The 144,179-nt window shown below is 44.9% G+C and overlaps 2 protein-coding genes and 1 pseudogene across 4 annotated transcripts; 1 reads left to right on the top strand and 2 right to left on the bottom strand.

Annotated features, from left to right (window-relative positions):
* Window positions 1–48,688: 48,688 nt before the first annotated feature.
* On the bottom strand, window positions 48,689–49,775 carry LOC147881497 (Josephin family protein). The gene is given in 5 exon segments (XM_087369852.1): window positions 48,689–48,957; window positions 48,959–49,016; window positions 49,018–49,442; window positions 49,528–49,704; window positions 49,706–49,775. Coding segments are annotated over 5 exon segments (810 nt in total). The 5' UTR covers window position 49,775; the 3' UTR covers window positions 48,689–48,876.
* Window positions 49,776–64,536: 14,761 nt separating this feature from the next.
* LOC147881495 (uncharacterized) lies at window positions 64,537–134,943 on the bottom strand. Of its 3 annotated transcripts, none has more exons than XM_087369992.1 (13): window positions 134,794–134,905; window positions 126,239–126,385; window positions 125,978–126,093; window positions 125,817–125,832; window positions 125,513–125,670; window positions 125,162–125,265; window positions 107,745–107,840; window positions 107,460–107,559; window positions 66,447–66,495; window positions 66,124–66,255; window positions 65,891–65,964; window positions 65,505–65,666; window positions 64,537–65,325 (listed from the first exon to the last, which is right to left on the bottom strand). In XM_087369992.1, exons 2-12 carry the CDS (start codon window positions 126,315–126,317, stop codon window positions 65,532–65,534), a joined length of 1,059 nt encoding a protein of 352 aa, XP_087226118.1. In that variant the 5' UTR covers window positions 126,318–126,385; window positions 134,794–134,905; the 3' UTR covers window positions 64,537–65,325; window positions 65,505–65,531. The 3 variants fall into 3 exon arrangements, with proteins under 3 accessions (XP_087226118.1, XP_087226119.1, XP_087226117.1); XM_087369991.1 differs by having other exon boundaries at window positions 64,538–65,325; window positions 134,811–134,943; XM_087369993.1 differs by lacking the exons at window positions 126,239–126,385; window positions 134,794–134,905 and having other exon boundaries at window positions 125,817–125,836; window positions 125,978–126,083.
* On the top strand, window positions 70,785–75,757 carry LOC147881496 (uncharacterized; annotated as a pseudogene).
* Window positions 134,944–144,179: the final 9,236 nt, after the last annotated feature.

Genomic DNA, 144,179 nt, shown 5'->3' with positions numbered 1-144,179 from the left:
GTTTGGGCACCTGTTGAGTGGTCTGGCGTAGTAGCTCGGAGCTGCAGCAAATCGGCCATGAGGCTCTTCACCTCAACTTCATGTTGCTGGTGCTCTTCTTTCCGGGCGAGCTTGAGTGCCAACAGCTGAGATCTTGCATCGTCACACTGCTGTTGCACCACCGCGACGTGTTCTTTCAGCTGCAAAAAGTGCCTTGCGTCCAAGGATTCCCCGTCCGCTGGCGCCGGAAAAGCTGCCACAAAAGCGGCCGCTGCGTCTGCTTGGGGTCGAGGCGTCAGTGCGATCGCGGGTCGTTTTCCTCTGGCCTTCGCTCGTCGGAGGGCTTCTTCCAATTCGGCGATCCGTTTGACATAGCCTTCGGCAGAATCCACCGGTCCCGCCGCTGTCTGCTTCCCGAGAGTATTGGCCGATGTAGAACTTCCACCCTCCGGTTGTGCCGCAGTTTCCGTCACCGGTACTGGTGGTAAAAAGGCTGTTCCTGCGCCCCCTCCCGCCGGATCATCCTCATCCCTCCGGGCCAACCGTCGGTCGAGAGGCCTGCAAGCCCGCTCCAGCTCTACTCGCAATTGATGTTGATGATCAAGAAAAATACCCTGCATCTCTGCGACGAAGGCTTCCGATAAATCCAACAAAAGGGCCTCGTCCAGCATGCGTGTAGAGCTAGAGGGTTGCCGGTACGCCATCACTTCTGCTTCCAACAACTGCACCCTGGCGGTCGCAGCTGTAGCCTTCTCCGTCAATTGTTCCGTCAGCCGCAGGTGTTCTTGAGTTTGGGCGACAATCGCCGTCCTTGCTTCCTCCATATCCTGCTGTCGCCGTGCATCCACCTGTTGGAGTCGTACCAACTGCTCCTGCAGCTGTTGATTGCGTTCGAGCAGCCTGGCATTTTCCTGGCGCAACCTCGCCTCATTCTCCTCCAGCTGCCCCTTCTGAAAACATTGGAGCAAGCGCTCCGCCAACCGTCGTGCCGTGACCAGATCATAGGTCTCCACCGGCGGAGATAGCTTCCCCCTTGGGACGACACGGGTTTCCTCCGGACATACCTGTCTCCCCGAACTGTCCTCCCGAGTGTGGACTGAGCTTTCCCCTTGCAAGGCCTCCGCTTCCGGGCGGGTTTTCTTCAACATTGCGCCTTCCGGCACGAGAGCCAACTTTCTTTTCAACAAACTGGCCATGCGGCTCGATGTTGCTGAGACCGCTGGCCGACTCCTCTGGCTGCCCTGTGGAACTTCTGCCGGAACCACCACCGCAGGTACTACCGCCGTAACCTCCACCGCAGGTACTACCGGAGTCACCTGGTTGCTTGGCATCAGCGTCAGAGCTCCCTCCGTTGTTGATCGCGCTGGTTCCACCTCCTTGGACTCCTTGTCCGAACCATCGTCGCAACCTTATAGGAAGTCCGGAACGCCCATAATGCGGAGTAAAGTTTTTCATCCCAATCGGTCCGATTTTCATTGACCAGCTTTTTCAGAATGACTAGCAACACCTTATTCGAGGACTCCGCCTGTCCGTTTGCCTGAGGGTAATACACTGTGGACTTCTTATGAATGATTAGGTGCCGGGTAACCAGTTCCCGTAACACCGCATTAAGAAAATGCCCACCTTGATCCGTGACGAGCTCAACCGGACATCCGTATCGTGTCATAATGGCTTCATAAAGGAATCTGGCCACAGCCTTTGCCGAATTATCCTTCAGTGCTCTGGCCTCCACCCATTTGGTACAGTAATCCGTCGCCACCAGGATATACCGGTTACCTGTCCTCCGCGCCGGCGGCGAAAACGGACCTACAAAGTCCAGTCCCCACTTCATGAACGGTTCGAGGGCCAGTATGGGATTATGTGGCATCCGGTCCCGACCTGATGGCTGGCCCAACCGCTGGCACACATCGCATCTTTTGACGAACCTATGCGCATCCCCCATTAATGTTGGCCACCACAGACCTCCTTGGAGTACCTTCCGTCCGGTTACTTCTCCTGCGAAGTGTCCACCGCTGATTCCTTGGTGAGCCTCTTCCAGGATGACCTCCTGCTCATGTGGGTACACACACCGTCGCAACACACCATCTAGCCCCTGCTTATACAATTGGTCAGCAATGATCCGGAAGTCTCTGCTCTTGAGCGCGAGCCGTTTCCGCTGGTCTCGCGACATTCCGTCGCGCATCTGGCCCGTGTCGACAAAGTGAATCATGTCGTCGTACCACGTCTTTGGAGCTGCCGGTACCACCGCCTCCAGTTCGAACAGCTGGGCATCCGGAAAATCGTCTTCCACACCCATCGGGTCTTCGCCAGATTCCAACCGCGAAAGGTAATCCGCTACGGCATGTGTACTTCCTGGTCGATGGACCACCGTGAAGTCGAACTCCTGTAAAAGCAGCATCCACCGGGCCAACTTTCCAGTGAGCTCGGGCTTGTGTACCAAATACAACAAGGCGGAATGATCCACATGAAACGTGAACCGATTCCCCAACAGGTAGTGACGAAACTTTGTTACGGAATAAATCATCCCCAATGCTTCCCGCTCCGTCGTAGAGTAATTCCGTTCGGCTTTTGACAACCTGCGACTTGCATAATACACCGGTCGGAACCACTTGCTTGTCGCTTCCTGCATGAGGACACTACCAATAGCCACGTCCGAGGCATCCACGAAGACATGAAACATCTTCGTCCAATCTGGCGGCTGAACCACCGGTGCTGTCGCCAACATCAGTTTGAGCCGTCGAAAAGCTAAGTCACAAGCAGGAGACTAGACTACCGGTACTTTGTTGAGTTGGTCATACAGTGGTGTCGCCACATCCGCCAGATACCGCAGCATTCGGCTGTGCCATTTAACCTGCCCTAGGAATCTCCCGAGCTGCTTACCGTTGCCAGGAACCTTTGCCTGCCGGATCGCTTCGACCTTCGCCGGATCTACCGCAATGCCTTCCGCCGAGACAATGCAACCCAGCAGCATACCGCTGCCCACGGCGAATGCACATTTCATAGGGTTCAGACACAACCGTGCCTCCCTACACCGGGTTAAGCATTTCTTCAGATGCTCAAGGTGCTGCTCGCGACTCCCAAAAACACTGAAATCGTCCAGAAAGACCTGCATAAAGATTAGTAAATAATCATGAAATATTTCTTAGACCATGCGTTGAAATGTTGCCGGAGCATTCTTTAGCCCAAATGCCATCACCAGGAAAACAAATGCTCCCCACTCCGTGATGAAGGCTGTTTTCTCTCGATCTTCTGGTGCCATCTGCACCTGGTTATACCCACTGAAGCCATCCAGAAAAGAATACATCTCGTGACCTGCCACTGTATCCAGCATAGTATCATTAAACGGCAATGGAAATGGGTCCGTGATTGTCGCCGCGTTAAGCTTTCTGTAGTCAACACAGACCCGCAACTTCAAATTCTTTTTCGGAACAATCACTATTGGCGAAAGCCACGTTGCACGGTCAACCGGACAGATAAACCCGACCTTTAGCAACCTGTCCAGCTCCTCCTTCACCCTCTGGGCATAGTTCGGATTCATTCTATACCGTTGTTGCCGAACCGGTATCGCATCCTTCTGCAGATTGATCCTGTGCTGATAGAATTTGGGATCGATGCCGAGCAAATCTGTGTAGTCCCAGGCAAACACGTCTTTGAAGGATTTCAGCAATGTCTCCAATTTTCCCCGAAATCCTTTGTCGAGCTTTGCACTGACACGGACGTTCTTTGGCTCCCCCTCCGTTCCGAGGTTAAGATCCAGCAGCTCGTCTTCTTTGACCCTCCGCGAGCGACGGAGTTCCTGCTCGAAAACTCTTTCCGCCTCCGCCACTCCCGCTTCGTCCGGCATGTCTCCTGTGCCTTCCGGTAGACTCCCTTCGACTGGTTCTTCCGTGGAACTGGATGACTCCTGCGTAGCCGAGGGAAGCTGATGCTGATATTGCTTTAAAACGGCAACCACATCTACCTCGAACAAGCTTACCAGCTCCGTATTCCTACTGAAGTAGTCATCCTCCTCTTCGACCCCCATTCCGTCCATGATATGGATACCTTCCGCCATCGTCGGTCGGAATGGCGTCCTCAGCCCTTGTTTGGTATGTACCGAGAGCTTCAGCTTCTTTTTTCCTTTCCGAATGGTGATGCGGTCGGATTGCCAGTCTTGTTTCACACGGGCCTGCCGCAACCACGGTCTTCCGAGAAATAACGGGTATGACCCGCTAATATCCTCCATCCGGAGAATCACCGCAGCGATTTCGAACTTCACGCCGCAAACCTCCATTTTCAATCCACGGAGCAATCCTAACGGCTGCACTCTCCGTTGGTCCGCCATCCGAACGGCGAAGGGTGCGGATTCCCATTTTGTGATACCCAACGGCACCAGCATTTGTTCGGACAGGATGTTGACCCCAGACCCTCCGTCCAGCAACACCCCTCCCACACGGCTGTTCTCCAGCGTTACGGAAATTACCGGGACCGCTTCATCAAAAACAGGAGGCTGTTCTTCCGCTTCAGGCTTTGCAGATCCGTCAGGCGACACTTCCATTGTTACCGCTTCCATCTCCGACTCCATCGCCCTGACTGGTTCCGTCAATTGTTTGATGAGAGAATTCCGGAAGTTGGGTACCAATGCTAACAATTGCTCCATTGTCATGTGTATTTGCTGTTTCCGCAAATCTTGCCATAAATCATATGGTTCAACACCCTCCTTGCCGGTCATCAGGCTGTCCTTCTGACTGGTAGGTAGACAAGTCGCTTCTGGCTGGTCTCCTTGCAGGCGCCTTGCCACCGTCGCACCATTCTCCGTCACCGAGACTGCCTTTTCCGCGCTAGGCCTAGGTAACACCGTTGGGGTTTTCTGGACCCATTCACCGATCGTCGACCGCACCTTTTGTTGTGCCTGCCAATCCAACGCCGGGGGTCGCCCCTTCTCTTGCGGGGCCTTGTAGTCCCGCACCTTTTCCTGGGATCGTGTGACCACGAGCACATCTCCGCTCGCCCTTCCTCCCACGTTGTCTTCAACAGGGACACCCGCCGGTACTTCCGGTACTTCTTCGGACTGCGGACTAGGCTCCTTGCTCTCCTGTTGCGGACTGTCATCATCGCATTCGATAATCAGAACCGCATTCACTGCTGGTGCGGACTTGCCTTCTCCGGATCCCCGGGTTGCTTCCCTTTCCGCCTTGTGGCGCTTGAATAATTCGCAATCTACCTTTCGATGTCCGGGTTGATTGCAATAAAAACATAGGAACGTCCGTTCCCCTGCTGGTTCATCTGCACCTGTTCCAGCCGTTCTCGGCCGCCAAGGTCTTTTCGCCGGTGCGGCTGGTACCGCGGCTGGTGCTGCGGCTGGTGCCACAACTACCACTGCCACCGCTGGTGTCGGGGCTATTCGTGCGTTATAGCGGCAGATCTCCGTGGTATGCGTCGCTGTTTGGCAAATCGCACACCACCGCTCATTCAAACCGCATTCCTCTGCTAAGTGTCCTGCATTCCGGCACCGATTACACCAAGTATCCTTGCGAACTTTTGAAGAGGACCCTATTCCACTATCCCGGCTTTTGGCTCCGGCAGCAGATCCTTCCGGAAATAACTTCCCTGCCGCTTTTCCAGCCTTCCGCCTCATGGAACGTTTGTCCTCCTCCTCATCCGACTGATCCGACTCCTCCTCAGTATCGGTATCGGAGTCTCCCTCAGCCTCCTCATACTTCACTTTTCCTTTCCTTCCCTTGGAAGTAAACAGGACTTGTTCCGCCCTCACCGCTGCCTGGACGACTTCTTCCAATGAAAGAGCTTCCAGATCCAACGATGCCAGGGACCTTTTCAATCCTTTATTCAGCCCCTCCATGAAGTAAGCATTTTGGATGGGGACTGCCGGGGTAGTTGCTGCATCGAGGCGGCGGATCAACGATCGAAACCTGGCCGCATACGCCTCCACTTCTTGGTTCTTCTGTTCCAGTTTTCCCAGTTTGGCCAGGACATGAACACGGGTCTTGTCCTCCCGAAACCGGAGCAAAAAGGCATCGCGCAGTAGATCAAACATGGCGAAATGGGTAGCTCCATATTGCGCGATCCATACTGCCGCCTGCTTCTGCAGTGTCGGGATGAACGTCGCCATCTTCATAAGATCTGTCGCCTGCACTGGTGGAGCCGTATTCACCATCCATGCCATCTCAAATGACAGTATATGTGCATCCGCATCCTCCTTATCCCATCCCGAAAACTTGGGGTACTTCACCGTCATCCTGGGTACCAGTGGTGGAATAGCCGCGCTACTTACCGCCGGAACTCCACCCCCGCCTCCGCCTCCACCGCCTCCACCTCCCCTACCGGGATTTGGTGACGGACCTGGGGCTCCGCTTCCTGCAGGCACACCACCCCTTCGTCTGCTGAGACTCGGTGGTGGGGAATTCTGCAACGGTGACGCTTCGTCTTCCGGAGGAGTACCTGTTAAATCGAACGGGCTACTGCGTCCGGAGGATTCGCCTTCCTCCTGAACACCAGAAACGACTGGACCTTCCTCTCCTGGGATCAGCGGAGGTGTATCAGAGCGGCTACTACTCTCACTGTCCGTGAAGAAGCCGAAGAGAAGATCACGTTGAGCCACATATCTGTCATGCCGTTCCTCGCGGGTTGTACGTGCCGATACTGGAGTTGCAGGCTGCCGAGGCCGTTCCGGAGAGCGCGATGTTCCCCCTGGCTCACTCCCAGCGTCATTCATGCGCTAGTCTACGCACCTCTGAATCAGAGTATTACAGATGGGAAGCATCCAACCTCTCCGGGGTATCCACCGCGACAAACATGGAAAACTTCCGTGGTCGCCAAAGTGTTAGCCCTCTCTACTCTGAAGACTAACTCGAAACGCACTACTGCGACAGATTTACATGCGTAATCGTACTTCAGAACTGCGTATGAAAATACATAGAGTAGAACAGTGATCGACAGAATCATTCATGATAAAACAATAAGGTAGATGCAATAGAATCTCTGTATTACATTTCTCCGAGCAGTACAACACCGTATTCTCTGATACATAGCACTGATCCTTGCTCCGATCCTCATCAATGAGCCTCAATGATCCCCCTGAATGATCGCTCTCTTCTCTCTTATCTAACCGGCACACATAACTCCTTCACGGTTGCCGTGCCTATTCAGTTCTCCGCCTGCCCCTAGAACTTCCGTCTTTTCATATCTCATTAATAAACTAGATACAACGTATTAATAATAATCTAAGGACTAATGATCTAAGGACTCCCCCCCTAGCTCCTCTTTACTGTTGCTGCTTTTGCCCCTAACATCTGGATGATCCCCACTACTCATTTCCAACTCAGTCCTTAGTGTCTCAAACACTGTAGTCCAAAAATGGCTGGTAAATTTAACATCCCTGTCTGACACTATGGATTTGGATAATCCATGTAGATGAAATATATGTTTAATAAACAAATCTGGCACTTGCAGGGCACTAACAGACTCTTTAGTTAGAATGAAGTGAGCCATCTTGGTAAGACGATCAACTACCACAAGGATAGAATCATATCCACCTTGTGTCATAGGTAGACCTACAATAAAGTCCATGGAAATGCTCTCCCACCTACCTAGTGGTATCTCAAAAGGATGTAAAAGTCCAGGTGGCTTCACCTGCTCTGCCTTACTTACTTGACACGAGAAACAATGTGTCACATATTCATGAATATGTTTTTTCATTTTTAGCCCAAAGAAATCTCGCTTCACGAGATCATATGTTTTCTTGACTCTTGGAAGTTGGATGTCTCACGCATGGGCTATCATGGCATTGTTGAATGACTCTCTGCCTGAGATCATTTCTTTTCGGCATACCATCTCTTATAGTATATTACTAGCCTTCCCTCTCGGAGGAGAACTGCTCCTACCGCAATGCCACTTGCATCGGTTTCAATGAAAAACAATTTTTGTGGATCAACTATTTTTAACATCGGTCCTAAGAACACAGCTTGTTTTATGGTGTTAAAACTTTCATGTTGATTCTGTAGGCCAAGTCAGTATCACAGCCACTTTTTCTTTATCCATTTCTACCCCATCAAGAGTAATAATGAATCATAAATATTCAAGTCTTACCATACACAGTACAATTTTCTTTTTATATACATAGAGACTGGCTTTCCTTAAAGTACTAAACACTATTCTCAAGTGTTCATGATGCTCAACAATACTTTTGCTAAAAACAAGAATGTCATCAATAAAATGTACTACAAACTTCTCGATATACGGGCATAGTAAATCATGCATAAGCATGACGAATGTAGCTGGAGCGTTGGTAAGTCCAAATGGCATTACCAAACTCATAATGTCCAAACCTACTTCTAAAAGCGGTTTTATGCACATGCTCAGCTCTAATACAGATCTGATGGTAACCACACTTAATATCTATCTTGCTAAAAATTATGGCCCCATGCAATGCATCTAGCAGATCATCGATCCGAGCCATCGGATACCTATGCTCAGCAGTGACATTATTCAATGCTCTGTAATCTATACAAAGGGAAAACATATCGTCTTTCCTTTTCTTCAATATCACTGGCTAAGCAAAAGGTAAGAAATTGGGTTGAATCTGCCCAGCTTGAGGTATTCTTCCAGTTGTCTTTGCACCTCCACTTCTTCAATAAAACTTAACCTATAGGGAGGTCTATTTATAGGTTATGCCCTTGGGATTAGTTCAATCTTATGCTGAACATTCGGCTCTGGAGGTAACCCATAAGGTAACTCATCCCTAAAACAATCAGAGATCCTCTACTATTTGATCAGCCAACTTGGCCATCTCCCCATTTTGGGTAACAGCAGTGCTAGCCGAAGGACCATCAATCGGCTCTACCGATGTTGTACAAAGAAACAAAAACTCTTCTTGAGCTTTTCGAACTTCCATTACGAAAACCAACGGTCCTTGAGGTATATCTTTTTCACCTTGTTAGACATATAGCACATCATTCATCTTGAACTAATAAATGTGCTTTTTCCAATCTATGGCTGGATTCTTCCTAGAATGTCAAGCCTTACCCAGGGCTATATCTGCGTGAGCAAGCTTGGTTATTTCAAAATCAAGCTTCTCTACATAGTCCTGAATTCGAAGTTTCAACTGGGTAACCCTTTGGTCCCATACTTTAGTTGAACTTCCATCTGCCATTCTGACTAGTTAGATGGGCTAGTCTTTAATTTCAGCCTCTTTACAAGCTTGGAGTTAATTACATTGTGCGTTGACGCTGAGTCAAATAACACAATGACGTCATGATCCCTTCATCTTAATTAACTCCGTATCGGTAAAGGCTGTATACCTCGTTGTTGCAGGCTTTGATAGGATATTATCAAGTGCAATGTTTACTAACTTAGCAACAGACACACATAACAGAACAGGTACTGACATGTAAGAAGATCCCACTAGTTGAATCTGCATTTGTTCTGCTCTAGGACTTTCCTCCATTTCCCATCGCATTCTGAGATCACCATCTCAGCCATCTGCCGATCCTTGTTTCGTGGACAATCTTTCCACTGATGAGGCTGAAGGCATCCAAAACACAAGTCTTCTCTCCTCGCTTTTTCTCTTTGCTTTGGGTTTAAAGAAGACTTCGACCAAGCCCGGGTTGCCATTGGTGTTACTTTTCTTTTCACTCCAATGGTGGTACTTGGTTTAGAAGGAGTCTCAACTGGCTTCGCCTGCTTGGCTTGGCAACTAGGCTATGATGCACTTCCTTTGCTAATCCACTTCTTCTTAAACCCATTTTTCTTCGGGTACTCATACCAAGTCCCAACCTGCACAAACCCACTTGCTCTGTTTCCTTTGGCATTCTCATAGTTCAGGGCTATAGCAATTGCTTCATCTAGCATGTTCACATACTTAGCCCGAACTTCCATCTTGATCCGATCATTCAATCCAAACATAAAATCTTTTATATGCACCGACTGAGGTAGAGGTTCATAAACTTTCATTACACTTTCTTTGAACTTATTTGTGTATTCAGCCACCACTGATAAATCTCTCTGATGAAGGTTTCAATACCGAGCTCAAGCTCGGGATGCTTCGTCAAGAGATAAGAAGTGTTTTCTAAATTCTTTTTTAAACCCCTTCTGAAACTAGCCTCAACAACGTAAAGGGTGGTAGGATCCACTTAATTATAGCATACACAGTAATTTGACAAATAAATATGCACCACAAATTAAATCACAAGGGAGCTAGAGCGCTCCTACTCAGAAACTAGGGCACCGATTGGCCCCAAACGTTGGCGCCCCTTGCGGTATTTATTTAACATTCATTTAAAGCCAAGCGGTTGATTACAAAGGTCTCTGGGAAGCTGCACCACAGGCAAACCAACGCCCGCAGACTACCTGTCCAGCCCACCCTGTAATTCCCTGCTAACTCCAAACGGTGAATTACTAGACAATCATGTATCCTCAATCACGTATGGCCATCCCTAAGGACCCACTGCCATTGGTACATCATGAGCATATGTAAACACTTAATGCATACACATAGATACTGAAACCGTACTTCCCAAATATAGTTCATGCATGCTTTACCCACCTATGCCATCTCTTCATACCCACACTAGTGGTACATCATGAATATCCGAAGTACCAGAGATATCAAATCCAAATTGGAGTGGACAGCCAACCATGCCGCCAATAGATCACCAATAGTGCATATACGATTTGTAGAGTTGCAGATACCAAATACGTATAGCACTGCAAACTAAGCGACTAGTACACCCAATGTGACTAGCACACCACGTACATCGCGGCCAACGATGCACGACATAGACCACTTCCAGGAATTGCGCATCCGGAATCAAGGTCTAGGGGAATCCATTCTCTTTTTGTCGAAACCACATGACAAAAAAGAGCATTCCCATCTTGTCGAATCCTCGTGATAAGAATAACATGCATATTTTACCGAAACCTCATAGCAAAAATAGCATCCAAAAGTAGCAAGGAAAACACGATCCTGCAAACCGTATAACATACATCATCCAGAATCGAATGCCAAAAAAAGTAGCAAACTCTGCCATACAAAATTCTTTTTATAAGTACATGTATACGGCGTTATACAAAACCAGCCGCAAACAACCCGCTGTGGAATTAGGAACTCTTGCCCTTCGGAACATTCCGTGGCTCATCTGTGTCACTAGCCGGCTCCTTCCTCTTATGATTAGGACAATCTCTAGACCGATGTCCCTCCTCTTTACAAATAAAACATTTGCCAGCATCATATAAAGCGCGTCGTTCTTCTGGAGACAAATGATTACGTTCATCCTTTTGACGATTAGCTTTTCTATCAGACTTATCCCCGTAAGATCCATTCTTCCTCTTGTCCTTCACCGGATCGGTATTGTGCTTTTGACCACCTTTGAACCCAGAAGTCCTCCCCTACATCAAAGCATATGCGGTGCTAGCATTCTCAATAAGCTGAGACATATTGGAAACTTTAGTCTTTGTGCAGTAGTCTCTCAACTCCTTAGGTAGCCTACAACAATATTTCTCAACTTGCTCAGTGAAAGGAACAATCCGGTAGGGGCTAACAGGCAACAAAGCCACCCAAAACTTGTTGTTATACTCTTCTAAATTACGGCAATTATTGGAATTCAGCTCATGCCAAGCAGTCATGATATCCACTTCAAAAGTCGCAGTAAGCCACGCAGCTGAAAACATCTGTTTGAAACCTACCCATGTGTTTGGTGCGGTGTTTTGCATAAGCATAGTGGTCCACCACTGAAGTGCATTCCCCTTTAGAAAACTTGCAGCCTGGCGTATTTTGGATGACTCTATGAAATTCCCTCTTGTGTAGGCTGACTCTGTGAAACTCCCTCTTATGTAGGCTGCATCAAACTGCTACAAAAAGGTCAAGGCCTTAAGTTTATCCTACACCCCACTGAATGTATCAAATTTTACGGCTGCACCAGCCTCTTTAAAGTCCTTCCCTTGAGGTGCCAAATTATCGTATATAGGTGCCTGGGCAAAAGGGACAACAGCACTCACTCCATCTCCCAGCATTGGGAAAAGCTGTATTATTCAGCCCAGCACCCATATTTTGCATATTTCCCAAAGCAAGGTTACCTACTGCTGCATTAGGCATACCTGTTTCCATCCCTAGGGCTGCTCCAACATTTGCCCAATTTCACGACGAACACGGGTAGGAGCCTACAAGCAAGATGTCACAGACCTACGCTCTCTTTCTTTAGTCCAAACGTGATTCTTTCTCTCTCTTCACAGTCCAAAGGGTCTTCAGTTGTGTATCACGGAGACCAGCAACCGCCCTACGCTCTGATACCAAATATGACGATCAAAGAGCATACAACAGATTGTAAGTATATTGTAAGTATATAAGACTACCGTCAATCATGGGTGCAGGCACAATAATATTCCTCCTAGTCAATTCTCTGTGGTAGCAAGCTCATCACGATATCAATCGTCGCACGGTGTCCTTTTATATTCTTGTAACCCTTTGAGCTCGATGTTGTGTCCATTCAAGCAATGTATTAACGTTCTAAGTTATTCGCTTCCACTGTATTCTGAGTTGATGCCAAGACCTCCACATTGAAGTTTTTTTCAAATGGTTTGTACCTGTGGACATCATCGATCATTTTAGATGGTGGGTTAGTTTTGTGTCGTTTCAGACGTGTTTCAATGTCTTTAGTTTGTCCAATATATTTTTTGCCATTCCATAGACAAGTGATGCAATAGATAAATTTTGTTACCGATGTGGTATTGTTGTTTGACATGGCTGGTTCCTTCTTTGTGTCTCCTGATCGTGAAATTGAATAAAGTATGAGTGAAAGTTAAATCTATTATATGGAAGAAAATATATACTTTGAAAGGATGTTTCATATTGTCGGTAGGGTTTTACCTTGATTAGGCTGCTTCTTGGGTTCTGGGAAGATTGTTGCTAATGGCCCATAGTTTTTTTCTACAAATTCTGGGTCAATTTTGTATGCTATCTTGTCAATGGTTACTGGCCATTCGCCCTGCTGTAATTGTACGCATCCTTGAATTGTTGTAATATGTTGTCCAGCTGCTTGGTTGTCAAGATTGGCAAGCTCCTCAAGTTCGACATTGAAGGCAAAGTGTAGAATTGTTATGCAAAACATTGATATTCCCTTGGTATGTTTATCAAGTATCACTTGTGCTTTTGTGTGTGGCAACCACTCATCCATGGTCTCCTAGCCATTGGATAGCTTTTGTATAATGTGTTTTATCAATCCATCTGCGAGCTCGTTGCTTCCTCTAGGTCCATCCTTCAGAATCTCCGTTACTTTTGCCATCAAGGGATGGTATTTCTCGTATGAATCAAATCCAAAGCTATATACTTGTGGTTGTATGCCTGCCACATTTACTCTTCTCATCTGTTTATAGTTGAAATAAATATTGCTTTCTTTTGTCTGTTTTTTAAGGCGCGTTCTTCGTCTTCCTTTTTTTCTATAGCTTTTCATTTGAACTGTTGGAAAAGTTGATAAATGAGAATAAATGTATGAATAAAAATGTAGATTGATGTTAAATAGAATGGTTTTCTCAAGAAAATAGTTAGGAATGCATACGTACATCTTTCGTAGTAGCCATTTTTTGAGTAAAAAAGAGGCGTCCCTTTTGTATGATCTGCCGAAATAAATAGTGACTGAGTTATACAATGAAGGAATGTAGAATGTTTGATTGGCTTCAAAGCACAGGTTTGAGATTATATGCTGAACTGTACATTTAGCGTTGGAGTTTTTAATTGATAAAAATGTCGTATCGATTAATGGATGGTGAATGGATATTACCTTTTTTAATTAGATTGTGGGTATACTATATGAGGCATGGGCACGAAGTCGAAAGGTTTTATGCTATGCAAGATACGAAGATGTCGTCGGCTCGTGACTCGAGACAACATGATGTACGTCAATCCTGGAGCAAACGATTCATGTATGACGATTAATGTCTTTCCATGTAGTGTCAAGCCTTGTGACTTGTGTCTGATTATTGCATATGCGAGCGTGATTGGAAATGTTGTCTTGTGGTACCAAGTCCCGTTCAAGACCTTTCATGTGTGCTTCGAGCGTCGTCTGAGTGTACTAGACTCGCATGTGGAAGAGAAGATGGCATGAATCTTTGTCAACATGCCTGTTGTTTCATGCCACTCCAGGTTGCGAAGAGTTGCTATTGCGCCATTGGCAGCTCCTATTGTCAAATTAATATTTTCTGTTAGCATGATCCTAGCACCAATTGCCACATGGTGAAGCTCGTGGAAATCGGAATCAATTATCCAATCTTGTAATTCTTGAATGTTATCTACATTCAATATGACTTGTACTCACATGATGTCAGTTATTGGAAATCATGATCTCAAGACATCGTTGTGCATCCTGTCTATGTGTGCACAAGACAGTGGTCTCTGTGTCGATGAAGCTTTGTGCCTCCTCATCTGTGATGATTGTCCCTGCAATATATTGTTTGATCTGATCTTCTGTTGGTGTTGCAGTGCGAATGATGTTTAAGAAGATGTTGAAATCTGGATCTTCTAAGTGCCGAATTGAGGCATGCATATGGTGAAATGTAGCGATTCTTCAGAAAGGTGAGTGGCTGATGTGACACTTATGACAATATTCCTTGGGAGCAACTTTGCATTTGCATACTTGGCAGGAGCTGCTGCATGTCACCAAAAAGAATTAGCTGTCGGACTAACATGTTCATCATTTGACATGTCATCATGGATATTTCATCGATGATGATGGTGTCTGCAACGAGCAATGCAGAATAGCAATCGTCTGATTTGGAAAGTGTGCTACGAAACATCTCATTCTTCTTTGGAAGTGCGAATTGATGATGGACTATTGTCGCAAGGCGGCTCAAGCATAGTGCTACAACACCAGTCGTCGTTTTATGGACTTCTCATATAGGACATGATGATAAGTTATGCACTTGATCATGAACGTCTTTCCTGACCTAGATCTGCTGCAAAACAATATGCAACCCTGTTACTGTCTCAAAATGTTATTGTAAATAGCTCTTTGATCTTCGGTCAAGATCAAGGTCTGCATCTCCTTGAACTCATCTAGTAGTTGTAGGATTCTTATGCGGTTGATTTCTAGTGTGTTGTCACTTGCATCTTCGCAAATGGTGAGGAAAGTATCGTCGAGCGCTCGTAAAGGACTCTTCTGCAATATCATGTTAGTCAATTGTTGTCGTTTTTCATCAACTAGCATATGAATCTTACAATAAGCTGAGATGAGCGTCTTGATGTCCTGCTCCGTTTGGACGATTCCACAAATGTGACATTCAAGAAAGTATGATCCTGTTCAATTGGATGGAGAGAGTAGTTCATGTTCATTTCTGAAATGGATCCTTTTAAGTAGCTGATTGAAGGAGAAGCCCTCAAAGTGGTGAGCTGGATGGTAGTTAGTGAAGCGGACGAGCCGTGCACTCGAATATACATAGTTGTTGAATGAGTCTATCATTGTACCCTGTGTTGTATTGCGCCTTCATTCTTTTTGGGGTGTGAATGACTTCCAATATTCATAAAATGTGAGTTGCTCTAGTATGATTGGATGCCCATGATATGTATCAATAGGATGGATTGTTGTGACACAATAGTTTTGCAAGTACCTTTGTCGAAGCTCAAGCGGTGAGGAGTCGACCGAGTATATAGCCTCGCTTTGCGATGAATAGTGGGTACTTGTAAACACGTCAATGTTGCCTCAGTTGGTGATGTTGGTTTGGATAGCACGTCTGTGGCAATCATCTTCAGCTTTAATGGATCAAGTGTCTCAAGGCCCAATCGTTTCGCATCTTCAATATTCAAGTTTAGATTTCCTATAGGCTCCGTCTTCATGGCATACTTTAGCAAGTAGTATGAGAGGCCGGTGTTTGTGATTCTCTGAATGTTCATGTGCCCTTGCCATAATAGCAATATTGTAGCATGGTATGGGACCACATTTTGGTGTTGTTGGGTGGGTCAGTAGTACATCCATCGATGTGTCTGCAGATCTACAGATGCCTTCATCTCTGGATGGTTGTTGAAAGGAAAACCATACTTGCACTTGGCAAACAGTCGTGGATCAGTCTTACAAGTGTTGTTGCATCTATGCATCTGCTTTCTTTGGACAAGCCTGCGTAACTTCATTTCTAATGAATGGTGTGGAAGTTGTGAAGCCTTGTCTTCTTCGAATGGGACATGAGAATCTATTTCATTCGTTACTCGCTCAATGTCATCATCATGTAACCATAGCATAATGTGCGCATGGAGTGATCCGTGACTATGCACTTCGTATCTAACTAATAATGCTTTACCCTTCCCAATATGCCGTTGTCACTTAAGATGTATTGTTGTAAAAACTTTTGAAGTCTCAGGTGGAAAATCGCTGCACACTCGATGGGATAGTCTTGCCAGGTGAATTGTGGATTATATTGCTTGACGAGTTCTTCAAGGTCATCAAACTCTAACCATTGTGTGTCCGTAACCTCATCAGCTACTGTCAACGTTAAGAATATGTGAGGTAGGCCCCACTCATCAACCATTGTCATTAGATCCTTCACGTTCTTACGATGGCAAGAGGGCGAGCCTAGGATTGTCGCAGGGATTTCAAACTTTAAAACGTCTCTCATTAACTCGTTGTTTATCATGTTTGGTCTTTCGTGGTGCTTCCCATCAATAACTCTTTGAAAAATAGCAGTCTGTGTCCCATGCGCTATCACGAATGCTTGGCGGACTTGGTACATGAGCAACAAATATGGTTTGTATAGTGTGAATAGCGAGAAGAATGTTGAAATTTTTAAGTACTCATGAAAGAAGAGTCGGCCATCGTGTGCACCATGACCAAAAGGGAATACGAATGGAAAAAGTGCGTTCTCAAGTTCAGCTCCTTGCCTTGTATCATGGCATTTTGTGTTGCAATCACTTCTCATTCGATCAAATTTCCCTCTGTACGTATCATGATAGTTCTAACTTCTCTCGTCGCTAGCCTGGAAAATTGTGACTTAGTTGGAACGTGGTCAATTCGCTCTAAGACTAACAAATAGTTCCTGTCATGAGCACTACCCATTGCCTCAAATGGAGAATCAGTAGAATGTTTTCTATTATGACCAAAAGGGAATACGAATGGAAAAAGCACGTTCTCAAGTGTCAGCTCCTCGCCTTGTATCATGGCATTTTGTGTTGCAATCACTTCTCGTTCGATCAAATTTCCCTCTGTACATATCATGATAGTTCTGACTTCTCTCATCGCTAGCCTGGAAAATTGTGACTTATTTGGAACGTGGTCAATTCGCGCTAAGACTGACAAATAGTTCCTGTCATGAGCACTACCCATTGCCTCAAATGGAGAATTAGCAGAATGTTTTTCTATTATTTCAGCGATAACATCTGCTGTGACAACACTGATTCCTAGCCTCGGATGAGGCCTCTCTAGCATCGTCTTGTATCGTTGTAACAATGGGTTTGAGATGAGATTTAGAGATAGGATGTCTTTAGTATCTGATAAAAAATCTTCAGTGCTTTGACAAAATCGCTCTTCGCGATTCCAACATATTAAAGGATTATCCAATAATGACCTTGATGTCAATTGTCCCATTGCCAAAGACCGCATGACTCTTGCTATATTTAGGTTGACATCTAATAGTGACAACATTTGCACATGGAAGACGTTTGCTTGAAGGATCGATTGCATGTACTCAGCTTCATAAGGAATAGAGTAGAGCTTCCGAAAAGGATGTGATACACATGCCTTGCAAGTCATACATGTTGCTAGTTCCCATGAGACTTCTCGGCGTGTATGTGTAGCAAGACATTGGAGAAGCAATAAGGAGGTACTATGTTGGATTGTTGTGGACTATTAGATTGTGTAAGTTACTTGCTTTTCCTAGTCCAAAGCCCGCATTTTCCACATGATCCACAAAATTGTAGCTTCTTAATACGTTGCAAGAAGTCAGGTTTCCATTCACTTAGCAATCTGTCTAGAAACATCCAAGATATTGTTGAGGGCTGTAATTTCTTTTTTTTTTTGTCTAACGTCCTAGCTATAGCTAGGCGTCGTTTCTTGATAATCCTGTCTGTTGCCATTATTCTAAATGTAGGTGTCATGCATGTATCATAAGCAAGCAAATACATAGTTAGTTTATGTGTTCTATAAATAATGCAACATTAATCAAGAAGAAACTTGAAGTAGCGAGTTTCTTCTTTATGAAATTTGGAGAACTATGTAGGATTTCCTTTGTTGTAAAGTTTCTTTTTAATTTTCGTAAATTAAAAAAAGAGAAATACTTGATTATAAATTAAGTTGACAATAGCAGGTCCATCGAACAGACGTGTGTGGTTGAGTGTTCCCTTCTTGCAAACACCTTGACATAGAAACAGAAAAAGAAGAATTTAGAATATGCAAAAGCGATTTTTTTTTAAAAACATCAAACGGAAAACATATATAATTTATATAACCACACAGTGTGTGGGAGGGGAGGCGGTGCGCTTCCTTCCCCAAAGAGTTATAATCCAAGGGAATGGGCCCTTCCCTGTGCACTGAAGTTAAAATCGCCGAGAGTATTAGCGCCGAGATTGAGTATCGTGACTTATGTAGGAGACTAATATATTACCTAGATCTCAATGAGTGTATCTGTATTCAAAGTTGAGCATCATCCAAGTTCTTGTGCAAACCAACCATATGCATCTGCAGTACGCTTGAAATAGAAACAATGTCAAAATACGATATCATTAAACAATAAATTATTAATCTAGCTTGTAACGGGATTTCTTGGATCTTTTAAAAAAAGTAGTTTACACGGATCAGTCGCACGCTTGAAATTAGTCAATCCACTATCTTAACTTAAATTACTCACAAGTTGATGATACATCATGTTTAGTGTATTAGAACTTATTTATTGAAAACTTAGGAATTCGCAACTTCAAATCATAACTTTTTTTGCTTTTTGAATACTTATGAATTCAATGTAAACATAGAATATAGGATTAACCAGCATGGAATGACTTTGTATATTCGATTTGCCTTTATTACATCAAAAAATTAATTTGGGATCATATCGTATCCCATCTCTTGTAATGGTCGCATACATATATCAGGCTTGATTCTCCTCGATCAAAATAGATTGCATGAACTCTATAGTGATACGCAGTCTTTTGGATGTTGTTTAAGCATCCTTTTGGAAATGTATTGGACTAGTTTAACATCTCTTGACCATTGTGCTTGGTCTGTGAGAATCTATAAGCTGGGTACATATTTCGCTATGTAAAGGCTGATTTTACAAAGCTCTGAGAATATCCAACCTAGAGAGAAAATGCCCGATGTAGATGTCCAAGGTTTTTTTGTAGTACCATCATATAGCTCAGGAGCTAGCCAACCCATCTTGCCAAGTCTCTCTCTTTCGAGCTCAATTCTATTCTTGTACTTAGTATCTTCCTCATTAGAATGTTTGGCTAACAAGTTCTCCTTTGAATTTATTACATATGTAGCACATCCCCAGTCACAAATACCAATCCACACTCATATAGTAGCTGCATAGTCCAGAAGGACATTTCCACTTTGCAAATCATTGTGGATCCAACCTTGTTTATGCAGCTTCTGAAGGCCAAGGCAAAGAGCAAAACAAAGTTCTAGTACGAGAGTCACAATCTGTTCTATGTTATTTGCAGGGATTTTCTTTGTATCTAACTCAAGCTTGGAATGCATGAACCTTTTTTTGGTTTCTTTGAAAAATGTGTACAGTGTCCCTCCATTAAAATATGGCATGAAAATCCAATGTGGTGCATAAGAGTGCTTTCAACGGAAGCAAGAACGGAAGAGGGAGAGAGAGAGACAGAGAGCCACACAAGTTTTAATGGGTGCAGAACCACCCTAATCTTCTTTTTCATTCATTTATATATGTGTTTGAGTATTGTACATAACCGGGGTAAAGACACAGTGACCTTTAACCCCCACAACCTCCCACTTAAAGGAAAATGTGCCTTTAAGGGAGAACAACCAGTGAGCATACTATCCAATGCCCATCAATACACGACAATACTCAAACTGATGACTAGGTAGACTCTTCGTCAGCATATCTGCAGGGTTATCATTTGTATGAACCTTGACAAGCTCTATGCGCTTGTCCTCAAGTACCTCCCTGATGAAATGGTACCTGACCTCAATGTGTTTGGTCTTTGCATGAAAGACCGGATTCCGTGCTAGCTGAATAGCACTCATGGAATCACTTTGCAATGTCGGTACACTTGTATGAATCCCCAAATCTCCCACTAGCTGATCAAGCCATATAGCCTCCTTGCAACCCTCTGTGGCTGCAACATACTCAGCCTCTGTGGTAGACAAAGCAATGCACTTCTGTGCGCGAGACATCCACGACACTGCACCACCTGCAAAGGTGAACAGATAACCAGAAGTGGATCTTCTACTATCCACATGCCCTACATAGTCTGAATCTGTGTACCCAAGTACACGCATGTCTCCTCTACCAAAGCAGATGCACATCTCCTTGGTACCCTTCATGTACCTCATGATGCACTTAACTGCCTCCCAATGCCTCTTTCCTGGATTAGCCATATACCAGCTAACAACTCCCACTGCAAATGCAATGTCTGTTCTAGTAGCTATCATAGCATACATAAGACTCCCAACTGCTAATGCATAAGGAACCTTGGCCATCATGGCCCTTTCCTCATCTGATTTAGGACTATCTGTATGACTCAGTTTCACATATGGAGGCAATGGAGAACTCATTGCCTTCCCCCCCTCCATATTGAAACGCTGCAATACTTTTGTAACATACTCTTTTTGTGAAATCCAAAGTAGTTTCCTACTCCGATCACGCGTGATGCGCATACCAAGAATATGACCTGCAAGTCCCAAATACTTCATATCAAAGGCCTCATGCAACTTGGACTTTAATGCATCTAGCTCATAAGTATTCTTGCTAGCCAATAGCATATCATCCACATATAGTGCCAGGATTATCTCGCTATTATCCTTAGCCCTTTTAGTGTAGAGGCAGTGATCAATTTCACTCCTTCTAAAACCCTGGGACCGAATGAAAGCATCAAACTTCTGATACCATTCTCTAGGCGCTTGCTTAAGACCATAGAGACTCTTCTTCAGCTTGCAAACTAAATGCTCTTTGCCCTGTTCTTCAAAGCCTTCTGACTACACCATGTAAATTTCCTCATGCAAATCCCCATGCAAGAAAGCTGTCTTGACATCCATCTGCATAAGCTCCATATCCTCTGCTGCCACTAGTCCAAGCATGCATTTAAGTGTGGTCGTCTTCACAACCAGAGAGAATATCTCATCAAAGTCCACACCCTTCTCTTGTTTGAACCCTTTAGCGACCAAATGGGCCTTGTACCTAGGCACATCATCACCTGTGACCTTCATCTTGTAGACCCATTTACATGGCAATGCTTTCTTTCCATGTGGCAAAGAAACCAAGTCCCAAGTCTTATTCTTCATAAGTGAACTCATCTCTGATTGCATAGCATACTCCCACTTGCATTGATCCTCGCGCATCATAGCCTCTCTGTAGCAAGAAGGCTCCTCGCAATCAGTAAGCATCACATAGTCTACCCTTGGAACAAACCTATTAGGCAGTCTAGACACTCTAGATGATCTTCTCAAGGGCATTTCAGCTTGCTGTCCCACCTGCATATTAGCCACATTTGGCTTATCATTTCCACCGATAGATGATCCATCATCTACCCTTGATTGTATACCTGTGGGAGTACTTGGTGGTACCATTTCTTGCACATTTGGTGCATGGACAGCTTGCTGTCTATCAACATATGTAGGTGGATTCACATCCTAGAAAGTGATTCTCCTCATTTCCACATCCCTCATGGGTGTCTTATGCATATTCTTTTCATTGAAGACTACATCATGGCTGCATATGATCTTCTTTACTTCTGGATCCCAGAGACGATAGCCCATTTCTCCACTTTCACCATAACCTAGAAAGATGCATTTCCTAGACTTAGGATCTAGCTTCTTTCGAAGCTCTTTCAGCACATGTGCATATGCCTCACACCCAAATATATGCAAATGAGAGTAAGACGGCTTCTTGCCACTCCATGACTCTTCAGGAATACCGCTATCCAAACTCTTACTAGGTGATCTATTGATCACATGCACTACAGTCTTCATTGCCTCAGCCCAAAAACCACTAGAAAGACTTGCATTGGAAAGCATGCATTGCAATCTTTCTTGAATGGTACGATTCATCTTTTCTGCAACTGGATTTTGCTCTGGAGTATGAGGGGATGTGAGCTCCCTCTTAATCCCACGTGTATCACAGAAATGCTGAAAGTCATGAGAGAGATACTTTCTACCATTGCCAGTCCGTAGGCATTTAAGCGTTCTACTTGACTGATTCTCAACCAAGGCCAGCCATTTCTGAAATACCTGGAACACATCACTCTTCCGAGCTATAGCATAAGCCCACACTTTTCTAGTTGCATCATCAATGAATGTCACATAGTATTCAGCCTCGCCTAATGATCGTGTAGGCATGGGACCACACATGTCTGAATGCACTAAATCAAGCTTTTCAAACTCTTTCTTTCCCCTTCTTTTATGGGCTGATTTAGTCTACCTCCCATAGAGACAGTGGTCACAAAATTCAAAATTAGAGAAACTCAAATGCGGTACATAACCCAAACGGCATAAGAGTTTCATTCCATTTTGGCTCATGTGCCCCAACTTGCAATGCCACAAAGAAGTGCTTGGCTGCTCGGTTATTGCAACAACATGATCAAATACCCCTGATACATGTAAGGGATACAAAGTCCCACACTTGGTACCCCTGGCCAAAAGCATAGAGCCCTTCTGAATTTTCCAACTCTGAAAGCCAAAAGTGGTGTGAAAACCAGCATCATCTGACCCACTGAAATAAGACTCTTGGTCAACTTAGGCACGTCTCACATGTTTCAAAATAAATGCAGACCCATTTGCAAAAGAAAACTTTATGTCACCTACTCCCACTATGTCACATGCATAGTCATTTCCAAGATGCACACAACCTGTCTTTCCACTGTCATAAGTGGAGAACCATTCCCTATGGGGAGTAACATGGAATGAAGCACCAGAATCCAAAATCCAATCCTGGGAATATGCATCATCTGAAGTGGTAAGCAACTTTGCAGATAAACTAGACATGAAGAGAGCATCATTGTCACTATCATGTGTGACTGCATTGATCTCCTCAATCTTCATTTTTCCTTTGTCCTCCCTTGGTGTTAACTCTGTGCCTGTTACAACTTCTAGATACAACTTTGTGTTACGACTTTGTGACACAACTTTGTGTTACAACTTCTACATGTAGAGAGAGAATGTGTTACAACTTTGTGTAACAACTTTGTGTTACAACTTTGTGATACAACTTTGTGTTATAGCTTTGTGATACGAATTTGTGTTACAACTTTGTGTTACATGCAGAGAGAGAAGCTCTCCAACTTGTATAAATACCCCATAATGGAATGAAGCCCACACTCTTTGGGGCATTGTGTTGAGTCTACTTTGGTATTCCAAGCATTTGTCTCAAGTGTCCATGCTTCCTTGCACTGCATGTCCAAAAGCATGTCCTAACCTTGCAACTCCTCCTCCCCTCTCCTCCAACCTTGCAACCCACCCTCTCCCTCTCCTCCTCCCTCCTCCTCCTTCCTCCTCCTCCTCCCTCCTCCTCCTCCTCCTCCCTCCTCCTCCTCCTCCTCCTCCTCTCTCCTCCTCCTCCCTCCTCTCTCTTCTTTCCCCTATGCTCTTACACCTTCTTCCTCTCCCACTCCTATGCTCCCCTAAACCCTTTGTTCCTTAACCCTTAAAACTCCATGATCTACGAGGGAAACGAGTTCTCCACCATGTACTCTACCCTAACCTTGGAACCTTCTTCTAAACCCTGGAACCTCCTTCTGAACCCTGGAACCTCCTTCTAAACCTTGGAACTCTTTCTAAACCCTGGAACCTCCTTCTGAACCCTGGAACTCTTTCTAAACCCTGGAACCTCCTTCTGAACCCTTAAACTCCTCCTAAACCCTACAACCCCCAATGAAGGCGAAAGCCTTCATTACCTCAAGAAAGATTATTTACGTTCCTTTTACACATGCATGCACTTTGTTTGCTTACCACACTTAAGCCTACGTCTCTCATCGGAACACGACTCGAGGTCCTAAGCTACACATATACTACAACTGACAATCCCAATATATCTGTGGGTGACAAAAAGCCTCGAAACCCTACAAACATAGATTACCCAGCTCTTCCTACGAAAGCAGTAGGAAAGAGCCAACATTTGGTGCCATTGCCGGGGAGACTAGCATCTCAAGTAGTGAGTAAACATACGTAGGTATGTGTAAAACAACAAACTACTTCGAACTTTCACGAACATAACACTCAAGGGCAAGGAGAATAATTTTTTTTTTCCATTTCTAGCCAAACATATCAACCCCAAGCATCAACCGTGGGTAACTACCTTAAGAAATTTTCTTAATTTCTTAAATAGAAGCCACATGATATACAATCAGGCTAGGTAGTGGACACGAATACGTAGAGCTTGCAATTTTGATCATTTTACCTTTTTTCAGAAAAGCAAGCCGAGCTCTCCATAAAGAGTTATGGCTCGGGAAGAGTTTAGGGTTAAACCCTAAACCTAAAATCAAATCCTATAAAAACCTACTCCACCCCCTCATTCTTCATCTTTCACTTTTTGCCTCCATTCTCTTCTTCATTCCAAGCCCCACGCAAGACACTCCTCCCTCTCCATCGACCACCACCTTACTCCTATCCTCGCATTGTAAGTGACTTCGAGCCCTTCTCGCAGCGATAACCCAGCCTTCCACCCACCGTCCATTGTTCTGCAACAATCCCGTTACATCGAGAAAAACTTGGAGAGCGTTCAGGTGACCACTTCTCCCTCCTTTTCGATTTCGGTCTTTCAGGTTTTTTTTCTCTTTTTTTACACCTCCCCCCTCCCCCCTCCATCTCCACCACCACCTCCCCCCTCCCCCTCCATCTCCACCTCCCCCCTCCCCCTCCCCCCTCCATCTCCACCTCCCCCTTCCCCCTCCCCCTCCCCCTCCATCTCCACCTCCCCCTCCCCCTCCCCCCTCCATCTCCACCTTCCCCCCCCCCTCCCCCTCCATCTCCACCTAACCCTTCCCCCTCCCCCTCCATCTCCACCTCCCCCTCCCCCTCCCCCCTCCATCTCCACCTCCCCCTCCCCCTCCACCACCACCTCCCCCTCCCCCCTCCATCTCCACCTCCCCCTCCCCCCTCCATCTCCATCACCACCTCCCTCTTCCCCCTCCCCCTCCATCTCCCCCTCCCCCTCCCCCCTCCCCCTCCCCCTCCACCACCACCTCCCCCTCCCCCTCCATTTCCACCTCCCCCTTCCCCCTCCCCCTTCATCTCCCCCTCCCCCTCCCCCTCCCCCCTCCATCTCCACCTCCCCCTTCATCTCCCCCTCCCCCTCCCCCTCCATCTCCACCTCCACCTCCCCCTCTCCCCTCCCCCTCCATCTCCACCTCCCCCTTCCCCCTCCCCCTTCCCCCTCCCCCTTCACCTCCCCCTCCATCTCCACCTCCCCCTTCCCCCTCCCCCTCCATTTCCACCTCCACCTCCCCCTTCCCCCTCCCCCTTCATCTTCCCCTCCCCCTCCCCCTCCCCCCTCCATCTCCACCTCCCCCTCCCCCCTCCCCCTCCCCGTCCACCACCACCTCCCCCTTCTCCCTCCCTCTCCCCCTCCCCCTTCCCCCTCCCCCTCCCACCTCCACCACCCCCACCACCTCCCTTTCACTCTCTCTCTTTCTTTCTCTCTCTATCCCTCCCCCTTTCTCTCTCTTTCTCTCTCTATCCCTCCCCCTTTCTCTCTCTTTCTCTCTCTATCCCTCCCCCTTTCTCTCTCTATCTCTCTCTTTCCCTCCCCCTCCCTTACTCTCTCTCTCTCATTTTCTCCCCATCCCCCTCTCTCTCTTTTCTCTCTCCTCTCTCCCCCTTTTCCCCTCTCTCTCTCTCTTCTCTCTCCTCTCTCCCCCTTTCCCCCCCTCTCTCTCTCTTTTCTCTCTCCTCTTTTTTCCCCCCTCTCTCTCTCCTCTCTCCCCCTTCCCCCCCCTCTGTCTCTCACTCTCTCCTCTCTCCCCCTCATTCTCTCCCCCACCCCCTCTCTCTCTCCCCCCCTTACCCCTGTCAACCCCACCCCCCCGCCCCCCTCTCTCTCTCTCCCCCACCCCCTCTCCTCTCTCTCCCCCTCCTCTCTCTCCCCCTTACCCCCTCCCCCTTACCCCCTCTCCCCCACCCCCTCTCTCTCTCTCCCCCTCCCCCTTACCCTTGTCAACCCCACCCCCCGCCCCGCGGCCCCCGCCCCATGCCCGCCCCACTCCCTCGCCCCGCCCTGCCAGCTTCGGTGCCCGTGCGCCCTCCCCCGTCGCCCCGCCCTCGCCCCCTGTCACCCTCCGCCCTCCCCCGTCGTAGAGCCACCCTCTCCCCTCACCCCCTCACCCCTCCGCTCGCGCCCTCTCCCCCGCACCCTCGAACCCCCTCCGCCCTGCCCCGCCAGTGGCAGCGCTCGCGTGCCCTACCCCTCTCCCCCGCCCCCCGCCCCCCCTACCAGCGACGACGCCCGCGCGCCCAACCCCCTCACCCGCCCCCGCGCCACTCCCCCACCCCCCGCCACCGCCTGTGCGCCCAACCCCCCTCACCCGCCCTCGGCTGGCCTGTGCCCCCGGCCGCCCCGCCCCCTCCCGCACGCCGTCCCTCTCCCCCTCTCCCTCAAACCCCCTCTCAGCGCCGCCCCCCTCTCCCCCGTTCCCCCTCGCCCTCACCGAAAGCCCTCCCTCTCCCCTCACCCCCGCACAGACCCCCTGCGAAAAACCGCCCCCCTGCGCAAAACCACCCCCCCTTCGCAAAAAACACCCCCCTTGCGAAAAAACGCCCCCCCTGCGCAAAACCGCCCCTTGCGCAACCCCCCCCCCCCCCCCGCGAAACCACTCCCCCCGCGCGAAACCACCACCGCCCCCCGAAAAAAAAAAAACTAACCTTAAACTAACCCTAGGGTTAGCTTTAACCTTAGTTCGATTAGTCTTAACTACAGTTAGGTTAGGTTAGTTAGGTTAAGATAACTAGGTTAGTTAGTTAACCTCTGTTAGATTAGTTCACGTAGGTTAGGTTAGTAGTAATTGAAGTTAGGTTAGTTTAGTTAACCCTCAGTTAGTTAGACTAGGTTCGGTTAGGATTACTCTCAGTTAGGTTAGACTAACTACAGTTAGTTAAACCTCCCAGTTATAGTAACTGGGATGATCTCGGTTAGTTTCCTTAACTAGAGTCACTTGGTTTCAACCCCTCAATTGGACCTAAAGTCCATTCACACCACCCTTAGGACACATCCCCCCCAAAACCACAATTTTACCCCTACTTTAACCCCTCGAAACTCATCCGTTTGGGACCCAAACTGAACCCCGTTTGAACCCAAATTTCACACACGGAAACACTACGCTATGGGGTATTTTTCCAGCCCATTTCACACCATTTTGGCATCCCTAGCACACGTTCATTCGCGCCCCCATGTGGGCCTCATTTTGCATTAATTCACTCTTATTTTCACGCCGTGACCTCCGATTAACGATCCGTCTACACCGGCACATTTCCCTACACACGTAGGACAATCTTAGGCACATTATTAACACGACGGTCCCTACACAAACTAACACCACTCTAACTCTCCTCACAACACCACCTCCACACCTGCACTTAGGGCAATGACACCCTTGGCAAATCATGCACAATCTGCATGCAGTTACGTTCCAGCCAACGACTTCGACTCCAACGCTCGCCCCATCTGCAACTAACTCCACTGCAACAACCGCCCCAACCGACAATCCCAATATATCTGTAGGTGACAAAAAGCCTCGAAACCCTACAAACATAGATTACCCAGCTCTTCCTACGAAAGCAGTAGGAAAGAGCCAACACTTGGACTCTCTTCCTTTTGATTTGCACCCCAATTCGCATTCTTTTTCTTATCCTTTTGCTCTCTTTTCAGCTTGTAGCAATCGTTTTTCATATGGCCCTTCTTGCCACAGTGGTAACACTCAATGTTTCGAGCCTTGGATTTGCTACGAGACTTTCCTCTTTCTTGGGGCTTCCCCCTGAACTGTGATCTGCCCCTTTGCACATTTAAGGCTGTATCTTGCTTGTTGCCATCCATAGACTTCCATCTAATCTCCTTGGCCAACAAGCTACCCACAACATCATCAAACTTTAGTACTCCACTAGGTGCAGAGTTACTGACAGCTATATGGAAGGTATCCCATGAGGATGGCAATGAACATAAGAGAAATATTGCCTTAGTCTTCGCATCAAAATTCATCTTCTGAGCCTGAAGCTGGCTGAGAATAATATGGAATTCATTCAAGTGAGAAGCAATGGAGACCCCTTCCTTCATCTGCAGCAGCTCAAACAACCTCTTCATGAGGTAAACTTTATTAGAGGCAGTTTCCTTCTCATATGTGGCACACCGTTTCTTCCACAAATCTTCCGTAGTTTGCTCATTTACTACTGTGAAATAAACTGACTCTGCAAGATGAAGTCTAATAGTAGACTTTGCTAATGCATCCAACTCATTCCAATCATCCTCAGACATATTTGTAGGCTTAGCTTCAATCCCTGCCAAGGGTTTAATCTGCTTCTTTTGAATAAGCACATCCCTTATCTGTTCTTTCCACAAAGAAAAGTTTGTCCCATCAAACTTTTTAATGTTGAAAAACTCCTTTTCAGACATGGAAGAGGATGCCATAATTCAAATAAAGCAAAATCCCAAATGCTAGTGCCTACAAGAGAGAATCACACCAAATACCAAGTGCACCCAAATGTGTATGCCACAATAGAGTGAAATATCACCAAAACTCATGTCTCAAAGCATCTAACTCATGTGCATATACTATGCATCCATATGAGCAAATTTGGCCCAAAAGAAAATGCCAACTGCAATGGCAATCCAAAATGCCAATAAGTGCCAAATGACTCAAGCATAAACACCATCCACTAGCATATGCATTAATAATATCTCATCCAAGAGAGCATAGCACTATCAGTGCATCACTTGGAATGTGTCAAAGCTGTCCCTCAGCATAAAATAGCATCCATGTGCAAAGCATCCATAAAAATAGCATCCCACAAGGCAATTTGGGCCTATCAGCGCATCCAATAAGGACCGCAATGCATCCACATGGCCTATAAATCATCCACTACAATCCAATGCACACCACGAATGAGTGCACACTGCAACCAGAGTGATCTGCATAAGGTATGCTCAAGAAATCATAGTCCCACGGTAATGACCGCTACTGAAAATAGAACCTGAGATGCCTCAAAACATGGGTGCCATTGCATAATTGGACTCAGCAAGAAAATCTGCAAATATCTCTCTTCTGCCAGAACTCCAAAATCCCAACCGATGAGTGAGAAATGGGAGTCAACACTTATCCACTGCCATGTGGCATAAATCTAAGTTTTCAAAACCTTAGAATGAAAAATGCATAATAGAGAGACAAAATTGAATACACAGAGATCTATAACTCTGAAAATACTCCACTGAACCACGCAAGAACTAATAGGTAGGGGTTTTTAGGCGTCGGGAATGCAATGGGACAGACGGTTTTGGAAACCATGGTCTCAATCACTGGGTCCAACACACGGACTGAAAAACGTTTTTGGAAACAGAGCTATTTGTAAACTTCACCGGAGTGCAAATGATGAGCAACATAGAAGTTTGACCTCCTGAGTCCACCGGAACTGACAGATCTACAAATGGTTGCTCCAAACTTGAGTTCTAACACCCAGGTAGAAAAACACAAAAACTGACACAGTGAGTCAGAAATCCAATGAAATGATCCCAGATTCAAGAATGAAGGTGTTTCCAAGATCCTGAAGTGAAGTGGACACCAAAAGCAAGCAATAGTTGCCTCTACAAGTCAATACGGAGTTTCCATCATCGAACGGAACAGGGAAAAGCTCAAAAAACGACTTTTTCTTTGAAAACACTTAACAGGCTCTCAAAACCACTTCGCAAAACCAAAGTGACTTTTCCAAAGGTTCCTCCAAGGTCTCTACACACTCACATGCAAGTAAAGTCACCCACAAAGCTTCCCACAAAGCTTCTCCTTCCTCCCACAGAGCTGCTGAGCTTCAAGCATTCACGCACGCTCAGCTAGATCACCCGGGCTCTGATACCAGTTGAGAGTGCTCTCAATGGAAGCAAGAACGGAAGAGGGAGAGAGAGAGATAGAGAGCCACACAAGTTTTAATGGGTGCAGAACCACCCTAATCTTCTTTTTCAGTCATTTATGTATGTGTTTGAGTATTGTACATAACCGGGGTAAAGGCACAGTGACCTTTAACCCCCAGAGTGCACCTATTGACATAGCAATTGCCCAAACCAGGATGCTATGTTTAACTTGCATTGTTGCAACATTCTTTCATGAAAGTAGACTCTCTTTTCTCTGCATTGCCTTTAAAACTCTTTGCTACATAATAAGCAATCGGGCTGATGCCTGGTACTCCTTTGATTCTTGCTAGGAAAAGTTGCCCTTCAGACCCAGCACCGATTTTTTTATCCTTATATATTTCATATACATGATGTTGTAGCCAGGCAGTATAGGTTGCTGTAGGAAAAGTCGTAGCAGTATTGTCCACTTGTTGTCCACTTGTTGTGTGTAGAAGCATTGTTCGATGTATTTATTATGGCACGTGCATATTCCTCAGTTGGATTTGGACCAATCTTCTTCTTAGCTAGCACGTACAAATTTGCTCGTATACCGTGGGCTTTTCTTTGTTTCCACATACTATGCCAAGCCAAACACTTCTCATTCGAAGATAGCGATTCGTCTACATATTGTGCGCGATATGTGATGTTTCCTATGATGGTCATCACATGCTTTTGCAATTCTTCTGATCAGGCCACATCTGTAAATATGTCTTTTACTTGATCTCGTATCTTTGACACCTCTTTGATTTTGTTTAGCCTTTGCATCACATGTTGTTTGAATACATCTAACAGAGTGTCATCGTCCCCAATTTTTTCGATCATTGTCTTGTCCATGTGTGCAACGAGTAAGAGTACTTCTCTTTGAATATAGGCAAAAAGCCACTTCAATTCTTTGGAATGTTCCTTGGTTGCCATGTCAATACATTTAGCACGTCCTAAGCAAAAGCAAAATACAAAGTTAAGAGACATAAAATTTAAAATTATGTGACAATATTATAATTGCAAAGTCAAGATCATGAAAATATACCATATGAACATATCCTTACAGAAATACCCCAAGGTACAAAGTTCATATTGTATAGTGAACTTAACAAATATTAAAAAAAATTTATGTTGGAAACATGGTCAAACAATATACCATTTGAGCAAATCCTAAACTCCAAGGTACAAAGTTGACAGCATGTGTAAAAACATTATCATGCATCTGTAATCTTTTTTATTCTGGGTTTTTAGGTAATTAAGACAACATCAAACAATATACCATATGAGCAGATCCTTGTGAAAATACCCCAAGGTAAAAAGTTGGTGTCGTATAATGAATTTAACAAATTCAAAAATTTTATCATGTTGAAAAAAACATGGCCAATCAATATACCATACAAGCAAAACCTAACGGAAATACTCCAAGGCACAAAGTTGATAGCAAGTGTTAAAACATTTTCGTTCAGACCACGCATCTTTACTGTTTGGTTTTTGGGTTTCAAGTAAATAGCTAATATTTATTAAAAGCAAGAATTATCTACATTGTTTATCATAGGATGATAGGAGAGGAGGGTCAGTATTGGGGAAGCCCTAGTGCATGCACACACACACATAAGTCTCAAGAGTTCTACTAAATAGGAATCCGAGTGCAATCCAGCTCAAGTTATATCTTTGATTTCCTCTCAAACCAATGTGTGAACGTCTAAAATTTTGTTCGTCGTCGTTTCCACACTAATACTTGTGATTCCCTTTTACTCAAGACATGGGGCATCCTTGCTGTTCTGGTGGATTATATATGGCAACTTTTTACACGTTTCTGTACTCGCAGTCGGAAGAGGGTTATTGAGATGCAGGATTAAAGCATTCTGGAGTGTCCAGGCATTGAGTTTTCGCTGCCTAGTAACGGCTTAAGTGAGTTGGTCTGAAGGGATATCTTTGACCAAGGCTTATAGTAGAAATCTAGCTATTTATCAACACACACGACTGTAGGAGGATATGTCCTACATGCCCAAAGGAGTCAGCCACCATGAGTCCTCCATAGGAGATGACTTTGCCAGCATTGGAGAATTTAAGCATCATCTCCATGCCAGCGTCCGCGAGCAACCCAACAAACACGATCATCAAGAGACCAAGAACCAATCCCAGGGTCTTGATGGCCGAAGGAAGGCCCATAATTCCGGCACCAATGACGCTGGTAGTCAAATTGAAAACAGCACTATTGAAAGAAGCACCAGTGAATCCGTCATAAACGTGATCTAGGTGGGATTTGGTGGGAAGGAGGGGAGATTTCTCAGAGGGGGGGAGGAAGGTTTGAGGCGAGGTCCTGTGTAGTCTCCGTTCATATTCATGCCCTCTGATCTGCCTCTGATCTGCCTCTAGTTTTCTCTTTCCTTAGCCCTGAGCTCATTTCCTTCCTTTCCTCAATGGAATTCCTGATCATGAGAAGAGGAGCAAGTTACCTCTCTCTTAGAGCCAAGTTTGCAGTGAAGCGATACATTAGCTGGAATACATGAGGTGCATGATTGATTATTGATGCATGGTGGAGTATCCGCCTTGATCGAAATCTGTTAAAGTGAAACTCCTGCTGCAAAAGCGGCAGCTGCTGGTGCTGTCACAAACCTCGTAAAGCATCCCAAAAGTCAGGAAAACGCTGGCCGAAGAGGGTGCAATACTTGTGCTGATTGGACTCATCACCTCTGGAACCCCACTGGCCCAAGAGCATCCATGTGATGGTCCCCAGAACTTATCCTCCTTTGAGGAGCATCTCAAGTGGGTAGTGGTAAGAGAAGGTGGAATCCACACTCTACTCTTTTACTTCGATACTACAATCTTCATGAATGGGAGACGCCTTGCAGCTTGTGCAAATTTCGATAGTGTGACTCAGTGTTCTGAATGCTCCACCTGGTCTTTTTGAAGTGTGTACTAGATATTAGCTCCATCTTTGTGATCTTTGTTGTTAGAGATTTACCTCCCCTTTCAAACATGCCAGACATAGTTGAACTAAGGAAGATGGAGGTTTTAAAAATCTATCTGGACTATGCATACCTCTCTCTAGGCATGGGTGTGGCGAAGTGTAGAGGGCTATCTACGACTCAGTGGAACGAAAGCACAGACCATACACTCAGCACTAAGAGTTCTCTCCTTGAAGAAATGATATAGCACCCTTACCAAGGAAAAATGCATATCCTTATGTGGATCTCCTGGTCTCATGATCTCCGCCATAGTCACTCTCATAATATCCATGCAACCATGGATCCTTTCCTTTGTGTTCTATTCCAAAATGTATTGTACCTTTCTTTTGGCTGAATTCTAGTGAGACTGTTTTGGATTTGCCATAAACTATGCAAGTGAACTTATAGCATAACAAATATTTGGCTGTGTGATAGTCAGATATTTAAGAGATCCGATGAGATGCCTATACTACCTATCATTGACTATAGGCTTTTTTGAATCTTTAGTAAGTTTCAAACTCTGTTCCATGGGAGTGGCTGCAATCTTGCAATCTGCCATATAAAACTTCTTTAGGAGACTGTCAACATACTTGAGCTGACTCATGAAGGTGCTGTCTGAATCTCTCTAGAACTCAATTCCAAGACAATATGGCATAATTCCAAGATCTTTCATGTCGAACTCTGCAGATAAGTCTTGTTTCAATTTCTTGATGAAGCTATCCTTGCTTCTGGTCACAATCAGATCATCTATGTACAAAAGTGCAATAGTAATATCTTCCCCTTGAACTTTGTTGTGGAGACTATGATCTGCATTGGATTTCAAGTATCCTAGATCAGCAAAATACTTATCGATTTTGATGTACCAACTTTTGGGTGCTTGCTTTAAGTCGTAGACACTCTTCTTTAGATGGAAAACCTTAGTCTCCTTTCCTGGTTTAACATAACCTGTTGGTTGTTACATGTAGACTTCCTCGTCTAGATAACCATTGAGAAATGCATTTTTGGCATCAAGTTGGTACACATTCCATCTGTTGAGTGTTGCTAGTGATATCAAGAACCATATGGAATCCATCTTTGCTACTATAGCATAAGTCTCATCATAATCTTGACAATATTGTTGTGCAAATCCTTTTGCAACTAGTTTGGCTTTGTATCTCTGAATACTTCCATCTAGATTGTACTTCACATTGTATACCCATTTGTTTGCTATGGCCTTCTTTCCTAGTGGAAGGTCCCATAATTCCCAAATGTTATTCTTATACAAAGCATCCATTTCTTAATTCATAGAATTTTGCCATTCTGGCTTATCTATTGCATCTTTGAAGTACATTGACTCTTCTGTGGCCATGATGGTAGTCATAAGAACATAGTTGGTGGTTTCAACCTGAATTGCTTTGCCTTTCAGTCAAAGCATATGTCAATCTGGCTAGAGGTCTTCTTTCCCTAGTAGACTGTCTAAGCTGCTGTGGTTTTACTTGGGGTGTTTTTGGCAATTCTTACACTTCATCATCAACCATTTCTATAGATGACTGTGAAATCGGTGTGTCTATCTCCTGTGTATTTGAGGTTTTCCATTTTGATTCCTCATTAAAGATTACATATTTGGAGATAATGAGCTTGCAGTTGATGGGATCATTTAACTTTATGCTTTGCTTTCTTTAGTGTAGCCAACCATGATGCATTTGCATGACTTCGCATCCAATTTCTTGCAATGATCATGATGTATGTGGCCCCTACATTGAATAATTCCTCATCTGTTGGGCTTTCCATCTGGTTGTTGCTACCTCCACCACCTTCGACAGGAGAAGGCATCATTCGAGTGGTATATCTATGTATGGTGACCAAAGGGTTGGCTCTTGGAAGTTTTGCCTTCTTATCGAGCAGGACATCATTTTACCATATCTATTTGAGTAGATCAGGAGTCCTACCAACAGGTTGCTGCTTCAGTTGCAATAAAGGCTTCAAGTGAGTCATTGCATACTTTGTTGAAGGACATGATGCAGTCATTTGGGGTCTCGACCCCGCGACTTCATGCCCAAAATTGACGTAATTTAAAATAGCTCCCTCTTTTCAGACTTCTTCCATGTTGGAAATGAGGCAAACTCAAGGAGGGTTACTGGTGGTTAGCAGAGTTGGTGAGTAGGTTTCCACTTGTCTAGTTTGCATGGCGAGGCATACAAAGCACTGAGGGAGGCTGATTATATTCTGGATATCTTGTTGTGATTACTGGATGGTCTTGCCGTGATCTTGCATGGCGGTCTCTTCCATCTCGTTGGGATGAGTGTGGTGACATTTACAGCTGATTCTTTATCCATGGCTCATTGTCAAGGTCTCAGTGTAGAGGGTGTGTGAAGTTTGTAGTGTGTGTGTGTGACAATTCTGATGTAATACTCCAACAAGCTCCGTAGAGTTGAGGAGGTTGTCATGTTGTAGTTTGAATAAAATTAATTCATGCTTTCTAGTTTATTTCCTATTCTCTCATGTTGATAATGCTCTGATAACTATTGGACCTTACGTGCATGAAATAGTTATGTATGATCCTAGGGCTATCAGTGGTATCAGAGCAAAGGTTGAGAAGATGGAGAGCAATTCTGAACATGCGGTGAAGCTGGTTACATACAATGGTATCAACTTTCCCATATGGCAGCTCACGCTTCAGTTGTATCTGATGGAGAAGGGATTTTGGTCAATTATTTCAAATACAGAGAAGAAGATGACTGGTAAAAGTCTCATGATTCTCTTGAATTAGTAGACCAATGGGAGGAAAGTAACAACAAGGTTCATGGAATCCTTGGAAGAGCGCTCAGTGGAAGGTATAGTCTATGAAGATAGTGGGAGAGAGGAAAGGAGTCTCACTTGTAGCTTTCTCACATACACAATGGGGGAATACACACAAAGGTGGAGGTTGAAAACAGTTTTCCTCTTCTTAGTTGTGAAAGCCAAAAGAACTCTAGTACAAAGAAATAGAAGAACCCTATATGTGGGTCTCAAACCAAACTCAGCTAACTAAGGTGACATACCAACTGAGCCACGAACTAGAGTACATAAGGATAGCTGTCATCTAGCTATTATTCATGGGCAGTGTACCAACCGCATGTACCAACCGCATCTGCAACTAACAAGTCGGTGACATAAATGCACAACGGTCACCCTGGCATATCACGAGCGGAGCTCGATATCTCAACACTCCCCCTCGAGCTCAATCCCAATTGCTCCACATGAAGCAGGTCTCTGAACTTGCGTAGTTTCTCTGCGCCCAATGCCTTCGTGAATATGTCAGCTACCTGATCCTCTGTGCTGACATAAACTAGATCAATCAGACCTAGTAAAACCTTCTCCTGCACAAAGTGATAATGCACCTCAATGTGCTTTGTTCTAGCATGATAGACTAGGTTATTTGCCAAGTGTATACTACTCATGTTGTCACAATAAATGACAACTGGACCATCTGTAGACTGATGCATATCATAGAGTAGCTTATGCAACCAAGCTACCTCACATGCAACCATTACTGCACCCCTGTACTCAGCCTCTGTGCTCAACAAGGCAACTGTAGGCTATTTCTTGCTACTCCAAGTGACTGCAAATTCTTCATCTCAAACTTCTGCTTCAATAGTATTTTTACATGAAGGATATCCTCATCACTATCACCTGTGATGATCAAATCATCAACATAGATGACAAGCAGCATAATACCTTTCTCTGTTTTTCTCACATAAAGTGAGAAATCTGCCTTGGAAATCTAAAAGCCAATAGTGACAAGATATTGTCCTATCTTGTCAGACCATGCTCTAGGTGCTTGCTTCAAGCCATACAATGCTTTCTTCAACCTGCAAACAAACTCAGGATGAATAGCATGAACATAACCTGGTGGCTGCTCCATAAAGACCTCTGCTTGCAAATCACCATGCAAGAAGGCATTCTTTACATCCATCTGATGTGAAGACCATCCCTTTGATGCAGCCATAGCGATGACTGCTCTTACGGTTGCCATGCTTGCAAACGAACTGAATGTTTCTTCATAATCAATGCCATATGTCTGTGCATACCCCTTGACAACTAATATTGCCTTGTATCTGTTCATAGAACTATCTGCATTGTGCTTCACCTTATAAACCCACTTACAGCCAATTGCACTCTTGTCTTTAGGTAAAGGCACCAATTCCCATGTAGCATTTGCTTCCAAGGCATCCATTTCTTCATCCATGGCTTTCTCCCATTTTTCTTTTCCCATGGCTTGTTCAAAAGAAGTGGGTTCTGGTTCCTGTATCACTTTGACCATATATGCATAGTGAATGGATGTAAATCCATCATATTTCAGCCTATCCACAGGATACTTGACTCTGCTAGACCTGTGCAAAATAGGCTCACTACCAGGTGCTCTCAAAACATCCCTGGTCTTCCTTACTCCAGGTGTAACAATAGAAGGAATACCTAACTCATCATCAATGCTCTATTCTGAGCCACTGGATTCACCATCCACATAAGAGTGACCTGCATTCACATCAAACATGGGCTAATCTACCTTCTCTTTTCCTTTTTGTGATACCTGTATACCACTATCTGCATTGCTTTGCGGAGATTCTCCTGATCTCAGTCTGCCTGTCCATGGCGAAGTATGTGAACCACTGCTAGAGGACACTGCAAGTCCACTAATATTTCGTGATTGCTGCTATGAATTCTGTGCAGCATTACCATTTTATGCATCTACATCATCAATCACATTTACTGGTTTATACCAGTTGCTCATCTCATCAAAAACATCTCTGCTCACTGTAAACTTACGAGTAGAAGGGTTGTAGCATCTATACCCTTTCTACTGTGTAGAGAATAACCAATAAAGATGGACTTCTCAGCTTTTGGATCCAACTTGGACCTCAACTCATCTGGCACATGAACATAGGCAATCCAACCAAAAATTTTCAAATGAGACCAGTATACATCTCCTCTGGCATCGTGCCATGTATTGCTGCAGTGGGAGTCTTGTTCATTATGTAAACTGCTATAGCAACTGCTTCAGCCCAATAATAATCTGGTAGATCTTTTTCATTTAGCATGGCCCGAGATACCTCTCCAATATGCCTGTTTTTCCTTTCTACAAGTTCATTTTGCTATGGCGTATGACTGCATGAATATTGCTGCTTTATGCCATGCTCCTACAGGAACCTTGCAAACTCATTTGAGAGGTACTCTCCCCCTCCATCTGACCTTATGCATTTTATTTACAGTCCTGTTTCTTTTTCAACCATAGCTTTAAAAGCTTTGAAATGCCCAAACACTTCACTTTTCTTTTTCATAAAATGCACCCAAACTTTTCTGCTGTAGTCATCAATAAAAGTGACAAAATAATGACAGCCTCCAATAGATGCAACTTTAGTAGTCCACACATCAGAGTGGATTAATTCCAATGGCTTCTTACTCTCTTGAACATGCCTAGGAAATGGTTTCCTTGCCTGTTTTCCAAATTGACAAGCTTCACATACCTTATGCATTTTTGCAACCTTGAATTTAGGCAATCGTGCAACAATATTTTGGGCTTGCATTGATTTAAGTCACTGTACATTAACATGACCAATGCGTTTATGCTAGATATCAATATCTGCAACTACACCAGTCCCATGTGCAAACATTGCTGCACTCAATTCAGGCATGTCCACATCCAACGTAAACATCCTGCCCTTCTTCTTTCCTTTTGCTATCAAGCGACCGTTATTTTTTATATCCTCAACAAAGCATCCATGAGGATTAAATCTGACCTGCAAGCCCTGCTCAACCATTTGACCAATAGAAACTAGGTTCTTGGTGATATTCGGGACATGAAATACATTAGACAGGTATTTCTTTTTCCCATCTTGCATAGACAAAGGAATTTTACCAATCTGCACAATAGGATGTACAGTATCATCACCAGTCTCCACAAATCCTGGCCTTTCCATTTTCCTTGCATCCTGCATCCATTCTGCATGACCTGCCATGTGGTTTGACGCACCTGAGTCAACATACCACACATCATTTCTTTCTGTCACAGAATTGGTCATGTGCTGCACCATAAACAGATGCTCATTTCTGTCATCACCCTGTCTACTAGAAGATGCATAATTGCCTTGCTGCAATTTTCCATTCATAATGTCATTCTGCTTTTTGTAGTAGTCTTTAGCCATATGACCCATTTTACCACAATAGTAGCATTCAACATTGTTGTTTGCATTTTGGCCTCTCTGCCATCCACCACGACCTCTTTGGCTCCCCTGCCTCTAGAGTTACCACGTCCTCCTCTAAAGGACTGGTTTTCTTGAGTTTGCTGCATATTCTGATTTCTACAACGGCCTCCAGATCGGCCTCCTCTACCTCTGCCTCTACCTCTTCCAACATTTGAGTAGAAGATAGTTTCTTTTGAAGTTCCTCCTGAAGAAGATGCACCACCATTTCTCTGCTCTTCAGAAATTAGAAGAGCAAACAACTCCTCAAAATCAGGAAATTTTTCACGGAGGGCAATGGATGTCCGGAACTGTGCATAATCCTTTCCTAGACCATTCAAGGTCACAGAAACTAGATCATCATCTTCCACTGGTGACCCAATGGAAGCAAGTGCATCTGTAATTTTCTTCACCTTCATGTGGTAGTCATTGATCTCATATTTTCTCTCTGCACATTGTGCAACTCCTACTTGAGCTGCATTATCCTGGCTTGCGTATTTGTGCTGGTACATTTTTGCCAAAGTATCCCATGCCTCCTTTGGCGTACTTGCATCCTGAATATGCACAATGATAGAATCCGAAATATCGATAGACAGCCAGTACATAACTTTTCTAGCTCTCTCATGCCATCCTTTAAATGCCTGCATTTCCTGTTGATTGGGAACATTAGGAAGAACTGGTTCTTCTTCATTTCCTGTAATGAACTCCCAATAGCCTTTTCCCATAAGGAAATTCATCATTCTAAACTTCCATGCTTGGAAGTTGTTCTTGTCAAGCTTTTCACTGACAATCTGTGAAAGAGAATCAGACGCCATTACAGAACACTGCAAAAAATTCTGTCACTGCAAAAAACACAGCTTCTGCCTCACACGGGCAAATCTGCAAAACTGATGAAAGTGGTATTTGACCACACAGTCACTTCCTAGTGACGATTTTGCATCAACAGGCAATAAGGATGATTCTGTAACTCCCAGTATCTCTGTGCACAGGCATATGTTGCAATTTCTGTGGTAACTTTTCACCGACCTGCAGAGCAGTGGTCGCACAGCAAAAATCGGGCCTTTTTCTGAGTGCCTACGAAGAACTTCTGCCTTCAAAACGGGCCCCAAAATGGCCTCGAATCAGAAAAATAAAGTCACCGGGGACTTCGCCCTTTTCTCGTAGCATATACTGCCCTCTCACCACACCGCGAAGGGCATCTCAATTTGAGACAGTGCACTCTTGCACTTCCGGCTATGCTACCTGCAGAGATTTGCTCCCAAACTGGAAAAAGGAAAGCAACACTGGTCCTCTTACTAGGACACCGCGAACTTGGTTTGCTTTCTTGAGCTACTAACAAGTCAGTGACATAAATGCACAACGGTCACCCTGGCATATCATGAGTGGAGCTCAATATCTCAACATAGTCATCATCTCGACTTCTCTAAGATGGCATGCAAAAATTGGACTACAGTGGAGACACTGCTTGGGTCAAGGCTTCAAAATTCAAAGGTACTACTCTAGCAACAATTCTTTGGCTTGAAGATGACAGAGGATCGAAAGAACACCTGAATCAAATGCACTCGATTCTTTAACAACTCACTGATCTTGGTGTATGTATGGAAGACGATGACACTAAAGCAATACTTCTCTCCAGTCTTACACCAGCATATGATGATCTTGTTAAAATTCTATAGGTCAATAGAAGAGAGGCGCAAGAGATTATCTCTTGATCAGGAACGTGCATTTGTAAGCAAAGTGTCAAAAGGAAAACACAAAGATGGACAGAAGTGTGACTACTATGGCAAGCTTAGAACTGTGCATAATATTGCTTTAAAAGACGGGATGATATCACTCAGAAGTGTAGTTTTTGAAGTAATCGAGAACTCGTAGGCCTTCATGGCATTTTGAGGTGCTTGCTTGGCTTGGACTTCATTATATGCCTTGTGGATCAAAGGCACAGTAATGTTGCATATGTCATCTCTCTCACCCATCCGCACAGGGATCTCTTCAATGTTGTTCATAGGTGGAGGGGGATTTGCGAGTTCAATCCAGCCTTTGAAACTCTCCCAAAGATTGGGACAATTCCGTAGGAGGATTCCGATGGGAATTGACACAGGGTAACTTAGGATGCTAGAGAGTGCGGCTCCTTCAAGTTGAGGTGGCGGTACATTATGTTGTGGAGTTTGTTGTTGGAATAGAGGCTCAAGTACAGTATCATTACTTTGTGGGGCCAAGTCATGGATTGGGTCTTGAGCTTGTTTCTCAGCCTCAAATTGAGCTTGTTTCTCAGCTTCAAATTGAGCTTGTTCCTTTTGTACCCATTGTTGAAGTGCCTGAAAGCGAGCCCTCTCCACCTCTGCATTTAGGTATGGAGCTTCTTTTATTTGAGGCTCAGGAGTTGATGTGGATGAGCTTGGCTGCTCATTGCTTGGCGGAGGTGGAGGCACTTGTGCTTTCTTTTTAAGAAGTCGCCTTAGTTGGATTGGGATGTTAGGGTCCTTGGTGGCCTCTTTATGTTGGCGTGCAATTACATTTACAAGTTGTGATTTTACACTTGCCGGACCCAAACTTTGATGGTCCACACCAATGATGCCGATTGGGACGTCAGGCTTAACCTCTGTTTGTTCTAGGACCTTATTTTTCATGGGACAATCCATATAGGCATGTCCTATGCCACAATCTCTGCAGAGTGGTTGGAAAGTAGCGGGGCTACCACGATGAGGGCACTCTATGATCCGATGATTTTTGCCACAACTGTAGCACTTGATTGGTGCTCGAAATGTGTTGGGTCGGACTTGATTTGCATAAACTGGTATTAGACCCTCTGCACCTTCTACATAGTACACTGGGTACTCTATTTCATACTCAAATAACAAGTCTACTTCCTCGTTTTGTAATTGATTTATTCGAATTGCCTGAGGAGCTAGGTTTGGTGCTCTTGGATATGGTCATGGATTTGGATTCCTAAGGAGTTGTGGGACTTGTGTTCGAACGGATACAGGATTTAGCCTCGGAGCTGGGGGCACTTGTGCAAGTGCCAGTTACCTGCATACTGGCATGGGTGCCGCTTGGTATTATTGAGGTCGAGGCAGGTTATTGCACATGTTGAAGATGCAACTGTTCTCATCATGGCCGCCGATGACACAAATATGGCACCACAACCTTGGTGGTGGATTTGCTTGTGCAGTGATCCTGGCTCTTAGGACCGAACACTCATTTGTTGTATGATTGGCCATGCAGTGTGGACACCGAACATTTTCTTGCCATGGATATGTCTGAGTTGGCGACTAAGACAAGTGAAGTTTTTGTTCCATGGCCTGCACCATGTCTTCTTTCAGCTTCATGGTCATGGCCTCTAGGCGATCTTCATTGGATGTTTTGGTAGTGTCCTTTGATTTACCCTTTTTCGAGCACTTATCTCGCGTACTAGATCTGCCGTCATCACTGCTAGTGTCTGAGTCGGTCATGCCATCCTCGATGTCAATGGCTGCCGCATGAGCAGCACTAAATGTTTCATAGCTGCTTATCTTTTTCATATCCTTTTGGATTTTCTTTCTTAGACCTGCTATGAACCAAGCTGTGAGGTACTTTGCATCTGGGCGTGGGTCACATTTGGCGATCAATCTCTTCATCTTACCCAAGTACGTGCGTACATCTTCTCACCGGCCTTGCTTAGTTGGAGAGCGGGATCATCTTGTAGCCTCTCCGCTTGAAAGCGTCGTTTGAATTCTATTTGAAGTAGGTCCCATGTGGCGCGCTCTTCCACTAGAAGGTCTAGGTACCATTCAGACGCTTCATCAGTTAAGGCCATGGGAAACCAAGCCACCTTGGTTTTATGGGATTGATCTCCACCTGCGTGGCATGCGGCATCAAAATGCTGGAGGAAGCGGGCTGGATCTCCCCTACCATTATATTTGGGAAGTTCCAGTTTTCCCAAGGGGCGTCGGCCTTGATTGTTGTTATTTCTTTGATTGAAGAAATTGTCAGCCTCTGCATCGAGGTCGATATCCCCATCATTGTCATGACAGCGTCCAGCCATGTTGGGGTGTGGAGGAGTTAATGGGAGTGGTTGAATCTCAGGGGGGGATTCGAGGTAGAGGATTGGCGGGGGCGGTTGTTGCAGCGGAGTGATATGCAGATGTGGCGAGCGTTGGAGTCAAAGGCGTTGGCCGAAACGTAGCTGCATGCAGATTGGGCGAGATTTGCCAAGGGTGTCTCTGCCACAAGTGCGGGTGTGGATGTAGTTTTGTTGGGAGGATTAGAGTGGTGTTAGTTTGTGTAGGGACCGTCGTGTTAATAATGTGCCTAAGATTGTCCTACGTATGTAGGAAAATATGCTGGTGCAGACGGATCGTTAATCGGAGGTCACAGCGTGAAGGTATGAACAAATGTGTGCGAAACGAGGCTCACACGGGGGCGGGCGTGAATGAATGAGTGCTAGGGATGCCGAAATGGTGTGCAATGGGTTGGAAAAATACCTCGTAGCGTGGTGTTTTTGTGTGTGAAATCTGGGTTCAAACGGGGTTCAGTTTGGCTCCCAAACGAATGAGTTTCAAGGGGTTAAAGTAGGGGTAAATTTTGCTTTGTGGGGGGGTCCTAAGGGTGGTGTGAATGGACTTTAGGTCCAACTGAGGGGTTTGAACAAAGTTAATCTAGTTAGGTTAACTAACCTATTTGTATAGTTAGATGCCTAACAGTTAGTCTAACCTAACTAGTTAATGTTAGATTGACTGTAGCGGACTAACCACAGTTAGTTGAGCTAACCTAGTACAAGCAACTAACCTAATGGTCCAGTTAGTCTAACTAACTAACAGTTAAACTAACCTAATTGAATGCACTAACTACAGTTAGTGACTAACTGAAGGTGTTAGTTAAACTAACCTAACTGAATGCACTAACTACAGTTAGCGACTAACTGAAGGTTACTTATCTAACCTAAGGTAAACTGAACCTGGGTTAGGCTAACCGAACCTAAATGGGACTAACCTAACCTAGGTTAGGCTAACCTAAGGTAAAGTTAGTGGTTAGGTTAGTTAGTTAGTTTTTTTTTTTGGGAACTGTGGAGGGTGGTTCGCGGCGGTGCGAGGGGGGGCGGATTTTTGCCTGTGTGGGGGGGTGGTTCGCGGCGGCGGCGCGGGGGGGGCGGATTTTTGCGAGCGGGGGGAGGGGAGAAGGCGGGGCGCAGCGTTGTGGGGTGGCAAGGTGGCAGGGCACAGGGGTGCGGGGTGGTAGGGCGGGGGGCTGCGGGGTGGCGGGGCTATGGGTGGCGGGGCGGGGGGTGAGTGGCAGAGCTGGGGGCGCAGTCGTGGCGGGCGACGGGGCGGGTTAACGGGCACCGCCACGTCGCAGGTGTAGAGCAAGGGCTTAGGCCCTTGCTTTAGGTAGGTAGGGTAGGTAGTTTGTAGGGAGCGGAGGAGTCGTCGACGAGGGGGGGGAGTAGAGAGAGAGAGAGGGGGGGGGAGTGAGAGTGAGAAAGGTAGAGAGAGAAAGAGAGGGAAAGAGAGAGAGAGAGAGGGGGGGAGGGAAAGAGAGAGAGAGGGGGAGTGAGAGTGAGAAAGGTAGAGAGAGAAAGAGAGGGAAAGAGAGAGAGAGAGAGAGAGAGAGAGAGAGAGTGTGTGTGTGTGTGTGTGTGTGTGTGAGAGAGAGAGAGAAAGAGTGTGAGAGTGTAAGAGAGAGAAAGAGAGAGAGAGAGAGAGAGAGAGAGAGAGAGAGAGAGAGTGTGTGTGTGTGTGTGTGTGTGTAAGAGAGAGAGAGAGAGAGAGTGAGAGAGAGAGAGAGTAGGAGAGAGAGAGAAAGAGAGAGAGACAGTAAGAGAGAGAGAGAGAGAGTAAGGGAGAAAGAAAGAGAGAGAGAGAGAGAGTGTGTGTAAGAGAGAGAGTGAGAGAGAGAGAGAGAAAGAGTGAGAGAGAGAGTGAGAGAGAGAGAGTGAGAAAGAGAAAAAGAGAGAGAGAGAGAGAGAGAGTGAGAGAGAAAGAAAGAGAGAGAGGGTGAGAGAAAAAGAAAGAGAGAGAGAGAGAGAGAGAGAGAGAGAGAGAGTGAGAGAGATAAAGAGAGATAGAGAGAGGGAAAGAGAGTAAGAGAGAGAGTGTGTGTGTAAGAGAGAGAGAGAGAGTGAGAGAGAGAAAGAAAGAGAGAGAGAGTGAGAGAAAAAGAAAGAGAGAGGGGGAGGGAAAGAGAGTGAGAGAGTAAGAAAGAGAGAGAGAGTGAAAGAGAGAGAATAAGAGAGAGAGAGAGAAAGAGAGACAGGAAAGGGGGAGGTGGTGGTGGTGGAGGGGGGAGGGGGGGGAAGGGGGTGGTGGAGATGGTGGTGGTGGAGGGGGGAGGGGGGGGGGAGGGGGTGGTGGAGATGGAGGGGGGAGGGGGAGGGGGAGGGGGAGGGGGATGGGGTGGTGGAGATGGTGGGGGGAGGGGGTGGTGGAGATAGAGGGGGGGGAGGGGGAGGGGGAGGGGGTTGGTGGAGGGGGGAGGGGGGAGGGGGTGGTGGAGATGGAGATGGAGGGGGGAGGGGGAAGAGGGGGAGGGGGTGGTGGAGATGGGGGGGGACGGGGAGGGGGTGGTGGAAATGGAGGGGGGAGGGGAAGGGGGTAGTGGAAATGGAGGGGGGAGGGGGAAGGGGGTGGTGGAGATGGAGGGGGAGGGGGAGCGGGAGGGGGTGGTGAAGATGGAGGGGGGAGGGGGTGGTGGAAATGGAGGGGGGAGGGGGGGTAGGGGGTGGTGGAGATGGAGGGGGGAGGGGATGGTGGAGATGGAGGGAGGGGGGGTGGTGGAGATGGAGAGGGAGGGGGGGAAGAGGATGGAGGGGGTGGTGGAGATGGAGGGGGAGAGGGGGGGGGGGGGGTGGAGGGGGGGGGGGGTGGGAAGGGAGGGGAGGGGGGGGGGAGGGGGGGGGTGAGTGGGGGGGGAGGGGGGGGGGGGGGGGGAGTGGGATGGGGGGGGGGGAATAGGGGTTGGGGGTTTTTTTGTGTATAGAGTAGAGAGAGGGGGGGGGTGAGATGGAGAGGGAGGGGGGAAGAGGGGAGGGGGTGGTGGAGATGGAGGGGGTGGTGGAAATGGGAAGGGGGAAAAAAAGAGAGAAGAAATAAAAAACTTGACGGACGGAAATCAAAAGGGAGGAAGAGGTGGTCACCTGATCGCTCTCCAAGTCTTTCTCGATGTCACGGGATTGTTGAGGAACAATGGATGGTGGGTGGATGGCTAGGTTATCGCTGCGAGATGGGCTCGAAGTCACTTACTATGTGAGGATGGGAGTAAGGTGGTGGTCGATGAAGAGGGAGGAGTGTCGTGCGTAGGGCTCGAAATGAAGAAGAGGATGGAGGCAAAATGTGAAAGATGAAGAATGAGGGGGTGGAGTGGGTTTTTATAGGAAATGAGTTTAGGTTTAGGGTTAGGTATAGGATTTTAACCCTAAACTCTTCCGAGCCATAACTTGTTATGGATAGCTCGTTTGCTCTTTTGCAAAAAGGTGAAATGGTCAAAATTGCAAGCTCTATACATTTGTGTCCACTACCTAGGCTGGTTGTTTATCAAGTGGCTTCTATTTAAGAAATAAAGAAATTTTCTTAAGGTAGTAACCCAAGGTTGATGCTTGGGGTTGATTGTTTGACTAGAAATGGAAAAAATTTTACTCTCCTTGCCCCTTGAGTGTTATGTTTGTGAAAGTTCAAAGTAGTTTGTTTTCTACACATACCTACGTATGTTTACTTGTTACTTGAGACGCTAGTCTCCCCAGTAACGACACCAAATATTTGCTCTTTCCTACCGCTTTCGTAAAATGGAAAAAATTTTACTCTCCTTGCCCTTGAGTGTTATGTTTGTGAAAATTCAAAGTAGTTTGTTTTTTTACACATACCTACGTATGTTTACTTGTTACTTGAGACGCTAGTCTCCCCGGTAACGACACCAAATATTTGCTCTTTCCTACAGCTTTCGTAGGAAGAGCAAGGTTTTCACAATATGTAAGGTTCCGAGGCTTTTTGTCACCTACAGATATATTAGGATTGTTGATTGTAGTATACGTGTAGCTTAGGACCTTGAGTCGTGTTCCGGTGAGACATAGGCTTAAGTGTGGTGAGCAAACATAGTGCATGCATGTGTAAAAGAGATGTGTATCATCATGGTTTGAGGTAATGAAGGCTTTCGCCTTCATTGGGGATTGTAGGGTTTAGAGAGTTTTAAGGGTTTAGGAGGAGATTCCAGGGTTAGAAGGAGGTTCCAGGGTTAGAAGGGGTTCCAAGGTTTAGAAGGGGTTCCAAGGTTTAGAAGAAGGTTCCAAGATTAGAAGGGGTTCCAAGGTTTAGAAGGAGGTTCCAGGGTTAGAAGGAGTTCCAGGATTAGAAAGGGTTCCAAGGTTTAGAGTAGAGTACATGGTGGAGAACTCGTCTTCCTTGTAGGTCATGGATGATTAAGGGTTGAGGAACTAAGAAGCAAGCAAAGATACAATGAAAGCTTAGAGCAAGCAACTTAGAGCAGAAAGCAAGGCTCCTTTGCCATCATCTACGATGGATGCCTACTTTCAACCTTAGCAGCGCCAGCTCCAGAGAAGCCAAAAGTATAAGCCTTGCCTAGCATTACTGAGGCAAAACACATGATGCTCCCCTTGAAGGTTAGCACAACCTCAGAGAATGAAGATCTTACACAAACATATGACAGAAATATATTCATTCTGATGACAAGAAAAGTAGACATTGTAATCTACTGAAATTAACCTTGTGAACAATAAACAAGTTGAACAAAGTTCAAGTGGCCTGCCTTGGAGATCCAAAATGAAAAAGAAGATGAATGGGATGTGTAGCAAGGAAAAGAGGGCGCGAGGAGTGAATGACTAAGCAGAACTAAAAAGGATGCTGCTAACTAAAAGTAGACAGGAAGTTATCCAAAATTCGAAAAAATACACCAAATCCCAATTTTTCGTTTCTTCACTACGACCACAGCAGGCCAAAAAGCAAGAGTCACAGATCTCAACTGTACTGACCATAGACACTGATTTGTAGCACAACTAGATATCAACTTTCAAAGAAATTTTAAAATCTCAAACGATAATTCATGCATGGAGCTTTCACCGACTTATATGCTGAATCCTGTGGTGTCTGCACACAAACACAAAAGAAGTTAAGAAGACGTCTTGAGGAACGAGCAATCTTCTCCCAACCCAATATCCCAATGATAAGGCCATCATCTTTCTGCAAAGCTCTAACTTAAAAATTTACCAGTGCCAGAACGCATAGAAGCCAGCTGACGACAGTCTTCATTGACCTTTTCTCAAAACTTCTTTCTAGCCAAATAAAATAGTTATTAGCGTGCATGCTCCACACTCTCACTTGAGGCAAGCCCAAAAGGGGTCCTATATAATCAACCTCCTCACCTAAATTTTAGATGTTTTCAAAATGGGATGCAATTAAATGGGGATACATTATCATTCAAGAATCAAAAGTGGTCGTTAGCACTACAGATATCTGCGGCTTATCAGGCAATCTTTTCAATGGAAATAACACTGGCCTTGCAGGATATGGTTGATAAATAATAAACTGAAATGACCAGAAAAAAACACATGATAATAATTTTTAATTATTCTGAGCAGGCTTGTTGTGTAGCTCTTCAGTACCAGGCACCCGAACATTTGCTAAACTTGCAGCCATGGCCGCAAGCAATTGAAGAAACATCTTGGCCTACAGGTATACTATTAGGAGCATCTTCCTGCAATGGCTTTGATGGCAGCCAATAGCGTTGGGTCTCGGTCATGTGATGTGTTTTCAGTAGCTTTTGTGGACCTTGTAATCCTTTCTGCATCTTCTGGAGTAAGCCACTGTCCAAAAATGCTGCCAGAATCAGAGGCTCCTACTGCACATTCGGCAGGGAAATTCCCTCTCACAACAAAGATGCTCCAACCTGCACTTTGAAGGGAGCCAAGGTAGGCAGACAGATAAAAATTGGACAGGTGTTCAGGTGCAGGGTAAAGACTGTTGAAATTGAACCACTGGCCCCCCACTTTCCGAATGGTAAACCAGTGGTCCTGCAAGTGACATATGAAGGCATTCTCCTGCTGAGGGTCTACCTTTGCCTCCTGAGCGTCACGTGCCTCAAGAGATATCACTTTTAGATCCCAAACATCAAGGGCCTTTTCCAAAACCTGCCAACACATGCTGATGTATGAATAACAACCCCACTATAACCAGAAGGCATTGCAAGAAGAATCTTTCTTTCGATGGATGTACCTGAATACTAAAATTCCCGTCCAAAGCAACATTGGAAGAGTCTTCACCCATCATTTGTAAATAATCGGACGTGGGCATCCCACTTCCCATCACCATCTGCAACTCTCGCCGGTCAAGGTCAGCTGCCATGGCGGCAAGATCAACTTCCGAAAAGAAGGGACCTTGGAGCACGGTGTTTTACACAGTGAACACCACATAATTTTGACTCTTGCACTTCGTGGTAAAGCATAACGGCGGGAGCGGCCATCAACCTGCAAACCCCATGATCTATGATCAGCAAACTCACTCAATCCTCAGCCACTGTGGGCAATTCTACAAAGACGAAAAGCCATTGAGGCGCTTTCTAAATCAATGAACCTACGTCATGTAGCCTGTAGGAGAATGAGAACGGTACCAGCGTTATCGTGACAAATAGTACAACGCTCTTGTATTGATCCAATACCCTCGAGACTGAGAGATAGAGGGATGCTCAGATTTTGGCGAGACAAATGAATACCTGATGAGTGTGCAGGACGTTTGATGGGAGAGACAGCAGAGCAGATACGAAATGTGGATGAATGTATAAAAGAGGAGGGAGCGCCTGGCCGTTAGGGTTGCAAAGCAAGCAAAGATCAATCTTAGGATGCCGTGCGTGCCTGCGTGGGCTTGTGTGCGTGTGTAAGCGAGAGAGAGAGAGAGAGAGAGAGAGAGAGAGAGAGTGAGTGACAGAGACAGAGAGAGAGAGAGAGAAGAGAAAGAGAGAAGGGGGGGGCGGGGGGTTGTTTTACGCAAAAAAAAGAGAGGGTGTGTGTGGGGGGGAGAGAGAGAGAGAGAGTGTGTGTGTGTGTGTGTGTGTGTGTGAGATTTCACCCAAAAAAAAGTGTGTGAGAGAGAGATTTTCACTAGAGAGAGAGAGAGGTTGGGCACATATCTTTGTTCCCATTGCATTGAAGCTCACCAGAGTCCAGGATTGAAATCCGATAGGTGAGAGAAGCATTCCTCTGGGATATCCCCTCCTACCGAACCTTGCCTGTCTGTGCAATCCAATTGCATTTGATTGCTTTCCGGTAGGCATCCGATTGCCTTCCCTGCATGTGCATGTGCCCATAGAGAGAGAGAGAGAGAGAGAGAGAGAGAGAGACTTACATTGGTTTCAGACGCATCCGGCAGATGCACTCAATATCCACATCCGAGCGTCCATTGCTTTCGCATGCATCCAGACGGACAAGCCAGGGAAAACATGACAAGTCCACCATTTGTCTCAGATGTCTGCACAACAGGCGGCATCATACCCACGTATGAAGCTATAAGCAAATAGAATTTTGCTTACTGTAGAAGAATACTTGCACACTCTTGTCGCATCCGAATGGGTGTGAAACGCACATCACATGCACTTGTGTGTGAAGAAGATGAGGAGGAGGAGGAGGAGAAATAGCTAGCATTGAGAGAGAGAGAGAGAGTAGGTGATTATGATGATTTTTATGAAGGACGGATACAACCTATCGGACCATAACAAAAGCCAATACAACCTATCGGACCATAACAAAAGCCAATTCAACCTATTATGATGATTGTTATGAAGGACGGATACAACCTACAAAAGCCAATACATCTATTATAAGTCATATGACAAATTACATATGGTGGCAAACATGCTCCATCCAAGAAATGATGCCTTGTCTCCATAACCTTTGTGGTGTACGAACTAGCAATGCTCAAATGCCTTGAGATGAAAGAGCATAGAGAGAGAGAGAGAGAGAGAGAGAGAGAGTATGTTTATGTGCACCCGCATTTGTGTCAACCTCATGCACATGCACGCATGTGCAATGAGAGGATATCACAACGAAATGTCTTTCCATCCATCCTGAGCGTAACCACACATATGGCATGTTGCACCACTAGACTTCCTTTTTGCACTGCCCCTCCAAGGGTAGGACTTAGTTACAATACAACTTTTCTTAAAGAGAAATTCGGCGGCTTGTGTGGAGGGCTTTTTAGGAGAATTTTCAAGCGAAATCAGTGGCTGTCAACAGCTGCACTCGTTTCGGCATCCCTTCTCTATCACACTCGCTCTTCATTGATTTCAACAGCAGCACTCGTTTTGCACTCGCAGCTCTACCACCCTCGCTTTGCGCTTTCTGTAGTCTCACCCTTTGGGCAACTGTGAATCACAATTCACCTTGTTTCGATGAGGAAAGGAAAATGGATTAGAATCATAAAGCAGATGTAGTGTTGCATCCTGTCTCAAATCCATTTCAAAGGTAGCCACCATTGAACTTGCCTCAAACTTGACTACTTGTTTGTAGACATGTTTGGAATTGTAGTGTAGCAAAAGCATGCATTGAGTGAAGGTTTAAAACCCCACCTATAAGCATAGGTTAAAGATAGTCACCAATTCAATCACTCTTTAAGGTGAGCTATGTCACTCACGTTGGGATTATCTGTAAATTCATGAGGAACACAACATACATTGCCAGTGCAATTCCCTTATCTCTTTACAATTTACCACATGGTGCCACCCATTTTCTCTCAAGCCCTTCATGCCACAATCCCACAACACAAGAAAGTTTCCATTCTCAACCAACGATGCCCTTCCTAATCTTGGACTTTTTTGCCATCATCTCCATCACCTTATTCATCATTGGCAAGTTCAGACCTCTACTACTAGTCCTTGGTGTCAAAGGAGCTAGAATTGTGTAGCTTGAGTCAGAGGTGAGGTGGAGAGAGGGATTCTTTGAGCAATCAAAGCAACAGCCATCAGATCGAGAAGATTGAGGGTGTTTGGAACCTGGCCTCTCCGCGCTTATAACTTGGTGCACATTGCATTGGCTTGATGCTTAAGGCTATCCACCACCTTCTACATCTCTTTCTCCTCTTTATCATGATCCTAATTATTGAAGTGGAACTTTCATTTTTGTGAGCTGGTTTTTGGTGATGTCATAGTTCTACTGGTGGATCGTGACCTTCTCCTTCACCAACCGATGCTCCTTTGGCCATGTCCGCCAACAATATGAGGGTGTCCATCTGGGTCAGCTCCTCAACAAGGTATGCTTTCCCCTTGAGTTGTACTAAGGGCATCTCTCACTCCAACGGCTTCAGGTGATGCTCCAATTCCATAGTTTGGTTGTTTTTAGGAAATGTGCTACCCATGGTAGCTACCTCCATGATCACGTCCTACTGTGTGGTCGGACCAGTGAGTTGTTCTAGGGGGGGCCATTTTTGCAATCCCTGCATCATTGTTTGAGTCTAGCTGGTCATTTTAGAGTACCAATTGGATCTTGTAGCATGGTCCAAAGATCAGGCACAACTGCTCTGGGTGGTACTGCCACAACCTTGAGCTCATTATGCATGATCCCTATCAGCTCTATGAGCCATTGTGTGTCCATCTCGATGTATTTCTTAGAGAGGTTGGCATAAGCTATAACTTGGGCCTTGGGTAATTGCACTCGGCTTCGAGATCACCGTCTAGTTCTTTAGCCCATCAAGCATGCAAATGTACTCCATGCTTGTGGCTACCTATGCCAGTTAAGGGGCCATGACATTAGGGTTCTTGGTCAAGTACTTGAGTTGTTCTCATTGCCCCTCTCAGCCTCCTTCATTGTGCTTTTTCGGCCCCCATAAGATTAGGTGCATCTAGGAGTTGAACCACCATGGCATTGGATGGTGGCACTATTGCACAATTGGCAAGGGAGTACACTACTAGAGGCAAATGTACCTCTGCTTTTGAGTTTTTCCGCTTCGGGGATTCCGATGTCTCAAGAAAGGTTTTTGCTTTAAAAATTTGGCAAGCTTGTTGGATATGTTGGGCATGGATGGAGGCATAGACACAACAGGTAGGGTAGGCATAGGCATTGAGCTTGGAAGAGCAACACTACTAGAACAAAAAGGAGGCATTGATTAAACTCCCTTTGTCAACAGTGCCTTGGGAGGCTTGTTGCAAGATGTCCTCCATGCTCAAAACACATGGTTGAGTCACAAGATAGGGGAAGAGGAGCAAAAGAATATGCCAAAGTAGGAACAAGTGTGGGGCTTGCTGATCCTGCCAATTTCATTGCTTAACCTCTAAAGAAAGAGGTGGGAATATGCCAGCTTCTTTCCACAATCTGTCTGGACCAACCACCGGGTTGTGGTTGCTTAGCAAGAACTCCTTGTCATATTTTTGACTCGAATAGCTCCTCATTTCTATTTTCTTACACAAAAGAGATCTCCATTTTGCCATCTAGGGGCAACTACGATCGTTGGTTAAGCAACTCCACCACTTAAAAGGACGTGGCACCCGCAATTTGACATTGTTGCCATTAATACAATGTTGTCTAATTGCAGATGCACTAGGAATCAAGATAGTGCTCCATGGGAGGGACACTACCATCAATAGCCGCGAAGTCATGAGCCACTCCTACACTTCAGCCGAAGAGATATTAAAGGAGATGAGGATCCCGTAGACCACTATGACATTGTTTAGATAGACACACCTTCTTGGAAAATGACCTTTCACGCAAGTAGAGAGGGAGAAGGGTGGAGAGGGAACACAAGTGTTGGGAGAGGGGCTAGGTAGGGGTGAGGAGTGTGGGGAAGAAGGTTGGAGGAAGGTGAGGTCACCGAAGGTGAGGAAGGAGTAGAGGTTTTAGGTTTTTTCGTGATGGAATTGTGAGAGGCGACAATGCGGGTTTCGGCATTTTAGCGCTACAGCGTTGGTATATATATCGATGCTGCATTGTTTCCAAATAGTCAGTATATACCGACTCTGTGTATCCCTGAAAGTCGGTATATACCGATGAATAGAGCATAATACGTATTTTTGGATCTTGAGTGGATTGCAATCATTTTGTGTTGTGATTTTGGAGGTGTGCAGATGGAAGGGACGATTACTGGAAGCTCGACATATGATGCGCCAATGCTCGGGAGAACGGAGTGGCTTACCGAGAGGTTGTATTGTCCTTGCACTCATTGCAAGCGAGAAGTACAACATCAATGCTGTATTGTCATGCACCACTTGCAGATGTATGGGGAGGAGACCACACCAATACCGACCGTTGGTGGTGGTGATGGATCATCGGTAAGTCAATGCTATTTGAGTTCGTGATTAATATTGCATGCGTACTTTACACAAGACCTTGAGACTGGATCTTGTATTTACATGAAACCTTAATATAGAATGAGGAGGGTGGCGAGGGGGCGTGTATACCTTTACACTTTGAGTAGGAGGGTAGTCTTTCGGATGTGCCAGATGATGACGAGGGTATGGTGGACATGATGGATTCTATTTTTAGGGGCAACTACATCACAAGTACATGTGATGTCGAGTCTCAGGGCCGTGGTACGAGAGTTGCAATCAACACAGTTGTGTGAGGATGCTGGGATGTCAAAACTATGGGCTTATCTCTCAATCTTGAATCTACAAGCAAAGTATGGGTGGTCCGATACAAGTGTATCGACCTTAATGAGGTTAGCGCATAACTTATCTCAATTTGGATCTTGATTGTTTTGAGAATTATCATAGTTTCTCATTATTGGAAGCATATGTATGTTTGAATTTCAATAGGTTGCTCTAGAAGATGTTGCTTGCACCAAACACCATGCCCGCATCAAGAGATGAAGCGAAGAAGATGCTAACAACGGTGGGTATGGATTATGATACCATCCATGATTGTCATAATGATTGTATTCTCTTTCGTCGTGAGCATGGAGATTTGGTTAGTTGTCCGAAGTGTGGGGAACAAGGATATAGAGATGACTTGCAGGGTGAGCAGATCCCAGTAGAGGTCTTGAGACACTTTCCCATCATTGTTAGATACAGCACATGCTCCGATGCAAGTCCATAGTGGAGTTGATGACTTGGCATGCTACACATCGGTCCACTAATGACACAATTGAGGATTCCTATAGATTGTGCTGCTTGGAAGCACATAGACAATCAGTGGCTGGACTTTGTGAGGGAGCCACACAAACTTATATCTTGGGCTCGCCATGGACGGCGTGAACCCTTTCAGGTTACTCTCGACATCTGGTTGACATGGCCTATAGTCTTAGTGAAATTATAATATCCCACCATGGCTAACAATAAATAAGGGACACCTGATGCTTGCACCACTTGTGCCAAGGAAGTACAAGGCCAAAAATACGGACGTGTACATGGCACCTTTGATAGAGGAGTTACAGATCTTATGGAGAGGCATGCAGGTCTTTGATATTTCCAGAGCTCCTAGACATGCCAATGACATTTTGGTCAGGGAATCTTGGTGTGGACCATGCATGACTACCCAGGATATGGAGAGTGCGGAGGTACATGGTTATGTCTTTACAAGCAGGGAAAGAGCAAGGCACGTAGAAAAGGGATAAGCAAAGCGCGTAGCAAAATTGACAAGGTAAGCTTTAGGAGTGCAAGAGCAAAGGTAAGGGAGCCGTAAGTAGTCGTAGTAAAGTGTGAGGAGGGCAAGAGCAGGAGGCAGTAAGAGTAAGAGCACAAGGGTGCAAGTTGCAATCAAGGGTTACTAGGAGGTCCTCGCGGCATGAAAATGGAGTGGCCGTAGTTGATCTCAGTCAAGCATGCATGACTATTATTCTTGGTAATTGTAGCTGCACAATCTGCAATAAAGCGTGCCTCAGAATAATCTTGGATACCCATTAATGAAGGGTCTATCATCACTAGCCAAAGTGCATCCAGACGTTGCCGAGGTGACACCTGAGAGTCCTATTTCAGCATCATGGGCATCAGGCCAAAAGAGGATTTGAGGTGATAGCCACTTACGGTTTTCTTAAACTTTCTCCTTGCAACATGCCCAATAAACACATGCCATCATAATATATTTTCAAAATCCATTAAGGGTCCAAACATCCACATACAACATAACTCACAATCTTATCCTGATCCAATGAGAGTGAGCTCAAGTTTTCATTTTTGCACAGGTGCCCATTGTAGTCTATGTGATGGTGTATGGAGTTAGCACTTCCAAACTCATCGATTTCTTTGCTCCAAATTGGTAGGACCTACCATTCAGCTCAAAAGACTTTGCAAATCATTTGAGGGTTGTAAATGACATAACATCCACATTTTCACCAAGCGGTATGATATTTAACATGGGGACATTAGTTTTTGCCATAAAGATCCCTTTTCCCACCATATCATTAGGGCCTTAGTTGTTTAGCTTGGTGTGACAAATCTAAGTAGTGAGTGGAAGTGTACAAGTACACCGCTCCCTCCGCGCACACACACACACACACACACACACATGCATGCATGCACGCATGTACTCACATGCACACTCAAACACACATTTGTCACTTATTGGGCTTCTAATCTTGTGACAATTAAATAACCTCCCTCTAAGTTATTTCATGAAGGAATAATTTATTCCCCTCCCTCCCTCCCTCCCTCCCTCCCTCCCTCCCTCCCTCCCTCTCTCTCTCTCTCTCTCTCTCTCTCTCTCTCTCTCTCTCTCTCTCTCTCTCTCTCTCTCTCTCTCTCTCTCACACACACACACACACACACACACCTGCACGCATGCACATGCACACACAAATGCATGCATTCACCACTCCCCCCCACACAAACACATGCATATGTGAGCACACACCTTTTCAAATCCATTTTAAAATAAAATCTTCTACTCTCTTGGAGTTAAGAGTTGATTCATACCTATTTGTTTTTGTAGGGAAAAAATATTTTTTGCTTTTTGTTTTATAGACATCTTCCTTCAAGTAATGCTGATGGATCAGTTCTTTTTTCTTTTTTCCTAGTTAAATTGATTCTACTCACACGTGCATAGTCTCCAATAAATTTTTAAGAGACACAAAGCCGGTATGGAAATTCATTTTTTCAAATGAATTCATTTAATGAGAACTTCAAATTACCTCTTGTAGTTTTTTTTTTGGGGTGAGACGTTCTGTAGATGTGCATCTTCTTGGTAGTGTGAGTATAAGAGACTAAACTTGGCATAGTCTAGAGAAATACAAGAATTGTTTTTGTAGCAACTAATAGATAGTAGACTATTGGCATTATCCATGCACGAACCCATTCCTCCCACTGCCATAAATAATGCACAGCTTAGGTAGGAACACCTTATTGTCTTTATCACATTTAAGCTTCTTGTTGGATAGCTTTGTTGTTATGCCATAGGATTATCCTTCTCGATGCTAAATCATGGATATAGCTAGAGATACCATCAATCTTGAGGCCACTACCCTTCCTATGTCAGAGTCTTCAACATCATTTTATCCCAGTAGGACATTTCCAAGTGACAAATTATCTAATTGCTACCTCCTATCTTGGTACTATGTATACACAATCATAATTATGATAGTCACATTTTGCATGGCAATGATGGATCGCTTAGCAGCACTTCTCATAGATCATGATATTTTGGCTATTACTACATCTATACATATATTAAGGAGGGCGGAGGGCACAAGGAGCTAACACGTGGCAACTTTGCCAACGTGGCCACTATATGGAGGCTCGGGAAGAGAGGAGGGAGGTCGGGAAGAGGCATGAGGAGGTTTGGGATGAGGAGGTAACGTGGTGCATGGCAGAGGGCTCAAATGGAGGAAGAGGTAACACATGTGACAGGTGGTGCGAGTTTAATGGCGAGTTGCGAGAGATTTATGACAGCGGAAAGAGGAAAGGACTCAGGAGTCAAGAACAATAGGAAGCTGCCACCATGCCACATTGAATGAGGGCCGTCGCGGGATAGTAGAGAGAGAGAGAAGGGTTAGTAGAAAGAGAGAGCCCAAGGAGAGGATGCGTGGTGCAGCGGCGAGACGTTGCAGTGAGAGAGAGGCAGGCAATCGGAGGGGTACAAAGAACACATAGCCAATCACCGACATCATCACGCTACCAGACCTAGCAGAACGTGAATGATGTGCCAAAAAACCACACAATAGCAGGGCAAACTCCACTTGGGGGGGGGAGAGAGAGAGAGAGAGAGTAAAAATATAATAAACAGAGAGAGAGGCAGGTAATCGGGAGGAGTACAAAGAACACATAGCCAATCACCAAGATGTCGGTAGGCTATCAGACCTGCACACGTGGCAGAACGTGAATGATGTGGGGGAAAAACCACACAATAGCGGGGTAAACTCCACTTGGGAAAGAGAGAGAGAGAGAGAGAGAGAGAGAGAGAGAGAGAGAGAGAGAGAGAGAGAGAGGGGAGGGAGGGAGGGAGGAGGGAGGGAGGGAGGAAGGGAGGGAGGGAGAGAGAGAGAGAGAGAGAGAGAGAGAGAGAGAGAGAGAGAGAGAGAGTCGAAAATAGAGAGATTGGAGAGAGTGAGTGAGAGAGAGAAAGAGAGAGAGAGAGAGAGAGAGAGAGAGAGAGAGAGAGAGAGTAGAGAGATTGGAGAAGTGAGAGAGAGAGAGAGAGAGAGAGAGAGAGAGAGAGAGAGAGAGAGTGTCTATGTGTGTGTGGGTTAGTAGAGAGAGAGGAGAGTGTGATAGAGAGAGAGAGAGATTCTATGTGTGTGTCAGCCTGTAGACAGAGAGGAGAGAGTGATAGAGAGAGAGAGACATATATAAATATTATATATATTTTATAGTAGATTCTATTATTAAATTGTGTGTTTCTGTGTCTGTGTCTGTGTGGGGGGGGGGTGCGCACACGCAAGAGAGAGAGAGAGAGAGAGAGAGCGAGAGTAAATATAGAGATTTTATAGTTATTATTAAATAATTTTTAAAATAATAAACTATATACACACACACATATACAGATAGGTATATAGATATCTTACTACTACTTGAAGGGAGAGTTGCCATACAGAAATTCATGCTATCGCCAAACAAGGCCTCCATGTGTTTGCCGTTAGGAATGGAGAGATATGCCATATGGCAACATGTTGATCCTTTGAAGTTGGCACACCCGCGGACTTGCTCAGCAAATCGACAGTGGCAAAGAACAACTAGGCTGCAACACATGGCCAAATACGCAGAGTTGTAGACTAAAGGCATGGGTTTCAGGAGCGTCACAGAAGTAGTAAGCAGGATGCAACACCATGAATCCCAGACTCCAAAGAATAGTCTCCAAAAATGATGTGGCAACAGAAGGGGTGGATAGAGGGTGGATTTAAAATTACGGTAGGGGGATCTCGATGGCACCACGCAGAGAAAGGTCCAAACCTTGAGACCCAGCAGAACGGGTTGCCAACCCATCATAGACGGGTCATGTTATATATATATATGTGTGTGTGTGTGTGTGTATGTATGTATATATATGTATATATGTATATATATATATATAAAGAGAGAGAGAGAATAAAGAGGAGAGACAGAGAGAGACAGAGAGGAAAGAGAGAGAGAGAGACAGAGAGAGAATATTTAGTATATAATATAATATAAGATTATATCTTATATTATATTATATAAAATATAATAACAATATATATATATATATATATATATATATAGAGAGGAGAGAGAGAGAGAGAGAGGGGGGGGGGGGAGGCAGGTAGGAGAGAGAGAGCAATTGAGAGAGGGAGGAGGGAGGGAGGGGCGGGGGAGAGAGAGAGAGGGGGGGGGAGAGAGAGAGAGAGAGATGTGGGGGGGGGGCAAGAGAGAAGAGAGAGAAAGAGGGAAAAGAGGGGAAAGAGAGAGAGATAGATAGATAGTTAGATAGAGATAGATAGATAGATAGATAGATAGATAGATAGAGAGAGAGAGAGAGAGAGAGAGAGAGAGAGAGAGAGAGAGAGAGAGAGGGGTGGGGGGGGGGCAAGAGAGAAGAGAGAAAAAGAGGGGTAAATAGGGGAGGGAGAGGGAGAGAGAGAGAGAGAGAGAGAGATTCATCGAAGAGGTGTTTGCATATGATGCCTTTCCTCAAGAAAAAGTAAAATCATCAACTAAACCACACCCACACCCTATGAATAGAGATTAGAGTTGACAAAGTTGAATTGTTTTATTTTATTTTCTCCCAAATGCCTTGCAACATGATCTACAAATACAAATTACAAATAAAGCTCATCGTGCCCCAATTTCATGTGAATGGAGAAGTGATTCACTTCATTGACACATCAGATTGCAAGATTTATGTAGCTGAAAAATTCAAGGAATTTCCCGACCCAATACATGATGGGTTGTGGTAGATTATAAATCTTTCCCTTAACTTTTTTTGAATTGTGTAGAGGATTTGCAGTATGTTGTGTGGCTACATCGGCAATAATGCATTTCTGATTGCATCCTATAGGGTGAAGAATGTTTGTTGCTTCACATCTCTTCTCCTTCACATTCTTTACATTCTCCCTTCCTTCAAATTTAAGATCCTCCAAAAGGTTCACAAGGGCTGCGTCCATGTGTGGGAATCCTCAATGAATGAGCAAATCCATCTCCCATCTTACACAATTTATAGTTATGCAAAGTATGCATACAAGCAAAAGATCATACCAGTGGTAATACAGGGAAGTTTTCTACAATTGATATATTTGGAAGTTGAACTGAGGCATAGTAGTCATTCAAGCCACCCTTTGGTAGTGGCATTGCAACCAACCACGTGCTTTCGGTAGAGTCTTGATATTTTTTCTACATGTGTAGCCTTTGGAGGTCATGCTGAGGAGCATTCACAAGAATCGGAGGTCTAGACAACTCCCATTAGGCATCTATCTACCATCTTGGTCTATCTTAATGTGTCTTCTTGGTCTAGCATGATCATGGGTTGTACCAAGCAAGACAAGGATGTGTTGGATTTGTATGCTTGGATGTCATGGTAGGCATCCAACAGTATAGCCTTGCATGATGGAAGAAGGGAAGCAAGTTCAAAGGAAGTTTAGGAAACAACTCTAAAGTTTTAAAGATTGGATTTGAGTTTGATTTCTCTATGAGAATCACTTTGGTGGATATGTACACAAAATGTGGGAGCATTGCTTGTGCTTACATGGAGTACAATGATCTTGGGGTATGTCAAACAAGAAGAAAGCGAGTAAGCCTTTGGTTTTTATGTGCGAATAGCTTTGGCTTTTATGTGCGAATGAAGGAGCAAGGTCTGTTACCAAGTAGCCTTACCTTTGTTGCCATCTTGAAAGCATGTGGCAACACGAGTTTGGATACCATTATCAAATTAGCAAGGTTGCTTTCAATATCCCATGTTGAGACCCAACAGAGAGAGTCTCTAGCCCGTTGTAGACAGGTCAAGTTACTCGTGTATATTATAGAAGTAGCTATGGGTATCTCATGCTTTGATTCAAATCTTTGCATTCCACACTTTGAGATAGCTGGCAAAATGGAAACACGGCATTGTGATACCTCGAACTCTCTAGCAACATGGCAATAGTTGGCAAGTCTCACGACATTTAAACAATTGTAATAAACCTCTAAGAGCAACATAATGAGACCACTAGCTATCCATTGGTTGCATATCCTTTCATCCATGACTCTCTCTCTCTCTCTCTAACACACACACACACACACGCCCGCGCACGTGCATGCATGCACGCATGCATGTACATATTCATTTTTTGAACGATTTCTCATAACTTCAAGGATTACAATCTTTTAGTTTGATTATGACTCTTTGGTGTCAACCCACTCTCACATGGCATTTGTAGAAGGTTGTATCTAAATGTATCTTTAGGGGGGTCTTCTTAATAATAGACATGATAGCATAATGCGTTGTTTTTTGTCAATAGAAGATATGAGGTTGTTTTTTCTATAGCATACTCTATTGTTGTCATAGTCTTTGTTTTTGTGTGGGTCTTCATAGTCCTTGTACTAGTGTCACATACATACATACATTTTATAGCCACACACACACACACGTGTGCGTGCGTGTGTACAAACAAGAAGTGGAATTGTCAACTTTGCTAAAAAGAGCAATTTTCCTTTATCCAATGTATGTACTATGTGATTTTAGGGATTAACATGTGGAATACAATAGGTTGCTCTTTGTTCTTTGTGAATAAATTACGCGAGGTTGATTAAGTGTTCCTTAGCTACTGTGTATATAACAATTGTGCAAAGCCTACAACCAAAGAACACAATGAAATCTTGTTTCTCAACATAGCTACTTGCCTGGATCTAGTTTTTGTTTGTGTTGTCTCATAACATGTTATTCTTATGTATAATATTTCTTCTAAATACCTTTTGGTATCATGCAATATTAGTATTGTGTCTCTTGCAATGGCTAGCTTCTAATGGTATGGAATAGCATAAAACATAGATTACTAAGTATCAAACTTATCTGATGAATACAATGGGTTTCTACCTTCAAAGCCTTCTAGCATCAATATATGTTGGCGCCTTGGATTGACATAAAATTAATGCCTTGATTAAATATTGGTTAGCGTATACTAACAAATTTATCAGTTGCTTGATTATTATGTATTGAGGTTATTGTCTCTTGTAGAAGGTCTACACATTATTACTATAAAGAGATCTTGTCACATCAAGATCTCATTGTGATATAACCTTTGGGGTCTCCAAAGACATTCCTTATTCTAGAGATTTTGTTTTTGGAATGCACATTGAATTACCCTTGACATATGGTCCTCTCTTAAGATTTGAAGGCTTGATAGAAGAAGAAAGAGTTCAAAATGATGCTATTCAAGCCTTGCTTTTCTTAACCCACAAAAGATGGATTTGAAATGAGGGGGAACAACCTTCATTCTTACAATGTTAATCACCTAAACGAGATATGTTGTCCGATCAAAGAGCTATACAATGTATGGGACTCATGAACCTTATCTCAAGTAGTACTCTAGCTAGCAAGAAGCATAAATAAAAGTAATGTACCAAAAATGTCGATCTTTATCCTACAAGAATTACCACAAATTTATGTACAAACATCACGATCTCTTTCCAATAGCCTAGTTGCTTAAAAGGCAATGTCATTTTGTGAAGCATAGATAGCCCTTAAAGGAACACATCGTAAGAACAATCAAACCAAATGCATCATGGAGATGAGCTCCCATGACCATATATGCTCCATGATTGTATATGGACTCTCTATCAATTTTTATCACCATACTAGCACCCTTCAAATATGTAAAACTCTAGCCCTTTCTTTATAAGGTGTAGCATGTTGTATCCTCCATAATACAATGCCTCAACTGTCCATGTGTGATTAAGAAAAGTTTGCACTTTGGCACAAAATTACCTATCAAATCCAAAGGAACCTTGCTTCCAACAAGGTGGAGAGTTGTGCATTCCTCAAACCTTAGTCATCTTTCATACACTTTATACTCTTAAGACACTAGCAATTTCTCGTGTACTCAATGCTCTTAAACCAATAGCAAGTAGATTCTTGTGGAACGGCTAGCACTAGTACCAATGCACATGTTTTTCAAACCATTTGTCGAATGTTTGCATTTACTTTTCCTTAAAGCACGTGAATCTTTGCTTTTGCAAATGTCAATTCCAATTGAGCTCCCAAGATGGTAAAATACTACAATTGGAATACCCGATGGCAACCATACTTGTTATTCCATGCCTATCTCTCACCCTTGTATAATTGTAGTTATCTTTGCTATTTTTGGATCTTCACAATCTTTTGACCTCCACCAGATAACAGTATTACCTTCGTGTTCCCGCCACAAATATGTAAGAGTTGTCATTAGCAAACAATTGTGCCCCTAATTGTTTTCCCAATGATAACATAGGACCTTTGATAAGGGATCCCTTTCTCTACATCATCGTAATTTGCACAAAAATGGTTTGAATCTCGACAACCAACCATAGCAAAGTCTGTGGGCACCCTTGTTAAGCTAGCCTTTCTAGCTAGGAGTGACCACTCCTCGATATAGGATATCCTACAAAGCATGACCTGGAAAATGTGCTACTTGCGATATGCAAAACAATATAACCAAAAGCCTAGATCCCTTTCTCTACACAATTATAATTTGCAAAAAATTGGTCGAACAAACCATAGAAGCCGAGTCTATAGGCACCCTTATTGAGCTAACCTTTCTAGCTGGAAGTGATCGAACACTCCTCTACATGTTTGTGAGATTATATATAAAGAGAATAATGTCCAGTAGCTATACTTAAGTAGTAGACCCCAATAGAATCAATATATGATTCTTTATGGCGATTTCAATCACCACCTCTAACATTACTGCACCAAGAAGACCCTAAGTGAGAAATTATCTGTAGTCAATCACTTCATTCTTGAGACAGAGCAGAGGGATTCCAAGCTTCTATTTCTCCAAGCATTCTATTCGTCTAGCATGTGAACAATCTCCCTCAAGTTCCATCATGAATTTTCGTGATCACAAATGCATGACTGATTATTAGCAACGTTCAAAAGATCTCTACCAATAGTGCTTCAGCTTTCACCTGTAGGAAAGAAAAAAAATGCTTTTATTGTGGTAGGCCATTGTAATATATTCATATGAATTCAGCAATCATTTTCAATATTATAAAAACATGAAAGGTTTTGACACTCTCAAAGTCGACTATTCATGGCACCTACCTGAAACACAAGATTCATAATGCATGTACAACATGGTGCCATCATTGTTAAATCGTATATAGGCCAAAACTGCAAACCTAGATATTTCTCCTTCGGATTCAACTGATGCATTAAGCGAGTGACCAGCTTTTACAGACTAATTTGTGAACTATGCTTACAAAAGATCAAACAATGGATTCACATTGCAAATCAACTTTATAACACACACAACCCTGTAACTTTCCCTCTGTCACTGAAAGATATTGTTAATCACAAACAGGAGCCCTGTCAGTAGGTATGGATGCTTGTAGAAGTTATACAAGAAACGCAATACTTGCCCAGCCACCTTCATACGAACATTCATCACGAGGTATTCGAGCTGAGCTGCATACGCAATAAAATCCTGCATACTTGGGTATAGGCCTGTTCACCTCAGTTGGAACACTTTCATATGGCCCTGAAAGATTAAACCCAGTTGAGGATGTTAATAAACTAAAATTTTCACAACTCTTTTCAAGGTCAACAAGGAAAAGGAAATGCAGGAACTCAAGTATGCAAGTTTGAAACAAAAATTATTCTAATTCCGGAGTTGAGAAGGAATGTAAGCATATAAGAAATAGTTGAGAGACTGATAACTGTTCATAAGGTATCTGAGATTGCCATCTAGACGCTTGATTGAGTTGGTTCATCTGTTTGACATACAGTAATAGCAAGCAAATCCCTTGCCGCCAAAACTTTCTTCCTGCCAAAAGCCCTTTCTGCCGCTTTTATGGACACTTGAATTTGGTCTGGCCTTCCCTGAACACCAAGGCAGCTGATTACTTGTGAAACACCAGAAAAGTTGAGCCTGTCTCTTGGCAGAGAGCTCACTCAACATGAAAATATTTTATGAAAAACATGACTCTATAGCAGATCCTCAAAAAAATTGTAGTCCTTAGTCCTTTTAACTTATAATCGTACTTCTCTTATTTCATATATCCAAACATTAACCACCATGGAGACGTTTCCAGCTATATACATACCTCATATTTGCAGCTGAAGTGTGTAAGCACCAAACACCTCGCATTTATTTCCTTAGCAAAGTGTCCAGCCATGGCTGTAAATAGACCACAATCAAACTAGGAATTGGTAGCCAGCAGAACAGCTCTAGCGCTACGTAAATTGACAGAAAAGACTAAACTAATCAGTAATGAACAGACGAGCAGAAGCTCCTCTCTATCCTCATTCAATCATAACTAATGACACTGGAACTCACTCGCAGTGGAGTGATATCTCTCGACAGCCTTGCCAGCATCCTCCTCCAAAATTGTACATTCATGCACCAAAACATCTGCACCTTTAGCTGCTAAAAGCAAAGATCCTGAGTCAAATGTATCCCCCAGAATAACTGCATCCAAATCACAACGAGGAAATATGATCAGCAGCTAGTGTGAACACAATCAATTGGCAAGGCACAAACCGCCAAGAAAATATTGAAAATTTTGACTAAATAGGAAAGGATTTTCATTATGGACTAAACTAAACATGGTGTGACAATGAAAAACCAAATCCGGACAGCCGTGAGAGTTTTTAGCATACCAACTTTACGACCCCTTCGTGGCTCTCCCAAGACATCAGAAGGAAAAACCTGTCACATCTTTGACAGAATGCCAATTATAGAAAATGACCATGGACTCTCAGGGCCTAACAAAATTTGCACATCTCTACATTCGAAGCTAGATTCAAATGCCATTCCTGCCTTTCAATGAGGACATACAAAGAGGTTGAATGCCTTTCTGCAACTGCTCAAGAATATCAGAAGGAAGCCATTTATTAAAGCATCTATGCATTTGTCACTCTAAGCACACAGCAAACATATAATTCGAACTAGTAGAAAAAAATATCATTTAAAGAGTCATCAACCAACTGTTCATCGTAAGAACATTGTAATGTAAAATAATCCTTGTAACCAAATAACTTTCAATCAAAATTCAGCTTCCATTTTAACTTCTTTGCAGGCATGATCGTGGATAACCTAACCTGAGTTAAAAACATCTTTTGAAAAATGTGTCCCAGGACAATTGTCTCTTTTCACTGTGTTCACTTGAAAGATTATACCTACAATGGACACCTCTACAGCCACTTCTGTCTGGAAGTGCATTCTTCTTGTTATGCTGACAATACCACTACCTAAACAGAGTGAAGATAAATGACTATGTGAACTTGTGTAAAGTGCTAGAATGCAGGCATTTGAATCAAGCATTTTTTTAATAGCTTCAGCCTCTCATTAGGTAAGGAAAAGACGAATCGTCCAGTAGGCTACAGTCCTGAAATCACTCCACAATTTAAAGAAGCAGTGTTCCAATATTGTAGGCATAAGTCATAACTATTTTTATGTGTAATCAGTGACATTTCAAGGCATGTAAATCATTCAGAGACGAGGCCAGGAAAAAATCTCGACAAAGGCCATGTGATAGCCCAATACAGACAATGGGGACACAGAGAAACTTTGAGCCCCTTAGACAGCTATGAAGGCTACCAAAGTCTTCAAAATGACCCAGAATAGCAGGACACAATGAAAGTAGAGTTCACTTTTATCAGGGAGCACATAGGGGAGTTGTTAGACTTGCCCCGCGGTAAGAATGCTCTCCGTTGCAAGTAGGATTCTAGATTCAAATATTTTAGATGGCAACGTGGAAAAGTTCAAAGTGAGGTATGCAAACAAGGTTATAAACAATGGAGAGACCTTCACACGTGTAGCAAAGATTACAACCATGATATTATCAAGGTGCTTATGGCACTTGCAACCCAGCTCAATAGAAAGTGAACCAGATGAATGTCAAGTCTATATATTTCAATGGTGACCGCAATTTTCCCAAGAGTAAATGCCTTGAAAGGGAGAAAATTGGCAATATGCAACTGAGGGTGGGTGTTAATAACACAAGAGAAGGTGTCCGAAAAGGACATATGTTATAGAGCACAATAAACATTTCCATATCATGTAATGGCTTGGAATTGAAGCCGTATGGTAGGCTTGGATGGCACCAGCTGTTCAGTTTGGGCCTATTCTCAAGAATATCCTAGTTGACAAAAGCCTCGTAGGACATTATTGCGGGAAATGAAAGGAAGCCTTTTGACAATATACAGTCAGCTGAGCAAGTAGCCAAGTCTCCATTGCAGTAACTACAGGGCCTCTAAGAGCAACAAAATTTTGATAGAAAGAACACATGAAGTTTGTCCCTTATTGTACTATAATTGAAGAGGAAAAAAAAGCTTGGGAGACATGTGAAGATGAAAGATGAGTGATATACAGGTCACTGCCTCCATGTATTAACTTTGAGTTAGAATCTGCTGATCTACAACCCACAATCTAGCATTGGATGCTACACAAAAGTTAACCATTGGAGCCATCCCATTCTATCCACACTCATAAACATTTAAAAGGTTCATGCTAGTGCACCTTAGAGTTGTTATACTGCCATAATGAGTACTATCCAATACAAGCGCAAGTTACCTTAATGCCATCCAACCACTTCGGTTATGTTACATGTCTGAACATCATAATATAATGTGACGAGGACGTGAAAAGTGATGTAAAGTATCTTCGTAACTCAACCTACGCTTAACCCAAGGTTAACCATGGTTAAGTGTTGTAATGGTTTGGTCGTGAGGAACTGGCTAGAGGAAGTGCACACTTCCTAGAAGTTCCTAAGGGCAAAGTCTAGGTGCACTACTAGGTCCTAGGGGGAAGCCAAAGGCTTTAAAAGAGGGATCTAAAAGTTGGGCCCAAGGACAACCAACGTTGTCCTTGGTATGGGGGTTAGGACTTAATGAAGGGGCAAATGGCAAGGAGGAGGTGCCATTTGTCATGCATGTGTATGCATGCCCTTCCCCCACCTTCCATCTCTCTCCCCTCACTCTCCCAAAGGTGTTGGACGTTTTCAGTAGTTCTTGTGCAGTTTTTGAGCTATTTCAAGCCTGCTTTCAGCCGTTTTAAGTCTATTTTGAATGTTCCAAGGCTAGTACGCACTTTTAGGAAGTGCCAGAAGTCATTTCTGAACTTTCTGAAAATTTTCGTACGAGCTGTACGGACATCCGTACGGGCTGTACGGAATCTGCACATACGTGTTCAACTGCCTCTAGCAGGTGCCCGGGGTTGTCTTTTGCTGTGCTGAACCTTTGTGCACATGTTTTTGGCTGCGTGGTGGCTTCGAGAGCTGTTTTGGACCAGTGCAGGCTGCAGGAGGAACTTTCCTTGCTGCTTTTGGCACCCTCTCTTAGGAGGACTCAGGCACAGATCCCGAGGCAGATCTGTGAACCATCTTTCCTCTACAACTCTTTCTTGTTCACCCTCTGCTCTCTACCTTCATTTCTCTCTTCTCCTGATTGCTGGAAGACACCTGCACCCTGCGGGGAGCCTGGACAGAGGGTAGGTGCGAGGAAGGAGCTCACCCCTCTGCCACAGATAGCGGGAGTTGGTTCCAAGTTCCGTTTTTCCTTGTTATTTCTTGCTTTGCAGCTTTTTTCAGTGCATGCGTGTTGTGTGCAGTCCTTTCAGGACTCCTACAGGTTCTAGCAAGCACCCAAAGGCAAGGGTGATCCTGTGGAAGGCCTAAGGACAGTGTGGATGCATGTGATAGCCTTGAGGCTGCCTTGAGCTCAGTTTGCCACTGGTTTGGATGCCTGAATGCCTCTAAGTTGTGTCAGATCAGAAGTGAATGCCTGAGTATGCCTTGCCAGTGGGAATTCTAGTGGTGCACTTGGATTAGATGCCTTGAAGACAAGTAGAGGATTTGCAGAGAGGAACAGTGCAGGGTTGAACCCTTGTTGTAAAGCATTTCCATTCAGAAGCATTAAATAAATACCGTAAAGGGGGCGCCAAGGCATTTGGGGCCAGTGGGTGCATTGTGTACTATTTTCATTGAGCAAGGGCATTCTAGCCTCACCTTTGTTGCTGTTGAAGCTTGTTTCTAAGTTGTGCTAAGTGATTGAAGTGACTGAAGCTTGCATTGTGGCTATTTATGAAGTTTATGACTGAGTAGAAGAAGATCACTGCGCTTTTGTTTATCAAAGGCCGGTTTCAGTGGTTCCGTTGCCGGGACCGTCACCATCTTCCTACAGAGGTGAGCCTTGGTAGTGTTGGGTGAAGGACACCTTCAGTGCAATTGTTGCTATAGCCTGATGATCTTAGCAAGCATGTCACACCGTGAGAGGTCATTGACCATTTCAGAGCAAGAGGGGCACGACGAAGACAGAGCATGAGAGAGCTTTGATGAGGAGCACAATACCAACGGGGGTGATGACCAGCAGGACAATGGGGCACATCCAGTCTCTCTTGAGCATGCCACGGAGGACTCACAAGATGAGGTAGATGAGGCAGAGGAGCTTGATCCCAATGTACTTTTTCAGCTACGAATGCAAAGTGTAGCGGGAGCCCTGTCGCAGTTGCAACATGCTGTCACGGAGATTATGCAAGCTCCTCCCCCTATGGTTGCTTCCCCTGGAAGCAAAAAGTCATCTAAGAAGAAACATAAGAAGCATAAGAAGACTCCTAGGCATGTTTCTTTCGGTGGACAGCCGTCAGAGATGCCCTCGATCACCCTTGTAGCAGGTAATGCCAATAACTTTCATTCAGTCAATCAGGGACAGCAAGCCCTTCCTCAGCCCACGATTCATCTAGGATATTTCGGAGGGGGATCAGTTTTTCCATCCGCAGAGGCACCCGGAATGCCAGGTAGCTTTATGGGCAGCACGCAGCCGGGAATGCAGAATTTCCAGCAACCTATGATGGGTGAAATGCCCCCTGCAAATGCCAATATGATGTACTCAAACATTGGGATGCAGCTTGGAATGCAGATAGGAATGCCTGGGACAATAGGCAATACTTGGAATATGCCACAGATGCAGGGAGTGGGACCTAGAATGCCAAACCCCACCATGGGTATAGTTGGAATGGCTCAGAATGCGGGAGCAGTGATGCCCCCACCGTTTTTACAGCCCCCCATTTATGACAATCTCACCCCTAAAGGCAAATTGAAAGATTACAAGGAGGGAGGGGCAACTGTCAAGTTTGAGACTTTCAATGGGATGCAGGACAGATTGAAGGCTTTGACATTCGTTCAACAGTTTGATGCTGCCTACTCAGGTGGACACTTCACAGAATCCTCCAAAGTCCGAAAGGCAGCCACCTTTTTGAAGGGCAATGCGCTCCAATGGTGGACCAACCTCCTCTTGCAAGGCAGAGCACCTACCACTTGGGTCGAATTCAAGCAGGTCTTCTCAGCAGCATGGCTCACTAACCACTTTTGAGGTGGATATCATGACCGCCTGGTACAAGTTGGATGCTGCAAATTGCAGAAATTTGGAGGACTACAATAAGAAGTTTTGGGAAGCCCTACTGCCAATGAATTCTTACAGACATGTACCGTTGTCCGAGCAAATTGAAAGATATTGCTGCGGGTTGCCAAAGGAGATTCGGGACTACTGCACGAAGACAAGGGTTTCCAATATTTCTCAGTTGGTCGAGAATGCCACTACAGCTTATGCACTAATCATAGTTGCACGAAACGGCCGTTTCGTGGCTGGAAATGAAAACGGCGAAACGAAAACGGTGTTTCTTGAAGAAACGCCGTTTCATAAAACCTGATTTGCCCTAAACCCCAAAAATCGTGATTTCGCCCCCTGGCTCCATTTTTCGCCGCCTCCAGCCCATTGCACTCCTGCTGTGCATCCTTGCTGCTCTCTCCACCTTCTCTAAGCTCTCTCCATCCCTCCATCCTTTGCTCTTGGACTCTCCATCCCGTTTTCCTCGGACCTCCATCCTTCTCTCTCCATCCTCTTCATCCTTTGCTCCATCTTCTCCATCCTGCAAGCTGTAGCTTGGCAGCCTGCTCTCCATCCCTCCATCCTTCTTCTCTCCATCCTCTCTTTAATCTTACCTATAACCTCTCCATCCTCCTCCTCTGAGCTCTCCATCCTCCTTCACTTCTACCTCTGATCCTCCAGGCTCCTTCCACCTCTCCATCCTCTTTTACCTCTGAGCTCTCCATCCTCCTTCTACCTCTCCATCCTTTCTCACTTGTGACCTCTCCATCCTCCTTCTCACCTCTCCATCCTCCTCAATGCCGAGAGATGCTTATTGGGTCCATGTCTCCCTCCTGGATAGTTATAAAGGAGGCGGTGGCTCCAAGAAGTGGAGATGCAACTATTGCGGCATAAGCAAAACGGGGTCTGTCACACGGGTGAAAGACCATCTAGCAAGTGTTCCCAGCAAGGATGTAGGACCTTGTGAGTTCGTGCCTACTCCAGTGAAAGGTGGCCTAACACAATGGAAGCGTGTGCGTATAGCAGCCTTGGCTGCAAAAAGTGGAGGGCAAGGGCTGCAAGATGAAGAAGAGGCTGCTGACACTGAGCCATTGGATGATGCCAGCACATTGGGTTCTGCAAAGAGAAGTAGAGGGGCATCAACTACATCGAGCACGGGTCCTAGTGCTACAAGAACACCCTTGCCACATGGATCAATTAGTATGGATGCTAGTGCGGGAAAAAGAGGATCACTGCAAAGGTCTAGCATTCAAGTATGCTTGCAAAAGCAAGCAGTGAAGGAGGCCACTAGTGAGCTCACAAAGCTCTTCATACAGTGTGCAATACCCTTTCATGTGGCAAAGACTGCACGATGGAGGAAGGCCATGAGAGCCGTAAGCCGCATTGGGTATGAATGGGAAGGGCCTACATATGAGGCCTTGCGGACAAGAGAGCTAAGAAGAGAGAGGGAATGTGTGGAAGACCAAATGAAGCCCTTGAAAGAGACTTGGAAAAAATATGGATTCACACTCTTATGCGATGGATGGTTAGATGCACGCAAGAGAAATGTGTACAATATTTTAGTGTCTTCTCGCAAGGGAACCATGTTCTTGAGAGCCATAGACGCTTCCACTACAGGTACAGTGATTACAGGGTTGTATATTTGGGAGCATTTACGGGCAGCCATTATGGAGATAGGTGTTGAGCATGTGGTGCAAGTGGTGACAGATAATGGCAGCAATTGTGTGTCAATGGGTGTCATGTTAGAAGATGAGTTCACTAAGATTGTGTGGACACCCTGTGCCTCACATTCCCTTGATCTTTTGATCGAGACCTAGGGAAGATACCTTGGATTGATGCCATCTTCTCCACAGCCCGCAGTATCGTGAAGTTTGTCACGAAGAGACCCAAAGTCCTCAGCATCTATCGGGCTTACAGTGACCTTGAGCTATTGAAACCTCCAGCCACAAGGTTTGCTTACATGTTCATAGTGGTGGAGAGGCTTGTGCGAGTGCGCCAGGGCTTGTTGCGCACGGTTGTGTCTCGGGAGTGGGGAGATTGGGATGATAGAGGCCAAGCAAAGTCTATCAAATTTTTTCGCATGATCATGGATGAGTCTTGGTGGAATCAGGCGGAGGCATTAATCAAATCGATTAATCCTATCTACACAGTGCTTCGCATCACGGACATGGAGGGAAGCACATTAGGGCTCCTGTACGAGTTTATGGAAAGATTGGAGAGGCCCTTAACAGAAACACTTCCCTATCACCTGATAAGTAAGACTTTTTACTTTTGTAATATGTATAATTATTGCAGTTACTAAATTGCAATTTGTTATCATGAAGCCTGTAATTTTCAGATATATATTATGTATGTACTATTATCTATAGTCTATGAATTTTGCATGCATAATGCATTCTAATTTCTTGTGGCATGATTTAGGGTTGAGTCCATCCATGCTATATCGAATAAGCGGTGGAATTGGTTCCACCGCCCAATCCATGCGGTGGTACATGTATTGCATCCGCTCTGGCGCAGTCAAGAGCAATATGAGAATGACGAGTTGGAGGAGGGGATGCAACAGTATCTACAAAATTGGACGGGTGGTGACTTGGAGATGCAACGAAGAATGGAGGATGAACTTCTATTGTTCCGCAATCACAGCCTCTCCTTTGGTCAACCTACCGCTAGGCTCCGAGAGACACAGTTGCAACCTATCTACTGGTGGGAGAAATATGGCAACTGTACTCCTACTTTGGTAAGAGTCTAAGAGACAAGTTCCAACGCCATAGTTAGAGCTTAGTCGTTAAGTAATTTGAAGTTTTATCTACTACCAATATCTTTAAAGTTATCAAGTTCCTGATGCTTAATTGGCTTATGGCAGAAACGCCTTGCTATACGTGTTCTCTCACAGGACTGCAGTTCTGGTCCTTGTGAGAGAAACTGGAGCACTTGGGCCCTCTTTCACACAAAGAAGAGTAACAGATTGAGCACGGCTCAATTGGAAAAGTTGGTGTTTTGTCATTGCAACCTTCGTCTCCTTGAGTTCGCCGCCGCCTGCCCCGAACCTCGCCAAGTGAATGTAGACAAGGTGGACGTGGAGAAGATGAAGGCCATACCAGATATCCCACGGGAGGAGCTGGACATATACACCATGTTGTATGAGGAGCTGTCAGCACCAGCACACCACACACGATCATACACTCAACCATCTGGAGATGGTGCTAGTACTTCAGTTGCACCCGATGGTCCTGATCCTGATGTTGATGATTCTTCTTCAGACAGTGACACATATGCCTCAAGCTTATCTGAGGAGGCAGAGGATGACGATGACGAGGAGTCCATGGATGATGCAAATGATCAGTAGTCCTGCTGCTTTTTTTTATATCATCCATGGGTGCTTTTATTTTGAGTCTTGCATGACTCATGAGTCATGATCATGAAATTTGTGGATCATGAATCATGATCATCTATGGAGTCTGGATGCTTTCAAGTTTCAAGTTTCAACTTGTGTGCTAAGTTTAAAGTACTTCAAACTTCTAAATTCCAGATTCTTGTAATGCCAAACTTGTTAGTCATGATACATGTTGATTTCAGATTATTGAAGCATCATTTAAGAATTTAGAACCATAGAGGCATGAATGATGCATTGATGCTTGAAGGCTGAAGCTTCAAGTATAGATAATTGTATTATGTATGATTTGCACTCTATTGATAATTATATTATGTATAAAAAATAAGTTTTTATACATAAATTGTATCATATTGCCGTTTCTTCCGTTTCCGTTTTGGCGGGGCCCGAAAACTCCGTTTCCGTTTCCGTTTCCGTTTCTTCCGTTTCCGTTTCGGCTGGTAACTATGGCACTAATGCAAGGGAAAGTTTTTGGGTTTAAGGAAGCTCACAGGAGACATCGAGGTCAAAGGGCAGCAAGACGGAATCCCCTAAGAAGTTCAAAAAGTTTTCGCAGCCCATGAAGGCAAAGTTTGTTAGAGGACAGAGGCGAGTACCGACCCGTGTGTCTGATGAGGAAAAACAAATTCTCTATGATGCCAACAAGTGTTATATTTGCAAGGAGGAAGGCCACAAGGCTTTTGAATGCCCCCATAAGAAGCGGAAGTTCCCTCCTTCTGAGCAGGGTGAGCACAAGGAGGAAAACAGGACTGATCAGAAGAATAAAAAGCCCAAGCCCACTGCTGGTCTTTTGCCAGACTTGATTGGGCCTGTTCAGAATACAGATGCTACAGAGTTATGCCGGGCATGGGGCAAGATAAGAGACCAGACAGCTCTGATGTTTTTCGATACGGGAGTCAAGGCCAATTTCATCTCTCCAGAGCTGGCTGGAAAGTTAGGAATAAGGGCAGAAGAGATGGGTCCTTTGTGTGATGCAGATATGGCTTGTCCGGGACTCAGCCAGTCAGTTACTCCGGTGATAGGCAAGATGCGGATGCATATTCAGAGCTGCGTGGACACAGAAGAGTTCTATATTATGCCGTTGAATGGTTGTGATGTGTTACTGGGGATACCTTGGCACTTTCGTGTTGGGGCTAGAATAAAACAATCACAATCACTCACCGTGGCAAGACCCACGTTCTGGATGCTAAAATGAAGGGAGAATCCATCCCTGTTGTATCTGCTTCTGCCATTGGCAACGTAATGAAAAAGCATCTTTCAGCATACTTAGTGTTTGCATCTAAAAAGAAGTCAATAGAAGAAGAGTCTCATTTTTCTAAGCTGGAAAAACAGCGGACAGATTTTCTTTTTCAGTTCAGGGACTGGTTTTCTGACTCACTTCCACAGGAGTTGCACCTTGAAAGGCCAGAAGACCACACGATAGATATAATCCCTAGTAGCAATCCTCCTAAACGACCTCCTTACAGGGTCAGTGCAGCCCAGCAAGAGGAAATTATGAACCAAGTCAAGGATCGGCTGGAGAGGGGGCTGATTCAGCCCAGCTCTTCACCTTACTGCTCACTTGTGCTCTTGGTCCAGAAGAAGGATGGATCCTGGCGGATGTGCATTGACTATAGAGCCCTCAATAAGTTTACCATTAAGAACAGATTCCCTATACCTCGGATAGATGATATTTTGGATAGGTTACAGGGGTCTGGAATGTTCAGCCGCATTGATGTGAAGAGTGGTTATCACCAGATCAGAATTCAGCCAGAGGATGTTCACAAAACAGCATTTCGTACCACATTTGGTTTGTATGAGTTTCTTGTCATGCCATTTGGGTTAACTAATGCACTTGCCACCTTCAACAGAATTTTTTAGAGAGCACCGAGCCTTTGTTGGCACTTTCTTCGATGACATCATCATGTTCTCTCAGGATGAGGCTGAACATAGGAAGCACCTGGCAATTGTTCTCGAGGAGCTACAGAAGCATAAGCTGCTTGTCAATGCCAAGAAAAGTGAATTCTTCATGCATGAGATCCATTTTCTCGGGCACATTGTTTCCAAGGATGGAGTTAGGATGGACCCTGCCAAGGTAGAGGCCATCAAGAATTGGCCATACCAGAAGAACATCCATGAAGTACATAGCTTTCTAGGCTTGTGCTCATACTACAGGAGCTTCATTCGGTATTTTGCAGAGATTGCATCTCCTTTACATGCCTTACAGAAGAAAGGGGTCTCTTTCAGATGGGGTCCCAAAGAAATTGCAGCTTTTGACCTACTGAAGGAGGGACTCTGCTCAGATCCTGTAATTATTTTGCCAGATCTTCGCAAACCCTTTGCTGTCCAAGCAGATGCATGTGGGAACAGCGTAGGAGGGGTACTTATGCAAGATGGAAGAGTCGTGGCATACGAGAGTAGAGTGCTCCAAGATGCTGAAATGAATTTTGGCATCTATGAGAAAGAGATGTTGACTGTCATACATGCTCTTTCGACCTGGAAGCATTATCTTTTGGGTGCTGATTTTCATGTTCAGACCGATCATCAATCACTGCGGTACTTTCTCACTCAGAAAAAGTTGTCTGAGAAGCATATGAGGTGGGCAAATTTTCTTTCTATGTTTCATTTTCAGATTGTGCATGTGCCTGGGAAGAAGAATGTTGTTGCAGATGCACTCTCACGCAAGCCCACTCCAGATGCAGTGTCTGTTAAGCCACAAGTTTCAGCAGTGACCATTGCATATCATGATGAGCTTGATGCCATGAAGGATCAATATGCCAATGATGCTGATTTTTCACGGATTTATGATCAGTTGGTTGATGGACAGAGGCATGTATAGAGAAACGATAGGGTTTGTAGTGGAGCGATCAAAAATAGACAATACTCAGACACAACTGAAGAACAGAACTCAGAAAACATAGTGCCTGTCGGTAATATGAAAAACTGAATACAAGAACCTCAAGCAGTCGTGTCTGAAGGACCGTGGCTGAGGTGAATCAGAAAGATGATTCCATGTAGAGAGACCGTAGAAAAGATAGCAGCAGAGGGAGCGTAACGCAGTCCTCCGTGTAGCTCAATGATGATGAGGATGATGAAGGGTTGGAGCTGCCCTAGGAAATGGCTGAAAACCAGCATGCTCTGAGGAAGGAACCTTCAGGCTATCTGGAATAGCAACATGATGAAGAAAAGGAGCTGATCTGGGGCAGAAGGAGCAGATCTAGAGCAGAGGAGCAGGAGGGGACAGATCTGGAGTAGAATGGGACAGATCTGGAGCAGAAGGGACAGAGCTGAAGTAGAGGAGCAGATCTGAGCAGAGGAGCAGAAGTTGGGACAGATCTGGAGGAGAGGATGGAGCAGCCAGGAGGCAGGAAGGAGAGGCAGAGAGAAGGCAGCAGAGAAGGCAGATCTGAAGAGGAGAGGTAGATGGAGCAGGCGGGCCTGCAGCAAAAGATGGCGGAGATGAGGAGCAGCTGCAGGTCCTGTCCTGTCAGAAGGAGTGTGGGGGCAGATGCCTTTTATAGGCCAGACCTAGCTGGTCAGCCAGCTGGTCGGTGGGCCTGCCAGCTGGTCGGCCAGCTGGTCGGTGGGCCTGCCAGCTGGTCGGCCAACTGGTCGGCCAGACCAGCTGGTCTTTCTAGCCACTTGTTTGGCTGAGATGGCTGGCCTTTTGGCTGGCCTGTGAGCTGTTAGATTGCCCCATAAATTGGGGATTGTTTAGTTGCTGAATAGCATGCGCACTATACTCTCAAAGACGGATTTATGATGATGCATGGCAGATTGTGTGTCACGAAACAGTTGAGGCCCAAAGTGTTGACAGAGAGTCATGCTCCACCCTATGCAGGACACAAAGGCATTGATGCCACCATCAAACCTGTGGAGCACTATTTCTTTTGGCCATCATTGAGGAAAGATGTCGAGGCATATGTCAAGACATGCATCACCTGCCAAAAGGTGAAATATGACAGGCAGAAGCCGGCTGGACTGCTGCAGCCTCTACCTATTCCCGATCGACCTTGGCAGAGCATTGCCATGGATTTTATCTTTGATCTTCCTCGTACACCATCTGGACATGATGGGATATGGACCATTCTTTGCAGATTCAGCAAGTCCAAGTCTGACATATCAAATGTAGCTTTCAATTGGGCTTTGAAATCTGCAATTACTTCCTCATTTGATCCGGTGAACAGCATGTCATCTACATAAAGAATGATGACCAAAATGTCCCCCCCATCCTTCTTGATGTAGAGGGTGCTCTCAGTTGGACTATTGTGCAGCCCCTTGCTAGTTTAATTTGACGATTCGGTACCGAAGAGCCAAGGATAATAAAGTTGCTGATGTGTTGTCACGCATTATGCATAACATGAGTTTCATAGTGTTAGAGAGTGCTCTAATGGCCGAGATTAGAGAAACTGAAAAGGTGGACGAGTTCGTCCAGAGCCTATGGCCTAAGGCTCATGTGTTAAAACCCAGGGAAAAGGATGACCTGGCATCCAGAAAAGGCCAAACTTATGCAAGATATGCCATAAGGGATGGTATGTTGAAAAGGAATGGCAAGGCAGTAGTACCTAATCAGAATGATCTCAGGCGGAGAGTCATTCGACAATGCCATGATAGCCCATGTGCGGGACATCCATGAGTTGAGAAGACATATGATCTCATGAAGCGAGATTTCTTTTGGCCAAAGATGAAAAAGCATATTCATGAATATGTGACACGTTGTTTTTCGTGTCAGGCAAGTAAGGCAGAACGGGTGAAGCCACCCCGCCTTTTACAGCCCTTGGAGATACCACTAAGTAAGTGGGAGAGCATTTCCATGGACTTTATTATAGGGCTGCCTACGACACAAGGTGGATATGATTCTATTCTTGTGGTGGTTGATCGTCTTACCAAGATGGCTCACTTCATTCCAACTAGAGAATCTATTAGTGCCCGCAAGTGGCGGATTTGTTTATTAGACATATATTTCGTCTGCATGGATTACCCAAATCCATAGTGTCAGACAGAGATGTCAAATTTACCGGTCATTTTTGGACTGTGGTATTTGAGACACTAAGGGCTGAGTTGGGAATGAGTAGTGGGGATCATCCAGAAACGGATGGTCAGAGGGAAAGAATCAACCAAATTTTAGAGGATATGCTTAGAGCATATGTGTCATTGAGGCAACATACATGGGACAAGTGGTTGCGATTATTGGAGTTTGCCTACAATCATAGAAAACATTATTCTACAAGGTTCAGTCCATTTGAGCTGAACTATGGTTATAGACCAGCGAATCCAACTATAGTTGGACTACCTCAGAAAGTGCCTAGTGCCGCGAACTTTGTGGTTTAGATGCGGGAGATGCTAGCACTTGCGAGAGCTAACATCCGTCAGGCTATGGATAGAGCTAAGGCGTATGCGGATGAAAACCGTTCCAATAGAGAATTTAAGGAAGGAGAAAAAGTTTTTCTCAGAGTTCCTTCGCACTCTAAGTCTTTGACTGCAAGAAAGTGTGCTAAGTTATCACCTCGATATTGTGGGCCATGGTTAATTCTAAAAAGAATAGGCAAGGTAGCCTATAAATTAGAATTACCACCGGGGTGTAAGGTGCACCCAGTGTTTCATGTTTCTCGTTTAAAGAAATTTTTGCATACTGGTGACTCACTAATCGAAGGTGGTGTTTTGTTTCAGGAGATAGAGGATAATGCAAGACGCAAACCAACAAGAATCCTAGACCGAGGAACAATGCAAGTGCGCAATCGGAAGATACCCACGGTGTTGGTTGCATGGCATGGTCTACCTCTATCAGAAGCTACCTGGGAATCCGTATACCAGTTACGGAGAGTGTTCCCAGATTTCATCATCGAGGACGCTGATGCTTGAAGAGGGGAGGAATGTTATGCTCTAGCCGAGATAACGTGACCTCGGAAAGATCGGTGGGCATTTTCTCTTAGATGACCGACTTTTGTAATATTTTATGTGCGTAAATCAAATGGTCAAGAGAAGTAACTGCCAAGGTCCTAGGTGAGGGTGTATTGGCATCGACTAGGTGGTTCTGAGTGCTCAGGCCTAGGTGCACCTAAATGTGTAATAATGCCAAGGGGCAAATGTTTTAATTGTGCCCCAAGAGAGGGGTAAATGGTGTACCAAGATAAAGGTCTAAAATGATGACATGTGGCAAGAGGGAACCATCTAGGGAGTTGTGGGCTTGTAGATAGGCATAAAGGAATAGAAATTACGTATCTTTGTGTGCATGCCATCCATGAGATAGGCTGGGAGGAAAAAGACGATGCTAGCGCCTGTGATTTGCCTTGCCTGTGATCCAACGAGAAACAAGAGAGATTAGAAATTGTACGTATCAACATCACTGTGAATAAGCTGCAATTTTCTTATAGCTTTTACTGCACCATCCTTTTTGAAGGGAAGCCTATGCATTTTGCCAAGAATGCAACCTTCACATGCATAAGGAGGAGGCGACTCCAAAGGAGGTAATGCATCAACCATATCATGCCTCTGAAGTGTCATTAAGCTGCCATAGCTCATGTGCCCATACCTGGCATGCCATAACTCCGCATTCTACATTTATCAACCCCGAATATTGGGCTACTTATACAGGAAGAGAAACAACCACGCAGAAGTACATTTGCACACCTATGGCAATACATAAGCAAAGAGCTTTGGCCTCACTTCGCACCCGATCACACCAGCTGCAGATTGAAATAGGAGGATGGAAAGATATGCCAAAAGAGAGCAGAATATGCCAATTATGTGACCAGGGAATGGCAGAAACTGAAGAACACATGGTAATGATATGCCCTTACTATACTCACATCCGGAAAGCATTTAGCTCTCTTCTCGAGGGACATAACAGACTGGCTGATATGCTACATAGCGGGTCACCCCCAGCTTTAGGAACGTTTGTCTATAAGCTTTTCAAGCACAGGAACTCACCTAAGACATAAAGGTAGTTTCTCTTAATACCCTCCCCTCCAAGGGAGGACTCTTTGTGTACGAGGATTTTGTATTGCTCAGGTCCCATAGGCCGATTTTTGGTCTTCAGAGGACGATAATATATTCTTCTTCTTCTTCTTCTTCTTCTGCATCGCAGCAGTGGGAGTGCTAATTGATAATGCAAGATGGGATCTTTTTTCATATAGATCAAGCTGAAAAAGACCCCGATACAAAGTGCCAGACAACCTCAAAGCATAGTCATTTTCTTTGTCTCAGGCTGCACACTTGTCATCATAAAAAACAACCTGAAATCCTCCTCTATTGAGTGAGGACACTGAAAGCAAATTCTTCTTTATACCTGGCACATAGAGTACACCTGAAATTCTGAAATCTGTGCCATCAGTGGATGTGAGAATAATATCTCTCACTCCACACACTGAATAAGAAGAATTATTTGCACAAGTTACCTTCTTCTTAGTGGGTGAAGAATGCAGAGTCACAAACAGACTTTTCTTAGAAGTTATGTGCTTTGAAGCACCAATGTCAAAATACCAAGTATGTAGTGTCTCATCAATACTAAAAGAGCATTCATCCTTTGAAGGATCGTAACTGCAAGTCAAGAAAGCATATGGATCATCATCATTAGTGGCTGTAGTATCTGAACTACCCACTGAAAAATCTGAAATGCAAGACAAAAAGGCATAGTGCTCTTCAACCAAGTTGGCTGCAACATCTCCTCCATCATGAGAATGTGGAACTGATGCATCTGACACAGCCATGCCGGAATCCCTTTTTTTCTCTTTGCCTATGCGCTTCTTGCACTCTCCAATATAATGACCGGGCTTCTTGCAATAATGACAGATGCCCTTCTTTTTCTGCTTATTTGTATCACCCTATGCCTTATAAGAAGGCTGTCCAGAATCAGATTTATGCTGATGTGTGGGCTGATTGGCATGTGGCTTATGCTGCCCTTTACTGTTGGGTTTGAACTTGGAGAGCATAGCATGCTCGCCAGCCCGGGTTGCCATATTTCTGCGTGTTTGTTCTTCCTACAACAGAAGTCCTACCAACTCGTGAAAGAAGAGAGGTTTGCTGCCCCCCCTCAATGACAGATTCAATGAGGTCTGGAAACCGAGATAGGACTCAAGAAGAGAGTTCAGAGTGGTGGTGATCATCTCTGAATCCGGAATGACTTCATCAATATTCAGCAATTGTTCCCTGAGGTCCTGAAGCTTTGTGAGGTGAGAATTCATGGAATCTCCCTCTTCCATATTTGTATGAGAAAGTTCTCGCTTCAGAAAGGAAACCCTGGCATCATTTCTTGCTGCAAACATACTTGCATGTATCTCCCAAGCTGCCATAGATGTCTTGCATGACCGAATATGAGGTATAATGAACCTCTTGACAGAAAGAGAAATTACTGAAAGAGCTTGTGCATCTCTAAAGTCCCATCTTTTCTGCTTTGCTGTGGGAGCTCCTGGAGCGGCTGCTCCAATCACCTGTGCTGTATTTGTACCTCTACCCCTGCCTCCAGCTGTAGGAGTGACAAGTATAGGCATTGTGTCTGGTCTTTCTTCATCTCCATTGACATAATCCCAAAGATGTCTGCCAACCAAGATATTGCGAACCATGAAACTCCACAAGGAGTAGCTGGTGCCATCCAACTTATCCTCCTGTGTGAGAACCCCGAACACCTCATTTGAGTTGTTCTGAGCCATTTGCACCAGATAATCTCAAAAAATACAGCAGACTGACCAAGTGAAATCCCTTCCTGGGATATGAAATGCACAAGTAAAATCTGCAAAGAAAAAATATGCCCACAGTGACAAATACTGTCACAGGCTCAAAATGCACCACAATGCTCTGCTCAATGCCCAAAAATCTGCAAAAAGTGGCAAAAGTCTGCAATTTGACTCGTACTAAGTCCAAAACTGTTTGCAAACTTCCAAAATGCTCTTTTACCTGCAAAATTGCAACTCAAATGCAAAAGCCCCAATTTCTTGTGGAAAATTGCATACAAAAGAGGGCAAATGGTCTGAAAGCCCCAAATGTTGCACAAATTGCACTCTGCTTGCAAAAGTCCCAAATTTCACTGCAAAATTGCAGTGTAATAGCAAAAGCCCCAAATTTTTCCAAGATCTAAGCCAAACAATGGCTATCTGCAAATAATGTCTGCCAAAAAACAACTGCTCGAGTACCTACAAGAATATAACCTGCATAGAAGTGCGGATGCCAACCAAAAGTACAAGAGCTTGCAAAATGTACGAAAATCCATACTGTGTATGGATTTGCATGAACAATACAGATGGCAACTGTACGGAAACTTGTACAGAAGTATGAAAACCTGTACGAAGGTACGGACTCCAGTGTACAGACGTACAGACAACAGTGTACGGAATGCAGAGAGTACATTACGGCTGTATGGTGGCGCAGATGTACATCAAGTGTACGGCGACTGACAGAGCGTACGGCAAGTGTACGGGAACAGTACGGACAGCAGCGTCAGAGCAACATACGGACGAGTACGGAAGAAGTGACACCTGCAGTACGAAAGTACGGTCGAAGCTGTACGGCGGCTGTACTGAAGCAATACGTCGGATGTACGACAGCTGTACGGAATCAGTCCGTACAACTTGTACGGATGGGATCTTGCTGGAGTAGGGATCAGGGAGCAGGGAGCTTGCGGGAGCTGGGAGCAAGGAGCTTGCGAGCAAGGAAGCAAAGAGCAGGATCTTGCTGCTCTGATACCAAATGTTAGAAAAAGAGTGAGAGAGCAAGAGAGCTGAACGTTGAGTTTGCAATAGATGAAGTGAGTAATACAAGAAGTGGGATAGGTTTTGTCTAAGTGACAAAACCTTATCCTTCACTTGGTTAGGGGGAAAAACCTCTAAAATGAGGGAAAAGTCCCCCTAACCTACTTATTTAATTACATTGGTCACTGCTAGAATATAATAATAATTCTAACAGGGAAGTGGAGCTGACCCGCTACGCACAGGAGCAGGCCAGGTTCACTCAAGACTTGGCTCAGAGAGCAGGCTCGTCATGTTCAAGAGCAGGCCAGTATCATCCAGGTGCTGAGGCAGGACATTGTTAGCTCAGGGAGGAGCTCTCCTCTACTCGTACAGTTATAGGGAGCACACCGGTAGTAAAGGCCCAGATTGCGAGCATGCAATCGGTGATTGAGGAGACGTTCAGATGGGTCAACATGGCCAGACGGGAACCCGCAAGCACTGAGGCTACGCCAATGACAAATGCAACAGCTTTCGTGGACACCACTCTGGGTGTAGCTGAGCATAGGATCGAGAGGGCATGGAGGGCGGGGAGAGACCCCAACCGGGAGCAGCCCCTGATCATACAGTTCCATGACGCTCAGGCACGACTTTCGGCCTTACGATGCAGATCAGTCCTACGAGATCAGCCAGCGATCTACATGTATGAGGACCTCACCCCACTACAGGTTGAGGAGAGGCTCTCCCTGTTGCAGCAGCGTGATTAGGCCCATAAGGAGGGAAAGTGGGCAGTAGTCCGGCATGCATGAGTTCTTATAGGCCCCCGTCGGCATGGACGAGTTCTTACAGGCCCCCGTCGGAGACTCAGATCTCTGAGACCCTATCCTGCACCATTTGGAACTGTAATGGTACCTTATGGTCAGAACCAGGGAGCTTCTTGGAATCCTATACAGGACGCTACATAGTCTTTTACACAGACACACATCAGAGTCCAGAGCGCCCACTACTAGTAGTAGTCAGCGGGTACACATGGGAGTCTGCTTACAGAGATGAGACTAGGGACACAAGGGGAGTACGTGGATCAGGAGGAATAGCAGTTCTCTACAGATCCATTCTTTTGGGGACCATTTCAGTAGAGCAGAGAGATACGCATTCCAGGTTTCTTTGGATCCGGATCCGACACACGGACAGCCGGGATCTATTTGTGAGGATAGAATCACTCACACCTCACACTCCCGATCTAGCTCAAACAACACTCAAAGAGACGGAAAGAGAGATAGCACAAAACTCAGATATATTCCTCCACAATAGTGGGCAGACAAAAGCTCAAAGATGAGCACGGAGGACAGCAAGGCTGCTGTCAACAAGAACTAAGTATTCTCCTCTCCCTGCGCGCTTGCCCGGTGCAAGGCAAGTCAGTGCTGGTGATGGAGAATCAAGGAGGAATGGAGGCCCTTTTATAGGAGGGCCTGGTGCCCTGAAACTGGCCGACTATGCCAGTCGGCTGCAGCCTACTGCACCGACCCCTAAATAAAGGGGCCAAAATGGCCGACCCTAGGTCGGTTGATAGGCCATCCTCCTGGCCTATATAAAGCCCCATATGTTGGGCTCTTTTGCTGCTCGTATGATTCTGGTGCAATATTCCACATAGGCTCCTGGCGCAGTCCTCCACACAGCCAGGTAACCTCAGCCCTTTTCCCCCTACAGTCTCCTGCCCCCTTGTCCCCTCCAATCGGGGGCTCACAGGTGGGGCGGTGACATTTCTAACTGTTTGGCAGTATGCTACTTCCCTCCCGATACCTCCCACTTTGCGAGAGATATTCGAGATGAGGCTAAGACATCTCCATTTGCAGCCCTATATCAGTCCATTGTTGATTTCTCGAGCCGCGGATAAGTCCTCCTAGTTGGAGACTTCAACGCGAGAACAAGCACCCGTCAAGTACCACTCCTTGACTTCAGAAATGATTCCATTCTACTGCCAGACGTTGACCTTGAGGATGCAGGTATGATACGGGTTTCGGCTGATAGACAAGGGCCAGTCACATCTTATGGGACGGCCGTATTAGACCTTGGTAGGATGCATGATCTCATCATCTATAATGGCCTTGACAGATGGCCCACCTCAGGTGGTTTCACATGCTTCCCACATGGGGGAGGTTCTAGCCTTGCTAATTACTGGGATCCCCTGCCTTTCACATCACGCATCACCGATTTCACTATAGCACCTCTTCTTCCATGGGCTGATCATTTCTTTAGCATTTCCACTCCCTACCATTGCACAGCACCTTCCACCCCACTGAGTTCTTACTCCATCTATCATGATGTACGCTTGGCCGTGACCACTCGCCTCTTACTCTGGCCGTCTGTACATACTCCTTGCTTACATTGACTTCATTCCCCTATTAGAGGACCGTGCTGCCCTGATCACCGCTCATTACACGAGGCTGTCCTTCATGCTTTCCCACACACCACTCGCTCCACACGTCCACCACCTCCTAGGACCGTACCCTGTAATAATTGGTACGACGAAGAGTGTAAGGCTTTACGCCATCAACTCAGATTCAAAACCAACAACAATCTTCCAAGCGAACCAGAGACGCTACGCGAGTATCGTTGACTAGTACATAGGAAGAAACTAGATTTCGTTTGCCGGCACGAGGATGAACTACTGAACATTTTGTTTAGTAACAACTCTAAAGACTTCTGGCGGAGATTTTTAGAGGGATGGTCCCCCTCACCACTCACCAACACTCAGGTCTAGTATAACTATGCACGCACATTATATAGCATCCAAAACCAGCCAACCCCTGACCTCTCACATATGGCACGCCCCACATCCTACACCCTCTTCACTGCGGGGGGAGTGAAGGATGCCGTATTGAAACTTCATAATGGCCGAGCGAAGGATCATGAGGGGCTATGCACTGAGTTCATTGCATATGGGATTAACCTCCTTGCCCCGATCTTAGCAACAAGGTAGGGGATCCCATGAGCCCGGAGAATTACAGGACCATTATGATTGGACATGTTGTGTTATGTCCAAGATCTATGCATTGATTCCGAGGTTAGCAGATTTGCGGAGTATCGAGGACTTGAAGCAGCAAGACAGGTTGGGTTTCCGTGTGATCGTGGCACCATGGATCACATTCTCATGCTCAGGTGTATCATCCAGGAGGCGAGGGCACAGAAGCAGAGGGTTTATTGTTGCTTTGTGGATTTTCGCAAGGCGTTTGACAAAGTCTCGAGAGCCCGCCTCATACGGCGCCTATAGGATTTGGGTTATGACCAGAAGATCATTTGGGCTGTCATGGCACTTACGAGAGAATCGCAGGCAAGGTCCGAGCAAAATCTGTGTGGACAGACGAGATCATGAGCACTATTGGGGTCAAACAGGGGTGTCCTTTATCACCTACCCTGTTTGGCCTTTACATAGACCTGGCACGTTGATCCACATATTGCTTTATGCAGATGACGTGGCTCTTCTATCTTCCTCTGCAAAGAGACTCCAGAGACACCTTGACGCACTTCAATCTTTTTGTGAGTCTCATGATCTGAAGGTCAACCTAGGTAAAACCAAGGTTATGATCTTCAATACATCTCGAGCCGTCATAGTAGTTCACGTTTGATGGGTTCACCTATTGAGATAGTTTCATCATACACGTACCTTGGGGTTGTCTTCTCTGGACCCATCTTCACTATGAGACCCGCAATGCAGGCACGCTTGGGCAGAGGATACGCTTCATTGGCCAGACTAGAGAGGCAGTGCTTCCACTCGCACTTTCAAGATCCACGGACCAAGGGGCTGCTCTTTGACTCCTTGGTCCGCCCAGCGGGAATGTATAGCAGCCCTTGTTGGGGGCCAAACTTATCGGATACAGAGTGGGCGCGGGTAGAACGACTACAGGTTCTCATGCTATCACGGATGATTCGCAGTAAGCCATCCGTTCCTCACCAGATCATTCAGGTTGAGTTTGGGTCATCTCCATTACAACTAGATGCTGCATTTCAGGTTATCACATATCTGTACCGAGTCAGAGAGTATGGGGATTACTCTTCCGGACGCAGCACGCTGCCATGGCTAGCATTGTCTTCCTCTATGACACTCTCAGCAGGGGGTGACCAGAGATGCTCGTATGCACGCACAGAGAGATGGTTTGAGGGACTGGGGCTCCACATGGACAGACTCCCTCCCTTCCAGTACACTATGGATGCTCCATTTTCTCCCCTCATGTCACACGATGTCAACCAGGTAATCCGTGAGGATCTCTTACAGCTACATACATTCCGGACCTGATTGGGACCGAGCGAACTCCCAGAAAAGCTTAGCTTCTACAGAGATCATTGCTTACATATCACAGAGGAGGGTTTCATTGACCCACCAGGATACACAAAGATCCACTTACCCCATTCACTGAGGATCTCTATTGGGCAGTTCCGGATCTCTTCACATAGACTTCGTATCAAGAGTGGCAGAGCAGAGCACCTACCCAAGGAGAGGCGCTTATGCACATTATGTGACATGTAGGAGGTTGAGACGAAGGAGCACTTCATCTTCAGGTGTCCCGTTTACTATGAGATTAGAGGACGTTTCTACCGCCTCTTCAGAGATAGCTATGGGGTTTTGTCCCGATTCCTCTCCTATCCAGATCAGCAGAGATGCTTGGCAGGCTTCATTCATGAGGTAGTCAGGCACCGTGAGAGGATACTTCGATCACGGAGTTTAGACCTCTCCTTGGCAGACCCCTCTCAGAGCTCTATCACAAAGTTCTTTAAGCCATATCACCTAGACTCCCCTGAGACGAGACTTCGACATGATCGGGACCTAGAGCCAATGCCTCAACAGCTCAAACAGAGGACGGGTGCGCAAATTACACTAGGGGATATTTCCTCCATGTTTCGCTTCGACAGGGGTTACTATAGCCCTTGTTAGGCGTAGAGCTATGACCAGGAGACGTCACAGGACCGCACCCTCAAGTGGCCGACAGCACTCTATCGCTAACTTCATGCTTTCAGTGCCTCATCCACCCCTGATGTCTTGATGATGATGATGATGATGATGATGATATGACTGATATGTAGTACCACCGAGTCCTAACATGACTATGTTGTACTCAGTAATTAGTACTACCATTCTGCTTGTTTTTTTTTTCACTCTGCATTGGTGTGGATGCCTCCACCCTCACAGCTTGCTTCTATCAGGAGTTTCACAGTCTCATAGACCCATCGGTCTTCCGAAGACTTTAATAAACTTTCTTTCTTTCTTTCTTTCCTCTAGACCCATGTTAGCCTACTTCCCTTAAGTCAAAGCTCCCCCTAACCCTACTAGATTAAGTCTACTCATTTGAGGATTAGCATCTAGGTACACAAGATTCGTCCCCCTTTAAAGCACTTACTCTTATATGAAATTGGAGAAGTTGTTCTACAAACTAGTAATTGACTCCGTTGAGTCTGCCTCATATCTATTCTTCCACTGAACTTTGAACCTCAGAATTAACTTATTCCTAAGTTTCCTTTCCGTGAAATCAATAACTCTTTCAGGTTCATGTGGAATATAGATCAAATCCTCAACTTTCATGAGTCCCAACACTTCTTTCAAGCAAGAACATTACTCACATAGAGCCAAAACAAAACTGGACAAGCTATCCCCAAAGGACCAAGCTCAACAATGACGATGAGAATGATCAAACATCAGATTACCCACAAAGGGCCAAACCTAAGTCAATTGCCAAGAAACGACTATCTGTCAAACTACCCACAAAGGGCCAAGATTGAACCAAGAGATCGTACCACCCACACAAGGCCAAGCCACTTCATATAATTGCTTCAATCATCAAAAGAAAATCCATAAAAGTAAATCTTTGACGTGTTCATACTAATCTGCCACTACCAAACCTACAAATTGTTCTATCCGTGAAGACTCTTTGACCAAACATGCATTGGAATTTTTGGAAACCTTGTGCTATGCATCATAAAATTTCTTGTGGCAGAACTTCTCCAAATGCTCGTCTTTCTCGCAATATTCGCACGTAGGTATCTTCTTACTAGCTTTGCTCTTCGCCTTCCCTTTGCCTTTTACTGCACATGCTAATTCACTTCCTGGCATTGAGAGTAGGATGGCCTTTGCATCTGTAGGCTATCTCATGGGCTATCCATAGATGCCACTTATACCTTGGTATGAGCCTTGTAGGCCTAGTTATAGTCAGTTAGGACTATTGGTACAGTTAGTTTATGTACCATCTAGGTCAGTTAGGACACTTAGTCCAATTAGGGCAGTTAGCCCTAGGGTTTTTTTATGTTGGCTCCTCGCCGCTCGACGCCCCTCGACGCCCCTCGACGCTCGACGCCCTACCTCCCTCGCCGCTCGACGCCCCTCGACGCCCCCTCGCCGACGCTCAACCCCCTCGACGCCGCTGGACGCCCCCTCGCCCCCTCACCGCTCGACGCCCCTCGCCGCTCGACGCCCTACCTTCCTCCTCCTTGCAGTCTACTCTCACCGCTCGACGCCCTACCTCCCTCACCGCGACGCCCTACCTCCCTCACCGCTCGACGCCCCCTCGCCGCTCGACGCCCCTCGCCGCTCAGCCCCCCCCGCTCGACGCCCTACCTCCCTCGCCACTCAGCCCCCTCCCTCGTCGCTCAGCCCCCTCCCCCCCCCCTCGTCGCTCAGCCCCCCCCCCCTCCCACCCCCTCGTCGCTCAGCCTCCCTCTCCCTCGTCGCTCGCCCCCTCCCTCGTCGCTCAACCCCCCCTCTCCTGTAGCTCTACTCTGCCCCCCTCCCGTAGCTCCACTCTGCCCCCCCCCTCCCGTAGCTCCACTCTACTCCCCCCCCCTCCCGCAGCCTCTGCACCACCCCCCCTTCCCGTAGCCTCTACCCCACACCCTCCTGCAGCCTTCCCATGGTCTGAGGGCCCTTGTCCGCTGCAAGCCTTGGCTTGCCACTGGCCTTGCGCAGGCCTGCGCACCCCTACAGCAATGCTGCACAAGATCTGCCTCCCCTGGAAATCGTGCACTTGAACAAGTCCTACAATGGCCCACAAACCCAAACAGTCTCCGAAGCCAATTGTGGGAGAGATCACAAAGCGCATCTCCAGGAGTGGATTAGCAATTGACAGCCAACCAGCCCTGAAAACAGCGGGTGCAATGGACACCAATGCAGTTCTTTCTCCCGTAGCCATCATCTCTACTCCAATCACTGCCCCCCCCACCACTGTACCACTCAGCCTGCCCCCCACAGGAGAGGGTCACAGTCCCTCACCCCCCACACAGCTTCCTTCTGTCTCCACCACTCTTATGTCCCCCCTTCCCCTCACCCAGCAGCCTTTCTCCACTCCTCTGCCATATACAGCTAGCCTATCGCCCACGCCTCCACAGCCATATGCCATGTCCCAATTTGCACCCCCCCGGGTCCCACCTGAGATGATAGATTACATCTTTGCGGAGCTACATCGACTACGGGATCACACCGTAGCACAAGACCAGCTTATTCAGAGCATGCGCCAAGAGATCACTCACCTCCGTCAGGAGGTTGTCTCTCTCACTGCTACAGTCACAGCGGCCCCGCGCACTACACCAAAGGTAGAGGAGCGGATCGCTACTATCCAGACTGCTATTGCGGAGACTACCAGATGGGTGGACGTTGCGAGACGGGCACCCAAAGCAGCAGTCTCAGCCACCATCGCCGAGCAGGAACAGAGGGCCAGTAAGGCTCTCAACATCCGAGTACGAGGTATCCCCCGCGCAGATTCACTCACCCCCTTAGCGGACGCGACTGCTTTTGTGACCTCTACCCTCGACCTCGTCGAGCATGGGATCGAGCATGCATGGCGCACAGGACGGGATCCCACGCGCCCACAGCCACTCATCATCCGATTCAGGGATACTCAGGCTCGACTTGCAGCACTCAGGCAGCGTGCTACACTACGGGACCACCCTACTATCTTCACGGATGAGGATCTCACACCTATGCAGGTGGAAGAGCGGCACACCTTGCTTCAGCAGCGAGATGTAGCCCGTCAGGAGGGGAAGTGGGCTGTCGTCCGAGATGGCCGCCTGTTAGTTGGCCCCCGCCGCCGAGCCCCACCAGGTACTCCAGACATGGTAGCAGACTCCCCCCCCAAATAGGGAGACATGGTCTATGAGACTCAGACTCAGCACACAGTACCCTTGGCATGCACCGTATGGAACTGTAATAGTACCCTCTGGTCTGACCCTGGGAACTTCTCATAGTCGTATACTGGACGCAACATCGCTTTCTATACAGAGACACATGAGAGCCCCGAGCGCCCTCTCCCCTTGGTCAATGGCTATACCTGGGAGTCAGTATTCCGTGAGGAGACCAGATATACTGGGGGGGTCCGAGGGTCAGGCGGAGTTGCAGTACTCCTTCGCTCAGCGCTCACGAGCTTGACATCCGTGGTTAGACGGGATGCCCATGCCCGTTACCTATGGCTCCGATTCCGACGCCCCTCCACACGCGACCTCTTTATTGCAGTCTGCTATTTTCCTCTTGAGACGTCACATTTCGCACGGATGCTTCGCAAGGATACGGGGGTATCCCCCTATCTAGATCTCTACTCAGACATTGTGGAGTTCTCCAGACGCGGAGAGGTCCTCCTAGTTGGGGATTTCAACGCAAGGACAGGTGCACGTCAGACATCACTCCTGGATTTCCACTCAGATCCGGTCCTATTACCTGAGATGGACACAGAGGACTCGGGCTTCCCTCGCTCCTCGGCTGACAGTCACGCTCCCGTTACTGGGTATGGGCAGGCTCTTTTGGACCTTGGACGTATACATGATCTGGTCATCTACAATGGACTAGATCGGTGGCCTACCTCCTCTGGTTTCACATGTTTCCCACATGGCGGAGGAGCCAGTGTCGTCGACTATATTCTGGGATCTCCTGCTTTAGCCCCACAGATCACTGACTTCCGCACTGCACCCTTACCCCCAGGAGCCGATCACACTTACCTTTTCTTTCATATACTTGCGTCCCGAGCCCCTCCTAGCCACACTCCGCACTATACTACCTATCATGATATACACTTCGATCATAACCTCTCACCTGATTACTCAGCCCACCTAGCCTCCCTCCTCAGACACATAGGCACCATACCCTCTCTAGATCACCGAGCCACCCTTATCATCCACTCCCTTCACAATACAGCCCGCCACATCTTTCCTTCCACTGCCCGGTCCACCCGCCCTCCACCCGCTGGCTCTACCTCTTGCAACAGATGGTATGATGACGAGTGCAAAGCATTACGCCGCACACTCCGACTCACAACCCAGCGAAACGCTAGGGCCAACCCACGTCTCACCAGAGATTATCGTCGACTAGTCCGTCGCAAGAAGCTAGCCTTCCTGCACCAGAATGAGGATATGCTACTGAACATTCTGTTGAGTAGCAACTCCAAGGATTTCTGGAGGAAATTCCTAGAACGCCGATCCCCCTCCCCCCTCACGAACACTTCCCTCTGGCACACCTATGCACGCACACTCTATGATATCCCTGATCAACCCCCTCCCGACCTCTCAGCCACCCCCCGCCCCAATTCTTGTATCCTCTTCACAACCCAGGGAGTCACCCACGCAGCACATAAGCTTCATAACGGTCGAGCTAAGGATCATGAGGGCCTATGCACAGAGTTTGTTGCCTATGGCATCAAAACTCTAGCCCCCATCCTGGCAACACTGTTCAATGAAGCTGTCTGTCACGGGTTCCCCAGAGCCTGGACCCTGAACACTATCACACCCATCCACAAAGCAGGAGACCCCATGGATCCAGGGAATTACAGGACCATCATGGTTGGACATGTTATGTCCAAGATCTATGCATCAGTGTTAGATGGCGAGGTCAGTGCTCGCGCAGAGATACAGGGGCTCAGGGCATCCGGACAGGCCGGCTTCAGGACGGATCACTCGACTTACGATCAAATTTTTACACTTAGAGGGATCATTGAGGAGGCCAGACACAGGAGACACAGAGTATATTGTTGCTTTGTGGATTTCCGCAAGGCATTCGACACCGTTCCCCGCGCCCGACTCATCAGACGTCTGCAGGAGTTAGGCTACGACTCAGCGTTATCTGGGCAGTAGTAGCTCTCTATGAGCAGGTGACGGGGCAGGTCAGGATTGGCACCAGCTGGACCCCAGAGATCACGAGCACTATCGGAGTCAAACAAGGATGTCCCTTGTCACCGACTCTATTTGGCCTCTACATCGACGAGCTCGAGACCACCATCAGGACACTCGGAGGTGCAGGCTGCGCCCAGCAGGCATGTATGGTAGCCCTTGGTGGGGAGTTGACCTTTCAGACACAGAGTGGGCTCGAGTTGAGCGCCTGCAGATACTGATGTTTGCTCGGATGATCCGTAGCAAACCATCGGTACCACACCAGATCATTCTAGCAAAGTTCGGCGCCTCACCCCTACAGCTTGATGCGGCTTTTCAGGCTATCACCTACCTCCACAGAGTCAGGGATTTTGGCTCCTCCGCTGACGGTCGCCTCCGCCTACCTTGGTTAGCCCTATCCTCCTCTATGGCCTTATCCGTTGATGGGGACCAGCGATGCTGGTATAGTCGTCTTTCCAGTTGGTTCACCCGACTGGGCCTCGACTTAGACCGGTTGCCTCCTTTTCAGTACAGCCTCGATGCTCCACCATCTCCTCTCTCCCCCACTGACCAGGAGGTCAACCGACTCATTCGGGCGGATCTGCTCCAGCTCCACACCTGGCGGACATGGTTTCTTCACTCCAAGCTTCCTGTGAAGCTCGACTTCTACCGCCGACACTGCCTCCAAATCTCACAGGAGGGCTTCATCACACCTCCGGGTTACACACAACTTCATCTACCACATGCGCTCCGGATCTCCCTCGGTCAGTTTAGGGTCTCGTCACACCGATTACGGATCGAGAGTGGACGCGCAGAGGGTATCCCACGAGAGGACCGCCTTTGCCCACTTTGCGACTTACAGGAGATCGAGTCGGAGGAGCATTTTGCTTTCAGATGTCCTATCTATTATACCATTCGAGGCCGATACCACTGCCTCTTCCGCAACGGATTCGGCTCCCTCCCACACATGCTACAATTCCCGGATCAGCGGTGCCTTGCCGCTTTCTTACATGAGATGACCCGCCACCGAGATACTTCTCTATTTACCTCCAACTTTCCTTTTTTTATGTGCCAATACTTGCTCTGGAACTAAGATCTAATCAAGTTCCTCAACCTCTGGCTACACAAAGAAGGGATATCCTCTAGCACATCTCCATAGAAAGGTTTGAGAAAATTCACATTTCAAGCATTATGAATCCTCCAAAGATCTGGTCGCTTCAATCGGTAAGCTACATCACTGATCTGCTATCATACAATGAAAATCCCTTACAAAAGCATCCATCTCTTGTCACAAAGCTGGCCAAAGAAAGTCTCAACTGCTTTCACTAAAGCATCAGTACATCAATGCCTGACACACTAGGCCTGAACTGCTTGTAACACCAAAGACGACCATGCATTTGAAGGAATCCATCCCTGAAAGTGTTATGAAAATGCTGATGTCCATCAGACAACCGATCATAGAGCCTTGTGGAATCCCCTAGTGCTTCATTGCATCCAATTCAGGACTGAACGCATATGCTTCTCAAACCACCTAGTCTGAGTGAGGAAAATATCTCAAGGTCTGGTGCTCTGTCTGCACGGTGAAATCAGCACCTAGCAAGTAATGCTCCCATGTAGAAAGAGCAAGAGCCACAGCCAGCAACTCTTTCAACTCTTTCTCATAAACTTGTAAAGTTCTTTCAGCATCCTGCAACATTCTACTCTCGAACGCAACAACCCATCCGTTCTGCATGAGAACTGCACCAATGCTGTTCCCACATACATCACAGTGGGCAAGAAAAGCCTGACCAACAATGCCATTACCCATAGCAGGGTTTGCTATACTAGACCCAGTACCCTGCATACCAAACATGCCTACAGAAGCTCCCATAGTGCCACAAATTCCATTTTGCATTCCTCACTGCATGCCATCGTTTCCATTCATAACACTTTGCATTCCGGGTTGCATACCCCCGGCATCATCTCTTGCATACCTTGCATTGCAGGCTGAAAACCAGCAGGGTGATTTCCAAGCATTCCTTGGCATGGCCATCCATTGCTTGAAACACAGAACCACCACCAAAATATCATGGATGCACTGTGCATTCCGGGCCACATACCCCAGGCATCATCTATTGCATACCTTGCATTCTGGGCTGAAAACCAGCAGGGTGATTTCCAAGCATTCCTTGGCCATTCCCAACCAGGCCATCCATTGCTTACCACCACCAAAATATCATGGATGCACTGTGGGGTGCGGAATGAATTGCTGTCCCTGATTTGCATGCTGCAAATTATTGCCTTGGCCATGCAAATCAACACCCGGACCATGAATAAACTGTTGCAATGGAGCACCCTCTGCATTTGGCAGAACTATTGGCTGTCCATTCAATGGCATAGGCCCATATGGCTACCTATCAGCATTCTGATTATCATCAAACAGAAGCTCCCTCTGTTATGCTCTAGCCGAGATAGCATGACCTCGGAAAGATCGGCGGGCATTTTCTCTTAGATGACCGACTTTTGTAATATTTAATGTGCGTAAATGAAATGGTCAAGAGAAGTAACTGCCAAGGTCCTAGGTGAGGGTGAAATGGCATTGACTAGGTGGTTCTGTGTGCTAAGGCCTAGGTGCACCTAAATGTGCAATAATGCCAAGGGGCAAATGGTTTTAATGTGCCCCAAGAGAGGGGTAAATGGTGCACCAAGTGAAAAGGGCTGAAATGTTGACATGTGGCAAGGGGAACCATCTAGGGAGTTGTGGGTCTTGTGGATATGCATGATGAAAAAACAAAAGACATATCTGATGAAAAATGTGATCCATGAGAGTAAGGCTGGGTGGAATAACCAGTGCCATCACCCGTGATAGAAATTACGAGTCAAGTGAATTAGCTTAGGCTTGTATCATTTGGTATCAGAGCGTGCGAGGGTCAAGGTGCCTAATATTGCTAACTATAGACCGGAGAAGTACGCTGGTCGGATGACCGAGCGCAGTTCTGATGTGATCGAGATTTGGTTACACAAGTGGGAAGAAGCTTTCGCCATTTGTGAAATCAGATCTGATCTAAAGAAAATCCGTGAGGCCACTCACCTGTTTATTGAGGCAGCGGATAGATGGTGGATAAAGCAACAGAAAGATCAAGTTGCTCCTACCACCTGGGAAAGGTTTAAAGCTGAATTTAAGAAATACTTTCTTCCACCTGATGAAGAATCCCGAGCTTGGGATGCTTATAGAAATCTTCGTTAGAGGAGTCTGTCGGTGGCAGAGTACACTGACAAATTCAGAGAATGTGTCATGAAAATAACAGACCCTCTCCCTATGTCGGTTCAGTTAAAAGACTATATCTATGGACTGAACGACAAAATTAAAATGGAAGTTCGGGCTAAATATGTGACTACATTAGATGAATCTATTGCAGTAGCCCTGAACTATGAGGATGCCAGAGGCAGATCTAGTGGATTTGTGCAGGCAGAAACTCAGTATGAGTACCCGAGAAAAGGGAGATTTCAGAGGAAATGGACTTCAAAGACAAGTGTCTCGCAGCCAAGTGGCCAAACCAAGCAGGTGAAGCCGGTTGAGGGACCAGCAAAAACAAGTACCACCATTGGGGTGAAAGGAAAATAACTCCAATGGCAGCCCGGGCTTGGTCAAAGTCCTCGTTGACCCCTGAACAAAAAGAGAAAGCTAGAAAAGAAGGATTGTGCTTCGGCTGCCGTCAGCGACATCAGTGGAAAGATTGTCCACTGAATAAAGACCGTCGCACGGCTAATATGATAATATCTGAATGCGACGTGAAAATGCAAGAGAGTCCCAATGCGGAACATATGCAGATGCAATTGGCGGAACCTTCTCAGAGGTTAGTACCTGTGTTGTTAAGTGTGTCTGTTACTAAGTTAGTAAGCGATGCACCTGATAACATCCTTTCAAAGCCCGCAGCAACGGGGTATACGGTTTTCGATGAGCCCGAGTTGATTAAAATGAAAGGGCAAGTAGCCAGTCATGATGTGATTGTGTTGTTTGACTCAGCGTCAACACACAATGTAATCAACTCGAAGCTTATTAAGAGGCTCAAGTTGAAAACTAGTCCGTCTGACTATGCTTATACAGTCAGGATGGCGGACGGAAGTTCAACTGAAGTATGGGACCAAAGGGTTACCCAGTTGGAACTTCGAATTCAGGACTATGTTGAGAAGCTGGACTTTGAATTGACCAGACTTGCTCACGCAGATATAGCCCTAGGCACGGCTTGGCATTTTCGGAAAAATCCAGCCATTGATTGGAAGAAGCATATTTACATATTCAAGATGAACGGGGTAGAATATGTTTTGCAAGGTGAGAAGGATTTACCTCGAGGACCACTGATTTCAACCATGGAAATTCGGAGGACTCCGAAAGAGTTTCTGTGTCTGTGTATAGCATCGGTAGAGTCGATTGATAATGCATCGACTAGCACTGAGGCTACCCAAGATGGGAAGATGGCCGAGTTGGCTAAAGAGATATCAGTGAAGTTCTCTGAATGTTTTAGGGATGAACTACCTTATGGGTTACCTCCAGAGCGGAAAGTTCAGCATAAGATTGAACTGATCCCGAGGGCAGAACCTGTAAATAGACCTCCCTATAGAATGAGTTTTACTGAAGAGACGGAGGTGCGTAGACAACTGGAAGAATACCTCAAGTTGGGGCAGATTCAACCAAGTTTCTCACCTTTTGCTTCGCCAGTGATATTAAAGAAGAAAAAGGATGATACGTTTCGCCTCTGTATAGATTACAGAGCATTGAATAATATCACTGTTAAGCACACGTATCCGATGGCTCGGATTGATGATTTGCTAGATGCATTACATGGAGCCGTGATTTTCAGCAAGATAGATCTTAAGTGTGGCTACCATCAGATCCGGATTAGAGCCAAGGATGTGTATAAAACCGCTTTCAGAAGCAGGTTTGGTCATTATGAGTTTTTGGTAATGCCCTTTCGACTTACCAATGCTCCAGCTACATTCGTCATGCTTATGAACGATTTGCTACGTCCGTATACCGGAAAGTTCGTAGTACATTTTATTGACGATATCCTGATATTCAGTAAAAGTATTATTGAGCATCGTAAACACTTAAGAGTAGTGTTCAGTACTTTGAGGAAAGCCAGTCTTTATGTAAATATCTTTATGTAAATAAAAAGAAAACTATATTGTGTATGGTTAGGCTTGAATATTTAGGGTTCATAATTACTCCACAGGGGGTAGAAATGGATCTGAAGAAAGTAGCTGCAATACTAACTTGGCCAATCCCTCAGAGTCTGACCGCGTTGCGATCATTCTTGGGATTTGTCCAGTTTTATAGAAGGCATATCAAAGGATATTCCGGAATAGTATCGCCATTGACTGATCTGACCTCGGATAAAGTACCTTTTATTTGGGGACAGAATCAACAAGAAAGTTTTAACACCATAAAACAAGCTGTGGTCACAGGACCGGTGTTAAAAATAGTTGATCCCCAGAAACCGTTGTTCCTAGAAACCGATGCAAGTGGCATTGTGGTAGGAGCAGTTCTCCTTCAAGAGGGAAGGCCAGTAGCCTTTGAAAGCAAGAAGCTTTCTCCCTCTCAAAGGAATTGGCCAACTCATGAATTAGAGTTGTATGCAGTTATCCATGCTTTGAAAACATGGAGGCATTATTTATATGGTTCAGAGTTTTATGTGGATGTAGATCATGATATTCTGAAACATTTTAGTAAACAGCCTGACTTCAGGGGCCGCCAAGCTAGGTGGGCAGAGCTCATGCAGGAGTTTAAATTAACGATTCGGTACCGAAGAGGAAAAGATGACCGAGATAAGAGAAACTCAAAAAGTGGACGAGTTTGTCCAGAGCTTATGGCCTAAGGCTCATGTGTTAAAACCCGGGGAAAATGAAAAGGATGACCTGGCATCCAGAAAAGGCCAAACATATGCAAGATATACCATAAGGGATGGTATGCTAGAAAGAAATGGCAAGGTTGTAGTACCTAGTCAGAATGATCTCAGGCAGAGAGTCATTCGACAGTGCCATGATAGCCCGTGTGCGGGACATCCAGGGGTCGAGAAGACATATGATCTCGTAAAGCGAGATTTCTTTTGGCCAAAGATGAAAAAACATATTCATGAATATGTGACACGGTGTTTCTCGTGTCAGGTAAGTAAGGCCGAGCGGGTAAAGCCACCCGGACTTTTACAGCCCTTGGAAATATCACTAAGTAAGTGGGAGAGCATTTCCATGGACTTTATTGTAGGGCTGCCTACAACACAAGGAGGGTATGATTCTATCCTTGTGGTGGTTGATCGTCTAACCAAGATGGCTCACTTCATTCCGACTAGGGAGTCTGTTAGTGCCCCGCAAGTGGCGGATTTGTTCATTAGACATATATTTCGTCTGCATGGATTGCCTAGATCCATAGTGTCAGACAGAGATGTCAGATTTACCGGTCATTTTTGGACAGCGGTATTTGAGACGCTAAGGCCTGAGTTGGGAATGAGTAGTTGGGGATCATCCTGAGACGGATGGTCAGACGGAGAGAGTCAACCAGACTTTAGAGGATATGCTGAGGGCATACGTGTCATTGAGGCAACATACGTGGAACAAGTGGTTGCTATTGTTGGAGTTTGCCTACAATGATAGAAAACATTCCTCTACAGGGTTCAGTCCATTTGAGCTGAACTATGGTTATAGACCAGCAAATCCAACTATAGTTGGAGTACCTCAGAAAGTGCCTAGTGCCGTGAACTTTGTAGTTCAGATGCGGGAGATGCTAGCACTTGCGAGAGCTAATATCCGCCAGGCTATGGATAGAGCCAAGGTGTATGCGGATGAAAACCGGTCTGTAAGAGTGTTTAAGGAAGGAGAAAAAGTTTTTCTCAAGTTATCACCTCGATACTGTGGGCCGTGGTTAATTCTAAAGAGAATAGGCAAAGTAGCCTATAAATTAGAATTACCACCGGGGTGTAAGGTGCACCCAGTGTTTCATGTTTCTCGTTTAAAGAAATTTTTACATATTGGTGACTCACTAATAGAAGGTGTGGTTTTGTTTCAGGAGATAGAGGATAATGCAAGACGCAAACCAACAAGAATCCTGGACCGAGGAACAATGCAATTACGAAATCGGAAGATACCCACGGTGTTGGTTGCATGGCATGGTCAGCCTCTATCGGAAGCTACCTGGGAATCCGTATACCAGTTACGGAGAGTATTCCTAGATTTCATCATCGAGGACGCTGATGCTTGAAGAGGGAAGGAATGTTATGCTCTAGCCCAGATAGCATGACCTCGGAAAGATCGGTGGGCATTTTCTCTTAGATGACCGACTTTTGTAATATTTAATGTGCGTAAATGAAATGGTCAAGAGAAGTAACTGCCAAGGTCCTAGGTGAGGGTGAAATGGCATTGACTAGGTGGTTCTGTGTGCTAAGGCCTAGGTGCACCTAAATGTGCAATAATGCCAAGGGGCAAATGGTTTTAATGTGCCCCAAGAGAGGGGTAAATGGTACACCAAGTGAAAAGGGCTAAAATGTTGACATGTGGCAAGGGGAACCATCTAGGGAGTTGTGGGTCTTGTGGATATGCATGATGAAAAAACAAAAGACGTATCTGATGAAAAATGTGATCCATGAGAGTAAGGCTGGGTGGAATAACCAGTGCCATCACCCGTGATAGAAATTACGAGTCAAGTGAATTAGCTTAGGCTTGTATCACCCTCAAAGAAAGAGTGCCCATCTTGAGGACTCTTGTCCCCTATCCCAATCCTTGTCACTGTGTGGCATACTTGCTGAACTCTCCTTGCTGCAATTCAATGACAGCAAGCAATACATGCACCAAAGACAACCACAGGCTCACCTCCTTAAAGAAGATGGTGATGCCCCGGCAACATAACCATGAAAGCAGCCTTCAATAAATTACAGGGCAGTAGAACTAACAAATAACCAGCCAACACTATTACATCAACAATTCAGCAAATATACACCTAACAGAATGGGAGCTAGAGTGCCCTTGCACCAAGACAAAGACACAGATTGGCCCCAAACCTTGGCGCCCCTTTCAGTATTTCTTTACTAAAATGGAGAGTCCTGCAAATAGATACACAATGAGTTCAAACTCATTTGCATTCAGTGCATTTCCCACTCTCAGTAGGCATTCAGTGTCCCAAGCATTCACCTTGTTGGGCCCTGCTCTCACAACCCAATGGCAATAGGCATCCATCTCAGTGCAAGCACCCGCATAAACGTGTTGGGATAAGTATGATCAAGGGCTTGCTCTATGGTGCATGTGTGCATCTAGGGGAGTCACATGTGTGTTTGTGTGTGTTGTAAAGGCACATCAAGTACTATGATGTGTCTAGTGTGTGACCTAAGTGATGATGTAAGACAAAGGCAATCCCACTGATGTAGGGATTGATTCCCACTGATGTAGGGGCTGATTGCCACTAATGTAGGGAAGGTATTACCTTCTCCCCCTTTCTATAAGAGAGAGTCTTCTCTCTCACAATCATAATAGAGATTTCATTGTGCTCTCACACCTCTTGCAAGATGCATCTATTCTATCCTACGGGATTCTACACTTGGTATCAGAGCTTTAGGTTCTAGATCTAGCCTAGCCTAGCATTAGATGCTATCTCAAGCATAAACTACAAGTTTCTTCATCTTCTCCATTTTCCTCCTTCTTCCCAAAATCTTTGAGAGCTCTGTTCTCTGCCTACAAACGACCATTGCCCAAACCCTCTGAGCTGCAAACTCCTCTTGTATGGGCGAACTTCCAGCTGCAAGCTTTTGGTGAAATTTCGACTGTACGTGAAACGCCAACACTCACACTCTCTGACGAAATTTCGCGCAATGCCGCCTCTGTGCTTATCCTTCTGTCAATTCCTCTGAGCTGCACGACACTAAAGGGAACCTGCTATTGAAATCTGAGCTCGTTTGGACAAGGAATGGAGGCGCAACAGACGAAAAACCAGTCGGTCTTCTCAAGCTTGGCTATGGCGACCTGATGCAACATTGCACCTCTCCTTGCTGGTAGCCCTTCTCTGGTATAAGGCCCTTCTTCCTGAATAAAAATCCCCTTGAATAGAGCTATGAGCTGTGAGAATTACACCCTCCAAGTTCAGGTCTCTGTTTTGGACAGTTTTGACAATGTTGTGAGTTTGATGCTACATTAGATGCTACTTTAGCATTTTTGATGTTTTAAAGTATTGAATAGCTTCAGTACAACTATGGCTACAGCTTTGCTTTAAGTTGCTACACCTAGATTTGCTGGGAATGCTTTCATTTAGCCACCTCTATGAAGCATGCAAGTGAAAACATCATTTCCATTATGTTTTGTAGTATGGAATTTGGTTGCAAGCCTTTGCTACTCTAAATGCTTGTATTTTGAAGCTCTTCAATTTTTTCTAGCCTTGTAAGAGAGTAGACACTGCCCATTCTGGGTTAGACCCTCTCATGGCTACCATCTTGAATATGGATAAGTTCAATAGTAAAGGCTTTCACACATGGCAGATGAAGGTTAAGTTTGCATTGATGAGGGAAAACCTCTGGGGGCTTGTCAAACCTGCTTCAACTACTTCTTCAACAGCCTCTAATGCTGGAGAATCCTCAGCTCCGACACGCCCGGCAAGAGATCCTGCTAGAGAGGAGAAAGCCTATGGCATCATTGCTCTTGGCTTAGGAGATGACTATATTCATTACATTTCTGATTTAGAGTCTCCTTCTGAAGCTTGGCAGAAGCTTGACATTATTTTTTGTGCTAGCTCTCACATCTCAAAATTGTCACTTAAGATTGCTTTCTTTGAATTGAAGATGGCTAGTGGCACTCCTTTGGCTGCCCATGTCAATTATATGCGGAGTCTCATGACTCAACTTGCTTCTATCAACTCTCCAATCACTACAGATGATGCAATGGCAGTGTTGCTCAAAAGTATGCCTGAAGATTATGATCATGTTGTTACCACTTTGAAAAATCTTCCTAATCCTACTCTTGAAGGTCTTATTACTGCTCTTCAAGAAGAAGAAAGACACATGGAACTCCGGAGAGGCAATGACACAGCCTATGCCATAAAAACTCAAAAGGGAAAGTTTTCACCTTGCAAACATTGTGGGAAGACTAATCACCTCTCAAAAGATTGCTTCAAGATCAATCCTTGCAAACATTGTGGCAAAAACAATCACCATGAAAAGTATTGTAAAGCCAAAAAGGAAGCAACTACAAAGTCAGAAACTGCCAATCTACTTTCAGTTTATGTGCCTCCACAAGATAAGGCCTCCTATAAAGACTGCTTTTTAAGCACTTTTTTGTTTATCATCACTTGGTCAAATTTTGAGGTTCTCTGCCTGGAGTAGTACTCCAAAAAGAATATGTTATGTAAATCACCTCTGGTCACCATATGATGTAGGCCATGTGATATGTCTATCCCATTTCTGTGAACCTCACACCCTTGGGAACCCTTGCTGGCATGAGATCGTAGCCATAGATTTATCCTTGACCACCATGAGATGGCATGAAAAACTATGAGACTAGATGTATCCTTGACACTACAAGAGGCAAACCCTTGAGGGAGGGTATGTTGGGATAAGTATGATCAAGGGCTTGCTCTATGGTGCATGTGTGCATCTAGGGGAGTCACATGTGTGTTTGTGTGTGTTGTAAAGGCACATCAAGTGCTATGATGTGTCTAATGTGTGACCTAAGTGATGATGTAAGACAAAGGCAATCCCACTGATGTAGGGATTGATTCCCACTGATGTAGGGGCTAATTGCCACTTATGTAGGGAAGGTATTACCTTCTCCCCCTTTCTATAAGAGAGAGTCTTCTCTCTCACAATCATAATAGAGATTTCATTGTGCTCTCACACCTCTTGCACGATGCATCTATTCTATCCTACGGGATTCTACAAACGGGGTCACACAACTCCGCAGACTACCACAGGTGTCAACTGATTCAATGAAATACAATGGGTGAGAGCATAGCTAGTCTGCCTGCAATCTCGGGAACATGAACTTGGACTGCAAGCATCCCTGTGGACCACCCTGCCAACTAAGCTTCTCCAAACACAGCTCACAACAAGGAACAAACTCTGAGTGAGCAACCAATCACTCTTTGGCATCAAGACATTACACAGCCCCCTAGGCATCCATAACCAATGCATGTTCTCTGCTGAGAATGGCTCCCACCAAACATGGCAAATAGGCATCCATTCCAGAACAGTTGCACTCAGCTTAGGCCTGTTCCTAGCAACCACTACTTGGTCACACAGTCCCCCTCAACTGCCTTGAGTGACCCTCAAGGCCTTAATTCCTGGAAGCCCTTACACACTTGGCAACCCAAGGCCTTGCCCGCTTTATTCCTGGGTTCTAGCCACATGCAAGCCAAGATGCATGCGCTAAAATTCACGCCCTCATGACAGAGTATCTAGCTTGAACCATGTATCCATTGCTCTCAACGAAGGACAACTCACTAGTACCTGGACTGCTACAGACTCTCCAGTACCTCAAACCACTATTTGCTATTTGATAAACACTTCAACCTCTCAAGAGCAAAAGTCACTCTCTCTATCTCTACTCAAAACGGAAATGATATGACAGCAAAAAAAGTTTAGGACACAAACTTTCACATCCTGACTGGGCTGGTTGCTTATTACATAAGCTCAAGGACACATGATTCCATTGCTGTGGGCATGTCTGCCAAGAGAAGCCGACCAATGTGCTAAGAAAAGATCTAGAGAGCTTAACACATGAAATGACACTAAAGTATGTTGAAGTAGAAAACCGACACATCAAGCCCCCCAAAAATAACAGCCTCTAGCTCTTAAAATTTGAAACCACCATAAGCCCATTGGTTGTCGACATAGTTGCCACGTGCGTGTGGTGGCACGTCAAAGCTGCATTGCTACCCCCCCTTTCTTTTGATCCCCTACGAAAGGTTACCCCCAACATAGCCATGCATGTTCTTTTGTAGACTTCATAACAATTTTTCCCTCTTCAAGTTTATTAGGCCTACGGCTTACCTCGAGCTATCCTTCCACATAACCCTTATGAAGGCCATATGCATCCAAAGGCTAGAAACATCTCGCAGATATACAAGAGAAAGACACACAATGTCCACCTTAGTGTTTTTGAGCCCTTAGCGTGTCTGAGCTAGTGCTATGGAATATCATGAGAAAAAGATTCATAACAATCTCAAGGTTCGGCTCTCATACTGATGTAAAGGCCTCATCCTCGAGTACTAGCCTCATCCTCTTATCTTTAGCGTCCAACTCCTCTTTTTGGCGTTATGCCTTAGCCTTGCTTCTCCATAAAGCCTCGCCAGGATTAGCATTGCTTTTCTAGGGATCTACACGTCATCCATGATAGCTCCAACCTCACCCTTAGGCTTTATCTTACCAAGAGTGGCTTGCAACCCCCTAGTTCCTACTGTCCCTAACTCCTACATCTGACGTGATCTTGGCTTTAACCTATCTTCCAATCATAGTTAAGCCCTGGCATATCATGTTAGGGACATAACACTCCACCTTAAACACTCACAAAAAGGGAAAACTCTTGAGCTTTGTTTCTTTTTTCCTACTTCAAGAAAGACATTAAGCAGATATATGTAACCTCAAACTACAATATTCTAATAGCTGGAATATCATTAGCAAGAATAGTTTATTAATACATTATTTCTGTGCCATGATCAATGGGGATGAATTACTCTTTTTGGTGCTGAACGTTGTGAAGGAGTGGTATAGGGTGGTTGAGTTCAGGAGCTTATTTATAGTTGTAGGACCTCAATGACTACATCAAAAACTGGAGAGGGTTACGAAGGAGTATCAATTCAGAACAAGTTTTTCTTCAATATAAGGACCTGAGTGAGAAACATTAGGGGTGATAATAGAAAGGGATGGAGATAGACATTATATCATTTCTAAGATTCTCAGAAGGATTTTAAACACTTCAAGTGAATGAAAAGTACATACCACCATTTACAATTCCACAAACTTATGCAGTCATTGGGTAAACATATTGGGCAACCCTGTGTGCCTCTAATGGCATAAATACTTCAGCTGGAAATGTTGGAGAAATAGAAGTTGCAAGAAGAAATCAGAATTTTCAATTACAACAGCTGATAACACACAGAGCATATGCAGGCAGGGTATAGCATAGTGACAGGACACCCACCTTCTTGCCATTTTTAAGCAAGATGGTATGGCCTTCTTGCAGCAGTGTATAACTATGCCCTGGCTGAACTCCAGCCTGCACTGCTCGCTCTACACTAAACCTGTTACAATGCTGCACAATAAGATTTCCCATTTGACCTCATGAAATATATTTACTCATATCACAACCCAACTCCTCAAAACAAATCAGTTAGTTGTGTGATGCCTACATATGCCAAAAAGAAAACAATCTCATGTACCAAAACTCATGGTGGAGGCCGCACCTCACAGAAAACTAGTGACTGACCTTCCAGGACGGCTGTGCTCCTCTAGAACAAAACCCCAGCATGGTATGCTATGATGTAAAAGACCCGCCTTCACTGAATACTTTTTGTTGTTGAGCCTATGATTCAGATCATGGAAATTTGAGTTCAAATACATATGGGTGCTACTTTTTGCTACTTTATCAATGTAGATTACCATGACATATAAAACTGCTCGTTCAAGACTCGGTCAAAGTATATATGTCTATGCACTTTATCATCACACGATCACTTTGACAAACATGATATCCCACAACAAGCAAGGACACTCCAGGATCAGTATGAGTCATTGTAAAGCATCAGACCTATACGCCTTTGTGAAGTAAAACATTCTTTCTAATCTTCATCTATATTCAGTTACTTTATATCCCAGCATTATCAACGAGTTGCATTTTCCTTCTATATATGTATCAGTAATTAAATTTCCATTTCCCAGTTCACTTTCTTTAGTGGATTCGGTAGTAGGCTAGTTTGTCTCAATTCACAAGTGAATCCTACCGCCACTACAACTCTTGACATGGGCTTAGCACCATGTAAGATATAAATCATATCAATATGTATACCATCATAAGCCAGATATACACCAAAGATACACATATGTGCTTGCATGCATGTATAAATGTTTTTAAATTTGCTGGTGTTCACTGGTATCTCCAAGTCGCATGAGGTTGTCGGCCTAGAAGTTCTTTGCAACTCTGAGCAGTGATTGAGAGTAGTCCCACGGTGTAGTAAGATTGTGAGCTGTGATTGAGACTAGTCCCAAGGTGTGGGACTAGTACTAGATCACGACAGTGGCTACACTAGAACAGGCTCACAATGCATACATCAGCCAGTAAAGGTGGGGTAATAGAGAATCAATTTTGGAATTTTATAATTGCATACCTCGAACCCTATAAATGCAATGCAATTCTTATGACCCTCAAACCTATTTGACCTGACCAAACCATCCTATCGCCAAAAGTAGCTAGAATAAAATCCCTAGGTTACAACCATTTGGGCATCAAAGAAACCTTTCCTCAAAGTTGCTCAATAATTTGTTTAATGAGCTTGTGCACTAGATAGTACTACCCGCCAAAAGAGAGCATACCAACTCATAGTAAACGAGGGTGCTCCAATACAATGTGCCCATACCTGCCAGAAATATGGTCTTCCCAGGCCAAGCCATATGTACAACACAAGCCTCTTGCAGAACACTCTATTTTTTAGTCTGTCCTTTCTCCTCCATGAGTGGAAAGTCAAAACAAACTTGCACCTTGGCACCATGTGCTTTACAACATGAGATACACAAGGCATTATGAATCCAGATGTAGGAGGCAGCTTCAACTCATATACCAACATCAACTTCAATATCAACTCTCACATTTATTTAGACCTACCTTGATCAAACTTTGTGTGGCATTTGGAAAAACGTATAAGGACAGACGTTAAGCTTTCTCACTACCCAGGTCATAATACGGGTTCTCCATCAGCAGGCAAAGGCATAGCCAAGGGTCACCCTCTTTTAAATGTTATTTTAGGTTTCACTTCCAAAATTGTATTTGACCAATCATTGTAAAGATTCGTGCAAACACAGAAGCATTTTATTTTGACTGTTGTTAATCTTAGGTTGCTTCATGGGCTGAGCCAAGTTTATTTACTCAATTTGTATGATTGCTGTTTCTTGTAATCACCCAATGTAAGCCACATGCCCTCTCATGATTCTCTTCTCCCTCCCTGTAAAACCTTATCAGTTGACCTCACCTCTCAAGTTGTCAACATACACAATCATCATTCCCCTCCGATCCATATACTAGAGAGCAGAACAACCCAAATGCTCATCTTTGACGAGATGAAAATATATGAGATGCCATCATGAAGCTTCACAAACGGAGGGCCAAAGACTACGAAAGGCTTCAAATGCAAATTATGCAATATCTTTCACATGACTAGGAGACCTTGACTCCCATTCAGACCCAACTGGCTCCCATTCAGACCCAACTGTTAAATGAAGCAATTTGATCTAGTTTTGCCTTACCCTAGATAGAAAAATCTATAATACACATCCTTACCCTCGATAGAAAATTCCATAATACACATCCTCAAAAAGGGGACTCCATGGATCCACACTATTGCGCAATCATGATCGGCCATGGGTCTCCAAGATGTACTTGAGAGGCACATCAATGGCATTGCACACCAAGGAAAGCCTTCTGTTCTTTGGCCTCCTGGTGAGCATCTTTTCACAAGTCTGCCTATGGGCCAGTCAACTGCTTCGGTAGAGATATCTTCGAATCAAGACTTGACTCCTAAATATCATGGTAGCCAAAAACTGTACGAACATAACGCACACATCTACTGTTACCGCCAAAAAAATTTCCATTGTAAATGTAATAAGTAGAATTGAATATTTGTGTATGGCATTAGTAGAATATAATATGGAGTGGAAAGGGCCCAAGGTTGAGGTGGCAGGGCATGTCCATGTGCCACCCTTCCAAGAAAGAGGACCCATAGGTGTGTTGTACATAGTCCATAGAAGAAATAATATAGTATGGTGAGATGGCATGGAATCTCCATGTGCCACCCCTCCACCTAGGCGGTCCCTGTGGCCAAGACCAAGGGGACATATTGTATTTAATTGGTAGAGGTGGCAGGGCATCTTAGACTTTCTCATCCATGTGGGCTAGACCCATGTGGAATAGTCCAAGGGATAGTATTTTCATAAAGGAAAGGTAGGATGAGGTGGCAAAGCATCTATGTGCCAACCCTCCACTTGTCCTCCTAGGCAATATAATATTGAGATGGAGCTCTTAGACTAAGGATAAGAAGGTTTGATTTTTGAGGGGAAGGAATTGTCGCATGCTATTGAGGATGTGCACCGCCAAGCCCACATGAGAGAAGGTTTCCCAAACCATGCATGTGGGAGGAGGCATTTATGAGGGGATTCCCCTTCCTTTGGTTATAAAAAGGAGGGACTATTGCTTGAGGGGGACACGCTCCTCGCTTGTATAGCCACCATGTTGGAAGATTAAGCCATTTTCCTACTCCTATAGTATGCACATCACTCCCTCATTCCTCTCCCTCATTCTCACCCATGTCTCACCCCCTTCTTCCATGATGTTCATACCATCCCTCTCCCTTCCCCACCTCATACTCCCCATAGTCTCATGGTGTATATGTCCCCCCCCGCCCCCCCCCCCCACTCTCCCTCTTCCCTCTCATTTTCCCACATGTCCCTTTTGCTTCTACTCCCCCTCTCCTTTTTCCCCTATCTCACTTGTACATTTCCATCTCCCTGACGGTTCATCTCCTCCCTCCTACGCTCTCATCGTGAAGTTCGAATGCACGAATTCCTAGTGATCATGCCATGTTGGAGGTTTTCAAATCCCACAACAGACTTGGTGTGACTGCTGGGATGCGAAACTCCACGGCAATGACAATGGATTTGGAGCAATTAGTTTTACCGCTCCTTCACTTTCCATTCGCTTTTACGGTGTTTTTTTTTTTTCCCCATGAGTCTTTCCATACATTTATGAATTGAAAATATTGATAAGAAGAGCACCCCTTCTTAATTATCTTTTATAAAAGCCCTGTGTCTATATTCATTTAGCATGCTCCTCCGCTTGATTCCAACCCCCTCATTGTCTTTATTTCCCGCTCACGTTTTCTTTTTTTTATTTAAAAAAAATCTATCCTTTCACTTTGCGCTCTCAAATTCTCCCTCTCTCATGAACTAGCTCCCATCACCGCAATCTCTTTCTCTCTCGCTCAGTGCTCCTCCCTTTCCCTCTCACTCCCCATGCTTTCTCTCCCCTTTATCTCCCATAATCACACTCCTCTCTAACGTCCTTTTCATCCCCTCTCCCTTACCAGGGATCCTCTTCGTCACTCACTCTCTCCAATTCACTCTTCTCTTCATTCTCACCTAAGCCCTCAGCTTTCCTCACCTCCCTCAATCTCAACCTCTCCTCCCTCACTCCCCTCGTTGCCTTCAACGAACGTTGACCTTGCTGCAATGCAGCCAACAGCATCGAAATGCATTTAAAAATTGCAGAGAAGCAACATTGAAGAGCCGCAGCTGAAGAATTATGAACATTGAAGAACAAAGAACAATAGCAAAAGTTTCTGCAAAGTTCCAGCGCAGTTTTTTTCAGCAAAACTTGGAAGGAAAAGTCTCTGCAAAGTTCCAGCGCAGTATTTTTCCAGCAAAACTTGGAAGCAAAAGTCTCTGCAAGTTCCAACGCAGTTTTTTTCCAGCAAAACTTGGAAGCAAAAGTCTCTGCAAAGTTCCAACGCAGTTTTTCCCAGCAAAACTGATTCTTGGAAGACCAAAGGTCCCGAGAGACTTTTCATCCATTCAGATATCAAGACGGAATTTGGAGGAACTTTTGAATTCCTGCGCACGTTCAACAGCAGATTCTTCACCCAAAAAAACGATTTTTGAGAGATTGGAGTATCTTCCAAGACCCCTTTCGCTCAATCGTCAGAATTGCAGCTTGCATTCTTGGGCAAGGTTTCAGCGCAGATTTTCACCAAACACGTTTTTTGGGAAGTCCATAGACCCAATTCATTTCCAAGCCTCAATTCAATCGTCAAAGCCTTATGCTGTTTCTCCAAAAATGATTCTTGGAAGCTCAGTAACTCCCCTAGCCTCTTTAGTGTAAGAAATCCTAGATTTACTATATTTAGAAATGTGCTTAGGAACAGAAAGGAGACTGAGATAGCAGAGAACAAGGAATAATTGTATTGCTTGAATGTCTGTAGTGTAGATGTACTGTCATCCATACAATTGGGCCTCTCTTATATAGAGAGTGAAGAGTCACACATGAAAAGGTGTGTACTCCAAAGGGTATGTGCATGAAGAGGTGTGTACCCCTTGTGAAGGGTGTGACCCTTGATGAGAGGGTACATTACAATAGGAATGTCTCTTCAATAGGATGTCTCTTGTGAAGGGTTGTGCCTCATTAGGAAGTGTCCCGTCGAAAGGGCAAGTGTCCCGTCGAAAGGGCATACCCTTCCATAAGTGTCCATTCATCAAACCATCCATAAGTCTAGAAATAGAGAAAGGAATACGTCACAGATCGTGACATCCCCTGCCACTCAAAAGAAGACCCTGGTGGAGATAATGAACTGATGTAGAAAATATCACGGTAAATTCTGAAAATACTGCTGTAAAATGTCAGGGTACTGCTGTAAGTCTTCATCAGACTACCAAGTAGCGTCGGAGTCATCCAGATCTCGCCAAAGAACAAGGAATTCCGTGATAAGTCGATGTCGAGTCTCTCGCTGTCGATGGTCCAGAATACGCTCAGAATAAGGAGAACATAATCGTCTTCAATTTCTGGGACATAATCACCTGCAGGAGGAACTGCTTCATCGCCTGGAATGTACGTCTTTAGCCAAGAAATATGAAATGTTGGATGGATTTTACCCCATGATGGTGGTAATTCCAATTTGTAACTTAAAGGTGAATTTTTCTTGACGATCCGGAAAGGTCCATAGTATCTTGGTCGCAACTTAGGAAACAAAGACTTAACCGTCTTATAACGATGTGGGGCTACAAATAATAGCACCATGTCACCAGTGTCAAATTCCAGGTGACGTCTATGTTTGTTGGCAGACCGTTGATACCGCTCTTGCGCTTTTCGCATATGATCCCTGACTTGCAGTAGAATGTCTTGCATTTCTTGAACCAGTTGATCAGCTAGGGCTACCCGATGTTGAAGTACAAAATTCGTTGGTACAATCGGAGTGTGTCCATAAGCTGCTTGGAATGGAGTCATGCTGATGGCACTATGGAAAGAGTTATTATAAGCAAACTCAAGGAGTGGTAGATACTCTTTCCAGGCTGCGAGGCGTGACTGAATATAATGTCGAAGCATTTCTTCCAGAACTTGGTTGACTCTTTCAGTCTGGCCATCTGATTCTGGGTGGTAGGCTGAACTGAACAGTAGAGTTGTACCCAAAGATTCGAACAGTGAAATCCAAAAGTGACTGGTAAACTTAGGATCTCTGTCAGATATGATATTCTTGGGCAATCCATGGTGCCGGAAGATGTGTTGTATGAAAAGTTTGGCGATGTCCGGAGCCTGTGCACTGCTTTTGCAAGCAACAAAGTGTGCCTTTTGGACAATCGATCAACAAATACCATAATCTGAGTGTTACCTCTGGAGGATCGTGGTAGTGTTGTAATGAAATCCATGGAAATACTTTCCCACCTTTCAGTTGGAACTGAAAGAGGCTGAAGAAGTCCTGTTGGAAGTCGTCGGCTTGCTTTCATTTGTTGACAAGATAAGCAAGATGTAACCATTTTGATGACGTCGCTTTTCATCTGAGGCCAGTAGTATGTTGCACTGAGTAACCGATAAGTCTTATTGATGCCTGGATGGGCAGCATAAGGAACTACATGATGCTCTTTTAACAAAAGACGTCGAACATCCTTGTCATGTGGTACACAGACGCGATCTTGATAATACAGAAGGTCATCCGTATAAGAATAGGATGAGAAAATCTTCTGTTCGGAAGTCGAAGGTTGATCTTTTGAAAGAACTTGTACTGCGGTGCCGAAGTCTTTATCATTGAAATACTTTCCTTTGAATGAATTCGGAACATCCACAGATAATGTAGAGATTACCAACTTAATAGAAGTCTTTTTCTTGGAAAAAAAAAAATTCTCTCTACATCAACATTGAGAAGAGTGAGTTCTTCAAGACCCAACTCGAATATTTGGGACATGTTATTTCCGCTCAAGGCATCTGTGTGGATCCCAAGAAGGTCGAGGTAATCCGAAACTGGCCTACTCCTAAGAATGTTCATGATGTCCGCTCTTTTCTCGGATTGGCAAACTTCTACCATACAAAGGTCTATCAGTTTTCCGAAATCGTAGCTCCTATGTCCGAATTATTGAAAAGCACAGCAATTTTTCAGTGGCTTCCCGAAACAGAGTATAGTTTCCAACAACTCAAGCAAGCACTCACTACCACACCAGTTATGGCTATTGCTGACCCAAACCTTCCGTTTGAGGTCATGACCGACGCTTCCGACATCGCTACTGGAGCAATCTTGATGCAAGAAGGCAGAGTTATTGCTTTTGACAGCCATAAACATTCTGATATCCAAACCCGATACCCGGTTTATGATAAGGAGTTTCTTGCTGTTGTACATGCTTATCGCTCTTGGAAACATTATCTCATGGGAGCCGACTCTGTGGTCAAGACAGACCATCACTCTTTAAAGTATATCTTTACTCAGCCAGTCATGAACGCTCGACAAGCACGCTGGGTTGAGTTTCTGGCCAACTTTCACATGACTACATTCCAGGACTACGCAATGTAGTTGCAGATGCTCTCAGCAGGTTAACTCTAAGAAAAAAACCCGCGAGAGCAAGCTCAAAGCGGAATACATCATGAAATCATGAGGATAAATAAAAAACCCCTCAGAGTAAGTGGAAAACAACCAAGGCTGAGGCTGAAAGTGCCATCTCAACCCTGTAGTAGTTTCAGAGAAGAAAGGAGAATCCTTCCATTCCCTGAAGAAAGAAGCCCTCCTAGCTGAGGCTGCACGGGAGTCCCCCTGCATACCCGTCCATACGGCCATCAAAGTATGTACGATGTCTGTCCAGATACTAGCCAATGTGTGCGAGAGATGAAACCTGAGTACCCTCCATAGCCTCTGTGCATCTGGCTCTCCAGATATGCGAGGCTGCTATGCTCGCTAGAATCTCCCAAGAAGTATCCACAGAGGCATGTACAGCTGTAAAAGGAAGGTGTGGTACCACATCTAACGAACAGGACTCAATCCGATGACGTCGAACCGAAATGGCCCGAGAGGAGTCAACTCCCTCATAGAAAACCTGAGGTCCTGTAAAATGTAGAGAGAATTTGAGCGGAGAACTTCAAAAACTTGGTGAAGATGTTGTTTGTGCTCATGTAGGGATCTGCTGAAAACGAGGATGTCATCGAGGTAAACGATGACGAACTTATCGAGGAAAGGCCTGAAGATGTCGTTCATGAGTGTCATGAATGTGCCGGGGCATTGTTTAACCCAAAAGGCATGACCAAACATTCATAGTGTCCATACTTTGTTCGAAAAGCTGTCTTGTATTCATCGCCTTCTCGTAGGCGAATTTGATGATAACCTGAACGAAGATCAATCTCTGAGAATTGTGTTGCATATAGAAGTTGATCGAAGAGGTCATCGATGCGAGGCAATGGATACTTGTTTTTTATAGTGAGCTTATTGAGGGCTCGGTAGTCGATGCAGAGGCGCATTGACTTATTCTTTTTTTCCACAAGTAGTACAGGAGATCCGAAAGGGCTGCGACTGGGCCGGATGTGACCTTTGTCGAGTAGTTCGGTGACCTGTCTTTGGATTTCTTTATTTTGAGTGTAAGAAACCCAATAAGGAGGTTTCGACGGTGGATTACTGCCGGGAATAAGTTCGATTGGGTGATCCACTGGTCGTCGAGGTGGTAACTGCTTTGGCAATTCCTGTGGAAAAATATCCAGGTAAGGCTGGAAAAAAGGTTGGTTGAGGTATTCAGGAGGATCCTTTGTTGGTGTCTCCTCTACTGCCGTAACCAACAGAAGTGAAGTCTTTACTTGACGTTTACGAACCCACTTCTTTACTTGTAGGGCAAAGGCAACTGGGGTTGAAGGAGAGTCCCTTAAACCAGTTAGCTCAATAAGTTTTCCCTGGTGGACAAACTGGATAGTATGGCTGCGAAAACTGATTGATGGATCATAGTCGTAGAGCCACTGTTGTCCGAGTATGACATCGTACCGAGAAAGAGGCATGATGTCGAAGTTCAACTTGTCCGTATAGTGTTGGATGCGAAAAGACAAGTTTTTGATTCTGGTGTTGCACAAGAAAGTAGTTCCATTTGCAAGTTCAATCTGATAGTCCATGAGACTAGGACTGGTGGTCAACCGAAGTTTGTCGACCATAGAACTAGCTAGGAAATTATGAGAACAGCCACTGTCGATGAGGATAGTGACCGTTGTTCCACGAATCGATCCTTGAACACAAAGTACTTGAGTGGCCAGGGAAGGTTCGGGGTTGCTGGCAAGGCTCAGGTGGATGGTATTTGCCATTCGAACAGCTTTGCCTTTCTTGTCTTGTGCTGGGGTAGCATCTTCTCTTTGGGAAGTGCTAGGTTCCATATTGGAATTTTGCTTTGGTCGCTTGGGACAATCGAACCATCTATGGTAGCCTGTACAGATGGTACAAAGTCCTTTTGTGCTGGAGTTGTTCTTCTTGTCAATGGCCACACCTTTATGTTGGGGATGTCGGTAATGACTTTGTGAAGAAGAAGAAGCACGATCCTTGGGGGAGTGCTTCTGTTGGAATCCAGCATATGATTTCTGAGTCTTCTGGGAATCTTGAGACTGTCGTTGACCTTGATTACCGGAGTTTTTTCAAAACCTGGTGTTATCTTGAGGGCGAGCACCTTTGGCCATAGGAGAGTTCTGTGTGCGATTAGCACTCTGCTTCCCTGTGTTTTGAAAATCTGTAATGCGCTCTGCGTAAGCAATAGCGCTTGCCACCATAGAAAAGCTATATCCTTGAGGAGGGAGGCTGCCAAGGCGATCTTTTTGCCTTCAGTGAGGTCAACAGTATCAAAATACATGCGCATTTTTGCGAGCCATTGGTCAACTGTTCGACGATTGCGTTGACCAGTGTAGGCTTCCGGAAGTTTTATGTCAAGTCTTTTTGTTTTGGAAGCTTGAAGTAAACGGTAGAGGGCACGTAGTTCAGTGTTTTCTACCTCTGGTGGGAATGAATCCGCATAGTCGTCTGGTTGCGTCACGTCATCCTCTGTATGTGTGGTACTTCGAGAATCTTGAAGTTGTTGAACTTTCTGGACCAAGTCGGAGATGCTGTCCTGAAGCTGGGAAATTTGAAGTTGCAATAGTGATTCGCCTTGTACGTTGACTTCAGAGGTCTTTTTTGGACTTGATTCTTTGAACTCTGGAGAGGCTTCACGCGAGCGTTGCGACATATCGGAGATCCCTGTGAGAAAAGCGCGAACTTGCGCTCTAGTTTGTACCATTCCTGGAAGAAGATTCGGGCTGCTCCCTGAGGTTGCTCATGTTGGAGGGGGCAGGCGAGGCAGGATGGAACCACCCGTGGAAGTCTGGTAAAGGAGGTCCTGTCTGAGGTAACACTGGTGATGCCGAAAGTGGTGTTACTGCTCGTGAGAGGACAGGAGCAGGTTACACAGTCCACGGATCTGAGAAGGGATAGGGAGCTGCTGTCGGAAATGGAGGATATCCAGGAGAAGGAGTGCCTTCAGAATGTAAATACTGACTTGGAGAAGGTACAACCTGTAGAGGAGGATATCTGGGAGCTGAAGGAGGTGGAGAGTACCCTGGAGATGCCGAAGGTGAGGGGTAAAATTCTCTCCAAAGATGGACAGCAAACTCTTGAAGAATATCGGGTTCTGGATATCTTTGTGTCTCGTGGAACACAACCTGTACTATGCTGAGGAAGTAATGTAACTGAGGTGCCTCACGCAGAAGATATAGGATGTGGTCCAAATCACTAGGAGGGCATGTGACATAGAAGACCCAAGATGCAAAAGCTCCAAAATGGGCTGGCTGTGCAATTTGAACACGATATTGTGTGGTAGCTGATGCCTGAGGTGTCCTTGAAATGCCGGGTGAATTACCAGGGGTTTCCATGCGTTAAGGGAGATTCTTTCATTTGCTGTAATTTGTTAATGGCAAGAGGATCCTTAAAAGCAGATTGGAAAGACTCCACCTGGCAATGATTTAATCTGCCAAATTGTTGCGTAGAAGAGGGCTGCAAATCGCTGTCCGGAGATCCATGTTGCAGTGGTTTGCGAGGAGCGGATCGAGGCTTGTCTGGTCCGGGCTGTTAACAGGCTGTCTTCATCGCGATAGGAGGCTGCAACAGGTGCTGATTTGGCAGGAAAAGATGGCGAAACAAGGGGGGGGGCTGCAGGCTGTCAATGGCGAAACACGTAGCAGGCAGGGCTGGGCTGCGCAGTTAGGCTGGCTTGGCTGGCAAAGACTGCGCCGGGGGGGGGGGGGGGGGGGGGCTGCGTGCTGGCGAAGCCAATGATTGCGCAGGGGGGAGGGCACGTGCTGGCGAGGCCAATGAATGCGCAGGGGCTGGCGTGCTGGCGAGGCGAGGGCTGCGCACAGGGCTGGCGTGCAGGGCTGTGCAGGGCTGGCGTGCAGAGATCGGCGCAGGGCTGGCGTGCAGTTCGGCTAGGGCTAGGGCTGCGGGTAGTTCCATACAGTGCAGGCCATACGGAATAGCAAAGGAGGGGCTGCGACTTTTCGTTGGGGCTGCCTAAAATGGTTAGTTGCCCCAAAAATTAATTTGGGGGTTTAGTTAACCCTAGGGTAGCTAGGGTAAACCTAAGGGTAGGGGATGGGTTTATTTTTTTTCCCTTTTTACCCCTCTAGGTACCCTTTTATAGGTGCTTGGTGCCTAAAAAAAGGTGTGCCTATTCGAAGGGGTGTGACCCTTGGAATAGGTGCACCTTTTCATGAAGGGGTGTGTCCCTGTTTTTAAAAGGGATGTGCTTACATAAATAGGTGTGTCCTTTTGTCCACGATGGGGTGTGTCCCTTGAGTGAGGAGTCGAGACTCGTCATCAAAAGGTGTGTCCGATGGTGGAAAAGGTGGGTCCCTTGGTTTTGGGACAGCCAAAGCACATGAAAAGACACGATTTTTGTCGTGTCCATTCACATCAACTTGTGATGTGTGGGAGATGGAGAGGCCATAGATGACTTTAGGCAGGGTTGGCGCTTAAAATTTTTACGCTCATCCTCTCCATCTCTTCCATGCACAATGTGCAAGGATATCCTTCTAGCGGAAAAGATGTATTAGATCGGTGCTAGAAGGTGGGGGGCATTTCCTACAGGCAGGAGCGAATTTTGCTCTGATAATCCTAGATTTACTATATTTAGAAATGTGCTAAGGAACAAAAAGGAGACTGAGATAGCAGAGAACAAGGAATAATTGTATTGCTTGAATGTCTGTGGTGTAGATGTACTGTCATCCATACAATTGGGCCAGTCTTATATAGAGAGTGAAGAGTCACACATGAAAAGGTGTGTACTCCCAAAGGGTATGTGCATGAAGAGGTGTGTACCCCTTGTGAAGGGTGTGACCCTTGATGAGAGGGTACATTACAATAGGAATGTCTCTTCAATAGGATGTCTCTTGTGAAGGGTTGTGCCTCATTAGGAAGTGTCCCGTCGAAAGGGCAAGTGTCCCGTCAAAAGGGCATACCCTTCCACAAGTGTCCATTCATCAAACCATCCATAAGTCTAGAAATAGAGAAAGGAATATGTCACAGATCGTGACATTTAGAAACACACCCTCATCTTGTTCCTGTCCAAGCCAATGCCCGTAAGTAGCATACAATTGTCCATAGCAGCAAAGGTGAACATTTTCTGCTATAGCATGTTTTAATTTGCTGCCCACATCAGAAATAGGAAAGAAATCGTTAATTTGGGCCCAACCCTCTTTAGTTTACTGCTCATCAATTGCTACAGCCGTAGCTTTTGTTTGCTACATCAGAAACCAAGCTCTAAATTGTATTTAAGCCATCCCTGACCTTGCAAAGATTGACCACAGCAGCTAAGGATCTTCCAGTTGTTGTGTATTACGATTGTGGTTCTTTGGCCGACCTTTTCAGCCGCTCAGACTCATCCAAAGGTAAAACAAATTTCCAAATTAGCTTGTATGACTGAGTTTGTAAATTTCGAAGACTTTCTCTGAAGTCTAAGGCCGGCAACCGTGAGTACTTGGAGAGATGTATTCCTAGAATACCCAGTTGACTTGCAGCGCCACATGATCCACCAACTTGCCGATTCTGATGACGGGTGGGAGCTCTTATCATGGGATGTAAAAGAAATTGAAATTTTGAACATCCATTGCCAAGGTTTCAACTTTAATTCTCCAAGCTGCACAACAGTCGAAGTCTGGCATCTTCAGAGGTGGTACGGGAGGTAAGGTTTGTCGACGGGTCGCAACTCCCTGGGGATTGGGGATTCATCTTAGGAATCTGTTGTTTAATCCAAGTTCACAAACTAGTGCTATCTGATTACTTAGTGCATTTAGGTCGCTTCCTCCTGGGTAACAATGATGGATGGAGAGTGTTGATCCGATGATTGATGCTCCCAAGGCTAGTCACAACAAAGATGCCGGATTCCAGTTGTGGTCCCAGTGCTGCACCGTTAAAAGTAAGAAAGAGTAAAGTCCACAAGAAGAAGGTTAAGGAAGCTAGAAAGCCAAAAGTTATTATTATGACTATGCCAAACAGTTAGGATTTTCGGAATTCTTATGTAATAATATGCATCTGTATGATTGAAATGTTCCGGTCTCGGAATCCTTTTCTACCAAATCAACCATTTGTACCGCACGCTGAGTTGCATGTTGTGATCTTATTTGGTCATAAAATAAAATCATCAGCAAAGGATTGTAAGCTTGTTTGGTCCTGCACGCCTCGCTAAAGTGTTCGCTTCCCCTCATTCCCTAATACTTTCCATTCTTGATTACCGAGAGACTTGGGATGCCCGTGTTTTGGTCCTTGTATAAGGTCGGCATGGGTGATGCACTTTGACGGCGCCTACAAGCCCACAACAAAAGCATCCGGAGCCGGAGTATCATTACTTTCTCCCGATGGGGTGGAATTCCGGTATAGCAGTCATGTGGCCGCCAACACATGTAATCAAACTAAATATTCGGCCCTTATCTTTGGTTTGCACTGACCACCACCATCAATTTCTGTGGTCGACATACAAGATACTTGAAGAAGTTATCCAGCCATACTTGGGCGACCATGGATCAAGAAGAGTGATGCAGTCAACTACTGGAAAACTGGTCACATGTCTTTTGGCACTTCAAAGGAGATGATCCCAGTTCAGCCTGGTGCGATGGAACCAAAAGAAGAAGAAGAGCTGGGAAGTGACACTGCCTCATCCACAGTATTTGAGTCTCTTGAAGATTCAGACGGGGGGGAAGAGGTCTCCGAAGAAGAAATCTATATGATGGAAGTGTCTCCTACTCCACTACCAACAGAGAAGGTAACTGCCACACCCTTCTTATCTTACTCGCAGTGAAAAGAGTGATTTCTTAGAAATGTTTAAAGATTTTCCTGACCTCTTTGCCACAAGTTACCATCATTTGCGCCATGTGACTGCCATAGAACATAAGATAGAGCTGAAGCCGGATGCTAAGCCTATGGCACAAAAGTTCCGAAGGTTAGGCCCAATTCAAACTGATGCGCTACGCACGGAGGTGCAGAAGCTGGTAGACGCTAGTCACCAACACCGAATGGGTTTCACCAGTGGTTGTCACTCCCAAGAAGACCAACAAGTGGCGGGTTTGCATCGACTACAAGAAGCTCAAAGCAGCCACGAAAAGAGATCATCATCCTTTTCCATTTCAGGACATCATTCTGGAGAAGGTGAGCAGCCATGAGATATACACTTTTTGTGATGGCTACTCAAGGTTTTATCAGAACAGAATTGCAGAAGATGTGTACAAGACTACATTCGCCACGCCCTGGGACACTTTTGCTTTCAAAGTGATGCCGTTTGGTCTTACCAATGCTCCAGCTACATTTCAACGGTTCATGCAGACGGTCTTCGTCTCTTATTTGGGGATTTTCTTGAAAGTGTTTTTAGATGACTTTTGCATATTTTCTACACGAAGTGAGCACATCATGAAGGTTCGCATGGCTTTCCAAAGGATTAATGAAGCAAATGGCAACCTCAAGCCCGCGAAATGCACTATTGGGGCCACTCAAGGAAGATTGCTTGGGCACATAGCCTCAGCAGAGCATTAGGCTTGATCCAGATAAGGTTGATGCAATTCTTAAGCTCTCTCTACCCCCACAAGGCGTCAGGTGCGTTCCTTTGTGAACTTGGCAGGATATTACCGGTGCTTCATTGATCAGTATGCTGCTTTGACTAGACCCATGACTATGTTATTAGAAGATGGTGTTAATTTTTCATGGAGTGAAGAATGTAACCAAAGGTTTGTGCAAATCAAGAAGGCTCTTGCATCTGAGCCTATTCTCCACAACCCCGATTGGTCCAAGATCTTTTATATCAACCCACGGTTTAGAGAACACACTTTGGCAGGGATTCTTCTCTAGCAAGGGAAAGACCGATTCATGTATCCCATTCGGTTCGCTTCACGGCAAATGCTTGAAATAGAGCAATGCTCCCCTTGGCCGGTTGGCTAAGTGGTTAGCAATCTTTCAAGAGTATGATTTTACCTTCAGAATTGTAAAAGGGGGTTGTTCTAATCTGAAGAACGCCTTAATTGACTTGGAAGAAAGTCATGAAGTGAACCTTGTAGCAGCCATGGAAGCAGATGATCCATGGTATGGAGGTGTCTACAAGTTTCTGGCTACCTATTCTTTTCCGCCTGACTGCACCAGTTATGAGCGAAAGAAGATCCGCAGAAATAGTAGGCGCTATACACTCTTTGATGGAGTGTTGTATCGCCAAGGCATGGATGGTGTATTAAGAAGAGCTATTGATGTTGAAGAAGTACCCAAAGTATTGCAGCAATGCCATGATGGTTTTTGTGGTGGACACTATGCAGCAGATTACACCACCAAGAAGATTCTACATGCATGGTATTACTGGCCAACTATGTTCAAAGATGTAGCTATGTATTGCAAGACCTGCAAGCCCTGCCAATTCTTTGGTAAGAAGGATTTACGGCCTAGGCAACATCATCCTGTGATGTCCATTCATCCATTTCAGAAATGGGGTATTGATTCTGTGGGCCCTCTACCAATGATAGCCCGCAAGAAAAAGTACCTTCTGGTGGCTACACAATATGTCACCAACTGGGCCAAAGCTCTCAGTAGCAAATGGTAAGGTAGTCTCAAATTTCATCTTTGAGCGCATATGTACCCGTTTTGGGACACCTATGAAGATTGTGTCCGATAATGGGAGTCCATTCTTGAATGAAGCCGTGAAGTCGCTCACGGAACGTATGGGTATCGATCATCACACTTCCAGCATTTATTAACCACAATCCATGGGTCAAGTGGAGCGGATCAAAGGCCTCTTGTGCACGTCCATAGGCAAATGGCGGACAAACATTGGGGCCAGTGGGATCGGAAAGTTGCTGAGGCTGTTTGGGCATACAATATTACTCACAAGACATCCACTAGACACACCCCATTTGAATTAGTATATGGTACCGAAGCAGTTCTGCCACTGGAGATAGAAGTACCTGCACGGAGGTTGGCATGGGAACAAAAGATGTTAGAAGATGAACAAGTTGAAGCCAGGTTGGTTCAACTTGAAAAATTGGATGAGACCCGGCGGCATGCTTTGCATCATGCGGAGATTCAAAAGAATCAACAAAAAGCCCGCTTGGATGCCAAGATCCGCAAGGGGTGGAAGCGTCATTTTGCAGAAGGAGACATGGTGTTGTGCTTTGATAGTAGATTGGACCACCAAATGGACAAAAAGTTTCTTCCGAAGTGATTTGGACCATACCAGGTCATCAAGAAACGCAACAATGGATCAGTGGAGGTTCATGAGCTATAGGAGCCGCACAGGAGGAAAGTGTTCAACAAAAGACATCTCAAGCCTTTCTTTGTTCGGTTGTGACCCAAGCATGGGTATGCTGCACATTCCATGCCTGGGGGGGGAATCTGTTACCACCAAAAAAAAATCCATTGTAAATGTAATAAGTAGAAATGAATATTTGTGTGTGGCATTAGTAGAATGTGGAAAGGGCCCAAGGTTGAGGTGGCACGGCATGTCCATGTGCCACCCTTCCAAGAAAGAGCACCCAAAGGTGTGTTGTACATAGTCCATGAAAGAAATAATATAGTATGGTGAGATGGCATGGAATCTCCTTGTGCCACCCCTCCACCTAGGCGGTCCCACAAAACATTAAGTGATATGTGACCAAGACCAAGGGGACATATTGTATTTAATTGGTAGAGGTGGCAGGGCATCTTAGACTTTCTCATCTATGTGGGCTAGACCCATGTGGAATAGTCCAAGGGATAATATTTTCATAAAGGAAAAGTAGGATGAGGTGGCAAAGCATCTATGTGCCAACCCTCCACTTGTCCTCCTAGGTAATATAATATTGAGATGGAGCTCTTAGACTGAGGATAAGAAGGTTTGATTTTTGAAGGGAAGGAATTGTCACATGCTACCTACGCTCTCATCGTGAAGTTCGTATGCACGGATTCCTAGTGATCATGCCATGTTGGAGGTTTTCAAATCCCACAACACTACACTTTCCACTTGAACAAGAAAATATGCCTGGTTTTTGTGGGGTTGCATAGAAGCTCCACCTTTTTACTCCCATTAAATTCAAATAATATGTACATTTAAAAAATCTGAAAAATGGTTCTAAGATTCATTTGCAGATGCTTCAAATGAGTTAGGGGGACTCACACATGCCACAGCCCATCCTGTGTACAATAAATATCCTCTCCAAGGAGTTCGTCTTGATGCATACCATCTACCGTCTTCATCCTTTCTGACTTCCTCTTGATCTTCTGCATCATGGCAGATTTATTCTCTTTGTCTGAACTTTATTACTTGAGTTGTATCTTTACAGCTAGAGATAGAATAATAACTAAAGTTGAAAAATAATTAACATCAAGTAGATGATGTGCATGTGAAATGGGAAAATTTTCCAAGCCAAACAAAGTTGTCTGCATGGCTGACGAATGTTATACCTTGATAATCTGAAAAGCCTGCTCTACACAAGGAAGCATCAGCATAAAAGTCTAGAGAATGCACCTTTCTATCGATAAGTTCATGTACTGCATACTTTGGGGGTACCCTTCCATAACAAGACTTCAAAGTAGTGCGTATCCATGTTCGGAGGCCCTCAGGACCATATATATTAAGCGGTTGTAGCTTAGAGGTTCCCGCCATACCTAGACCTGACAGAAGGCCTATAGGAAGCACAAGTACAACCCCTCATGCAATCGTCTTCAGTGCTTTGAAGGCACATGGATGAAATGAATGGAGTTTCCATGACCAAATAACAGAATTATAAACAAGACATTCAAAGCTATGGTGTTAAAAGGTGGCTCCAAACCTGGCAGTCCGAATATCTGACTACAATAGAAAATTTTGAGTTAAGGCACAGGTCAGATCCCACAGAACTCAAAGAAAAGACTTTGGCTTTGCTTCAGGCACAATTTCCTAGATCACTTATAGATTACAAATGGTGTACCAATCATGCTCCTCAAAGGATACATGATCTCCATGCATGTGACTAATAAAAATGTTGTCGATGGCTATTGGCCGGAAAGGAGTTAGATTCAGCTGCTTTTGAACACCTTCACCACAGTCAAACAAATACACTGTCCCGTCTGCAATGTATATACTCCAGGAATGTTAATATTCTAAGATAGAAAATAAAGCGGAAATTGCCCATACTTTGAAAAGGAAAGGACTGATTATGAGAGATAGAAGGGATAACTTGTACTTCAAACTCCATGAAAACAAGTTCCATACCAAGTCTCAAAGCAAGGCATGAGGTATTCCTTCTTGAAGTTGGGATAGATGATGATGTGCCTAGGAAAACAAGTTGCATTCCCCTGTGATCACAAAAGTCTATTGTCTCATATATGTGTGATGCAGCTCCATTACTTGCAGCATCTCCTGCAGTCAAAGGCATTGACTCCACTGTGACATAGGAAACTTTCACAATTGCAACTGCATCAAATGTAGTATTTGCAGACTCCTTCAGAGTTTCAGTCATGTATGAGGTACATACCTTTCCTGTTGACTGAAGAAATTCACAACAATAGACTTTTTCATTTTTGCCTTTATTTTACTAAGCATACTGAACCTAACTAAATAGTAATATATAGGATACATTCTTAATACATAGGATATGCTTTTTCTATAAATTGCATCCAACAAGACCATAGCCATTTCAACTCTCACAAAAGGAATATTCGAGAGCCCCAAAAACTCTGATTTTCAAAAATCAAAAATTCAAAAAAGAACACTGAGAACATTGGGAATAGGGGTGAGAGGAGAACACCAAAATGTGGAGATGTATTGAGAATGCAAGAGTAAGTATGACCAAAATGAGGAATATATCCTCTAAAAAGAATACTAGCCCTAGGGGGGAAAACCTACTAGCTAAAAGGAAAGGGCCCCAAGGGTGTCTTCACACCACACTACTCACAATCTAATAAACCCCTCTTGTACTGGCAATGTGAACATGTAGAAGAAAGTAAATCAATCACCACAAGGTATCCAGCAAAACTTTTCTCACGACAATAAATCATGCTGATCTCTCCTACATGCAATCTCTCTCTGTCATGGTGACAATGTATCTCAGTGTGTTTCGTATGAGTATGAAACACAAGATTCCGTGCTACTGCAATAGCAGTCTAACTATCAGTGAGAATAGGAGTGGGTGAGTTCGAGGAAGATCCCCCAACAATCTCCTGAGCCATACATACCCAATTATTGTTGTGAAGGCTGCCTATACTCAGCTTCACATGAGGAGGTGGCCATAATGGGTTGCCTCTTGCTCAACCAAGATTTCCATGAGCTGTCAAGAAAGAAACGGTTTCCGCTTGTGGACTGCCTACCATCATAATCACCAGCCCTATCTGAATCACTGAATGCATGAAACTGAAAGTCACCCTCCCTGGCATAGAAGAATGCAAGATGTTGGGTGCGCTGCAAGTATCTGAAAATGCCCTTAATTGCTGCGTCCTATTTCCAAGAGTGCATGTAGGTATTCTGGAGTTTCCGGGCTTTTAATTTTGGTTGCCTAGCCTCAGTGGCTTTGTCATCATCCCAACAGTTCATGGAGTATCACCAGCAGTTCTATGTGGGTGGTTCTTCCGCCATGGGGACATGCCAGCAGTTGGTAGCCAATTTCATGCCATTAGTCTTCCAGATTGTTGCCTCCGCTTCAGTAGCCTAGTCAATCCTCAGCAGTTCACGAGGATGGCAAGCAGTTCATATTTTCAGGAGCCTATCAGAGTGCCATACCACCCATTGATCTGGAGTTGCAATAGTAGCGTGGTGGGATGACTAGCCACAACAGTTCGGCTTCCAGTCTTCGCGGCAGTACTGGTTCTCAAGAGTTTTTATTGAGCCGCCATGTTATCATAGCAGAGCATTCTTTCAACCTTTTGGAGTAGTTCCAGCTCAGTACTAGTGCAAAACTACATTTCTTTGGGAGGACAGTCAAGTTTCGAGCAGTACTTGGTAGTCATCGAGATTACCTTCACTTGGCAGATTCACTCAGTCCCTGTCACGATCTATGACCTATTCCTCTCTATACCTTAGGCTTATGGATGGTTTGATGAATGGACACTTGTGGAAGCGTATGCCCTTTCGACGGGACACTTCCTATGAGGCACAACCCTTCACAAGAGACGTTCTATTGAAGAGAGACTACCACATCATGTGTGCATAGCACCATCACGTGATCATATGTGCATAGCACTAACCTTATAGAGTGCTATAAAGGAAAGGGTTAGATCCCCTAACCCTAACCCTAAAAGGGTTTGTATATATTCTATTTTTTCAACTAAATCTAGTGTACAGTTAGTCATTTGTGGTGTGCTCTCTAGCTGTGCCCTCTCTCCTCATCTCCACTCTTCTCCTCTCCCCTCTTCATATTTTGTCAAAAGTTTCACAATTGATAGGAGCAAAATATACATGTGCTCAGTTTGCACAATTTATAGTTACATTTGTGGTGGCAAAAAAAGAACACTGCTTTGCACATTTTTCAAAAATTTAAAGCTTCAAAAAAACATCATTTTGCCACGTCCACGGGTTTGTCAATTGCCAGGGCCACATGAACAATTGCACCATGTGCAATTGTTCAATAAAATGATAAATAACCCGCACAGAAGAACCACCATCATGAACGTAGGTAGGATGGAGAGGAGTATGATCAACATGCTTGCTAGGTTCGTGTAAGTCCAAAGAAAATCGATTTGAAAAAACCCAAGCATTAAAATCGTGCAACATTTACTTAAGTATATCAAAAAAATTAAAATACACCTTTGAAAGTTTTAATTTTTAAAAGTTTTATTTTTAAAAAAGAAATGCAAAAACAATAATATTGATCTAAACATGCTAACGAGTATCCTTCATATTAACTCCAAAATCCATTAACAAAATTAGTATATGTCATTACAATATGGCATTATAATATATGGGGCCTATAATCTTCACAACCAAGAATCCGTTGAAAATGTTGCTCCGATGCCAAGAACATCGTACAATTGCTTAGCCTGAGAAGCATTACAAGTTGGGCAGGCACTCCTAACCTTCAACGTATTTGCCAATCACACAGGACCATCATGATGGACATGTCATGTCCAAGATTTATGCATCAGTACTTGATTCTGAGCACATACACTTTGGAGTACACACCTTTTCATGTGTGACTCTTCACTTTCTATATAAGAGAGGCCCAACTGTATGGATGACACACTACAGAGACTCAGGCAATAAAATATTCCTTGTTCTCTGCTATTTCAGTCTCCTTTCTGTTCCTTAGCACATTTCTAGGACTTCTTACAGTGGTATCAGAGCAAATTTCGCTCCAGCCTGTAGGAAATGCCCCCCACCTTCTAGCGCCTATCTGATACGTCTACTTCTGCTAGAAGGATATCCACGCACTTTGTGCATGGAAGAGATGGAGAGAATGAGCGAAAAAAATTTTAGTGCCAACCCCACCTAAGTCATCAGTGGCCTCTCCATCTTCCTCACATCACGAGTTGATGTGAATGGACACGACAAAAATCGTGTCTTTTGATGTGCTTGGGCTGTCCCAAACCAAGGGACGCACCTTTTCACCATCGGACGCACCTTTTGATGAAGAGTTTTTGACTCCTCACCCAAGGGACACACCTCATCATGAAAAAGACACATCTTTTCGTGTGGGGACACCCCTCTTTAAAACAGGGATACACCCCTTCATGAAAAGGTACACCTATTCCAAGGGTCATACCCCTTAGAATAGGCACACCCTTTGGCACCAAGCACCAACCTACAAAAGGGTACCTAGAGGGCCTAAAAAAGGGCAACCAGCCCTACACCCAAGGCCTAACCCTAGACTACCCAAGGGTTCCTTTGAACACACGTTTTAATTTTCGGCAACCACCCAACCTAGGCAGCCAAAAACAAATGACGATCCCTTTTTGATGCAATCCATACGAAAATTCGTCACGCCTGTTCGCCTTTCTTCCACGCCATATGCCGCTCTCCATCAGCCGATTTGCTGCAGTGGCTCGCTAAAATGCGCATGTACTTTGACACTGTCGACCTCACTGAAGGCAAGAAGATTGCCTTGGCAGCCTCCCTCCTCAAAGATACAGCTTTTCTATGGTGGCAACGACGCTTAAAGGACGGCAAAAGTGTATTAACTTGGGAACGTTTTGAACACGTGCTCCGTAAGCAATTCATACCTACCAATGCAGGCTTCCAAGCACGCTCAAAACTTCGACAGTTGGAGCAAACGGGCTCCCCGTCTTCCTACATCTCCCAATTCACCACATTGGTGCAAGAGATTGATGGTTTGACTGATGATGATTGCCTTCATGCTTTCATCTCAGGCCTTAATCCCTCATTACGCATTGATGTCCTCAAAGCAAACATTACCACCACTGCTGGCACTATTGCTTACGCAGAGCGTATTATAGATTTCCAAAACACAGGGAAGCAGAGTTCTAACAAATCACAAAACTCTACTATGGCCAAGGGTGCTCGCCCTCAAGATAACTCAATTTTCAAGAAAAACTCGGGTAATCAAGGTTATCGAAAGTCTCAAGATCCCAACAAGTCTCAAAAATCGTACATTGGATCCCAACAAAAGCACTCCTCCAAGGATCGTGCTCCTTCCTCTTCACAAAGTCACGACCGTCATCACCAACAAAAAGGTGCGGCCTCTGACAAGAAGAACAATTCTAGCACAAAAGGACTTTGTACCATCTGCACTGGCGACCATAGATGGTTCGATTGTCCAATGCGACCCAAGCAAAATTCCAATATGGAACCCAGCACTTCCCAAGCAGAAGATGCTACCCCAGCACAAGACAAAAAGGCAAAGCTGTTCGAATGGCAAATACCATCCACATGACCCTTGCCAGCAACCCCGAACCTTCCCTGGCCACTCAAGTACTTTGCGTCCAAGGATCTATTCGTGTAACAACGGTCACTATCCTCATCGACAGTGGTTGCTCTCATAATTTCCTAGCTAGTTCTATGGTCGAAAGACTTTGGTTGACATAGCGACGCTTATATAGCAACCGTTCTTTTTTTATGCTAATAGTGACATAAATATCGACCTTTGCAATCGAACTTATTCCCGACAGTAATCCACCATCGAAACCTCCTTATCAGGTTTCTTACACTCAAAATGAAGAAATCCAAAGACAGGTGACCGAACTACTCGACAAGGGTCACGTTCGGCCTAGTCGCAGCCCTTTCGGATCTTCTGTACTACTTGTGGAAAAAAAGAAAAAGTCAATGCGCCTCTGCATCGACTACCGAGCCCTCAACAAGCTCACTATCAAAAACAAGTATCCATTGCCTCGCATTGATGACCTTTTTTATCAACTTCTGCACGCGACACAATTTTTCAAGATTGATCTTCATTCAGGTCATAGTTACCTCTCACCTCTCCATCCTCCCTCTCAAACTTTAGATTGTTGTAACTTCAAAGTTAGAAGTTAGAACTTAGAACTTTGTTCATGACACATGTTGATTGTTAAAGCATTATTCATGGATAATAGATGATACTAGATAGATCAATCATCATAGGAATTTAGAATCATAGAACCATGCATGATGCTTCAACTATAGATAATTGTATTATGTATAAAAAATACTTTTTTATACATAAATTGTACCATATTGCCGTTTCTTCCATTTTCGTTTTTGCGGGGGCTGGAAACTCCATTTCCCCGAGCGCTAGGAATCCCGTACAATCGCGCCTATTTTTTGACCCCCCCGCTGATTTATCAGTGCATACAGCTCATGCCATTACTGAGAACCCGTCCATCCAGCTTGCACCATTGCTTGAAATCTGTCTATATACCTATACGGTTGTCCTTATAGACGGATTTGCAGTTTTTTGACATTTCGTCATCCGTACAACTCCCTCCTGATAGTCCGTAGAGTTTCTGACAACATGTCCGTAAAGTACATATTTTTGGCAACAGGTTCGTGCAGCTTGACAAGCTCTTATTATTAGTGTTCATTTGCAGTTTGGAGTGCACAATTTGAAGTACATTCAACTCAGTGGGTGTATTAACAGCACATTGCAGTGCACGTTGGACTAGTACATCTACATTTGGAGTTTCCTTGAATTTGCCCTCAACTTACCACATTTTCTTCTCAAAAATTTGGGGTTTTTGCTCTATTGCATTTGGCCTTCTACCTTTGGGTTCTCTTTTACGGTGCCGACAGTGCAAATCAGTGATTGGCTAGAAATTTGCACTTGAATTAGTGGTTGGACAGAGTTTTGTTGGAGGGAGTTTTGTAGGCCAAAATTTTGCAGCCAAACATTTGTAGGCCAGCATTTGTAGTCGGCCCCTGTGGCAAGCTTTGTGCATTTGGCTCACATTTGAGCAGCCACTTAGGGCAGTCATATTTGCAAACATTTGTTGTCATTTTTTACCTGAACATCATTGCAAACATTGCAGTCAGATTTTGTGGGATGCAAAAGCTCATTTGCACTGATAGCCTTGAGGCTTGGGCGGTTGCCTTTATACAGAATCACATTTCTTTATTTGGGGATTTTTGCAATGGCAAGCGATGACTTGCTTCACTGATTTCCGTCGAGGATAAGCTCAATGGCACCAACTATCCCATGTGGTCGTACATGATGCACCACTTGTTGGTTGCCAAAAATCCTTGGGGCATTGCTGCAGGAACAAATGTAAGACCGGTGTCTCAAGCACCTGCTACCACTACACCCACTACTTTGGGTAGTGGTATCGTTGCTACATATGGGATCATCTACCACCTCTGCTGCAGTGCCTCCCACTCAGGATCAAACTCGATGTGATGGGAGAGATGTTTATGCTCATGCTTTGATTGCCTTGTCCATGAAGAGGTTTACATATACGATGTTGCGGGATAGCAAAGACTACATGGGATCAATTGGCATCTCTTTATCAAATCACGAATGAGGCCAAAGTTGCCTTTTTGCGCAAGCAGCTAGATGGTGTTAAGATGGAAGAAGGGGATAGCATGGATGCCTACTTGAACAAGATCAAGGACTATCGAGAGCAGCTCGTTAATATTGATGAGATTGTACCAAATCCTCAGGTTGTGTCGACTACATTGAGTGCCCTTCTTGATTCTTATCAGGGCTTCGCTATGACATTGAGATTAGTCGCCAACTACTATATCTTTGATCGGCTTGTTACATTGCTTTAGCAAGAGGAGCAAAGCCGTGCAAACCAGGCTGCCTCCATGAATGCAGATTAAGCCTTTGCCACTACCATAGAGGTAAAGGAAAGGGGGGGTAAAAATTTAATGCTAGTACCTCATCTCCTTCTAGCCAGGGTGATGGCAAAGAAGAAAAAGAGATGCAACCACAAGAGATTGTCAGTGGCTGTGATGCCAAATTCATGGGGCATTTTTTGCAAGAGTTGTTCAAGTCTATGGGCACGCTCCTCACTCCTAGTATAGCTAATCATCCTCAAAGAGTAAATAGATGGCTGGAAGAATACCTCTGATCTTTCTATGAGACTCAGACAACTTGGGACAATTGGCTCCCTCTAGCTGAACTCTGCTATAATAGTACTAAACATACCTCCATTGGGATGAGCCCATTTGAAGCCATGTATGGCTACAAAGTTCATGTGCCTTCCACAATTGATAGTGCAATGGCCAAGCACAACAAGCAAGGGATGATCTTGCCCACATGACTGCTTTACTACAGCAATGCAAAGATTATATGACTACGGCCCAAGCCCGTATGAAACTCTATGCAGATCAGAATCGAAGAGAACTCTGTTTCAAGGAGGGAGATTATGTGTTTCTCAAGCTCCACAAGTCCAGATATGCTTCTTTTGAAGAGAAACACTAATACGAAGCTTGCTCATAGATACTATGGCCCCTACAAACTGCTGAAAAAGTTGGTGAAGTGGCTTACCAATTGGAACCGCCCCCATCTTCCAGAATTCACAATGTATTCCATGTCTCAATCTTGAAGAAGTACTTGGGACCTTATGAGCAAGTACTTGAAGAATCATCTCTCATGGATGAGGAAGGACAGATTCAGTACATCCCAGAGAAAATCATTGGTTTCAAAGATCATGTACTGATGTAATGTAGGCTTTGGGCATCATCATTGCTGCATGGAGCTGATCCGGTGCCATCTACTCTTCTTACTGTTTTCATTTACTATTACAATGACTTTTCAGAATTTGAGGACAAATTCTTTTTGGTGCGTGGCAGTTGGGGGAATTATCCCATATACAAAGTCGTAAAACAGCCTGCCTAAATCCTATAAAAGGACTGGCTAATACACTGTTATAATGCCAATTCTTACAGCAGAGCTCCTGAAAATCAATAAGGAATTAGCCTTGATTGTCCTTGTCCAGCCCCCCTCACAAGTACTATTGTAAGTCCAGCCCCTGGCGTACCCTCTCTCTGTCTCCAACTCTAAAAAATACCTTCCTTGTCCATTCAATGCTACCTAAGCTTTCTCTTGATATCCAGAAACGACAGGATCATGAATCTATTACTTATCCAGAAACAACAGGGTCATGCGTCTATTACTTAGGTGGTGGAGCCTCCACCTACTGTTTCTCTTGTTATCCAGAAACGACAGGATCATGAGTATGCTGAAATTGGAGAAAATGCTGAGCACGAAATGTAGATATGTTTGAAGATGACATGAAGCATTGACATGCTCAGCTAGCTAGCTAAACCTATGAACTCTTGAACGAACCAAAGCTTTCCTTTCCGCTCACCAAAAGGCAAGTTCCCATTAAGTATCAAGGCATGAATTCTGCAAGATATAATTTACAAGGCATGGCGCTACCCTGGCAAGAAAAGGGAAGAAGCACATTGTCTGAAAAATCACCTTGTGCAGCTGCCGTATGCATTCCATTGAACATGTAAGCTGCGTCCACGCTGTAGCAATGCAAGCTCCGCCCGAGTGAGAGGACCTGAAGTCTGAGGAGACGGAGTGAGTTCACAATCGTCATGTAGGGCCTTTTCCCACTAGCAGTTAGGTTATGTTAGTGAGCTTAACATAACTAGTTCTTTTAAGTTAAAGTTAACCTTAAAATGGAAATTACATTCCCATTCGTAACCCATTATGTTATGCACTAAGTGGTCTTAAATAAAACTTCGGCGTATTTTTATACAAAATGGTTTATCTCATCAATCCAAAGTCAGTTCTTTAAAGTTAAGGTCACAATGGATTCTTATTTTCAAGTCCTTTCAAACGAGTACCATGTTGTATAGTTCCGAGTTGATCTTGACCATGAAATTTTCTTAACAAGAATCTTACTTTAAGTATCATTCCCACTACTCACGCTTAAGTTGACCATTAAATTTTCACATTCCAACTTCTCTCTCTTCTTAAAAGTCCTTAAAGTATCTATTTTGAAGGGGTTAATGGGAATAGGCCCTTACTATCCCTTGGGGAAGTTCCAATTATATATAATGGTTGAAAATATATGAGGAAAAAACTCCTATATATGCATTCAGTCGTTGCATGTCCTCTCTAAGGGCGGTTACACATGGGCCCCCCTCCCCAAGCTACGCCCAGTGTGTGCATGCGAGTTGTGAGTTGCGTATAAGCATTTGACGTCCAATGAACCGAAATCGGCTTGGGCGGTACAATGTGCAACACACCGTAGGGTGGACATTGTTCCATTTTGAGGGAGCAGTAAATGCTCCCCCATCCTCTTTTCCTTTTGGGGAGCTTTCCCATCTGCCCCTCAGTGCATCCAATTAGATTTGACTGTAGGGGTGCTGCCGTGCATCCACCGCCTACCCATCAAGCGTGTAAGTGGTGGCAACCTAAGGCTGCATTCATACCACCCGCCCACCTAGCCTTCTAAATGATGCTTGGTTACCGCCCCCCCAATTCACACCAACTTGCTCAGCCCAGCACTCATAAAATACAACAGTCATCTGTAGAGATTGTCATAGAGAATTTTGACTTTTGCAATCCCATGAAAAACTGTGATTTGTGGATATCTACTTGGGCAAGATGTGGGCAGGAGGGGGGATGGTGCCAAACCAACTTTACATGCACCGAACATCTTTTGCACATCAAATGAGGGTGCGATCATGCAGTTAACGACCCTTTTGGATCCTTGGCCGCCACCGGTGTGAATCCAGCATAAACTCATAGCTTCAAAACTTACTTGAGATGTATAATCCTTTGTTGCTAGTTAAGATCTACTCTTTTAATGTATCCTATCATGAATTGAGTATCGAGTATGGTTTTAATCTTATCCTATTTCCTTATCTTTTGATATAAAAGGATTGGTGTCCAATGTGTTTTTACTTGCGGTTTATGGAAGAGCATTCTTTGGTCCCAAGTGCATTAATGCTTTTTATATTTGATAATTCTCTCCAAATAGTTGTATCCAAGGCTTGCTTTTGCTTTGTAATTCTCTTGAATGTACCATAAGCTTGATTTACTCGTTTATCCATAGAGTTGTAGTTCCATCTGGAAAGCTCTAAAAGCACTTTCCTTTTTAGTTTTATTATTTACGAGTAGTCAGACCCATCTATGACGGGTTTGGGTTCCCATTTTTGTGATGTTGCAAGCATGCAATCCAACCCTTTGCTATGGCAATGCATGTATTGCACCTCGTTGTGTGGCCAAGTAAGTTGGTTGTTCAACTTTGCCATCTCTATACTTTATAACAGAGAAGGGTGACACGTGTTAGGAGGAGGGGGACTCTTCTTCCATCTCTACAAGGGTCCACATGGCACTTCGTGTCCACCTAAATTTGCATGGCGCTTCATATGTGAAATCCATGGCACTTCAATTGCGAAATTCTAATGGCGCTTTGCAAAATCCATGGCGAACCCAGGGACGAGCAACCCTGTGTTCCCCAAAACCCTCACAGTTGCAAATGCGGATTTGCATTCACAAATTCCTAGCCGAAGGTGGTGACATAGTCGACGAGGACGTAGTGGAGAGCTTGAATGAAACTATTGTAGTAGAAGGAGATGTTGGAGGAGTGAGAGGCAAGCTGAGGAAGAAGGTGAGGAGAAGCAAATGAAGCATTTCCAAACCAAAAAGGGTCTTAGAGTCCCCCAAGCTCTCCATAACCCTTTCCAAAGCTCTGAGCCTTTAGCAACATAGGGCTCTTTTCCAAATACTACCACATCTTCTGGTAGGGATCTCTAGTGTATACACCTGATAGGTATAACATTGGAAATATTAAGCTTTACTAGAGAGCACCATGATAGTGAACCAGGATTATGGATAGACTTTACAATCCACTAGCCCATAAATATGGCTAAAGAAAACTCCACATTTACTATCCCCAATCCACCCAACTGCTTTGACATACTGCAATATTTCCATTAAACCTTAGTGACCCAACTGCTTTGACATACTGCTTTGACATTACAATCCACCCAACTGCTTTGACATACTGCAATATTTCCATTAAACCTTAGTGACCTTTCTCTTCCCTAACTCTCCCCTCCACAAGAATGTTTAAAAAAGTGCATCAAGTTGGTCAAAAATCTCTTTCAAGGCTACCAGTAAGAAATTTAGTGAATCATAGATGAGTAAAGGAAGTGATTAAGAAAAAACTTCCTCCTTGCCAGTGAGGGCTGAAGGCCTTGCCACCTATAAGTTTTATTCCTAATATTGCTCAAAACCCATGCTTTTACACATACACTTAAAATACATAGGGATACCTAGAAGCCTAAAAACCTCACCCTCTTTTATTAGTCTACATCCTTTTTTCTCGACAAAGGCTAGAGGCTAGCTTCTTGTTCCATATTTTAGTTTTATTGTGATTAATCAAGATCAACAATCTCATGAGGTCTACTTAAGTGCAACCCATAATCACCTAGTCACAAAGTGCCTTGTCTTGCGATGGCATGCTCAGTTGATTGATGAGAGCCTACATTCCCGATACAAAATCCTGAATAGAGTCATTCTATTTCACTAAGCTTGGTATGAACATCCTCCTTATTGATATCCTCTTTGAATCTCCTATGGAAGGCCTTAGGAACCTATTGCCAATCCACAAAGTAATCAATTGGGAATTGGCTGAACCAATGGTGCACTATCTTGGTCAAAGTGCAAGGAAATTACATCAAGTACGCCTCCTTGGTCGTGGCACCATTCATATGGCATACCCATAGAAATGATTGTGTGGGACTTCATCATGAGCACCTTTAATTTCCTAGAACTTCAACCGATTTGAATAAGCTACCTTTACTTTGCGTGTTGCTAGCTCAGGTACCACAACTATTGGAGTTGGATCAATAAGGAAGAGTGGCCTTAGTCTTGGTGCATAACCAATACGTCTAACAAGACCAATTACTCGGTGATGGATTCCTTACTTTAGGCTGTTATGATCTAGTTGGATTATGTGACTTATATAATCTTGCTATAGGTGGACTCTTTGATTTGTTTCTTCTTACCTTGACCAGACTTTTGGATTTAGACCTTCTTGCTCTAAGTAGGCTTTGGGAATTTTTGGGACTTTGTAATCTAGCTGGACTCTGTTGGGTCTTTGTAATCCAGTTGGACTTGGTTGGGGCTTTATAATCCAGTCAGACTCCTCCTTATGAGTTTTTGTGCTCCACCTGGAGGTCCACAAGCTTGGTGTTGGCTTTTTGAAGATGGCTCCATGTATTTCTTGTTGCAAGCCTCGGTTATCTTGACTATGCTCATGGCTCAACTCTTGTTCTAATCCTAACCATAGTTGTGGTTTAATTCCTACTCCACCTCTGACAAACTCTCCCACCATCTCCTTTGTAAGCTGCAACAACAATTATAAAAAAACATTACTGTCAATTGAATAATGTCATTATTAATTACAATGTAGATATGAACTTTTTTCTTTTTGTTCCAATTTCATTGTGATAGGAATTTACAAAGTCTCATTTAGAGTTTATAATTTAGGGCATAGGGTTTAGGGGTTAGCATATATGGTATAGATCTTAGGATTTAGGATATATGGTTTAGGGGTTAGGATATAGACTTTAGGTTTTAAGGTTCATGGCTCAAGGTAAGGGTACAGGGTTTACAATATATGGTTTGAGGTGTATGATTTAAACTTAAGGATTTGGGGGGGGAGGCAGGTTGAGAGGGGAGGGTTTTTATCTCCTCGCTAGCAACTCACGGGGAGGGGGAGGGGATGAGCAGGTAGGGAGGGTTCGAAGGTAGAGGAGGGAGGTAAGAGAGAGAGAGAGAGAGAGAGAGAGAGAGAGAGAGGGGGGGGGGGGGGGGGGGGGAGTTGAGAGATGAGGGTGTGACCCCATGCATGTGTGTGTGTGTGTGTGTGTGTGTGTGTGTGTGTTTGTGTGTAGAGAGAGAGAGAGAGAGAGAGAGAGTTAACTACATTAGTTGGCAATGTCATTTGATTGATAGTGGCAAGTCCATAGAGCTAAGATAGCACCTTGGAGCCAAATGGGCCCAAGATGATTCTAAAGAATGGGGAAAGAGAGTGGTATAAAGGGAATAGGGTTGGCCCTCCCTTCAAAAGGTGGCATGTATAAAAGGCCAAATGGTTGACTTTGGTCTTCCCTTGTTGGTTGCACACATTGGAATACAAGCTCTCCTCCTTCTCCTCTTTGGAGTTGTCTCTTGTTACTTCATAGTGCCTTTTGTGAATGCCATGTTCTCTTCTCCTCTTTTCTTCTTCTTATCCTCCTCTTCCTTCTCCCCTTCCCTCTCCCCTCCCTCTTCTTCTACTTGTGGATTCATGATTGCAACAAGCTAGGAGTCGCTAGAGTAATACTAGTGGACAGCATTGCTCTCAACCCATAGTAGCTTGGAGGAGTACTCCATTGGCATTCTTGCAAGATCCCCATGATACATGGAGCCACCACTAGACTGCACATTTTTGGCACCATTGCCGGGGAGTTCGAGGTGTGTGTTTGTATTGTGGAGGCAGCCGCCCCTTGACACGCATCGTAGCAGAATCAACATAAAATTGGGGCCTCAACTACGTAGAAAAACACATGCACTTGAGATTAGTCAAAGTCATAGGAGCTAACCCTGAGCCTAAGGATAATGTCTTAAATATCCTCTTGTTGACCTACATCCCTAGCTCTACATCCTTAAGGTCAGCAAGCTCAAAAGTCAACTATTATGCCTTACACGAACCACCACAAGGTAACCTATCTAGCTCAAAAGAGTCCATGAGCCTGGATGGAGACATGGAGGAACCCTCCAATGTTAGAGCTGCAGTGGCTCCAAGCACCAGCTTTAATGATCCACAAATCTTATACCCCTTCTACAACAACTAGATAAATGGAAAGCTTCTCCAACATGTTGGACCAACTGAACCAACAAACATGCTGAATCCGTTTGCTAGGAAAAATAGAGTGCCAATAGAACCTTACGTGTCAGCTCAACCATTGGTGTTGCAAGCAATATTTAGGGAAACAAGTCCCATTGTATCTAGTAGCAATAGATAGAGTGGCAATAGAACCTCGAGTGTCACCCCAGCCATTGGTGTTGCAAGCAATATTTAGGGAAACAAGTCCCATTGTATCTACTGGCAATGAACTGCAACCAAATCCACCCCTTGATGCAAGCTAGTCATATAGGGGTGAGTTTGTCCCCAGTCTCCCTCAAGCATTTCAAATGCCAGAACATAGTAGACAAAGGAGTAATCCAAAAGGTCCACAAATAAGACCCCCCACATCTGAAGTCCCATCATTTCCTATGTGGCCACAAAATATGGAAGGTATCCCATTCCCAATAACAACCTCTCATAGGCCTATACCTGGTGTGAACACACCATGTTCCATAGGACCTCTAGCCCAACCTGTTAGGCCCAACCAACCCCAAGTCCCAATGAACATGTCTAGTGGGTCAAGATCCTCGAATCCTACAATTGTACATCCTCTCATAGGCCTATGCCTGGGGTGAACATGCCACGTTCCAAAGGACCTCTAGCTAACTTGCTAGGCCAAGTCCCAATTGAACATCTCTAGTGGGTCAAGATCCTCCAACCCTACAATTATACAGCCACTAAATACATGGAACCCTCCATTGGGACCATCAATATATAGAGCAAGGTCATCATATCCTCAAGTTCCATCCACTCCACAAATGGTACTTACCGACCGTATCCATATGCATTTTCGTATTGTCATCTTCCCCTTTATCTCATACCCATTTCAACCCTTCCTTTCATGTACAGATGTCGTACCAGTAGTTCTTATTTGCGGCTGTGGTAGGATTCCTCCTTCTAGCCGAGGTCTTGTCATGCATTTGCGGAAAGCTGGTATGGTTGGCTGTTAGGAGAGGCACAAGCAGCGCCGAAATGGAGATGGACAAGGTTCGATTGACACCACGCACCACCTGCATCTCATCGCGGGGAGATCACCATAATCATCTTCCATCGAAGTGAGCTCCACGTGCAGCACCGAGACATCCCCACTGATGATGCTCCTTGCCATGTTCCCCTTTACTTGTACATTTGTAGATTTAAACCCAACACCTAACACCGTATACACCGTAAACTCTTTTTTGACAGTTACTATGGACAATGTACAAATCAAACCTTGTTTTTTGGATAATATATCTTAATTATGTGAATGCATATTGTCCTCTTGCTTGTGTGGATGCATAATTTGATATGTCTTTTATTTATTCATGTGCATGTAATTGGTAATAACTTGTTTAATCATACCAATTTTATTTGTGTTTACCCATCCCAATAGTAAACCATGTCCTCTTCATGCAGATCCTCTTTGTCTTCATAGAGGTCCTCCCCTTCCAGGGAATCGAACCACTCATGAGTCTTAAGGACTTTGTGAATTCAATGAGCACAACTGAACTTGAGACATTGTGAGGTCTCATCGAGTCTCCGACAGCCTCCTATCATCCCTCTCCTCTAAGAGGGGCATCAGCTCTCCCCTCCGGAGGAGTGTCTGGGTTCACAACCACGCAAGTGTCACCTGCATACTCTTCTCCTAATCATCGATAGAGGCGTTCCAAGAAGGGTGGCAGGGGATCTTGTTTGGGACTGGGTGTAGCTGCAGATGTGGTTGAGTCCACTCACTCTGATCCTTACCCTTCACATAGGAGACGATGGCAGCCTCCTAAGAAGAGCGCAAAAGGCTCTAGCTCCTGTTGTGGTCTGGGTCGCGGTACAGGAGATGAATATGAGCCCATAGAGGTCGTTCATGACCTTCCCTGCTATGATAAGGTATCGATCGCCACTGGTCCATAGATGACGCCCATCACTCCATGCACCACCGTAACTACCGCTTCCACCTCTGCCTCCACCCCATCTGCTACTCCCATGCCTAGCCTTAGGGAAGGATCAGATCATCCCCCGCCCAAGGACCTTTACTATGAGGTCACTATGGGTTGAGGGATCGTAGAAAATAAAAAAAGGATGCAAGTGATGACTGCCATGAGGCAGTTGATGAGCCACCATTTCAAGAACGGCATAGTCCTTGACTGGCGGCTCCATGATAACGACAAGAAGGAGGCAGTCTTGCAGGAATTGAGAAGTAAATTCCCTAACCCCCCCGAGTATGAGTTCGATGAGCACTACATGCGAGAGTACATGTGTGGTGTCTTGAAGCATCGCAGGTCAGAGTTGCAAGATGCCATCGCGGTGAGGAAGCCTGAACCCAGCTAGGCAGATAAAGGTGATTGGAAGCTTTTGAAGGAGCTGAGGGACATGATCACAAATTTTGACAATTAGAATAAGGATGCAAGGAGACAGCTGGACACAATAGGTGCTTTGCACGTCAGCAGTGGTAGATGGGCTGCGTTCGAGGCATGGGTGGTAAGTCTACTTCTCATTTAATTTATTGTTCTATTTATTTTATTACATATTGCATGCACTTTATCTAACTCTTGTAATTTGGGTCCACAACAATCTATGATTGGTCGTCATCCCATGGTCGAAGAGCACAAATGTGCATTCCACATAGGAGTGAGGGTGTGGTTTTCTGAGATGGAGGTGCAGGGAGTGGCAGTTGATTGGGATGTGGTGGCTGCTTGTGGGGTATAACTCTAATCCAAGTTGTAATCTCACTTTTCAAATTGTTTTATTCTTTAAGTTCCAATGTAATCTCAAATTAAAATGGTTTCTCTTAGGGTGCAATATTGAAGGTCCCATCAGCGCAGGCGAGTGGTGATGACGAGGAGGCACTTCTCAGGGGATTTGGCATAGACGTCGACGAGGGACAGGGATCAGGTAGAGGTTAGGAGGGCCAGGGATCAGGTGGAGATCACGAGGGTCAGGGATCAGACACACCTGTATACAAGGAGGGTGAGGACAATGATGATGACAATGACAAGTCGGATGAGCAGTAGTAGTAGTAGTTTGTATATACTTCGGCATGTATGTGCTTTTGTCTGTCAGCTCATTTGAACGATTTGTATCACCCTTTTCGAAAGGGAAATTTTGTAACAAACAAGGTTTCAGAGTTTTATCTTACATGTTTGCTTGTAAACATTCTTTTGTAATGCAAAACAAAAAAACATTAGTGGGGAAAAATGGGGCTACAACAAGCCCTGTTTTGCCCCACAATTTTTTGTGTGTATTCTGTTAAAGGTCGGTATATACCAAATGTTATTTGCCTATAGAGTCGGTATATACCGACCTTTATCGACATTAATAGAGTCGGTATATACTGATGAATTGCTACCGATGCACATTTTCTCACACTAATCCTGATGTAATTACCGACCTTTTCACCCTTTAATTTAAAAAAATTTAATGTAAAAAAGGTCTGTATTTGTGTTGGAAAATGGCCTATATCTTGTAGTGAGATTATGTTCTTATGCCATGCAAAAACCACCACAAAGGTGACCTACCCAGCTTGAAAGAGTCCGTGAGTCTAGATGGAGAGAGCCCTCCCATGTTAGAGCCTCACTAGCCCCAAACTCCAGCCTTAATGATTCCTACTCTACTGCCCCTTCTAGAGGAACTAGATTAAGGGAAACCTTCTTGAAGATGATGGGAGGCTTGGTTTAACTGAGCCAATAGACATGCTAAACCCATTTACTAGGTATAATAGGGTGCTAATGGAACCTCAATTGTCAAATTCGAAAGCAATAGTTAGGAAACTAAATCCCATTGTATCCACTAGAAATTAGCCACCACCATATTCATCCTTTGATGAAAGCCAATCATATAGGCATGAATTCTGCTTCAGGGGTGTCAAATGTTGCAACAAAGAAGACAAAGGAGTAATCCAAAAGGTCCACAAATAAGAGCCCCATGATCCAAAGTTTCATCATTTCCTACTTGGCCACAGA

The sequence above is a fragment of the Dipteris shenzhenensis genome, chromosome 31, assembly GCF_047967505.1.
Source record: "Dipteris shenzhenensis isolate YYH24624 ecotype China chromosome 31, Dip_SZ_1.0, whole genome shotgun sequence".
Lineage (NCBI taxonomy): Eukaryota > Viridiplantae > Streptophyta > Polypodiopsida > Gleicheniales > Dipteridaceae > Dipteris > Dipteris shenzhenensis.
The sequence above is the reverse complement of the archived record's forward strand: the minus strand, read 5'-3'. Positions and strand labels throughout refer to the sequence as shown.

Bases quoted from the DNA above. Each gene is read 5' to 3' on its own strand.
- LOC147881495 (XM_087369991.1), bottom strand. From the start codon at position 134,934: ATGACGATTGTGAACTCACTCCGTCTCCTCAGACTTCAGGTCCTCTCA. The intron at 126,386-134,810 runs GTGATTTTTCAG...CTTTGACTGCAG, and splicing joins GCATACGGCAGCTGCACAAG to GAGATGCTGCAAGTAATGGA. The intron at 107,841-125,161 runs GTGAGTCCCCCT...TCTGAATCATAG, and splicing joins CAGGATGGGCTGTGGCATGT to GCTCAACAACAAAAAGTATT.